Source organism: Nycticebus coucang, chromosome 10 (assembly GCF_027406575.1).
Source record: "Nycticebus coucang isolate mNycCou1 chromosome 10, mNycCou1.pri, whole genome shotgun sequence".
Lineage (NCBI taxonomy): Eukaryota > Metazoa > Chordata > Mammalia > Primates > Lorisidae > Nycticebus > Nycticebus coucang.
In genome coordinates this window covers 101,988,381-102,103,357 of record NC_069789.1, presented here as the reverse complement: position 1 = coordinate 102,103,357, position 114,977 = coordinate 101,988,381, and the positions used below count along the sequence as shown (strand labels likewise).

General features: G+C 40.2%; 2 protein-coding genes across 3 annotated transcripts; both read left to right on the top strand.

Annotated features, from left to right (window-relative positions):
* Positions 1-41,737: 41,737 nt before the first annotated feature.
* Positions 41,738-50,704, top strand: LOC128596789 (pyrin and HIN domain-containing protein 1-like). Its single transcript, XM_053606507.1, has 4 exons — positions 41,738-41,762; positions 42,396-42,797; positions 47,141-47,332; positions 50,197-50,704. Exons 2-4 carry the CDS (start codon positions 42,429-42,431, stop codon positions 50,203-50,205), a joined length of 570 nt encoding a protein of 189 aa, XP_053462482.1. The 5' UTR covers positions 41,738-41,762; positions 42,396-42,428; the 3' UTR covers positions 50,206-50,704.
* A 3,464-nt stretch (positions 50,705-54,168) lies between these two features.
* LOC128596034 (mucin-4-like) lies at positions 54,169-109,615 on the top strand. Of its 2 annotated transcripts, XM_053605374.1 has the most exons (9): positions 54,169-54,545; positions 78,326-78,592; positions 79,680-79,822; positions 80,376-80,540; positions 83,153-83,575; positions 85,029-85,217; positions 86,127-88,562; positions 105,505-105,625; positions 108,504-109,615. In XM_053605374.1, exons 2-9 carry the CDS (start codon positions 78,328-78,330, stop codon positions 108,569-108,571), a joined length of 3,810 nt encoding a protein of 1,269 aa, XP_053461349.1. In that variant the 5' UTR covers positions 54,169-54,545; positions 78,326-78,327; the 3' UTR covers positions 108,572-109,615. The 2 variants fall into 2 exon arrangements, with proteins under 2 accessions (XP_053461349.1, XP_053461350.1); XM_053605375.1 differs by lacking the exon at positions 105,505-105,625.
* Positions 109,616-114,977: the final 5,362 nt, after the last annotated feature.

The window sequence follows — 114,977 nt, the reverse complement described above, 5'->3', positions numbered from 1 at the left end:
CACTCAACAGCACTATTGCTGGCAGAGGGGTAGGCTACTTGGTCAGCCCAACCATCACCTTCCAGGCCCCAACTTTCTCTTAGGGACTTCCTAAGTAAGCTCAACTAGAATATTTGTCAACAAAAATTTAGGGACATCTTGTTTTAGCTTAAACATTAAAAAATAATTGAAAGCAAACATGGGAAAGGATCAGCAGAGGAACCCTGTCAACATGAAAAATCAGAGCAGATCAACTCCCCCAAGAGATTACAAGGGGGAGAAAATACTATCCATAAAGAAATCGTCAAAATGACAGAAATAGAATTCAGAATATGACAAATGGAATTGAAGAGATGTTGGACAAAGAAGTCCAACAACTGTCTTGAGAAATCAACAAAACGACAAAGTCAGGAAGAATCTGGACATAATTAGGAAGGATAGCGGAGAGCTTAAGGAACTGAATGCGGCATTGAAGGAGTTTCAAAACACAGTGGAGAGTCTGAGCAACCAAGTAGAATGCGGAGAAGAAAAATCTTAGAATTTAAAGCAGACTTTCTGATAACCCAATCATTCAAAGCGGCAGAACACAGTGCTCCGGTTGCGCAATTGGTTAGCACACAGTACTAGTATGCTGATGCAAGCAGAGCAAAGAGGCAGAACAGAAGAGAGCAAAAGCACACAATCACTTAGAGACATATGGAACTATTCAAAGTGTGCTGATACATGAATTACAGGGATACTTGAAGAGAGTGCCAAAAGCATGGAAGCTCTACTTCATTCATTATTTAGGACTTGTCTTAGGCACTCTTTGGTCTCTCAACTGTATCTTAGTTTCAGAGGTGGTATTTCTATGTTACCCAGTTTTCTATATTGTTGAGATTCTCTGTCCACAATTACTACAAATTTAATGGAGGTAAAGACAGGCAAAGTGAAAAGATAATGAAATGGTTTAAGTGTAGCCCTAACGGCTAGACAAAATATGCCCAGGGATATTCCCAAAATGCAAAGGTAAATTAGTTCCATAAAACTGGCTTCAAAGGATATTCAGATAAAGTCTGCCTTCTCTGTTATCAGTACAGGAGAAAAAACAGAGTGGAAAAAAAAAAAGCCGAGGGCATCATAACATTCTATCCTATCTCACTAATAGTTTTTCATTTCATACATAGTGGTACCACAGAAATATTTTTAGAAAAGCGTCTCTGCCCACTATGTATATCTCATTTTTCTTAATAATTAGATGCAAGTTTTAATATCTTGCTTCTTTATTCTTCTCGATCTTTTTTTTTTTTTTATCTTATAGGCTTTTATAGACTTTGACCATACTCCTTCTCAGCTTAAGTGTTCCAGGCTTAAGTGATCTCATATTTGTCATCTCTCTCTCCATCTACTATGTTGACCATCTAATGATCATCTCTGTTTTTCTCCAGGTCACCCCTACCTTCTATGAGGTGAAGTCATAAGTAGAATTACTTTCCGTCATTTTGACGATTTCTTTATGGATAGTATTTTCTCCCCCTTGTAATCTCTTGGGGTAGTTGATCTGCTCTGATTTTTCATGTTGACAGGGTTCCTCTGCTGATCCTTTCCCATGTTTGCTTTCAATTAGTTTTTTTTATTTATTTATTTTTTTTTTGTAGAGAGTCTCACTTTATGGCCCTTGGTAGAGTGCCGTGGCCTCACACAGCTCACAGCAACCTCCAACTCATGGGCTCAAGCGATTCTCTTGCCTCAGCCTCCCAAGTAGCTGGGACTACAGGTTCCCACCACAACGCCCAGCTATTTTTTGGTTGCAGTTTGGCCGGCGCTAGGCTTGAACATGCCACCCTTGGTATATGGGGCCGGCGCCCTACCTACTGAGCCACAGGCGCTTTCAATTATTTTTTAATGTATACGCTAAAATGATAAGATGTCCCTAAATTTTTGTTGACAAATATTCTAGTTGAGCTTATTTAGGTAGCCCCTAAGAGAAAGTTGGGGCCTGGAAGGTGGCGGTTGGGCTGACCAAATAACATACCTCTCTGCCAGCAATACTGCTATTGAGTGAGCTCTGAGACCATTTAGATGTCCAGTCAGATGGGATGATGATAGCATGGGCTACCCCAAAATGCGGAGGTCTCCACACCCCTTCTAGAATTTTCCAGTACCAAATGACAGCTCCTCATTCTACCATGTGGCCTAGGAATGACCTACAAGGAATTTTATAACTATAAGGGAAGTTAATTGATTTTTTTTCTATAGAGCAGTTGGTTGCTTTTGCACATTTTGTGAAGTTACTACTAAGTAGTAGCTATGCGTAAGAACTACATTTTCTAACAACCTGGGAAAATATAGTGCACATCACAGTCCCTTCTGCAAAATGCCTTAGATCCAGCCTGCCAGCTTATATCTATATAGCATTATGATTTATATTATCACCTGCAAAGTCTCATTTAGCTTTCCTAAAAATCTTGTGATGGAAACCATGATTTCATGGTGTTTATACACATGCACACACAGGCAAACATTGTGCAAAAGATGTCATAATTTTTGCTTTTAGAGTTGAACTTAAGTATTTAAAATTGTTATATTTGGGGGCTCACATTTTAGGAAGTCCTTGTGTGAGATCCTCTTCTGTTGGCCACTTTAGAACCTAAAGACATAAGGCGAGGATATAAAAATTGTATTTAGGGAAGAAACTCAGGAATATAAAAAATATATACTTCAGATGGATATTCAGTGGTTTACCAGTTATATGAAAAACAGTTTTTAATGTGTGGGTAATTGATATTGTCATAAGTTGAAAGAAATAAAAGGAGAAAGAATATTTGAATTTGAAGGAGAGTATCTGTGAATAGAAGAAATCCTTTAAGAAAAAAGTGTTCTCTGGGCCTTCAGTGGGCTGGAGAAAGGAAGGCAAAGTACAAACTGTGAGGAAAACCAAAATGCCTAACATCCCATCTTATGATTGTTCAGTGCTACAATTGCTTTATCTTCAAGCCTTCGATAAAATGTGAGAGCAACACACACTATAAATGCAGGTTTGAGAAGTTAACATTGGAATTTTCTGTCTATGTTCACTGCAAATAAACTAGGGGCAAAGACATGCAAGGGAAAAGATGATAAATGGTAAGTCGTAGCTCTAATGGCTGGAACAAGAGATGGAAAACAAATGCATAAATGGATTTGTGGAATTTGTAACAAAGTCTGACTAAAAGCAATTCTCCTTAGAAGAGAACAGAGAGGCTGGTGTACTACTTTAGCAAACAGATTCCAATAGATGCACTTTGGGCCTTATCTCACTTCTGTCAGGAAAGGAAAGCCCCAGACTGGGCAGAGAGAGGCACTGGTCCTCCCTCATTACCTTTCTCCTTCTCTTCCTGAAGACTTTTTGCCACATGCATGCAATTCAACTTCTGCAAAACACAAACGGTCTTCATCACTGCAGACATCACACCAGCATTTTGAATCATCAAGTTAGCTACCTCTGTCATGTTTGTAGTTCTAGTTTGCCTGTAGGAATATTAAACTCATCTGGAGCAGAACCCACTCTGAATAGCCAGTCTGCGAATCTCAGATAGCCCATTCCCCACAAGCAGATTTTTCTGGCTTGGTGGGGCCACTTCAGCCCCTCCCTAGTAGATTGCCCCAGTAGCCTGAGAGCTTCCCCTTGACCCCTGCACAGCATTAAGAAACAGGGTGAAAGGATGCCTGCAAAGGAGCACATCACCAGCTGTCTAGCAATGGATCGCAGCCAAAATGAAAATTTTACTGAAGTGAAAGATAAAGAATTCCAAATATGAATCGTTAGGAAGACCAATAAAATCCAAGAGGAAGTAGAGAACTAACTCAAAGAAACAAGAAAAACATTCAGGAAATGAATGAAAATTTTCCTAAAGAGATAGATGTATTTTTAAAAGAATTTCTGGAAATAAAGTTCATGCAGGGAAATAAAACACAGAGTGGAAATTTTTAAGAATTGACTAGACCAAGCAGAAAAAAGGAATTTCAGAGCTTGAAGACAACTCTTTTTCTCCAACCCAGTCAAAAATAAAGAACAAATAATCAAGAGAAATGAAGAAAACCTTCAAGAAATATAGCAATCATAGACATCCTAGAAGGTGAAGGGAAAAAAAGCACAAGAGTCATCGCAAAGAAGTAATCACCAAGACTTACAGTCATCATAATTCTCCACTTAAAAGACATAGATTGGCTTAATGGCTGAAAAAGACACAACCCAAATAACTTCTGTCTGCAGGTGAGACATCTAACCCACAAGGACTCACACTGATTCAAGGTGAAAGAGTGGGAAAAAAATATTCCGTGGAAGTGGAACCTGAAAGCAGACATGAGTCATCCTCATATCAGATAAAATGGACTTTAAATTAACAATGGTTAAAAAAATACAAAAAGTGGCGGCGCCTGTGGCTCAAAGGAGTAGGGTGCCAGCCCCATAGGCCAGAGGTAGTGGGTTCAAACCCAGCCCTGGCCAAAAACTACAAAAAAAATAAAAATTAAAAAAAAAATACAAAAAAGTCATTATATAATGGTAAAGATAGAAATTCACCAAAACAGAACTATCCTAAATATACATGCACCTAACACAGGAGATTCCCCTTTCATAAAGATAATTTTTCTAGATCTATGCAAATAAATAAACAGTGGTATCTTAATATTGGGATCTTCAGAACTTCACTGACAGGGCTGGACAGATCACTGAAGTAAAAAAAAAAAATAAAAAGAAAGAAAAAGAGAGAGCACTCTGGAACGAATGCACCTAACTTTTACAGAACATTCTACCAAAAATTGACTTAATATAATTTTTTTTTCTCATCAGCACATGAAATGTTTTGCAAGACTAGTCATGTAATAGGTGACAAGTTTCAGCAAATTAAAAAAAAATTTAAATCATACCATGTGTCTCCTTAGACCACATGGCATAAAACTAGAAATGAATTTCAAGAGAAATATTCAAATGCACACACAATCATGGAATTTCAACCACCTGGTGCTGAATGATTCATAGGTCAAAGATGAAGTTAAGATGGAAATCAAAAGATTCTTTTAAGCGGATGTCAAGGGAAACATAAGCTTTGAAAACATATAGGACACAGGAACGCAACTTCAAGAGGAAAGTTTATAGCCTTAAATGCCTACCTTTAAAAGTTAAAAAAGAAGTTACAAATTAATAACTTAATGTGCCTCAGATGCCACAGGAACCATATGGGAAGACTAGGCAACTGTCATAGTGGGTTCTAGGTCTGTGGAGAGAACCTTGGCTTACCAGAAACTATGGCCCACCTATGTATACCCTGCTGAGACAAATCTCTGGCTGTGTGACTGAGCATCAGCATTCAGCACAGTGGTACAGCAGCCTTCCTGCCCCAATATGGGTAGCTCTGCCTCTGATATCCCCAGAGTCAGCTCTGAAGCTCTTCCTATGCCAAAGTCTGAGTCCAAAACCCCTTCTGGGTCTGTGATTCCATGCCTACAACTCTTGAGATGTGCCTGGACATCAAGACCCTACAGGTGAGGCCCAGCAGAAATGGGCCGGCCAGCAGAAATTCCCAAAGGTCCAACAATTCACTCAGAACAACCCTAGCCTGAGAATCCATCACTTCTAAACCTAGTTTGAAAGACTCCCCAGGAAAGGAGGATAGGTACCTTGCAATTCTATTAGCCTAGAGCCAAGAGAAGAGGAACCAAATAAGAAGAATCAGAATCAGGAGCCAAATAAGAACTGGGGCAACATGAGAAACCAAAATAGTTTGATACTCACAAGAGAACATGGTGAGCTGTAGCAATTTACTCCACCCAGAAGAAACTTGGTGAAATAACAGAAATGGAGTTCAGAATATGGATGGCAAATAAAATGGATGGGATTGAAAAGAAATTTGAAAATCAACAAAAAGAAGCCAAAAAATATTTCAGGGAATTAAAAAAAAAAAAAAAAGGAAAAGTCACTAAAGAGATAGACAATATAAAAAAGGAGATAATAGGACTTAAGTAAATGATGGAGTCATTTAAGAAATTTCAACACACAGCAGAAATCTTTAGCAATGGACTAAGTCAAGGAGAAGAAATAATCTCCCAGCTTGAAGACAAGGCTCTTAAGATAACCAAATCATTCAAAGAAGCAGAGAAGACTATAAAAATGGGCAAGAAATCCATCAGATAGATACCAGACTTTGTGAAGCAAAATAACATCGTAATTATAGGCATCTCTGAGAGGAAAGAAAAAAATAAAGGCATGGAAAACCGTTTTGAGGAAATTCTTGAAGAAAACATCTCCAGCATCGCCAAAATTCGATGGCAATGCATTTTGTAGAGATGAGGTCTTGCTCAGTATGAACTCAAACTTCTGGCCTCAAAGGATCCTCCTTCTCTGCCTCCCCAAATCCTAGTACTATAGTTGTGAGCCACCATGCCCAGCCCATTTGCGGGTCTTGCTTGCAGTCATCTACTTGACATAATAGTATATAGGCTGTTGCTATTTTGTTTATTTTTTAATTGGCAGTATATTGAAATAGAAGTGCCTTGTAGGCACAAGCTTTGTCTTCTCTTCATTGCTACATTCCTACCACTTAGAATGGTATCTGGGACATAGCAGGTATTTAATAAAAACTTGTTTAAATAAACACTTGTTGAATCAACTGTCCAGGCTTCCCACTCTAAGAATTCTGCGCTGGGCATCTGCATTTACTAGATCCCCTTGATTTACTTGGTTTGATTAATCAAGGGCTAGAGTTACTCGGAGATGGATTGAGTAAAAGTTCTTACTGTATAAGTTCAAAGAGATTTTGCAAGCCAGAAATAGCATAGATGAAACACAGAACAAGTCACTGAAATCAAATTGCAGTTCTACTGGTGGAATAATTTCAAAATGCAGAAAGGTTAAGAGGGCTTTTCAAAGTTTAAGATATGCCATATATGTAACACCATAATATCTGGGAAGTGGGAGGATTGATAGAGCTCAGTAGTTTGGAGACCAGCAGAGGTAAGAGTAAACCCTGTCTGTACAAAAATTAGAAAACTTAGCCAAGCATGCTGGTATGTTCCAGCTACTTCAGAGACTGAGGTAAGAGGATTGCTTGAGCTCAGGTATTTCAGTTTGCTGTGAGCTATGATGCCACTGAACTCCAGCCAGTGTGAAATAGTGAGACTCTGTCTCAACAAAAAATAAACAAAAACACTCTGCACGTGGAAATGATATGCGTGGGGCATTTTTTTTTCCGGCCTCTGAGGACGCCAGGCTTCAGTGGCCTGAGGACCAAACTTCTCTACCAACTTGAGGCAGAGCATGAGGTGAAGGTGGAGTATGAGCAAGAGGCAGAGCATGATGGCGGACATGACGGATGTGTAGCTCACCTCTCCCAAGCCATCAGGTGAGAGGAAAGGGGGCCTGGACCTTCCCCGTGTGTGGATTATTGGTGTGGACAGACAGCTGGAGATGCCCAGTGAATTGGCGGATTGCTATATATGAGGGGTAATTTAAAACCATAGACTCTGTTGTAGAGATTCTTCCCTGCTTGGCCATGCTGGCCAGCAGGCCCCACCCTTATGGAGGACAGCAGCTTGCAAATGCTGACAAAACCCAATTGACGAATATTTATTCCTGAACTGAGGGAGGCATCCGAAAGGAGAGCCACTTAAAACTACGGGGAGCTGGGCATCCTGATGGAAAATGAAGGGAAGGGATCCCGCCTGGGATGCAGACATTTTGAACTACCCAAAAGGTCGGGCACCTTCCCCCAGACCTGAATAGACCAGAGCATTCCTGGTGGAGAATGTTGGAGGGGGTTGGCGGTTCAGGCTGCGCAGCAAATTGGCGGGTTCCAATCCAAAAGAGAAACTCTGAACCATAAAACTCAGAATAAGGTCCCCGAGCACTTCAGCCATGGGAACCAGCTACAGCTGTGGGACTCTTCAGCCATGGACCCACCAGCAACCTCTCAAACACAGCAGCACCCTCCCCCACAGCCAATTGCAGTTGCCAGTTTGCAGGAGAACCTGGAAGCAGAGTGGAAAGATTTGAGGAGTGTGGACTCCTGCACTGAGTGAGAAGGTCGGTCGCGAGTGCTGTCTGGAGCAGAACAGCCGAGGTTACACACTAATTAGATGACAAACTTTTACAAACTCCAAAATGGTAATCGGCCATGGAAGGTGGTTACCATGGTAACAGTATAAACTATAAATCAGGTATAAGCCTGGAAACCACTCACAGCGACACCGGGTGTCCAGAAAGTATATTGCAGTATGAATGTATTCCTATGAAAGTTGATCCCTACATCATACATATAGATGTATATTTCTACATAAAAGAATAATATTTTTGTGGTTAGTGTCTTTTTTTTCTTTTCTCTTTTTCGTTCCTTTTTTTTTGTTCTGTTTTTTTCTCACCTTGGAGGAGCTTTTGTTAATTTTTTATTATTACTTTTTATATAGATATATTTTTTATTTCTATTTTTTGTATTTTTAATTTCTCCTTTCTTCTTTTTTAACTTTTCTATGAACACCACTTTTTTTCTTTTTTCTTTTTCAATTATTTTATGATTATCACTATTTTTATTGCAGTTGTTTTTATGTTGCTGTTGTCGTGGGTGTTGTCTGTATGTCTATGTGTCTCCATCTGTTTCTGTACCTGTGGGCTCGTGTGTCTGGTAGCCTTTGTATCTGTTATTTGCTCATTTGCTCTCAATGAGCTTGGTGTTACAACCTGCAACTCTGAGCTCCCAGCACTCGCCTCAACTCTCACTCTGAGGTCTGGAGGCCTGCCCCACAGGAGTCCAGATTCTTGGGTGATTTCTCAAGAAGTGTAGACAGGACCTGGACTCCAGCTGGACAGTGCTGATTCTGCAGCACAGGAGTGAGGAGATGACGGTCAGCTAAGAAGGAATCGCACCAGAGCGGCAGTGACCCGAGGTGCAGAGCAGCAGCCATCTTTAGCAATAACAAGGCCCACTCCCATATATACCATAGCCACTCCTCCTGTCTCCCTGGGCAACCAGATGAGACCGGGCATCTTCTCAGATGGCAACCACCACGGAACAGACCTGGGACTGAAACACAGACCCTGTGAGTAAGTGGTTTGCCTGAGGCAGTACTGGCCTGGGTGGAATGCGGGGACTAGAAAATGCATGCACAGAGCTGGGAAACTCCCAAGCTGATCCAGAGGATGCTTTACTGCGCCTAAGACGCACCTGGCCCTCAGGGGATCATCAGCCTATAGACAATGGAGGCCAAGAGGCTACAGCTGACAACTAATCATGCTGCAAATACAAACCTGCAGGAGTAAAACAGGGCCTGAGGCACAGGTTGTGGGAACTCAAATCAGCCTCTCCTCTGCAGAAGAATTTAGCAGGGCCAGAAACAAACTCCCACAGGGTTGTTCTGTTCAGCCAGTAACATAAACTAAGGGTGGGGCTGGAACTGAGTGAACACCCCCAGCCTCCATCAAGTGCTCGATGTTGACAGGTCTCACCACTCCCTGCTGGATAGAGGCAGAGAGAAGCAGCCTGGACGAGCAGATACAGACTTCCCTGTGATTTAGGCAGGTGAAAACCTCTAGAGTATCCGCTAACAGCAGACAACTGACTGGGTCACAGCCCTGTGGGGCTAGCAGCGACTGGGTGTGACAGAGCTGCAAGGTGGGGAAGGAGGCATCAACCTTCCCAAACTGATCTATTTGCTGGGTGGCTCCTCCTGACTCCACGCAGCACTGGAGCAATCCATATCAGAGTAGTCACCAGACCCCTGTGATCCAGTTCCCAGAGACCTCTTAAACTCTCCCACCTGAGACTGGTGCTCACTGAGACAATTGATTTGGACCTTTTGAACTGAGACAATTGTCTGAGGACTATTCAGATCGTGTGGTGCCCTGGGTGTGTGGTTGTAGGAAGGTTTGATTTTCCTTTTCAAATTGTTGTCTGTGGTGTGCAGGGTGGCTTAATTGATGGTAATTCTCCACAGCTGAGACTTCAACCCAGAGTAACTGTTTCACTAGGGTTGAACAGAAACAAGCTGAAAACAAGACAGAACCAATTAGCCCCACCACACCAAACAGGGACCCAGTTTCTCAGGCCACAGCACTGTACAGGTCTTGGACAAATCTCCAGGAAAAAAAATCAAAGGAAGCAAAACAATCATGGAGCAGAATCAGCGGAAAAACTCTGGTAACATGAATAACTAGAATAGATCAACCCCCCAAAGGAAAGATATGGCAGATGTAATTAAAGATACCATTCACAAACAACTGTCTGAGATGTCAGAAATAGAATTCCGAATTTGGATTGCAAACAAGACTAATAAAATGGAATTAGTAATTCAAGTAATTAGTAATTAGTAATTCAAAGTTGTCTCAAGAATTTAATGAATTTAAAGACAAAACCACCAAAGACTTAGACACACTGAAGCAAGAATTTGCAGCCCTTAAAGATCTGAAAAATACAGTAGAATCCCTCAGGAACAGAGTGGAGCAAGCAGAAGAAAGGATTTATGACATTGAGAACAAAGTCTTTGAATGCTCCCAAACTCTCAAAGAGGAAGAGAAATGGAGAGCAAAAACAGATCATTCTCTCAGAGAGCCCTGGGATAATTCGAAGAAGGCTAATATCTGACTCATTGGAATCCCTGAAACCTATTAAGTGGCCTCGCAGGGCACAGAGGCCTTTCTCCATGAAATTATGAAAGAGAATTTTCCAGACATGCTAAGAGATTCTGAAATTCAGACAGCAGACAGCTTCAGAACCCAAGCACAACTCAACCCCAATCAGACATCCCCCAGGCATATCATAATTAACTTCACTAAAGTTAATAATAAGGAGAAGATTCTCAAAGCAGCCAGACGTAAGAAAGCCATTACCTACAAAGGGAATAATATTAGAATGACCGCAGATCTCTCTGCTGAAACTTTTCAAGCCAGAAGAGGGTAGTCATTGACTTTTAATCTCCTAAAGCAAAATAACTTTCAACCCCGGATCCTAAATCTAGGTAAACTGAGTTTCATTTATGATGGAGAAATTAAATACTTTAATAACATCCATATCTTGAAGAAATTTGCCATAACCAAACCAGCTCTTCAGGATATCCTCAGACCAATGCTCCATAATGAACAACCCAATCCTCTCCCACAAAAGCAAACTCACTCAGATACTTTTGATCAAACACCAACTTCAACACTGGCAAAAGGATTAAAAATGTGCCCTGGACTTTTGAAAAACCTGATACCCCAAATTTTACAAGACTTGTCAATATTCTCCCTTAATAGGAACAGCGTAAACTGTCCTCTAAAGAGGCATAGGTTAGATGACTGGATACAAAAATTCAGGCCAAATATTTGTTGCGTACAAGAATCACATCTTAACTTAAAACACAAATATAGACTCAGGGTGAAAAGATGGTCATCCATATTTCAGGCAAATGGTAATCGGAAAAAAGCAGGTGTTGCAATTTTATTTGCAGATACAATAGGCTTTAAACCAACAAAAGTAAGGAAGGACAAGAATGGTCACTTCATATTTGTTAAAGATAATACTCAATATGATGATATTTCAATTATTAATAGCTATGCACCAAACCAGAATGCACCTCAATTTATAAGAGAAACTCTAACAGACATGAGCAACTTGATTTCATACAGCTCCATAATAGTCGGAGATTTCAACACTCCTTTGGCAGTGTTGGATCAATCCTCCAACAAGAAGCTGAGCAAAGAAATTTTAGATTTAAACATAACCATCCAACATTTGGATTTAGCAGGCATCTACAGAACATTTCATCCCAACAAAACTGAACACACATACTTCTCATCAGCCCACGGAACTTACTCCAAAATCGATCACAACTTAGGTCACAAGTCTAACCTCAGTAAATTTAAAGAAATAGAAATTATTCATTGCATCTTCTCGGACCACCATGGAATAAAACTTGAGCTGAGTAACAACAGGAATCTGCACACTCATACAAAAACATGGAAGTTAAATAACCTTATGCTGAATGATAGCTGGGTCAGAGATGAGATCAAGAAGGAAATTGCCAAATTTTTGGAACAAAACAACAATGAAGACACGAATTATCAGAACCTCTGGGATACTGCAAAGGCAGTCCTGAGAGGGAAATATTTAGCACTGCAAGCCTTCCTCAAGAGAACAAAAAGAGACTAATTTAACAACTTAATGGGACCTCTCAAGCAACTGGAAAAGGAAGAACATTCCAACCCCAAACCCAGTAGAAGAAAAGAAATAACCAAAATTAGAGCAGAATTAAATGAAATAGAAAACAAAAGAATTATACAACATATCAATAAATCAAAAAGTTGGTTTTTTGAAAAGGTCAATAAAATAGGTAAGAGTTTGGCCAACCTAATCAGGAAAAAAAGGGTAAAATCTCTAATCTCATCAATCAGAAACGACAAACACGAAATAACAAAAGACTCCTCAGAAATCCAAAAAATCCTTAATGAATATTACAAGAAACTTTATTCTCAGAAATACGAAAATCTGAAGGAAATTGACCAATAACTGGAAGAACGTCACCTTCCAAAACTTAGCCAGAATCAAGTGGAAATTTTGAACACACTCATATAAAATTCTGAAATAGCATCAACCACACAAAACCTCCCTAAAAAGAAAAGCCCAGGACCAGATTGTTTCATGTCAGAATTCTACCAAACCTTTAAAGAGGAATTAGTACCTATATTACTCAATCTGTTCCAAAGGTAGAAAAAGAAGGAAGACTACCCAACACATTCTATGAAGCAAACACCCTGATCCCCAAACCAGGAAAAGACCCAACAAGAAAAGAAAATTATAGGCCAATATCACTAATGAATATAGATGAAAAATATTCAACAAGATTCTAACAAACAGAATCGAGCAACACATCAAACAAAGTATACTTCATGACCAAGTCAGTTTTATCCCAGGTTCTCAAGGCTGGTTCAATATCGTAAATCTGTAAGTATAATTCAGCACATAAACAAATTAAAAAACAAACGCAATATGATTCTCTCAATCGATGCAGAAAAAGCTTTTGATAACATCCAGCATCCCTTCATGATCAGAACACTTTAAAAAATTGGTATAGAAGGGACATTTCCTAAACTGATAGAGGCCATCTACAACAAACCCACAGCCAATATCATATTGAATGGAGTTAAATTGGAATTATTTTCACTCAGATCAGGAACCAGACAAGGCTGCCCATTGTCTCCACTGCTTTTTAATATTATACTGGAAGATTTAGCCACCACAGTTAGGGAAGAAAAGGCAATCAAGGGTATCCATATAGGGTCAGAAGAGATTAAACTTTTGCTCTTCGCAGATGATATGATTGTATATCTGGAAAACACCGGAGATTCTACTACAAAACTCTTAGAAGTGATCAAGGAATAAGGCAGCATCTCAGGTTGCAAAATCAACATTCATAAATGGGTAGCCTTTATATATACCAACAATAGTGAAGTTGAAAAACCAGTTAAGGACTCTATTCCACTTACAGTAGTGTCAAAGAAGATGAAATATTTGGGAGTTTATCTAACAAAAGACATGAAATATCTCTATAAAGAGAACTATGAAACTCTAAGAAAAGAAATAACTAAAAATGTTAACAAATGGAAAAATATACCATGCTCAAGGCTGGGAAGAATCAACATTGTTAAAATGTCCATACTACCCAAAACAATATATAATTTTAATGCAATCCCTATTAAAGCTGCACTGTCATACTTTAAAGATCTTGAAAAAACAATACTTTGTTTTATATGGAATCAGAAAAAACCTCAAATAGCCAACACATTACTCAGAAATATAAACAAAGCAGGAGGAATCACGCTACCCAAAGATATTTGTACCAGAATGTTTATTGCAGCCCTATTCATAATTGCTAAATCATGGAAAAAGCCCAAGTGCCCATTGATTCACGAATGGATTAATAAATTGTGGTATATGTACACCATGGAATATTATGCAGCCTTAAAGAAAGATGGAGACTTTACCTCTTTCATGTTTACATGGATGGAGCTGGAACATATTCTTCTTTGTAAAGTATCTCAAGAATGGAAGAAAAAGTACCCATGTACTCAGCCCTACTATGAAACTAATTTATGGCTTTCACATGAAAGCTATAACCCAGTTACAATCTAAGAATAGGGGGAAGAGGGAAAGGGAGGGGATGCGGAGAAGGTGGGCAGAGGGAGGGGGATTGGTGGGATTACACCAGCGGTGCATCTTACAAGGGTATATGTTAAACTTAGTAAATGTGGAATGTAAATGTCTTAACATAGTAACTAAGAAAATGCCAGGAAGGCTATGTTAACCAGTGTGATGAAAATGTGTCAAACGGTCTATGAAACTAGTATATGGGGCCCCATGATCACATTAATGTACACAGCTATGATTTAATTAAAAACATTTATTTTTATAAATTTTTTCTTTTGTAAAATTACGATTGTTTTGTTATTGTAAATTACCCTCACTACCCATGATGCCATATAAAGTTAATTAAATTTGGACATGGAAATAGTTACTAATATATTTATTAAACTATGCAGCCACCATAATATAAATAATATGAATAATAATATAAAAGGTGGAAAAATAAATATAACATGCTATGAAAAAAAAATAAAGAAAAAAGGATTTGCTTATTTAAAATTGGATTCAGTCAAAAGGCTGCACTCAGGGATCCAGAAGACTGCATGTGGCCCCAAGGCCACAGGTTCCCCAACTTCAGATGAATAAATCAGGTTTGGTTCTGTTAGCCTGAGAAGCTTTGACCATTTGTCATTGGCTAGGGAATAAGAAAGACCATAGTAGTGGGCATTTGTCCATCAACTTCCTATAATTTTTATGTCCATAATTCTATATATCTTTTTATTTTCTTTCTGACTCTCACACACTGATTCTTAAACATCCAAGAATACAGAAAAATTTATTTGGTTTCCTAGGAGTTTCTTTCCTTGGAGCAAAGGTTCTCAAGCCCCGATCTAAAATATCAAAGGGAGTAAAATTAAAACACCCTTTCTCCATCACTTGCAAATCATTTTTCTCTTCTCAATATATCAACACCCTATATCAAGAAAAAATATTAAGATATATAAGTCCCAATTCTTTTTGTTCTTTTTACTAAGTGAATCTGAATAAAGTATAAATTTTAGTAATGTGAGGTAAAAATTCCCAAAAGTAGATATTTAGGGTATAGATTTTTACTACTGTCAACAGTAGAGATTCTCAAATCCTATTTTACGGTGAAATAATATCTGCAGAAAACTTAAGATCCAAAAAAGGAAATATGAAAATAAAGCACATTGTAAAGGAATTACCAATCTAGTAAAGAGTCTCAATGAATGCTTCCTAGAGAATGGTCTATCTTAGATGAAATAAGCAAACAGAACATGGAGATAGCAGAAATAAAGCCAGAGTAGATTCTATGGTTTGAAAGCTCCCTGTTCCCTCAAAATTCGCCATTGAAAGTTAATTCCCAGTGCAACTCCTGAGGGAGATGCCTAGATCATGAGGGCCCTAATCTCACAAATGGACTAATGCTACCTTCAAAAGAGCTAAAGGGACTAAAGTAGCTTTCGTGTTGTTATTGTTCCATCATGTGAAGGTACAGAAATAAGACCTCACCAGATAATAGTTCCTTGATCTTGAATGTTCCAGCTTCCAGAACTATGAGAAATAAATTTCCATTCTGTATAAATAGCCCAGTCTGCTATTTTATTACAGCAGCACAAAACAGACTGAAATGGTAGGAAAGTAGGCCTAGTCCAGTACATGAAGGGTCAGAGAACAGCAGCTTGGAATATCCAGAACTGTCACTCAGTTGTATACTCTCTACTCGCCATGTGATGAAGATGTGATCAATGGTACCAACTCCATTCTACCTTAGGCCAGAATTAATCCACACCACTCCTGATGTTTACATGCAAATTCACCTTTCTCTCCCTCCCAACACTGAGTCTCTCACCTCACTCCAAAGTGCAGAGCTCATCCCCAGAACTACAGAAACCATTGCTACTACTAAAATTGTCTGGAGTTTATATTATTATTTATGCAAAAGTAAAAATAAAAGAAGAAAAAACTTCAATACAGCCTTCAAAATTACAAAAGTTCAGTTGGGAGAAGCATTCAAGTTGAAAAGGAAGAAAGGCTCCACGTCATGAAAATGTGTTCTGGGAACTGACCACATTAGGAGCTGTAGGAGGCTGCAGTCCATCCTGAAAAATGCTTACTCATGCCAAGTTAACCATGAAGTCTCTAAACACCTTTCTTCCCCTTAAGATTGTGGGAAATTCAAACAATCCCCTTAAGCAGGAAGTAAGCAGATTAAGAGAGCAACCAGGTGGTTTAATACATCAGTGACTCAGGCACCGCCATCCCCCACACCCCTGCTTTCCCCATTCTTCTCACAGTATAAAAGATGAGACAGGCGTGCATTACAAACAGGGAAATCTACCTTCTCTTTCTCCCATTTAAGACTACCAAATGTGGAAGTTTCTCCAGAATAAATCATTGACTACCAAACTGGAGTGGTCTGCCTGTTTCTTTGGCCTGAGCTTTCCTTGTGCTTGTGTAGGGTGGTTCTTGGCCATATGGAAAGTCTTCCCATCAGCCAACTTACTACTTAAATATACTCACACTTGGTCCAGGTGCTCCACCTTCCTTATATTTTATCTGTAGAATGGAATCATACTAAAACTGTATCATATAATAATATAATTTAATGTCAAAATACATATGTTAGAAAGAATATAATCTATAAAATACAAGAAAATATAGAAGCCATAATTCAGTGGTGAAAATAGCACAGCATCAAGAGTGAGGAAGGGGACAGCGCCTGTGGTTCAAATGAGTAGGGTGCCGGCTCCATGTGCTGGAGGTGGCGGGTTCAAACCCAGCCCTTGCCAAAAACTTCAAAAAAAAAAAAGAGTTAGGAAGGAGGGAAGGAGATAAGCTTTGACACCTGCTTTCAACTGAGATCAATGATCCAAGGATTGACGCTGATATCTGAAATTCATACTTTCATTAAGGTGGGAATTAGATAGATAAGGGCTAATTTTCCAAAAGATGAAACATGGTTTAGGCTTGGTAAATACTCTGTCTGATTCTTGTGGTTAAACCCCAAAAGTCTAGCCCCAACAGAAAGCATGAGAATCCAAGCAATGCCCTGTGCTAATAATCTAAGTCAGTGCTTCTCAACCTTCCTAATGCCTCCTAATGCTGCGACCCTTTAATACAGTTTTGTGTTGTGGTGACCCCCCCACCATAAAGTCATTTTTGCTATTACTTCATAACTGTAATTTTGCTACTGTTATGAACAATAATGTAAATATCAGATATGCAGGATGTATTTTCATTGTCAAACAGGGGTCAAGACCCACAGGTTGAGAACAGCTGATCTAAGTAGAAAATTTTGTCAAGAGACAATGCGGGGGGGTAGGGGGCGGCGCGTGTGGCTCAGTGTGTAGGACGCCAGTCCCCTATACTGAGGGTAGCGGGTTCAAAACCGGCCCCGGCCAAACTGCAACAAAAAAAATCCGGGTGTTATGGCAGGCAAATGTAGTCCCAGCTACTTGGGAGGCTAAGGCAAGAGAATCACCTAAACCCAAGAGCTGAAGGTTGCTGTGAGCTGTGATGCCATAGCACTCTACTCAGGGTGACAAAGTGAGACTCTGTCTCTAAAAAAAAAAATAGAGTGAGAGAGACAATGAGGGAATTGGCATTCATGTAAGCTTAAAGGGTACGAATGCTGTGCTAAATGGTAAAAGTAAAGCAGGGAAGTAATTTTGCTTAGTAGTCAAGAGTATGGACTTTGGAATAAGATAGACCTGGTTTGAATCTGGCTCCAATGTTCACTAGTCAGATACTATTGGAAAAACAGCTTAAATGAACAGGATTGTGTCCCCCAAATACATATGGTGAAGCCCTAACACCAAAAGTGGTGATATTTAAAAATACAGAGGCTGGGGTGAATTAGCTTAGGAGGGTGGGCTTATTATAATGAAGTTAGTGACCATATAAGAAGCAGTATCAAGTTCTCTCTCTCATTCCTTTCCCTCTTTCTTCCTACAAGGTAAGGACCCAGAAAAATATGGTTATCTGCAAGGCTGGAAGAGAGCCTAAACCAGAAAACAACGAAAGAACTGGCCGTCACCTTGACTTTAGAGCCCCCAGCATCAAAACCAGGAGAAATACCTGTCATTTAAGCCACATAATCTGTGATATTTTTTATATCAGTCCAAATGGAGTAAGACAATAATAGTCTTCTCATAATGGGAAAACTATGCCTTATAGGATTGATTTGAAAATCAAATGAATTAATGTGTGTACTTTTAATACACTCCTCATATATCACAAGAGGTCAATATTCAGTAGATGCTACCGCTCTTAGTAAGGTGAAGACACTGAAACTACTGATAGAGGGAATGTCACCTACAAATACTCAGAAGTTTGAAACAACATAAATAGCTCTACAAAACGGATGATGCAACAGTATTGAAAATGAAGCTAGAAGGTAAAATAACTGTCATAAAAAGAGACATGGAAGATTATTTAAAAAACAAAAAACTTATAATTAAAAGTTACTCTGGAACTGGGCATGGCGAGTCTGGGGAGACAGCACTCCAGGCATCTCTGGCAGGTGGGATCTGCCTATAATCATCCCTTTGAGGATACAGGGAGCCAGCAAGGGACTTCTGGACCTCAAGAGGAGGACAAAAACTGTGGAAAACTGGCAAGTGGTTGCGTGTGTTTGATCAACCTAATCACACCGGCAACTGTAAGTACAAGCAGCAGTGAGACTGCAAACCGGAAAGGCCTTACCTGTGAACTGTTTCAGTGTTCTTGGACTTGGCACTCAGTTGAACTGCCTTGGGGAGAGCTTGGGCAGGAGTGTGGAGAACTTTGGGCATTGTCTGGGGCCCCAGACTGAGCCACTGAGCTGGGTACAGGAAGCCATTGTGAAAGAACTGCCCCAGCAAGGTCTGCCCTCAGGGTCTCAGAGCAAGTATCGGGTGGGACAAAGTAACCTGGTGACTGAGCAGCCTAAAGGCAGGGACTGAGCTGCCTTTGCAGCCTTAATCCATAGGGGCAAAGTGAGACGGTTTTGGCACACTGGAGCCTTGGGCTGTTGCCCTGGGTAGAGTGCTGTGACATCACAGCTCATAGCAACCTCAAATTCCTGGGCTTGGCGCTGCCCAGACCTCAATAAGAGCTGTGCAGTGACCCCCAACTGGTGACCCGCACCCACCGGGCCTCCGTATTCCCTGACCAGGAACTGTGGGAGCCACGCAAACCTGCGTCCTTCCTCCTGGGTCCTCCTAGCTTCCACACTAGAACATTCATCTGGACAGGGACTCTGGTAGCTGCGTGCCCTTTGGAGCCCTCCCTGCCTCTACACAGAGCCCTTCTCCTGGCCAGAGACTGCTGGAGCCTTGGGCTCTCTGTGCCAAAGTCACTGGGTGCCCGGCACTCCCAGAACTGTGCGCACCACCCCACCCCTGTTTCTGGATCTGGGTGTGTCACACACTGAAGCTGCTTCCACAACCAGAACTCCCTAGCTAGAGCAGCCCCAGAGGAACTACACAGGGTCACTACCTACAAAGATCCAGCAACAATAGAGTGATCCCACTGGGGTCTAATCTTGGAGAGACACCTCCCCAACTCTGAGGACAGCCAGAGGCAATGGTAAAAAACAATCATGAGGTGAAATCAACAGAAAAACTCTGGAAATATGAATAATCAGAGTAGATCAACTCCCCCAAGGATCAATGGGGCAGAAACAGCACAAGACCCCATGCACAAACAAATAGCTGAGATGTCAGAAATTGAATTCAGGATCTGGATAGCAAATAAGATCGAATTAGAATTCCAAAAGTTATCTCAAGAATTCAACGGATTCAAAGACCAAATGACCAAAGATTTCAACACATTGAGACAAGAAGTTGCATCCCTCAAATATCTGAGAAACACAGTAGAATCCCTCAGTAACAGAATGGAGCAAGCAGAAGAAAGGATTTCTGACATTGAAGACAAAGCTTTCAAACTCTCCCAAACCCTCAAAGAAGAAGAGAAATGGAGAGCAAAAACAGACCACTCTCTCAGAGAGCTCTCGGATAATTTGAAGAAAATCAATATTCGTCTTATAGGGATCCCCCAAAGTGATGAAGTGGCTTCACAAGGCACAGAGTCTCTTCTCCATGAGATTATGAAGGAGAACTTTCCAGCATGCCAAGAGATTCTGAAATTCAGATAGCAGACAGTTTCAGAACTCCAGCACGACTCAACCCAAATAAGACATCCCCCAGACACATCATAATCAATTTCACTAAAGTTAATATGAAGGAGAAAATTCTGAAAGTTGCCAGATGAAAGAAAATCGTTACCTCAGGCAGTACCTGTGGCTCAGTCAGTAGGGCCCCGGCCCCATATACCGAGGGTGGCGGGTTAAAACCCGGCCCCGGCCAAACTGCAACCAAAAAAAAAATAGAAAACCATTACCTACAAGGGGAAGAATATCAGAATAACTGCAGATCTCTCTGCTGAAACCTTTCAAGCTAGAAGAGGATGGTCATCGACTTTTAATCTCCTAAAACAAAATAACTTTCAACCCAGGATCCTGTACCCAGCTAAACTGAGCTTCATTTAAGATGGAGAAATTAAATACTTCAATGACATTCACATGTTGAAGAAATTTGCCACAACTAAACCAGCTCTCCAGGCCATTCTTAGACCTATCCCCCATAAAGACCAGCGTAATTCTCCACGACAAAAGTAAACCCGCCCAAAAAATTTTTGATCAAATTCCAACTTCCACGGTCGCAAAAGGATTAAAAATGTCCACCGGCCTCTCGAAAAGCTTATCAATACTCTCAATTAATGTGAATGGTTTAAATTGTCCTCTAAAGAGGCACAGGTTGGGTGACTGGATACAAAAACTCAAACCAGATATCTGCTGCATCCAAGAATCGAATTTTACATTAAAAGACAAATATAGACTCAAGGTGAAGGGATGGTCATCTATATTCCAGGCAAATGGAAAGCAGAAAAAAGCAGGCACTGCAATCCTGTTCGCAGACGTAATAGGCTTTAAACCAATCAAAATAAATAAGTATAAGAATGGACACTTCATATTTGTTAAAGGTAATACTCAATATGATGAGATCTCAATTATTAATATTTAGGCACCCAACCACAATGCACCTCAATTTATAAGAGAAACTCTAACAGACATGAGAAACTAAATTTCCTCCACTTCCATAGTAGTTGGAGATTTTAACACGCCTTTAGCAGTCCTGGATAGATCCTCCAAAAAGAAGCTAAGCAAAGAAATTTTAGATTTAAACTAAACCATTCAACATCTGGACTGAACAGACATCTACAGAACATTTCATCCCAACAAAACTGAATACACATTCTTCTCATCAGCCCACGGAACATACTCCAAAATCAACCACATCCTAGGCCACAAATCTAACCTCAGCAAATTTAAAAAAAATAGAAATTATTCCTTGCATCTTCTCAGACCATCATGGAATAAAAGTTGAACTAAATAACAACAGGAACCTGCATACCCATACAAAAACATGGAAGCTAAATAATCTTATGCTGAAGGATACATGGGTTATAGATGAGATTAAGAAGGAAATAACCGGGTGGCACCTGTGGCTCAAAGGAGTAAGGCGCTGGCCCCATAAGCTGGAGGTGGCGGGTTCAAACCCAGCCCTGGCCAAAAACTGCAAAAAAAAAAAAAGGTTAATAAAAAGATTCACCATTTAAAAAAAAAAAAAAGAAGGAAATAACCAAATTTGTGGAACAAAACAACAATCAAGACATGAATTACCAGAACCTCTGGGATACTGCAAAGGCAGTCCTAAGAGGGAAATTTATAGCACTGGAAGCCTTCCTCAAGAAAACGGAAAGAGAGGAAGTCAGTAACTTATGGAGCATCTCAAGTAACTGGAGAAAGAACACTTCAACCCCAAACACAGAAGGAAAAAAGAAATAACCAATATCAGAGCAGAATTAAATGAAATTGAAAAGAAAAGTATTATAGAACAGATCAATAAATCCAAAAGTTGGTTTTTTGAAAAGATCAATAAAATAGATAAACCTTTGGCCAACCTAACCAGGAAAAAAAAGAGTAAGATCTCTAATTTCATCAATCAGAAATGGTAATGATGAAATAGCAACAGACCCCTCAGAAATTCAAAAAATCCTTAACGAATACTACAAGAAACTCTACTCTCAGAAATATGAAAATCTGAAAGAAATCGACCAAAACCTGGAAGCACGCCACCTACCAAGACTTAGCCAGAACGAAGTGGAAATGTTGAACAGGCCTATATCAAGTTCTGAAATAGCATCAACTATACAAAATCTCCCGATAAAGAAAAGCCCAGGACCAGATGGCTTTATGTCAGAATTCTACCAAACATTTAAAGAAGAACTAGTACCTATACTACTAAACCTCTTCCAAAATATAGAAAAAGAAGGAATATTACCCAGCACATTCTACAAAGCAAACATCACCTTGATCCCCAAACCAGGGAAAGACCCAACAAGAAAAGAAAATTATAGACCAATATCACTAATGAATATGGATGCTAAAATACTCAATAAGATCCTAACAAACAGAATCCAACAACATATCAAAAAAATTATACACCATGACCAAGTCGGATTTATCCCAGGGTCTCAAGGCTGGTTCAATATACGTAAATCTACAAATGTAATTCAACACATAAACAAACTTAAAAATAAAGACCATATGATTCTTTCAATTGATGCAGAAAAAGCCTTTGATAATATCCAGCATCCCTTCATGATCAGAGCACTTAAGAAAATTGGTATAGAAGGGACATTTCTTAAAATAATAGAGGCCATCTACAGCAAACCCACAGCCAATATCGTATTGAATGGAGTTAAATTGAAATAATTTCCACTTAGATCAGGAACCAGGCAAGGTTGCCCATTGTCTCCACTGCTCTTTAACATTGTAATGGAAGTTTTTAGCCATTGCAATTAGGGAAGAAAAGGCGATCAAGGGTATCCACATAGGGTCAGAAGAGATCAAACTTTCACTCTTTGCAGATGATATGATCATATATCTGGAAAACACTAGGGATTCTACTACAAAACTTTTAGAAGTGATCAAGGAATATAGCAATGTCTCAGGCTACAAAATCAACACCCATAAATCTGTAGCCTTTATATATACCAACAATAACCAAGCCGAACAAACAGTCAAGGACTCTATTCCTTTCACAGTAGTGCCAAAGAAGATGAAATATTTGGGAGTATACCTAACAAAGGACGTGAAAGATCTCTACAAAGAGAACTATGAAACTCTAGAAAAGAAATAGCTGAAGATGTTAACAGATGGAAAAACATAGCATGCTCATGGCTGGGAAGAATCAACATTGTTAAAATGTCCATACTGCCCAAAGCAATATATAATTTTAATGCAATTCCTATTAAAGCTCCATTGTCATACTTTAAAGATCTTGAAAAAAATAATACTTCATTTTATATGGAATCAGAAAAAACCTCGAATAGCCAAAACATTACTCAGCAATAAAAACAAAGCAGGAGGAATCACACTACCAGACCTGAGACTGTACTATAAATCCATAGTGATCAAAACAGCATGGTACTGGCACAAAAGCAGAGAAGTAGATGTCTGGAACAGAATAGAGAACCAAGAGATGGATCCAGCTACTTACCTTTATTTGATCTTTGAGAAGTCAATTAAAAACATTCAGTGGGGAAAAGATTCCCTATTTAACAAATGGAGCTGGGTAAACTGACTGGCCACCTGTAGAAGATTGAAACTGGACCCACTTAACTAAGATAGACTCTCACTGGATAAGATTTAAACTTAAGACATGAAACTATAAAAATACTTGAAGAAAGTGCAGGGAAAACTCTTGAAGGAATCGGCCTGGGTGAACATTTTATGAGGCGGACTCCCCAGGCAATCAAAGCAGTATCAAAAATACACTACTGGGACGTGATCAAACTAAAAACTTCTGCAGTCAAGAACATAGTGAGTAAAGCAAGCAGACACCCCTCAGAATGGGAGAAAATATTTGCAGGTTACACCTCCGATAAAGGTCTAATAACAAGAATCCACAGAGAACTCAAATTTATTAGCAAGAAAAGAACACGTGACCCCATTTCAGGGTGGGCAAGGGACTTAAAGAGAAACTTCTCTAAAGAAGACAGACGCAAAATGTACAAACACTTGAAAAAAAGCTCATCATCCTTAATCATCAGAGAAATGCAAATCAAAACTATTTTGAGATATCATCTCAGCCCAGTAAGAGTAGCCCACATAACAAAATCCCAAAACCAGAAATGTTGGTGTGGATGAGGAGGAAAGGGCACACTTCAGCACTGATGGTGGGAATGCCCACTTATACGTTCCTTCTGGAAGTATGTTTGGAGAATACTTAGAGATCTAAAAGTAGACCTGCCATTCGATCCTCTAATTCCTTTATTAGGTTTATACCCAGAAGAACAAAGGTCACAATATAACAAAGACATCTGTACCAGAACGTTTATTGAAGCCCAATTCATAATTGCTAAGTCATGGAGGAAGCCCAAGTGCCCATCGACCCACGAATGGACTAGCAAATTGTGGTACATGTATACCATGGAATACTATGCAGCCTTGAAGAAATATGGAGACTTTACCTCTTTTATGTTTACATGGATGAGCTGGAACTTATTCTTCTTAGCAAAGTATCTCAGGAATGGAAGAAAAAGTATCCAATGTAGTCAGCCCTAATATGAAGCTAAATCATAGCTTTCACATGAAAGCTATAACCTAACCATAGCACAAGACTATGGGGAAAAGGCCAAGGAAAGGGAAGGGATGGGGGAGGTTTTGGTGGAGGGAGGGTAATGGGTGGGTCCACATCTATGGTGCATCTTAGAATGAGTACAGGCAATTGCACTAATGTACACAGCTATGATTTAACAAGAAAAAAATAAAAAAAAAATAAAAGTTACTCTGCAGAAGAATGCCTGATCAATTTAATATTTTACTTATATATTCTGACAATTATCCTGAAGACTGCATCAGAAAGAAAGTGACAGACAGACAGATGCTATGTTTGGGGAAAGGAAGAATTGAAGGCAGTGGTGTTCTGGAGCCTAATCATTCCCAAGCTGGAAGTTAGAAAGAACTGATTGGTAAATATTGAGGACATACTGAGCAATTGTAAAACATTTGGCATAATTAAATCAGCGGAGGTGATGCTACTAATCTAATGGAAATTTGCAAATGCTACAAATCAGGGCTCTTCTGCAGTAACTGCTGGAGTTAGATTACTATCTATAACGTTTTTAACTGAATTCTACTTGTTGCATTTGTTCTTTGTTTCTTTGTACCCTCTTTTTCTGCCTTTCATGGTTTCAATGGAGCATTTTATGATTCCTTTTTATTTTGCCTCATAGTATGTGAATTATACTTCTTTTTAAAATTCTTTTATAGTTGCCTGAGAGTTTCCAAAATATATTTTTAAGTAACCTAACTCTACCTTCAAATAACACTGTGATTATTTCAGATATAATACAGGTAACTAACTTATAACAGAGAATTTCCAATTCCTCCATCTCTTCCCCTATGAAAATTGTGTCATTTATTTCATTTATCTGTATGCTAATAATTACTGAATATGTTTTTATTATCACTTTAAAGGAACAGTTATCTGTTAAGTTGACTAAGAGAAAAAATTTAAATTATGTTTTGTCACAGAAAATCAAATACTGCATGTGATCACTTATGAGTGGGACCTAAATAATGCATCCAGATCGACGTAGAAGGTGAAATAATAGATACTGGACGCCTGGAAGTGTGGAAGGGATGTGAGGGAAGAGAAACTGCTTCATGGGTATTACACGTAGGATGGGGATGATGCCTATGCTAAAAGCCTGGAGTTCACAGCTATGTAATATATCCACATAACAAAAGTGCACTTGTACCCTCTAAATCTATAAAAAGTAAAAAACAAATAAAAAAAGAACTGAAATGATATCTAGAACTTCAGTATGAAATTGTTAAACTGGTGAGGTGTTAGAACATCGTTTAAAAATTGTTCCAGCTATAGGTGCCAACGGTTTCAAATTCCTTCAATGTTGTATCTTTCCTCATGACTCTGGGTTTCCCTAAGCATCCTCCTGGGAGGGAGTCTACCTGCTCACTTTAGTCGAAAAAAATAAAATTAGGAGCAATAATATAAATGACCAATACCAGAAATATGAAGAAATGACACTATGGGTAATATACACATTAAAAAGATAATAAAAGAATATTACAAATAATATTATTCCAACATTTGGTTTGGTTACTTAGATCTAAGATACAAAATGCCTCTAAAGCATAACTTACCAAAAGTGTTTCATAGAGAAATGAAACACACAAATATTCCTAGGTTGATTACAGAAAAAGGAAGCCAAACCAAAACTCTGTACAATGAAAGTTTTTGGAATAGACATTTGGTAACTTCTATCTAATATTTGAGGAGAAAATATTCTTTTTTATTTTTTTATTAAATCATAGCTATGTACATTAATGTGATCATGGGGCACCATACACTAGTTTCATAGACCGTTTGACACATTTTCATCACACTGTTTAACCTAGATTTCCTGGCATTTTCTTAATTATTGTGCTAAGACATTTACATTCCACATTTACTAAGTTACACATATACCCTTGTAAGGTGCAGTGCAGGTGTAATCCCACCAATCCCCCTCTCTCTGCCTACCCCGTGTCCCTCCCCTCCCTTTCCCCCTTATCCCTATTCTTAGGTTATAACTGGGTTATAGCTTTCATGTGAAAGCCATAAATTAGTTTCATAGTAGGGCTGAGTACACATGATACTTTTTCTTCTATTCTTGGGATACTTTACTAAGAAGAATATGTTCCAGCTCCATCCAAGTAAACATGAAAGAGGTAAAGTCTCCATCTTTCTTTAAGGCTGCATAGTATTCCATGGTGTACATATACCACAATTTATTAATCCATTCGTGGATCGATGGGCACTTGGGCTGTTTCCATGACTTAGCAATTATGAATAGGGCTGAATAAACATTCTGGTACAAATATTGTTGTTGTGATGTGATTTTTAGTCTTCTGGGTATATGCCTAGTAGAGGAATTATAGGATTGAATGGCAGATCTATTTTTAGATCTCTAAGTGTTCTCCATACATCTTTCCAAAAGGAATGTATTAATTTGCATTCCCACCAGCAGTGTAGAAGTGTTCCCTTTTCTCCCCATCCACGCCAACATCTCTGGTCTTGGGATATTGTGATATAGGCTACTCTTACTGTAGTTAGATGATATCTCAAAGTAGTTTTGATTTGCATTTCTCTGAGGATTAAAGATATGACCATTTTTTCATATATCTGTAGGCCGCACACCTGTCTTCTTCAGAGAAGTTTCTCTTCAAATCCCTTGCCCAGCCCTCGATGGGATCACTTGTTCTTTTCTTGCTTATACATTTGAGTTCTCTGTGGATCCTGGTTATTAAACCTTTGTCGGAGACATAACCTGCAAATATCTTCTCCCATTCTGAGGGCTGTTTGCTTGCTTTATTTTCTGTGTTCTTGGCTGTGCAGAAGATTTTTAGTTTGATCAGGTCCCAGTAGTGTATTTTTGAAGCTGTTTCAATTGCCCGGGTGGTCCTCCTCATAAAATACCTGCCCAGGCTGATTTCTTCAAGGGTTTTCCCTGCACTTTCTTCCAGTATTTTTATAGTTTCATGTCTTAAGTTTAAATCTTTAATCCAGTGAGAGTTTGTCTTAGTTAATGGTGAAAGGGTGGGTCCAGTTTCAGCCTTCTGCAGGTTGCCAGCCAGTTCGCCCAGCACCATTTGTTAAATAGAGAATCTTTTCCCCACTGAATGTTTTTAATTGGCTTTTCAAAGATCAGATAACAGTAAGTAGCTGGATTCATCTCTTGGTTCTCTATTCTGTTCCAGACATATAATTCTCTGTTTTTGTGCCAATACCATGCTCTTTTGATCACTATCGATTTGTAGTATAGTCTGAGGTCTGGTAGCGTAATTCCTCCTGGTTTGTTTTTATTTCTGAGTAATGTTTTGGCTATTCAAGGTTTTTTCTGATTCCATATAAAATGAAGTATTGTTTTTTCAAGATCCTTAAAGTATGACAGTGGGGATTTAATGGGGATTGCGTTAAAATTATATATTGCTTTGGGTAGTATGGACATTTTAACAATGTTGATTCTTCCCAGCCATGAGCATGGTGTGTTTTTCCATTTGTTAATATTTTCAGCTATTTCTTTTCTTAGAGTTACATAGTTCTCTTTATAGAGATCTTTCACATTCTTTGTTAGATAAACTCCCAAATATTTCATCTTCTTTGGCACTACTGTGAATGGGATAGAGTCCTTAACTGTTTTTTCAACTTGACTATTGTTGGTATATATAAAGGCTACCGATTTATGAATGTTCATTTTGAACCTGAGATGCTGCTGTATTACTTGACAACTTCTAAGAGTTTTTGAGTAGAATCCCTGGTGTTTTCCAGAAATACAATTATATCATTTGCAAAGAGCGAAAGTTTGATCTCTTCTGACCCTATATAGATACCCTTGATTGCCTTTCATTCCCTAATTGCAGTGGCTAAAACTTCCTTTACAATGTTAAAGAGCAATGGAGACTATGGGCAGCCTTGTCTGGTTCCTGATCTGAGTGGAAATGATTCCAATTTAACTCCATTCAATACGATATTGGCTGTGGGTTTGCTGTAGATGGCCTCTATCAGTTTAAGAAATGTCCCTTCTATATCAATTTTCTTAAGTGTTCTGATCATGAAGGGATGCTGGATATTATCAAAAGCTTTTTCTTCATCGATTGAGAGAATCATGTGGTCTTTGTTTTTTAATTTGTTTATGTACTGAATTATACTTATTGATACGAATATTGAACCAGCCTTGAGACCCTGGGATAAAACTGACTTGGTCATGATGTCTAATTTGTTTGATGTGTTGCTGGATTCTGTTTGTTAGGGTCTTGTTGAATATTTTTGCATCTATACTCATTAGTGTTATTGGTCTATACTTTTCCTTTCTTGTTGGGTCTTTTCCTGTTTTGGGGATCAGGGTGATGTTTGCTTCATAGAACGTGTTGGGTAAGTAGTCTTCCTTCTTTTACTACCTTTTGGAACAGGTTGAGTAATATAGGTACTAATTACTCTTTAAAGGTTTGGTAGAATTATGATGTGAAACCATCTGGTCCCGGGCTTTTCTTTTTAGGGAGGTTTTGTATAGTTGATGCTATTTCAGAACTTGATATGGGCCTGTTCAACATTTCCACTTGATTCTGGCTAAGTCTTCAAAGGTGACGTGCTTCCAGGTATTGGTCAATTTCCTTCAGATTTTTATATTTCTGATAATAAAGTTTCTTTTAATATTCATTAAGGATTTTTTGAATTTCTGAGGAGTCCTTTTTTATTTTACCTTTGTCATTTCTGATTGATGAGATTAGAGATCTTATTCTTTTTTTCCTGATTTGGTTGGCCAAATATTTATCTATTTTACTGACCTCTTCAAAAAACCAACTTTTTGATTTATTGATCTCTTGTATAATCCTTTTGTTTTCAATTTCATTTAATTCTGCTCTAATTTTGCTTATTTATTTTGTTCTACTTGGTTTGGGGTTGGAATGTTCTTCCTTTTCCAGTTGCTTGTGATGTCCCATTAAGTTGTTAACTTCCTCTGTTTCCGTTCTCTTGAGGAAGGCTTGCAGTGCTATAAATTTCCCTCTTAGGACTGCCTTTGCAGTATCCCAGAGGTTCTGATAATTCAGGTCTTCATTGTTGTTTTGTTACAAAAATTTGGCAATTTCCTTCTTAATCTCATCTCTAACCAAGCTATCATTCAGCATAAGGTTATTTAACTTCCATGTTTTTGTATGAGTATGCAGACTCCTGTTGTTACTCAGCTCAACTTTTATTCCATGGTGGTCCGAAAAGATGCAAGGAATAATTTCTATTCCTTTAAATTTACTGAGGTTAGACTTGTGACCTAAGATGTGATTGATTTTGGAGTAAGTTCCATGGACTGATGAGAACTATGTGTATTCAGTTTTGTTGGGATGAAATGTTCTGTAGATGCCTGCTAAATCCAAATGTTGGATAGTTATGTTTAAATCTAAAATTTCTTTGCTCAGCTTTTTATTGGAGGATTGATCCAACACCAAAGCTTATTGGAGGATCGATTCAACAACCAAAGGAGTGTTGAAATCTCCAACTATTGTGGAGCTGTATGAAATCAAGTTGCTCATGTCAGTTAGAGTTTCTCCTATAAATTGAGGTGCATTCTGGTTGGGTGCATAGATAGTAATAATTGAAATCTCATCATATTTAGTATTACCCTTAACAAATATGAAATGACCATTCTTATCCTTCCTTACTTTTGTTCCTTTAAAGCCTATTGTATCTGCATATAAGATTGCAACACCTGCTTTTTTCTGATTACCATTTGCCTGAAATATGGATGACCATCCTTTCACCTTAAGTCGATATTTGTCTTTTAAGGTAAGATGTGACTCTTGTATGCACATAATATCTGGCCTGAGTTTTTGTATCCAGTCAGCTAACCTATGCCTCTTTAGAGGACAGTTTAAGCCTATCACATTAATGGAGAATATTGATAAGTCTGGTAAAATATTGGGTATCGAGTTTTTCAAAATTCCATTGGACATTTTTAATCCTTTCACCAGTGTGGAAGATGGAGTTTGATCAAAAGTTTCTGAGTGAGTTTACTTTTGTGGTAGAGGATTGGGTTGTTCATTCTGGAGGATAGGTCTGTGAATATCCTGAAGAGCTGGTTTGGTTATTGCAAATTTCTTCAAGATATGAATGTCATTAAAGTATTTAATTTCTCCATCATAAATGAAACACAGTTTAGCTGGATACAGGATCCAGGGTTGAAAGTTATTTTGCTTTATGAGGTGAAAAGTTGATGACCACCATCTTCTGGCTTGAAAAGTTTCAGCAGAGAAATCTGCAGTCATTCTAATATTCTTCCCTTTGTAGGTAATGGCTTTCTTCCATCTGGCTGCTTTGAGGATTTTCTCCTTCGTATTAACTTTAGTGAAGTTAATTATGATATGCCTGGGGGATGTCTTATTGGGGTTGAATTGTGCTGGGGTTCTGAAGCTGTCTGCTATCTAGATTTCAGAATATCTTGGCATATCTGGAAAATTCTCTTTCATAATTTCATGGAGAAGGGTCTCTGTGCCTAGCGAGGCCACTTCATCTGTATCAGGGATTCCAATGAGTCATTTATTAGCCTTCTTCAAATTATTCCAGAGCTCTCTGAGAAAATGATCCGTTTTTGCTCTCCGTCTTTGAGAGTTTGGGAGCATTCAAAGGCTTTGTCTTCAACGTCAGAAACCCTTTGTTCTGCTTGCTCCACTCTGTTACTGAGGGATTCTGCTGTATTTTCCAGATCTTTGAGGGCTGCAAATTCTTGCTTCAGTGTGTCTAAGTCTTTGGTGGTTTTGTCTTTAAATTAATTAAATTCTTGAGACAACTTTTGAATTTTTCCTCGAATTCCTATTCCCGACTTTTGAGTTTCTGCTCGAAGTTCTAATTCCAAATTTTCCTCCATTTCATTAGTCTTATTTGCAAACCAAATTCTTAATTCGATTTCTGAATTGGATAGTTGTTTATGAATGGGATCTTCAATTACATCTGCCAAATGTTTTCTTGGGGGGGGGGTTGATCTATTCTGGTTATTCATGTTACCAGAGTTTTTCCACTGAATCGGCCCCATGATTGTTTTACTCCATTTGATTTTCCCCCTGGGGCTTTGTCGAGGACCCGTACAATGCTGTGGACTGAGAAACTGGGGCCCTGTTTGGTGTGGTGGGTCTAAGTGGTTCTTTCTTGTTTTCAGCTGGTTTCTGTTTGACCCTAGATAAAAAGTTACTCTGGGTTGAAGTCTCAGCTGTGGAGAAATACCAGCAATTAAGTCACCCCACCCACCATAGGGAACAATTGGAAAAGAAAAATCAAACCTTCCTACAACCACACACCCAGGGCACCACCTGAATAGACCTCAGCCAATGGGCTCAGTTCAAAAGGACTAAATCAATTGTCTCAGTCAGCTCCTGTCTTGGGTGGGAGACTTTAGGAGGTCTCTGGGAACTGGATCACAGGGGTCTGGTGACTACTCTGATATGGCTTGCTCCAGTGCTGCATGGAGTCAGGAGGAGTCACCCAGCAAATAGATCAGTCTGGGAAGGTTGATGCCTCCTTCCCCACCTTGCACCTCTGTCACACCCAGTCACTTATAGCCCTACAGATGGCTGACCCATTTGCGTGTAGTGAACAGATACTCCAGGGGTTTGCACCTGCCTTAATCACAAGGAAATCTGCCAGGCCTCTCTGATCTGCCTCTATCTAGCAGGAGCAGGTGAGGCCTGACAGCCTCAGGTGCTTGATGAAGGTTAGGGGGTGTTCACTCAGGTCCAGCCCCGCCCCTGACTGATGTTACTGACAGAACACAACAGAACAAATTTGCAGGATTTTGTTTCTGTTCTTGCTACGTTCCCCTGCAGAAGAGAAGCTCTTTTGAGTTCCAAAGCCCTGTCTTTGCTCCTGCAAGTTTGTATTTGGTGACCATCAGTTCTATCCTGCTGCCTTCCTTTGTCTATAGGCTGACGATCCCCTGAGGGCCAAGTGTGTCTTAGGCTCAGTAAAGCAGTCCTCTGGGTCAGCCCCACCCTGGGAAGTTCCTGGGTTGGTGAGTCGGTACCACCTCAGGCAAATCCTTTACTCACAGATGGTTGCCGGCCTCCTCTGGTTGCCCAGGGAGACAGGGGGTGTGGCTTCAGAATATCCAGGAGTGAGCCGTATTGCTGCTAAAAGACTGCTGTTGTTCCAAGCCTCAGGGAACTGCTGCTCTGGTGTGGTTTCCTCTCGGCCAACCATCCTCTCCTCACTCCAGTGCCCCAGAGTCAGCACTGACCAGCTGCAGTTTAGGCACTGTCCACTGCCCTCGAGAAATCACCCAAGAATCTGAACTCCTGGGGGACAGTCTTCCAGATCTCAGAGTGAGAGTGGAGGGGAGTGCTGGGAGTTCAGAGTTGCAGGTAGAGAATATATACAGTTTTACACAGTTTTATGCCTGGCTGTATTGCTGCTAAAAGACGGCTGCTGTTCCGTACCTCAGGGAACTGCTGCTCTGGTGTGGTTCCCTCTCAGCCGACCATCCTCTCCTCCCTATCGTGCCCCAGAGTCAGCGCTAACCAGCTACAGGTTAGGCACTGTCCACACCCCTCAAGAAATCACCCAAGGATCTGAACTCCTGGGGGGAAGGCCTCCAGACCTCAGAGTGAGAGTGGAGGGGAGATCTGGGAGCTCAGAGTTTCAGGTAGAGGATATATACAGTTTTACAGTTTTATGCCTGGCCAAATTGCTGCTAAAAGACGGCTGCTGTTCCGTGCCTCAAGGAACTGCTGATCTGGTGTGGTTCCCTCTCAGCCGACCGTCCTCTCCTCGCTCCCATGCTGCAGAGTCAGCACTGACCAGCTGCAGTATAGGCACTGTCCACACCCCTTGAGAAATCACCCAAGAATCTGAACTCCTGGAGGACAGGCCTCCAGACCTCGGAGTGAGAGTAGAGGGGAGTGCTAGGAGCTCAAAGTTGCAGGTAGAGAATATATACAGTTTTATAGAGTTTTATGCCTGGCAGGAGGATGCCATGGCACCCTAGTAGGGGAGGTAGGTCCAGATTTTAGAGGGTCTGTCCCATGGAGTGTAGTGGGAGGAGCTTTGAACTCTGCCTGTTTGTTTGTGGGGCACTCTGAGCCATTCTTATGGGGGAGGGGGCTCCCATCCATTTGGTGATGGATTTTGTACCTTTTGTTTGTATCCTTGTGGTCACAGCTCACCTCAGCAAGGGTGATGTGCATTCTTCAACCTTCTCTCTTAGTGCAGCTCAAATCTACCAGGTTACTTGCTAAATTTTTGTCCTTTAACTCTCCTTCTGGATGGGAGCCTCTGTGGAAAGTGGCTTCATTTAGGAGAAAATATTAACAATCCTATACAAATTCTTTTAGAAATACCAGTGCCACCATCATACCAACATGAAATAAATACAGCAGAACCTCTGTAAATGAATCAACCAATGGACCGTGACAAACTGGCCAGCATGCAGATGAAGGTGGCCAAATAAGGAGATGCACTGTACTGGTAAGTACATGTGGTGCATTTGTGGTCTACGAAAATTAGGTCAACTTAAGGAAGTGGTCAATGTAGGAAGGTGGTCAACTCTGGAGGGTCCACTATATATTATCCGAAAAGGAAAAAGACCATTTCTCTCATCAAAATAAATAAATATTTAAGACATTTACAAATTAAAACTATCAGGTCGGGCACTGTGGTTCACACCTGTAATCCTAACACTATCGCAGGCTGAAGCAGGTGGATTGCATGAGCTCAGGAGTTGGAGACCAGCCTGAGCAAGAGTGAATCCTTAGCTTGTAAAAAAATAGCTGGGCATTGTGCCAGGTGCCTGTAGTCCCAGCTACTTGGGAGGCTGAGGCAACAAGATCACTTGAGCCCAATAGTTTAATGCTGCTGTGAGCTATGACACCATGGACCTCTACTCAGGCCATAGAGTGAGACTGTCTCAAGAAACAAACAAACAAAAATCCTATCAATATTAAATAAATCATAATGGGTTATGAAAGTGTTCTAAGGGGTGTAAGACTATTGCAACATTTGTCACTCACTCTATCACTTTTTCCTGAGAAGGAAACGCCTATTTCCTTGTGAAGGCAACTTAGTCAGCTGGCTGATGACCTCCTAAATATGTCAATCAGTTTTGCTGAGCTCCTATTTTAATAGGTTTTAGTCTGCCCTTTATAGATAATCAATAGAAGAAGGGCTTTGACACTCTTCATTTTCATTTTCTGCTTGGAGACCTCAAGCCATATCATAAGCTTTGGCCCGTGGGCCTACAATGGACCTTAAAAGCTCTGACCATGGTTTCCTGATATGATTGCTCTTCTATGAATACTACTCTCACTTTTCTCCTTAGAGTCTTTCTGCTATTTCCTAGAATGATGGCTGAGTACAGGTTGACAAACATTTTCTAGGAAATGTAAAATCTTAAGGCTCTGCCACCAGATGAACTCTCCTGAAGGTTGTCAATTCCACAGCTGCACCATGACATAGACACTGACAATGCATAAATGAGTAAGCTTTGTTTACATAAAACTTTATTTACAAAAGCTCCTGGTATGTTGGTATTGTGCCACAGACAAAATATACAACATCTTGGTAGGACATCAACCTGGAGGGAAATACCCCAGAGGTCGGAATGACCTAGGAATTAGTACTTCAGATGAGAAGTCATTCAAGTTCATGCAGACATTTTTCTGCATATTAGGTATTCTTTTATGTTCTATTAGTGAACTTCCTCTGTGATGACACAAATGACTAATTGTTCAGCTACTGTTTCAGAGGCAGAAAAACTACACACTTTTTACCATTTCTTTCTCTCATCTATCAAAATTTCCTCTCCACAATATGGATTATGGAGCATTTTTCTTAGTTCTCTTTATTGGTGGCAGTAACTTCTGTGTTATATAACAGAGTCTCAAATGAAGACATTGCCCCAAATGAAATAATGACAGGGAAAGAGACATAAAAATGTCTTGAACCATGGTCATTCCTACCAGGTGTCCTCTGTCCCCTAAGCCCTGGATTTGGTCCTCTTGGACATCTTTACTATCCCTTTCTGGCACACCAAGAGCAGCTCGATGCATCCACCCGACAGCAACCTGAAGCCTGTGAAAGACAGTCAGGAACCTCAAAAGGTGTTTGTGTCCATCTCTCCTGCTTTGGAAAAGGTACAGATGTGCTTTCACATCTAAACCTCACCTATCCTCCCCATGACCCTAATTGAGATTAGGACAATCAGCTTCTTTCTGAGGCGTAGACAGCCTCACATCATTTATCTGTGTGAGCTGTCTTGGAGGTTCCTTGTGCCACACCTAGCCACATCCTGCTTGCAGATCAGATGGAGGGTTAACACGACACCATCAGCTAGATGGTGTATTTCGGTGACATGTGAGGTGACAGTAGTTCCAAGGGTACCCGCTATCCTTAGCTGAAGAAACAGTGGTGAATAGAGAGTTTAACAGGCCCCTCACTGTACCAGAAGGTCACTGCACTACTACAATGTTTAAGACTTCACTGTAGGCCGGTCATGGTGACTCACACCAATAATCCCAGCACTCTGGGAGGCTGAGGCAGGTGGATTTCCTGAGCAAGAGTCTGAGACCAGCCTGAGCAAGAGCAACACCCCATCTCTACTAAAAATAGAAAAATTATCCAGGTACCTGCAGCCTCAGTTACTTGGGAGGCTGGGGCTAGCGTATCTCTTGAACCCAAGATTTTGAGGTTGCTATGAGCTATGGCACTGTAGCCTGGGCAATAGTGACTCTGTCTGAAAACAAACAAAACAAAACAAAGAAGACTTCACTGCTGTCCCCATATGCCCCCACCATCCACTTATTTTTCTAGGAATAATGAGAAATGAGTAACCATGAATCATTGAGGAGAAGGAACCTAGTCACAATCAGGAGGACAGCTCATGTCAAACTCTTTCATATATATAAGTAGAGGAAGAGTTCTGAATAGTCATCAAGATTTTCTGATCTGGCAAGACCCAGTGTTGTTAACTACTAATAATGGGGTGGGGTGGGGGTGCGGGGTTTTGTCAGGCCAGTAGTGATTCCATAGCAGACATGCCCCATTCAGACATTCTATAGCAGACATGCCCCATTCGAACATGCAGTAAGTACTGATAATGGCACTTGATGCTTCTACCAAGATCTCCTCCTGCCACTGCCACTCAGTGTGCAGGAAGAAGGGACACCTGTCTGGTTGGCTGACTTTGCTTCTCTACCCTTGAGCGTCATTCAAGAGAATTTATGTCTTTAATGACTCCCAGATGAGACTGCTAGATATGAAGGTTACAATGTAGAAATGCTTTCAGCTATTGACATTTGTGATAAGGAATATTTAAATGAATATATTTTATTTAATTTTACAAGCACATAGTTCACAAGTGTAATTTTGTCACATGTCTATATTATGTCAGTGGTAAGGTCAGGGGTTTTACAAATAATATATATTGTGCCTAATAAGTAATTTCTTCTCATCCACTTCCCTCTCTGCCCTATCCCTTTTTATTTGGGCAAAGGTATTTCTAGGAAGGAAACTGTTTTCTCTGACTCACAGAATGGAAGACTAAGAACTCTGATGGGAGGAGTCTCTGCCTGGGACGATTGCACAACACCAGACAGTTATAAAGGGATCTCACTGAGCCTTTTCTCCTTGCTGTCTTTGGAAATACTTCATTGGGTTAGCATTTGAGGAGATTCTAACACTATCTGGTTCCATTTCTGAGAACTTTCCTGACTTATCTCTCTACTCAAAACAAGTATTGATTTGTGCATTTCTAAATATCTCAAGATCTGGACTACTGTCAAAGAAGTTTCCAGTGAGGTGAGCTGGGGGGGTATTACTGGTAGAGAAGTTCTGGCTACCTTCAAATGCATAAGGTCACAAGGAGAAAATCAGTATTTGATTTTTCAGGCTGGGGGGTGGGTGAGGAGAGCAGGGCTGATGTCAACCACCCCCAGGGAAATGATAACTGAAGTTGCTTGATTCTAATCTTTCACTTATTTAAAAAGATAATAGACTTCTTTTTTTTTTTTTTTCCCATCACAACTGAGACCTGAAAAGGGGGAATATGCATTTTGGCCATTGCAGCCTCTAAAAGATAATTTTCCAAGTGTCTAATAACATAAGTTGTAACCTGGAAAATGGCTTTGGTACTCTCGGCTGGGGTGTGGTCAGGAACTCAGGGGCTGTGGGAGGGACTGGGGAAAAGAGGAGTGGTGACTCATACCACAAAATAATATTAAGTAAAAATCGCATCTGGACTTGAGGCTGTACCTTGTGTTAGTCCAAGTTCACAAACAAGAACAAATGCACACAGAATAGAAAACTTCTGTTTCATACAGACTTTCCAATAAGTGGTGCCTTACTACTTTTGCTTCAACTGTGCCAGGTATTCAGGCAGTTTCAGTCATTTGGGGATTACTTTACGCTCTCCTGAAAGTTAAAGTGATTTTTGTCTGCAGGCAAAGTGATGTAGTCAATAGAAAAAGGATGCTCTTGGCAGCTTTTACAATTTTTCTGGTTTTTATTTTTTTACTGTTTTTGACACAGAGTCTCATTCTGTGCCTTGGGTAGGGTGCTATGGTGTTCTATGGTGTTGTAGCTCACAGCAGTGTCAAACTCCTGGACTCAAGAGATTCTCCTGCCTTATCCTGATGAGTAGCTGGGAGCACAGGTGCCAGCCACAGGCCCAGCTAGTTTTTCTATTTTCAGTAGAGGCAGGGTCTTGCTCTTGTTCAGGCTGGTCTCAAACTGCTGAGCTCAGGCAACCCACTGGCCTCAGCCTCCCAGAGTGCTGGGATTACAGGTGTGAGCCACCATGTCCCGCTTAGAAAAATTGAGAGTTTTTACATAGCCTGGTACAATATTTATTTCATGTGTGCTTGAATAAATGTAAGATTTTAAATGTTGATTTTTGTCTTTTATAAATGTTAGATAAACCTTGTTATTTTATCAATTGTGCTGCTCAAATGTTTTTATATCTTTATAATTTTTACCTTGTTCATTTAGTAATTGAGAGAGATACCTAATATTGTGTTATTCTTTGTAGTTCTGTCAAATTCATATATAGTGTACAGATCTACTCACACATACAGAATGTATCTTATGTATATACGTAACATGTACATGTGTGCAAGCCTTTATACACATATATATGTGTGCATAAGAGTAACTGCGCATGTCTGTGTGTATGTGAAAGGAAATATATAAGAGTAATTATAATATATTGGAATGTAAATCAATAACAAATACTATTAGATAAATTCATAACCAAAGTTATATTTTCTTAAGAGTCCAACCTTTTATCATTATTTGGTATCTGAAATTATTCTTTGTCTTAAAGTCTATTTAGAGTTATGCTGACATAGATAAGCTGGCATTTCTTCAGTTATTATTTGAAAAATAATCTTGTTATTAAGTCATATACACATAGATCATGTATACATTAATGCATTCATGGGGTACAATGTGCTGATTTTATATACAATTTGGAATGCTTAGATCGAATTAGTTAATATAGGGTTTCACTTTATTTACTTACTTCATTTATACTCTATACTTACTAGATTTGACATGTACCCTTGCAATATGCTCCATAGATGTGGTCCCACCATAATTTTTCAAATATTTTCACCTTTAAGTGATTGTTTTTAACAACACGTATGTCAGTTTCTTAACTTAAATTCTACAAAAGTTGTCACTTAACTGGTTAGGCCTTTTAATATATGTTGATGTTAGCTATCTGGTCTCATCAATTTATGACACTTCTATATCTCTGAAACTCTATTTCATCCTCTAAGAAATTAACTAGTACATTGTCATAACTTTTTTTCCTTCCTCCTTCCACCATATCAGTATACTCTGTGTTTCTCTTCTCTTCAATCAGGGTTTTCTTTCTAAGACATAGGCACACATAATCAAGTTGATTTTTTCCACTTACATATCTTTTGGTCTGTAGTGTGTGTTAATCTTGTTGATTTTTTTCTTGTTGGATGTTACTTCCAATGTGTTCCTGTAGGTCTTTGTCTCACAACGATGCTGAGGTGTTCAGTGTCAGGAAGTGTTATTGAGCTTCTTCTGTTTAAATGTCATTTTCTCTAGATGACAATTTGAGTTTCAGTGTTACTTTCTCTTCAAACCAGTGGAAAACACCATTCCTATGCCTGTGGGATTAGATATGCTTTGAAACACAGAATTTGGAGTCTTCAGAAACACTACTTAATATGTATATTCTAAATACTCTACAGTCGGGGTTTTTATCTGTGTCTATCCCCCAAATAATATACATTGTACTCACTTAGTAATTTCTTCCCATCCACTTCCCTCTCTGCCCTTCCCCTTTTCATTTTGACAAAGATATGCACTCTGACTCACAGAATGGAAAACTAAGAATGTTGATGGGAGGAGCCTCAACATTGCTTCACAACTCCTCTCTCCCTTCCCTGTGGCAATTGCATGGCTTGGGACAGTTATAAAGAGACTCTAACTGGGACTGTTTCTCATTTTTGTCTTTGAAATATTTCATTTTCCTAGCATTCCTGGCGTTCTTAGTGGACAATAAGCTAAACCTCATTGAAAATGCAAGAAGGAAGCACCAGAGATCAGTTTGCCACCTTTTTCACAAGGATGTCCCTAAATGATGCTGAATTAAACCAACTTAGAGAATTCTGTCAGAATTTTCCAAGACTTCGACCCCTTGCAGAGATTCTACAAAGAAACAGATGACAGGTAAAGGGAACAGGGACCAGCCTTCTCCCACCTTGCGCCACTGTCCTTTCTCAAGCTGGATTTGGACATAGGTGACATATCCCTGTTACAATCTGTGAGTAAGCAGCCTTCATTATTATTGCTGCAAACACCAACAAGTTAACAGCTAAGAGCATTCCAGTTCGAATGCAGAGGGTATGTTTGGGATGTAATGAAAGAACTAAAGTGAGAGGGAGTTGATGAGAGACTCATGAGAGACAGTGGCTTCCTGTACTTTTGAAAGGTGAGATAATTACAAAGTGAAATATTAAAATTTGCTGTTTGGCTTGGTGCCCATAGGTAAGTGGTTAGGGCCCCAGCCACTTTACCAGGGCTGGTGTGTTCGAACCCGGCCAGGGACTGCTAAAACAATAATGACAATAACAACCTCAGAATGAATAGCCAGGTGTTATGGTGGGCACCTGTAGTCCCAGCTACTTGGGAGGCTGAGGCAAGAGAATTCCTTAAGCCCAAGAGTTTGAGATTGCTGTGAGCTGTAATGCCACAGCACTCTACCAAAGTGTGACATGGGAGACTCTGTGTCAAAAAATAAATAAATAAATAAAAATAAAAATAAAAATTGCTGTTAATAGTAACCAATTTTCATTTCATGTCTCTGTCCCACTGAGATCATTTAAACCATCATTACCCCTTATAATAAAATATATATATCGTAGTTAAATATAAGCCTACCCCGTAAGAAGGGTGAAGGTTATCCAGTCATAAAATCAATGAGTTATTATTATATGGATATATGTAAATATATAATTAAAAGTCAAGGTCTCAAATGACCATACTTTACCTCAGAAACCAACATCACATTTCTATGCACTAGTTTCTGTAGCTAAATAGATTATCTGCAGAACATGACCAGGCAATCAGTATCATGAGAATCTTTGATTTTAGAAAGGAAATGACCCCATCTCTACTAAAAATAGAAGAGTTACCTGGGCGTAGTGGTGGGCACCTATACGGCCAACTACTTGGGAGGATGAGGCAAGAGTTTGCTCAAGCCCAAGAGTTTGAGGTTGTTGTGATTTATGATGATGTCACAGCACTCTGCCCAGGGTGACAGAATGAGACTCTGTCTCAAAGAAAAAAAGGAAAGTAAAGAAAGAGGAACCAAAAGAAGATAGAACTGGGAAAACATTTGACTGATCACTTGCAATTCAGAGGATGGGAAGGATAGCCTCCCACAATTTTTCTTATTGACCAAAGAATTTTCCCTTCTTTTACAGTGGTCTGCAATTTAAGAAGATCAGAATGTTATAGAGAAAGGACATGAAAGGCAAATCCACCTGATCTCAGGTTCTTGACAGTGAGTTGGAGTCATGACATTGGGAAATGCTGTGGTGGTGGAAATGGCAGCCCCCAGAGTTTGTCTCTACCCTGCACCTGCTGACGTTGGGGTATTAGAAAGCTTCAGGCCTCATGCGTTCCCACCTGCTATGACACTACCAAATGTTACGTTGAGGAACCATGAGTTATACACTCAAAATTGCCCAGTCGACACTGGTGTTAACTGAAAATCCCTCATGTCTGTGGTTCCCAGTTGGCACCATTTTCCATTTTCAGGGTTATCTAATTTTGTTTGTTGATTCTTATGCACTTGTACTGTCAATTGGAGAGTGAAAGAATACAAAGTATTGTTTTGTCTGAAAATTTCCCTAAATTCCTTCACGCCAATGCTCCCGGAATCCACTACTCTTATGTTGCTCTTATTGTTTACTTCTTAAGGATCATTCTCTCACAAAACATTTTCCTGCTTTTCACACATGTAGACTCCTCTGGGTCTTGTCCTGGCTTTGACCACGGTTGGGGACCTGCTTTCCTGCTCTGCTCAGTGACCCTCCATCCCAGCCACAGCTCTATCCATCTGTAAATGTTGAGCTCCATGTTGCTGAAAAGTGCTTCAGTATTTCCCACTCAACAATTTCCCTTTTTTCTCCAGTCTCAAGTAAACACCAGAGCAAATTATCTCCAAATGGACCCACTGACAGTGATGGTACTGAGTGCATCAGAGCCATTTGAATATGAGTCCTCAGAAAATGAGTCCAAAAAAGTGTTTCACGCTACAGTGGCTACAGAGAATAAGTTCTTTCATGTGAAAGTTTTAGACATCAACTTAAGAAGAAATTTCACCAGAAACAGAATCATTACTATATCAGATTATGTGCAACGAGATGGTATCCTAGAAGTAAACGAAACCTCTACTGTATCTAATGCTCGTTCTAACCAAACGGTTGTGGTTCCAAACATAATCATAAATATAGCAGTGGAACCCTTGAGGATTTATATTATTGAAATGCTAGCTTCTGGAATGATTATCAATGGATCATATATGCTACATAGGGTAAGTTCTCAAAACTGTTTTATTTCATTTCTCCACCAGCACCTGAAACCAAAAGCCTTTTGTGGCGCTAACGAGAGTTTTGCCCATTTACTCGACATTAAAACCTAAGACTCTCTCAAGAGTAATAAGTAGGAAAAATCTTTTCTCAGGATTATACTGGGAGTTACCCAGAACCTATTAACATCCTCACTGTCATGTTTTCCTTTCCAAAATATTACCCTGAACTTATTATGAAAATGTTCACTGAGAAATCTTGAGCCTTCATCACCTATGATTATGTGGTCTGAGGAATGATTAGGAACAAAGTAGGGTCTGGATTTATATACACATTCTACTAAGTTTATTTTTTAAAATTTTTTCTTGGTTTCAGGTTAATATGAGGGTGCACATGGTTAGGTGACATTATTTTCATTTGTATGATAAAGTCCTAATCAGAAAATGATAGATCAACAACTACAGGCCTACATTAGAAAAAAACACCATTAAATTCAAGAAGCAAGGAGATAAGTTCCCACCTATTGGATACAATGTTGGGGTACTAAATTTATTTTTATTACCTCCACTTAGCAATAATCAGTATATTTTTATTGGGATGAAGTATCTCCCTTTGAGGTTTGAGTCCCAATGTCTATAGCCAAAGAGCAAGAAATGAATAGACTGATCATTCCTGGAAAATGAACGCAGTCAACCATTAAGGTCAGATTCTAACCAAAGAAGACTCATTCATCAGAAAGGTATTGAACACCTCAGAAGGAGGAATTTAGGTAATACTTAGAAAGTCATGTAATCAAACTCGTCATATAGATACGTCAGCAAAACAATGAGCAGAGAGTGGTTTTACTGATATGGCAAGGTCCGAATTCATGAAGCTGGTTGTCACAGGATATGTAAACCCAAGGAACCATCTAGAGCCTGCTATTTATTCAAATAGATCTAATATAATCAACAGCTCACAACACAGTATTTTTATTTCCCCAATTAACCCCTTATTTTACCTGCATTATTCTGGGTACACACTCTTTTTTTTTTTTTTCCAGGATTCTGGCTTTTATTAACTAGTGAAACATTTGTATTTACAAGTTGACTGTCCTATACCCAAAATGCTTGAGACCAGAAGTATTTCATATTTTGTTATGTTTTTCAGATTTTGGAATATTTGCATTATACATGCTGGTTGAACATTGATGTGCATAATTCCCCAATGGGCTTTTCCTTTAAGCATCATCATATGGGTGCTCAAAATGTTTTAGACTTTGTAGCATTTCATATTTCAAATTTGGAATGCTCAATCTGTATTAACTTATGTTTTTTGTTTGGTTCTCAGTAAGGAGAGATAAATGAGTTAAACATTCTGATTATAAAAGAAAGTTTTCAGAGTAGGATGCATTATAATAAAGAGAAATTTTAATCAATTAAGAAATCCCTCCTTGGGCGGTGCCTGTGGCTCAGTTGGTAGAGCGCCGGCCCCATATACCGAGGGTGGTGGGTTCATAACCCGGCCCCATCTGAACTGCAAACCAAAAAATGGCTGGGCGTTGTGGCGGGTACCTGTAGTCCCAGCTACTCGGGAGGCTGAGGCAAGAGAATCGCTTCAGCCCAGGAGTTGGAGGTTGCTGTGAGCTATGTGATGCCATGGCACTCTACCGAGGGCGATAAAGTGAGACTCTGTCTTTAAAAAAAAAAAAAAAAAAAAAGAAAGAAAGAAATCCCTCCTTACAAGTTTTCAAGGAGGAAATATTAATACCCTTTTTTCTTTTCTTTTTCATACTGTTTTTTCCTTTTGGATGCAAGGTCTCACTGTGTCACCCCAGGCTGGAGTGCAGAGGCATGATAATAGCTAACTGTAACCTCAAACTCCTGGGCCCAAGAAACCTGCCCAGCTTAGCCTCCCCAGTAGCTAACATTACAGGTGTGCACCATTACAGCTGGATGATTTTTCTTAATTATTTTTATAGAGATTGGGGGAGGGGGGTGGTGTCTCACTATGTTGCCCAGGCTTATCTTGAACCCATGGGCTCAAGTGATCCTCCTGCCTTGGCCTACCAAAGTATTAGGATTAGAGACATAAGCCACCACACCCTGCCTTTTTTTTCTTTATGCATCGTTCACTGAGTGACTCCCAACTCAGCCGCCTGTATAGTTTGGACTATAGGTGTATACCAACATACCCCGCTAATTTTTAAATTTTTTGTAGTGACAAGGTCTCATGATGTTGCCCAGGCTGGTCTCGAACTCCTGGCCTGAAGTGATTCTTCCATCTCAGCCCCTCAAAGTGCTGGGATTATAGGGATGAACTACGATGCCTGGCCTATGTGATATTTTTATACACACAGACACACACACACACAGATATACACACACAGGGTATCCATAAAGTTCATGTGCAATTTAAAATTCCACACTACTTTAAAATGCACAAGAATGTGTATACACACACACATACATATATATTATATATATAAATTCCTTTCTGTAACACCCAAATTACCTTTATGAATCTCATTCCTAGAGTAATTCTAGGCTGTTGTGATATTTAAATAAACTACCTCCTGAAAACAATGTTTACAGGCTTCGTTCTCCCAGAAAAGATTCTCAGTAACAAATCCATGAATCTCCAAAGTCCTACATCATAGTAGTAACTACATTTTGGATAATAGAAATAAAAAATGTTAAGTTTCCTGAGTTTGATTATTGTGGTTAAGTGGGAGACATGCATTGAACATTTTAGACTGAAGGATTATCACTGTCTTTGCAACTAGTTCATCATCATCATCATCACAATGGTGAAAGAGAAGTTCTTGTAAATACGGAAAGATAAAGCAAATGTCACAAAATATTTATTACTCATAAAATGGGGCAATGGACGTATAGGTGTTCAGTCTACCAATTTAGTAACTATTAGTTAGGTTTGTAACTGGTTTTAACAGTGGCATACCAATGGTGGGGGAGCCAGGACACGTGGAAACAGATGGTCTCTGACTCCCGCCCCGCCCCCCACTGGTATACAACTGTTAATAAATGTTCTTGGATACACACTTTTAAAGTGATCATTATTATGAGCACAATTCTAGCATTAATGAGTAAAACGTGTAGCTGTGGTGAGCAAAGAACTGAAAGTTTGAACTTAAGGTCCTGAGCTCAGAAGGAGGACGAAGTTCCCTTAAATAGTTCTTATTGCACATCCACATAACATACTGATAAATACTTGTAGCAAATGATCATCCATTTTGCACAGGGGCAAAGGCCAAAAGAGCCTAGCAAGTGTGGCAGTGGAAAGCTCAGGAGGTGCTCATGGTATGCAGTGGAGGTACAATTTCTGCAGACAAAAATTACTATATGAGTAAAGAATTTATTTTGTATTCTTAGAAAGAGAGAGGGAATGAGACAGAAAGATAGAAAGATAATGGGGACGTGGGAGAAAAGAAAGAAGGGAGATGGCAGCATGGCAACCCAAGGAATGAAAAGGGAAAAGCCAGCAGCTGAGGCCCTGGGCTAGCTGATATTAAGGGGGCTGTAAACTGGGGGTTGTAAAATCTGCTGCATCTGCTCCTTTCCTCCTTTCTTTTTTTGCTGGGGCTGGGTTTGAACACACCACCTACGGCATATGGGACCGGAACCCTACACCTTTGAGCCACAGGCACTGCCCTCCTTTCCTCCTTTTTGCAGCAGGCAGATAATAATTGAAGCTGGGTAAGGTGTCAAAGGGCAAAAGCTTGCCTCTCACCTTTCTTTGGAGGCAGGATTCATGTGGGACATAGAACTCAGCCCTGGAGATAACGCTGAAGCTGTTCTGCTGATGTTTACTCAGGATCTCTGTAAAGCAGATTCTCAAAAAAATGATTTTGAAGAGAAAGATTTACCTCACTGTTCTGTCTGTTCAGCACTTTCCAGAAGTTATTCAAAGCAGGATTCAAGCCAACTTATGGGACTGATCATTAATTTTTAGTAGGAAACTATAGGATTAGGAGGATTAGGTGTTTTCCTGTTACTTTTGCAAATTTTAGCAATTTTTGAATCCCTTTGACCAAGGATTTCAGATTGCCCTGTGTAAAGGTGCTTTGAGATTCATAGCTTGCCTGGAGGTGGAATGCAGTTGAAATTAAGAAGATGTATAACCCACTGTTCTATACACATAACTATTGGAGAAATACATAGGACTGGAAAGACTTAAAAAGGATATTAAGGAAGCGCTCACTGAGAAAACCTGGCCTAAGGCCCATGTGTGTCTACACAGTTCTAGCACTTGTCCTGAGACTTGTTTTAACCCATCACAGGGACTTTCCCATCTGTGAGGTAGTTATTAAATATGTTCTCAGGAATCGGATATTAATTTTCTGTTGCAGAAATCACTAACAGGTCAGAGAACAATCTATGAAGTTCAAGATGATACAGGAAGCATCATTGAAGTGGTGGGGAATAAAAAATGTCATGATTTCCCCTGCGAAGAAGGAGATACACTTCAATTCTTCTTCTTTCGACTGCAAAAGAGAAGAGGCACAATCAAACTATATAGTAACACACATAGTTTTATCCAGGTGAGACTTGAATACACAAGTATTTGTTTTTCAAAAGGAAAATTATTTGGTTTATGCTTTGCAAGGACCACATTTCATCTTCCATAGCACATAGAGTCAAGTTAAACATGAGAGAATAGATAATGCCCTTGCACTCATATTGCAATAGAGAAACTTCTTAAAGTGTACTGAGACAAGGGTAGTCATTGTTGGCTTCAACAGGATTTGAAACCTGTGGGAAATGCTAAAACATTTGAAATTAGGCCAGTGTGGTACTAATCTCACATAGTGGTCAAAAGCAAGGGATTTGGAATGGGATGGACTTGGTCTGCATGTGGCCCATTTGTTGCGTGATGTTGGTGAAGTATCTTTCATATTCCTCATCAAGTGATCTAACAATTAAGGGGCTAGTGGACATGTATTTTGTCTACTAGTATGTACAGGACCCTGTACATTCTAAGAAATTAGCATGCAGTAGGTACTATTTATTGGTCTAAGCAAAATAAAGACACAGACATAAGAAAAGTCTTCAAGGCAGACAAAATAGCACATACACAAAATCAAAATTGTAAAACAGCACGTGATTTCAGTTCAGCTGTAATATGTGTTAAACGGTACGGGAAACTAATGGTAGAGAGATAAAAAACATCCTCTACTGGGGTGTCTTTTGGCTTAAAGCGAGAAATTAAGTCTTCATTGTAAAAAAAGTAGTAAGTAAATATAAAACATTTTGTGCACAAGAATTCCTAATTATTTTATAAATTAACAAAACTATTTTGACCGTTGTCTGCAGCAATGCAGTAGAGACTCTGACCCAGGTTGCAGTGTTCACCACTATCCCACACGTGCTAGTTGACGACAAGCTACCTATACATAGGGGGTTTACAGTTAATGTTTATAGCTGTTCATAGGTCCAAAAAATCCTATTTCCTCAAAAAAATCCACATATGGGTCAGAAATCCACATTGAGGGTCAAGTAGCAGCCTCTGCTTTTTAGCCATCTTGGTTTAGGTGACCCTGGATGCAATTCATCCCTCATCATTACCAGCTCAGACCCAACTTTCTCTGGTACTTCAGAAACATAAGTGGACATCCCAAGACAACATCCTGGGAAGGAACTTATTTCACCTACATTCTGGCTTAGAAGGGACTATATGGAGTTTTCGTAAGTCCCATCTTTCTATGCAGGCAACACAAATATTTCTACAGCCATAAGAGTTATTTGGCTGCACATAAACTCTGCTTGGCTTAGGAATCCCAGCTAGGCTCTCAATGTCTCCCGCACGTAACCACCCCATACATTCATTTCTTCTTTGACGGACTGCACCTCCATAGACAGAAAATATGTCTGATCACTTCCTCTATGATTCACTTGCTCTGAAAGAAGTCCTTGCTCATATACATACTGGGTGATCCCAAAGATTGTAATACGATTTCCATAAGCCTTCCCTTTGAAAACCAAAAGAAGGCTATTTCTCTCTCTCTCTCTCTCTCAATCTTTTGTCCCAACTTCCCTAAAGCAAAGAGCACAGAATGGTCAGGAAACCATATTGCTACTATCAGGAAACCAGATATTGCTACTTTAAAATTAATATACAGGGGAAAAAGAGAGACATTATTTTTATTCCTATTCGCCATATTCTTACTGGGGGACCCCACAGATAGTCAACATGAATTATGATACATCTGTAGACTTGTACAAGCCTTGCATAGACTGTGAAATAACAATGCTAACAATGACATTTCTGCTAATTAAATATCTGGGTCTAATAGAAGTAAAAGTTGTGTTTTCATGTACATTATTCCATTTATTCTTGAATATACCCCTACGAACACAGTAGAAAGATCATGTTCCAGGAAACAAAAAATGTCTTCCTTTTTAGACAGGTTAAGTTGGAGAGGTTTCCATAGGAAATTATGAATATCCATGTGATATATAGATATTGAACTTGAAAGATAATTTAGAGCAGGTCTTTGACTGAATTACATCACTATAGACATAGTTGTTAAAGTAGTGGCTGTGGCTGGTACTATCTGAACAAAATAGTTATATTAATCATATTGATGTCACTTATTTACTGAGTACTCAGGATGACTCAGCTTCTTCTAAGGGGTTTTCAATTATAATCTTAAGTTAGCCTTATAAAACTCCATTGTTTTACATATTAACTAATTTAATTCTTTATGACACACAGTGATCAGGAAAGGGAATTTAATTTGAGAGCGATCAGCAGAGCTCCTATAACACCTAAGTAATCAAGGATGCTCCTGAGCGAATCATAACCTGCCTTAGTGAAAGAAATACACTGCAGCAGACAGGGGTGGTTGGGGCTCCATGACAGAGGCCACACTGTCACAAAGACAGACATTACAGGATTACAGGAACACTAACAAAGCCTTCTACTGGAATAAAAACAGCTCAGAACCAAGGCTGACACATCCTAGGGCACAGTCATACATGGGCTCTCAGATGGCTTCGGCGCAGAGGCCACAAGTCAAACATCACAAATATTTCTTGATCAGAAATACCTTTTGTACTCTCCTCTCAACTTTTTACACAAGGAGAACCTTCCTCTCAACTCCTTGCATTGGGTACCCCAGCTCCTTCCTCTTTGCTATGTTTCTCCAGCTTCTCCTACTTTTCCCCTGTCCTCATCCGTGTAGTACTGAGAACCCCATTTCATGGTCCCAACCAAGGGGAGGGGAGACATGGCTCAAAGGGCAGGAACTCATCCAAAGAGGTAGGTGGGAGTGAGAAGAGAGTCCTTTAGAGAGGAATCGAGGAGGAGCTCTGGCTGATTGGGAGGAGACAGTGTGAGTGAAGGGAGAAACGAATGACCATCTGCCTTTTAACTGATTTATCCTTTATCTTTTTCTTCTTGAAGCACATCTAGGACAAGAAAAGAAAGAAAGAAACACTCAATCCAGATGAAGATATGGAAACTTCATTAGAGCCTTCCTTCTAGAACCTTTTTAAAAATTTTATTAGCATTAATTTATAAATTAATTTACATTTGTTAATCCATTTGATGGGCACTTGGGCTGCTTCCATGACTTGCCAATTATGAATTGGGTTGCAAAAAACATTCTTGTGTAAATGTCTCTGTTGTAAAGAGATTGTGGGTCATCTGTACATATACCTAGTAGAGAAATTACAGAATCCAATGGCAAGTCTACTTTTAGTTCCTTAAGTGTTCTCCAAACTTCTTTCCAGAAGGGACGTATTAGTTTGCATTCTTACCAACACTGCAGAAGTGTTCCCTTCTCTCCACATCCATGCCAACATCTGAAGTTTTGGGATTTTGTTATGTGGGCTAATCTTACTGGAGTTAGATGATATCTCAAAGTGGTTTTGATTTGCATTTCTCTGATGATTAAAGATTATGAGCATTTTTTCATGTGTCTACTGGCCATGCGCCTGTCTTCTGCAGAGCAGCTTCTGTTCAAGTCTCTTGCCCACAATGAAATGGGATCACTTGTTCTTTTTTTATTAATAAGTTTGAGTTCTCTATGATTTCTGGTTATCAAACCTGTGTCAGAAACATAACCGGCAAACATCTTCTCCCATTCTGAGTGCTATCTGCTTGCTTTACTTACTGTGTTCTTGGCTGTGCAGAAGCTTTTTAGTTTGATCAGATCCCAGTAATGTGACGTAATTCAGTAACGTAATTTTGGTATTGCTTTGATTGCCGGGGGAGTTCTCCTCTTACAGTATTCTCCCAGGCCAATTTCTTCAAGTGTTTCCCCTACACTCTCTCCAAGAATCTTTATAGTTCCATGTCTTAAGTTTAAATCTTTTATCCAGTCAGAGTCAATTTTTGTTAATGGTGAAATGTGTGGGTCCAGTTTCATTCTTCTACAAATTGCTAGCCAATTCATCCAGCACCATTTGTTAAATAGGGTATCTATCCCCTAATTCATGTTTTTGATACCATGGAATATTATGCAGCCATAAAAAGATGAAAACTTTGCCTCTTTTATGTTTACATGGATGGAGCTTGATGATATTCTTTTTAGTAAAGTATCTCAAGAATGGGGAAAAAAATGCCCGGGTGGCACCTGTGGCTTAAAGGGTTAGGGCGCTGCCCTATATGCCAGAGGTGGCAAGTTCAAACCCAGCCCCAGACAAAAACTACAAAAAAAAAAAAAGAAAAGAAAAGAAATGCCCAATGTACTCAATAGTATTATGAAATCAATACATAATCACCCACACTTTCATACGAAAGATAAGACACAATTATAGCCCAGAAAGAAGGAGAGAAGAGGAGGGCGGAGTGGGGATGGACAGGCAGAGGAAGGGTAATCAGAAGGAGGGTAATTAGTGGGACCTTACCTACTGTGCATGACGTACATGTCAAATATACAAATAATAGAGTGTATGTGTCTAAACACAACAATTAAATCAGTGAGGTGAATGATATGTTAACCAGTTTGGTATAAACATTCCAAATTGTATATAAAATCAGCACATTGTACTCCATAAAGGCAGTAATATACACAATTATGATCTAATAAAAAATTTAAAATATAATATATAATGCAAAAATATATTAATTAATTTACATTAATTTTTATAAATTTGATGGAAAAAAAACTACTTTTTCTAAAAGAGTGCTTCCCCAGCAGTCTCTTCAACCCATTTGTTGAGTTGCTCAAAAGCAAATAGTGTGTGGCTTGCAAATCAAAGTGGAGTAGAAGGGCCTCATATCTGGACTTTATTCTTTGGGTGTGATTTCACCAGATAAGGCCCAGGTCAAGCGTGAATAAACTGCGCCCTGCACACAGAAGCCAGGCTTGGCAGCCCGAGTGAACTATAGCCTGTACTTCAATTCAAGCTCTGTGTTCTGCAGAGACATTGCTCTAGCCCAAAGCTGGGGATATCTTTTCAGAATTGGTTTCCTACAGAGGGCACAACCAGGATTTCCTCTGCTGAGTAGGACACATTCTGTGATTCACATGAAGGTACTTGTATTTTAGAAGTATTTCTCACCCTGTCTGATGCGAAATACCTGGCTTCATTCATTTCTTCCATACCAAAGCATCTCAACAGGTCTCAAATCTTATTTCCTGGTTCTCACATTCCACATGTAAGGAAACACTTAGACAAATCAGAGAATAATTAATTTCTTTAGAGTGGAAAAAAGAAGATATCAAAACTGAAGCTTACAACATATTTACTGATCACATATTTGGTACTTGGTATTTTGCAGTTATTGTGTGTTGTTTAATCTTTGAAATAGCATCAGAGAGTTGGTCATTTTCTCCTTTTTATTTGCCTTATCAAAGGTATAAAAAGGTGAACAGAAAGGTAAATTCACTCTCCTAGTGACACTTAGATCAATTATAGTCTCAAATTGGAATCTAAGCCTATTATTCTGGTGTGGAGTAGATGTCCTAATTTTCGGGACCAGGGATGAGATGAAAACGAAACAATGAATAAGACATGATTCTACCCCAGATGGAGAAAGCTGAAAAGACCCTCACTCTCACTCCTATTATACTAAAGTGAAATAATATGCCAAGTCACAACCTTACAAACCCAGATTCTATAGTGGCCTGAAGCTATTTATGACCAATTATTCTAAGGAAAAAAGGCATTTGAGTTCTACTGTTACTGTTTGGAGCCAACTATTCAAAGACTAAAAGTAGTTGTTTCCCCTACACTGATCTTTTCTGATATTTTTTGTTTGTTTGTTTTTGGCCAAGGCTGGGTTTCAACCCACCACCTCCGGCATTTGGGGCTGGGGCCCTACTCCATTGAGCCACAGGCGCCGCCCTCTGATGTGTTTTTATGAGAAGCCATGGTAGATGGCTGTGATCTTGTAGACTTTTTCTGTTTGTTGTCAATGAAAGAAGTTTAAAAGCTACAAATCCAGTTTCCTCCTCTATTGTGGGAGGTAGATAGGTTGACTTCTCAGCAGTGTGCCCCACCTCAATCATGGGATAACCAAGGAAAATGCCCGCAGATGGCAGTTCCTGGGGGTTCTTCAGAATCACAATAGAGGAAAAGAATCCAGAGGTGTCCCACCCCTGGTCAGGACCAACTAGGCCCAGGCATTTGAGAGTCAACAGGGGAGATTAAACTCTTCTAATATGTAGTTAAAATAGAAAACCTGGTTTACTTTCCCTACCTGAACAGAACTGGCTTCTCCCTCCCCATCTATTTACATACACTCCAGGTTGTTTACCATCCCCCTGCCCCTCACCCTGGCTTTGTCTCTGTCCAGTCATCCCAGGAACCTGGGATTCTTTCAACCCTCTCTTTTGCAAATGCACCTTTGTTAAAAACTAATAAAAACCTTCTGAAGAAGCCGGGAAGGGGCTGCTGTTATCTTGGTCTACCCAGTCTGAGTTATTGCTTCCCCTTCTGTAAAAGCCTGCGGTTCTGTAAAAGCTGGAGCCTGCTTCTGCACCTTGATTCAAACTGACCAGTGAGAAAGGTCCCCAAGGGCTGGAACTTTTTGACCAGAGATAAAAAGGAGAAGACTGAAGCAGTCCGGGAACATGGCCATTTTGAGACTCTGTGTCTGCTGGTCCTGGGCCGGCTGAAATAAAACCAGCCCTTCCTCTTTCAAACGTGGTGTTTGGGTGCCCTTTCTCCCCATTGGGCCTTGTCTTCCCGCGTCACCACTTGTGAGACTGCTAGATGAAAAGTTTCTAATATTGGAATTCCTTTCAGCTATTGAAATTGTAAGAAAAAAACGTTATTTATTTATGTGTACAAATTTATGGGATGCAATGATAGCTTTGTTACGTGGACATGTTGCATAGCAGCGAAGTCAGGGCTTTTATTATCTCTGTCCCTCAAATAATACATATTTTACCCAGCGAGTAATTCTCATCCTCCACTACTCACTCTACCCCTCCCCGTTATTCTGATAAAGATCCTTGCTGGAAGGAAGCTGCTCCTTTTCTCTGACTCACTGAGCAGAAACGAAACCTAAGCCAGTTGATGGGAGGAGTCTCTGCACTGTTTTACAAGTGCTCTCTCCCTGGGGCGATAGCGCGCTGTGACACAGCCAGCACTCCTCCGTTATTAAGTGACTTTATCCAGGGTCTTTTCTCCTTGTTATGTTTGGAAAAACTTCTTTTTGGAAGCACTTTATAAGATTATAGCATCCTGCAGCTCAGCTTCTGAGAGCTAGCCTGATTTCTCTTTCTACTCAAAACACATATTGCTTCCTGCATTTCAAGATCTCAAGATCTGGACTACATCGGAGAAATTTTCAGGGAGGTGAGTGCGGTGGTTTCATTTAGGTAACTAGGGAGGAATCAGTATTGGTGCTTCCTGGTGTGGGGAGGGGAGCAAGAGGAGTAGGGCTGACAGGAGCTGTACTCTGGAAAGTGAAACCTGCCATTTCTTGATTCTGCTCCTTTAATACCTCAGAAGGATAATAAACATTTTTTTGTTTTTAATTTCATCACAACTGAGGTCTGAAAAAGTGGAAATGCACTTGAAACACAGAGACAGGAAAGGGTCCCCTCAAGCTTTAATGGCCAAAAAGACAGCAAATTTGGAGAACAGTCTCCCAAATTTACTCTGCTTTGGTTACAAACACAGCAGTTTTTTATAGAAAGTTACAAAGAAAAAGTCATCTAGAGAATGATAACTTAATCCAAAACTTGTTCTACAGCAACATCAGAGTAACATTTACTCTAACAAGGAACACTATCTTTTCCGTCCTGGTGTTGATACTCCCTAGGACTGTTTTCTCAATTCCTTAACATACACATCTTTATGGTCTGGGTTTGGTAGTTGGCGAGAGCATGGAAAAGGAATGTTGCATATTTTTGCATCTATATTCATTAGTGATATTGGTCTATAATTTTCTTTTATTCTTGGGTCTTTTCCTGGTTTGGAGATCAGGGTGATGTTTGCTTCATAGAACGAGTTGGGTAGTCTTCCTTCTTTTTCTACATTTTGGAACAGGTTGAGTAATATAGGTACTAATTCCTCCTTAAAGGTTTGGTAGAATTCTGATGTGAAGCCATCTGGTCCCGGGCTTTTCTTTTTAGGGAGGTTTTGTATGGTTGATGCTATTTCAGAACTTAATATGGGCCTGTTCAACATTTCCACTTGATTCTGGCTAAGTCTTGGAAGGTGATGTGCTTCTAAGTATTGGTCAATTTCCTTCAGATTTTCATATTCTTGAGAATAAATTTCTTATAATATTCATTAAGGATTTTTTGAATTTCTGAGGAGTCTATTGTTATTTCGTCTTTGTTGTTCCTGATTGATGAGATTAGAGATTTTACTCTTTTTTTCCTGGTTAGGTTAGCCAAAGGTTTATCTATTTTATTGACCTTTTCAAAAAACCAACTTTTTGATTTATTGATCTGTTGTATAATTCTTTTGTTTTCAATTTCATTTAATTCTGCTCTGATTTTGCTTATTTATTTTCTTCTACTGGGTTTGGGGTTGGAATGTTCTTCCTATTCCAGTTGCTTGAGATGTCCCATGGTTGTTAACTTCCTCTCTTTCCGTTCTCTTGAGGAAGGCTTGCAGTGCTATAAATTTCCTTCTTAGGACTGCCTTTGCGGTATCCCAGAAGTTCTGATAATTCGTGTCTTCATTGTTGTTTTGTTCCAAAAATTTGGCAATTTCCTTCTTAATCTCATCTGTGACCCAGCTATTATTCAGCATAAGGTTATTTAACTTTCATGTTTTTGTATGAGTATGCAGATTCCTGTTGTTACTGAGCTCAACTTTTATTCCATGGTGATCTGAGACGATGCAAGGAATAATTTCTATTCCTTTAAATTTACTGAGGTTAGATTTGTGACCTACCATGTGATTGATTTTGGAGTATGTTCCATGGGCTGATGAGAAGTATGTGTATTCAGTTTTATGGGGATGAAATGTTCTGTAGATGTCTACTAAATCCAAATGTAGGATAGTTAGGTTAAAATCTAAAATTTCTTTGCTCAGCTACTTATTGGAGGATTAATCCAACAGTGCCAAAGGAGTGTTGAAATCTCCAACTATTATGGAGCTGGAGGAAATCAAGTTGCTCGTGTCTGTTAGAATTTCTCTTATAAATTGAGGTTCATTCTGGTTGGGTGCATAGATATTAATAATTGAAATCTCATCATATTGAATATTACCCTTACCATTATTTGATCTTTGACAAGCCAATTAAAAACATTCAGTGGGGAAAAGATGCCCTATTTAACAAATGGTGCTGGGTGAACTGGCTGGCAACCTGTAGGAGACTGAAACTGGACCCACACCGTCCACCACTAACTAAGATTGACTCTCACTGGATTAAAGATTTAAACTTAAGACATGAAACTATAAAAATACTAGAGGAGAGTGCAGGGAAAACCTTGAAGAAATCGGTCTGGGCAAGTACTTTATGGGAGGAACCCCCCGGGCAATTGAAGTAGCATCAAAAATACACTACTTGGACCTGATCAAACTAAAAAGCTTCTGCACAGCCAAGAACACAGTAAGTTAAGCAAGCAAACAGCCCTCAGAATGGGAGAAGATATTTGCAGGTTATGTCTCTGACAAAGGTTTAACAACCAGAATCCACAGAGAACTCAAACGTATAAGCAAGAAAAGAACAAGTGATCCCATCGCAGGCTGGGCAAGGGACTTGAAGAGAAACGTCTCTGAAGAAGAGAGGCACATGGCCTACAGACATATGAAAAAACACTCAACATCTTTAATCATCAGAGAAATTCAAATGAAAACTACTTTGAGATATCATCTAACTCCAGTAAGACTAGCTCATATCACAAAATCCCAAGATCAGAGATGTTGGCATGGATGTGGAGAAAAGGGAACACTTCTACACTGCTGGTGGGAATGCAAATTAATACATTCCTTTTGGAAAGATGTTTGGAGAACACTTAGAGTTCTAAAAACAGATCTGCCATTCAATCCTATAATTCCTCTACTAGGCATACATCCAGAAGACCAAAAATCACATCCTAAGAAAGATATTTGTACCAGAATGTTTATTGCAGCCAAATTCATAATTGCTAGGTCATGGAAAAAGCCCAAGTGCCCATCGATCCACGAATGGATTAATAAATAGTGGTATATGTACACCATGGAATATTATGCAGCCTTAAAGAAAGATGTAGACTTTACCTCCTTCACGTTTACATGGATGGAGCTAGAACATATTCTTCTTAGTAAGGTATCTCAAGAATGGAAGAAAAAGTATCCAATGTACTCAGCCCTACTATGAAACTAATTTATGGCTTTTAAATGAAAGCTCTAACCCATTTATAATCTAAGAACAGGGGGAAGAAATAAAGGGACGGGAGGGAGGGGGAAGGTGGGCAGGGGGAGGATGATTGGTGGGATTACACCTGCAGTGCATCTTACAAGGGTATATGTGAAACTTAGTAAATGTAGAATGTAAATGTCTTAACACAATAACTAAGAAAATGCCACGAAGGCTATGCCAACCAGTCTGATGAAAATGTGTCAAACTGTTTATAAAACCAGTGTGTGGTGCCTCATGATCACATTAATGTACACAGCTATGATTTAATAAAAAACAGATGTTTGTGGGGGGGGAGGGAAGCAACAATCATCTTATCTTTAGCAGAAACAAGACCATACTGCAATTCTCAATTCTCATGAAGAAATTTGTTTTCTTCCTTCAGTGTTCCCTTGGTCTTCTTTCCATGGTGGGCTGTGAAGCAGACAGAATAAAAAAATACTACTGAGCCATGCAATAATTCACAAATTCTACTTCAAACAGAAACATAGCTGCTGATATGTAGGAACAGACTAGTGTCTTGGAAATTCTTACCAAATAGCCTTGTGAGGTAGTAGCCCCAGTGAGGTGGGGGAAGTTAGAACTAAATCATGAGCGTAGCAGTCATTAATTTAGCCCTTGTGTCTTACTAATGTTCTAATTGTGCTAGTCAATCTTGGAGGATTGTTTTGTCGATACTTATTTTATTATTTGGTATTGAAAATACATTCATTTAAAAAATAAAAATATAAAAGATGAACAAAAAAAAAAGAAAAGGAATGTTGCTTAAGCAAGGTGAGGGTGGGGGTCACAAGTAGTCTTCTAATTTTAAATACTCCTACTTTGTAAATAATCCAGAAATAACGATAAAAATAAAAAGCAGTAAGAGTGTACTTTGGATTTCTGTGATTTTCATTTCCTGAGACATTTCTCTTTGGTTTAGGAAATCAGTATGTTTACTTTGTTTATCCTCAAGTATCTACCAGAGAAACTTAATATATTTTTTACCATGATTTTATGCTTATAATGATTTTATGTTCACTATGATCAAAATATGAAAAATGACAAATAAATAAATACTCTTGCCAGGAGGCTATCAAAAACTTTAGCCTCAAACCTGAAAGTGGGGGCACTCCACCGGCAAAGATCTCACAGACCACCAAGGCTTGTAGAAAAGGTTTTTATTGGCAAGGGAGGGATGCTGCAGAGCAGCACCAAGAAGGAGAGAAAAGGAGAAAGAGAGAGGGGAGAAAAGAGAGAGAGAGGAAAGGGGAGGGGGGAGACAGAGACTGAGAGAGACAGCAGGAGAGAGAGAGAGTTAGTTATATAGGTTCGGTTAGGGGAAGTCTTAGAATGGTGATGGGAGGGCAGAATAGCCAATAAGGAGTTACTGCCCTGGCTGGAAGAGGCGTTAGGGGCAGGACATACTTAATCTTGGTCTGTAGACCAAGTAGAAAGTAGGAGTGGCTTTTCTGAGGCAATTACCTAACATTCCTCCCTTCTTGATTTATTAAAAAATAGGGGGTTGGCCTTGGGATAGGGGAGGTAGAGTTCTCTCTTCTGTAGTTTCTTCCTGCTGAGAGGAGCTCATAATTTCAATTGGCCAATTATGAATTTTTCTGTTGGGCGGCGCCTGTGGCTCAGTGAGTAGGGCGCCGGCCCCATATGCCGAGGGTGGCGGGTTCAAACCCGGCCCCTGCCAAACTGCAACAAAAAAATAGCCGGGTGTTGTGGCGGGCGCCTGTAGTCCCAGCTACTCGGGAGGCTGAGGCAAGAGAATCGCGTAAGCCTGAGAGTTAGAGGTTGCTGTGAGCCGTGTGACGCCACGGCACTCTGCCGGAGGGCGGTACAGTGAGACTCTGTCTCTACAAAAAAAAAAAAAAAAAATGAATTTTTCTTTTGGGAGGATGTAAGTTTTTCTTTTCAGACTGCTCTTTTAGCAGTGGTTGTTTAGAAGTGGTGTTTAGGAAAGTCTTGTGGTTCGGAGTAGCTTAGTTCATTCATGAAGAACAGTTTCTCTTGTTGTAGGTTTGGAGTAGCAACTGAGTACCTGTTGAAATAACTTTGAGAGTTGAGTTTGAATAAAATGAGTTGTTGAGTAGGAAATGTTAGCTGTTTCTGTGTCTATGTTAGCTGTGATTTTCACCCTTGTTAGTAAGGGAAGTTATGGCAACTTGGGAGGTTCATGTTTCATAGGTTGTTGGATAGGGAAAAAGAGGAGGCAATAGAATGGATTTATTTTTTGTAATAATTTTAAAATTAGGTAGTAACATAACTAGTGAACAGAGACTCTGAATGTGGATGGGGGAATTGGGTATAATTTTTTCCCACAGAGAAACTGGAAGGAAGGATGGCACTTTCTGTGTAACTTCTTTTTTTGGTTTGAAGGGGAAAGTGACTATATCAGAGCACTTTGATGGGTTTAGGCCTGATAGGGGAGTGGTTCCGGTAAAGTTAAAGTAAAGAGGGTATGACTGGATGACTTGATTGAGGGTACAAAAGGTTTAGTTTCATGTGTGCAAGTTGTTAAATTAAGAGATGCAGAGTCTGAAAGGTTGAGAGATAAAATGTTAGGAATTATGATTGGGGCAGTTTGAAGTTTAGTGTGTAAGAGACCTTGAAGATTTACTCTAATTCAGTAGCCCAGTTTATATTTAGGGTGATGTTTTAAAAGCGGGTATGTTTGTAAGATGGAATAATAGGTTAGATTAAGATTTAATTGGGGTAGGAGGGTGGAGAGATTGAAATTTCAGATTTTGGCTAATTTCTTCTTTTAAAATTTGACAATGAGTTTTAATGAATTTGATAATATCTGTAAAAGGAGGGGGGATAAATTTTAGTTTTAATACTGTTATGGTGAGTTCGTAAAATTACGGTCAAGGGTGTGGAAAAGTAGTTGTTGATAATTGTATATTGGTGTCAGTGACCTTCCAGGGGGCTATGGATTTTCAGCCCCAATAGGCGTATCCTTTTCTACATTTTGAGTTAGGGTTGTGAGTACTGCAAGTGTATATTTGGAGGGTGTAGTTTAGATAATAATGTTTGCCTAAAGAGACAAAGGTATATGAATTACCTTTAAATAATTTACATACGGTGACATTAAATAATATAGTAGAGTGATTTGATTTTCTAATTAATGTTTTGTTAATAGACGTGTGATATAATTTCCAGGTGTTAGACCACTAATCGATGTGTAATTTTCATGTTTCTTGTCAGTGGTCAGAGAGTGAGAGAAGGTGAGTAATTGAGACCCGTAAATATTAGGAAAGGTTATTAGGAATAAGAAAATTATGAGAGGCATTTTAGGAAGGTAAAGAGAATACTTTATAAATACGCAGTAAAGGGATGGAGATTATTTTGTTTTTGTAATTATTATGGTGGAGTAATTGTGATTGGATTAATCTTAAAGAGTAATATTAGGTTATTATTATTATGAAGATGTCTATTTGTAAGCATTAAGGGAGGTAGTGATTGAAATTTTATGAGATCTATCTTTTAGAGCATTGGGACCTCAGGTGGAGGATGAATTTCGGTTTCCTGGACCTCTGGAATCCGAGTGAGTTTAAGTATTAGGGGGCCTGTTTCTTGAGTTGAGTATGAGGGAAGTTTTTTAGGTGTCGTCTGTTGACCTGAAGTAATAGCTGGATTAAGGAAAGGCTTAGTGTGAGATATATGAAATTATCCAGGAAATGAGGCTAATTTTACTGCACTGGGTGTTGATAAAATTACTCTATGAGTTCCTTGTCATTTTGGCTCAACTGGGTTTTGGGTCCTGTTTCTTGAGTCGAGTATGAGGAAAGTGTTTTAGGTGTCATCTGTTGACCTGTAGTAATAGCTGGATTAAGGAAAGGCTTAGTGTGAAACATATGAAATTATCCAGGCAATGAGGCTAATTTTACTGCAGTGGGTGTTGATAAAATTACTCCATGAGGTCCTTGCCATTTTGGCTCAAGTGGGTTTTTGGGATGATTAGGAGGAGCTACTAGAACTTGATCTCCTGGGTGAAAGGAGGAGGGTAATGAAGGTGTTGGGATAGGAAGGAGTGTGTCTGTTTGTTTCCATAAAAGGGATGGGATATACTGAAGAAGAGAGGATAAGATGGAGGGAGATAATGGGCTATCTGATGGTGTAAGTCCTGGAGGAAGAATGGGCCTACCAAACATTAATTCAAAAGGAGAGATGTTGGAGCGTTTCTTTGGAAGGGAATGTAGGTATAGAAGTGCCAGGGGTAGAAGAGTGATCCAGTCTAAGTGAAGTTTAAGGGAAAGTTTGGTTAATATAGATTTTTAGGGCTCTGTTAGACCTTTCAAGCTTCTCTGAAGATTGAGGATTGAAAGAAATATGGAAATGTCAGGGGACACCTAAGGCTTTGGTTAAGGTTTGAGAAATGTTGGAGGTGAATTCAGGTTCATTGTTGGACTGTAAAGAACAGGGGATTCCAAAGTGGGGAATAATGTCTTGGAGTATGATAGAGGCAATAATGGTAGTTCTTTGGTTCGTAGTAGGAAAGGTTTTAATTCAACCTGAGAAGGCATCTACTAATATTAAGAGGTATTTCTAATGTTTGATTTTAGGTATGTGTGTGAAAACAAGTTGCCAATCTGTTTCAGGAAAAAGTCCCCTAGCCTGGTGAGTTGGAAAGTGTGGAAGGCAAGACTTCGTTTGTGGGTTGGAGTGCTGGCAGATTTTACAGGATGATGTAAGTTGTTTTAGAAACTCTGAATCTATTTGTGAGAGAGGAAAGAAAGTTCTAAGAAATTGTAGTAAAGTTTGATAGTTGGGGTGAAATAACTTGTGGAGATAGATGAGGAGGTCATGAGTGAGAGGTTGATTTGTTTCTTCTACTGTAGCAGTGATAGGAGTAGAAATAAGTAGGAAGTTAGGAGGTGTCAGGAGATGATTGTTGGAGAGTAGCCGTACGTGCTGCACAGTTGGCTCGGTTACTACCCCTCGATATAGGTGAGTGGTTAGATTGATGTGAATGGCAATGAACAATGCTTATAGTCTTAGGTAATTTAGAAGCTTTTAGTAGTTTGACAATAAAGTGAGAGTTAAGAGGTCCTTCTTGTATGTTGGAGAGGTAAGGGAGAAGAGTGTCTAGTGTTTGAAGGTAATCGTGAGTGGGTGACGAGTCAGAGGGAGTAGGTAAGAGGGATGCAGGATTTAATGTAGATATGTGTTAAAAGATAATGATGGGTTAGATAAGAGAGGTTTGAAGGTTAAGAATGTGGTACGGTGGTAGAGTTTGAAGATTTTTGTATGTTAAAAGATCAGATAGAGAATGAGGGGATAGGAAAGTAGTAGGGGAATTAAAAGTGAGTTTCTTTGATTCTTGTATTAGAGTAATTGTGGCTGCCAATATCTTGAGATAAGGGGTTCAACTTTGAATAGTGTGATCTGTTTTGAGAGATAAGTAATTGGAGTAAAGGTGGAGCCTAGTTGATGTTTAAGTACGTTGAGAGAAAATATATGTTTTTTTGTAATATATAGGAGGAAGTGGTGAGAAAGATTAGGAAGGTGGAGGGCTGGAGCTTTTAATAAAGTACGCTGTAGAGATTTAAAAGAAGTTGGAATGGAGGTTAGGAGAGGCTTATGAGGGTTATTTTGAGTAGTATTATATAAAGGAGTAGTTAGGAGAGAAAAGTTGGGAATTCATGCTCTGAGGTATTCAGCTAATCCTAAAAAGGAGAGGAATTCTTGTTTTGTGGTAGGTAGAGGAAAGTTGCAAAGAAAGCTTTTTGTCTATGGTAATAGTTTTGAAGTTTGGGGATAAAAGGATATTAAGGTATGTGACTTTCTGTTTGAATAATTAAATTTTTGAGGGAGCGATCTGATATCTCCTATTTGCAAGGAAATTAAGGAGGGAATAGGGGTTTTGCTTAGAGTCATATAAGGTGGGATTATAGAGTAGGTTATCAACATACTGAATTAAGGTTGAAGGAGAGGGATTATAGGATTGGAGGTCTAGTGCTAATGTTTGACCAGATAAGTGGGGGCTGTCATGAAATCCCTGGGGGAGTATAGTTCAAGTAAGTTGGGAGGGAGTCTGAGAAGTAGGGTCAGTCTATGTGAAGGAAAATATATTCTGGCAATTAGGGTGTAAGGGAATGAGCGTAGAGTTAATGAGTTTTAGATTTTGTATTAAGTGATAGGTGTCATTAGGTTTTTTAATTGCTAGTATGGGAGTATTATATGGTGAGTGGGCAGGTTGTAAACCCCCCCATTTTGTTTTTTTTAGGAGATCTTGTATAATAGGTTGGAGTTCCAGGAGATTAGATTGGGAAGTATATACTGACATTGAGAAGGAAAAATAGAGGGTTTTTTTTTTTTTTTTTTTTTTTAGTTTAATAAGAATTGGAGAGCAGGAGGCAATCGAAGGGGGGTTAGTCCTAAATTTTAGGATTTACTTGCTGTGGTGGAATGGGCTAGGGCAACGAGTTTTTTATAGCTTGGGAAAAGATGAGGCAGAGTGAGGCAGAGGGAGATGGGTCAGCATTTATCAATTTAAGATTAAAAGTTAGGGTGGTACTTAATTTGGAAAGTATGTCACGTTCCAGAAGGGGAACTGGACAGGAAGGTAACATTTAAAAGGAATGGATGAATGAGAAATTGCCAATTATGCAGTGTAAAAAAGGAGTTTGATGTAGATGGTGGGAAAAAACCTTTATTCCCGATAATAGTGGTGGGTGACAGGGAGGTAGGACGGGTGAACTCTTTAAGAACTGAGATGCGAAACTAGAAAGGGGGAGGGGAGACAAGATGGCGGACTGAAGCCAGCTTTCAACAAAGGCTCCCGTCCAGAAGGAGAGTTAAGGGACAGGAATTTAGTAAGTATCCTGGTGGACTTGAGCCTCACCAAGAGAGAAGGCTGAAGAACGCACATCAACACCGCTGAGGCAAGTTGTGATCACAAGGACGCAAACAAAAGGTACAAAATCCACCACCAAGCGGACGGGAGTCCCCCTCCCCCATGAGACCGGCTCTGGAGCCCCACAATTGAACAAGCGGGCAAAAATTAAAGCCCCTCCCACTACACTCCACGGGAGAGACCTTCTAAAAACTGGACCTACCTCCCCTACTGGGGTGCCGTGGCATTCTCCTGCCGGACATACGGCTGAATAAAACTTTGGGAATCCTTTGCTGGCAACCCTGAATCCCCGGCGCTCCCCTCCCGCCCACTGAGGTCTGGAGGCCTGTCCCCCAGGACTTCGGATCCTTGGGTGATTTCTCAAGGGGAGTGGACAGTCCCCGAGTTGCGACTGGTCAGCATTGACTCTGAGGCGCGCGAGTGAGGAGAGGGCACTGGGCTGAGGGGGAGTCACGCCTCGCGGCACTTCCCTGCGGTGCAGTGCACCAACCCTCCCCGGGCATAGGGGGCCCAAGACTGAATCAGACTCTGGCCTCCCCGCTGAGAGCTGAGAACCCCTACTCTCACTCGGGGTCTGAGGGCCTATCCCCCAGGAGTTCGGCTCCTTGGGTGATTTCTCGAGGGGAGTGCACAGTGCCTGAGCTGCGTCAGGTCAGCGCTGACTCTGGGATACGTGAGCGAGGAGAGGGCACTCTGCTGAGGGGAAATCAAGCCTTGGCGGCACTTCCCTGTGGTGCAGTGCAGCAACCCTCCCCGGGCATACGGGGCCCAAGACTGAATCAGACTCTGGCCTCCCCGCTGAGAGCTGAGAGCCCCTACTCTCACTCGGGGTCTGAGGGCCTATCCCCCAGGAGTTCGGCTCCTTGGGTGATTTCTCGAGGGGAGTGCACAGTGCCTGAGCTGCGTCAGGTCAGCGCTGACTCTGGGACACGTGAGCGAGGAGAGGGCACTCTGCTGAGGGGAAATCAAGCCTTGGCGGCACTTCCCTGCGGTGCAGTGCAGGAGCCCTCCCCGGACCGTAGTATTGCGTGAAACTGAATGAAACTCTAGCTTCCCCCCGCCCCACTCCCAATCCGGGTCTGGGGGCCCATCCCCCAAGAGTTCTGATTCTTGGGGGATCTCTTAAGGGGTGTGGACCCAGCACAAACTGCGGCCGCTCAATGCTGACTCTGGGGCGCGGGACAGAGGAGAAAAGGGTCGCCTGAGTGCCCACACCAGAGCAGCAGTTCCCTGGAGGTAGATCAACAGCCGTTTTTTCTTTAACGGCAGAACGCTCACTTCTGGATATTCTGAGGCCACACCCCCTGTCTCCCTGGGCAACCAGAGGAGGCCACCGGTGACACGGCTCACAAACCCGGAAGCCTCCAGGGCGGGGCCGACCCAGAGAGGTGTTCAGACGCAATTCTCCAGCAGCAAAGACGTTTGAACTCAAAACAGCCCGTCTCCTGTAGGCGACGACAGGAACAGAGACAGAACCTCACAAAGTTGTCTGTTCTGTTCTGTTCTGTTAGCAGCATCCATCAGGGACGGGGCTAAGCCTGAGTGAACACCTCCTTCCCATCACCTGCATCAAACACTCAAAGATGTCAGGCCCCATCTCCTCCTGCTAGATAGCGGCAGTCTGCGGGGGCCTGGCAGACTTCCTCGCGATTCAGGCAGGTGCAAACCCCTGGAGTGTCTGTTCACTGCAGGCAACTGGGTTAGCCATCTGCAGAGATACCAGTGACTGGGTCCGACGGAGGGGCAAAGTGGGGAAGGAGACGTCAACCTTCCCAGACTGCTCTGTTTGCAGGGTGGCTCCTCCTGACTCCACGCTGCATTGGGGTGAGCTGTCTCAGAGGAGTCGCCAGGCCCCTGTGATCCAGTTCCCAGAGAACTCTTGAACCCTTCCACCCGAGACAAGTGCCGATTGAGACAGTTGATTCGGACCTTTTGAACTGGGCTAATAGACTGAGGACTTTTCAGGTGGTGCCCTGGGTGTGCGATTGTAGGAAGGTTTGATTCTCCTTTTCCAACTGGGGCCAGAGGTGGGCAGGCGGGGTGACTTAATTGCTGATTTTTCCACACAGCTGAGACTTCAAGCCAGAGTAGAAGTTGCAATAGGATCGAACAGAAACCAGCTGAAAACAAGACAGAACCACTTTGCTCCACCACACCAGACAGGGCCCCAGTTTCTCAGGCCACAACACTGTACGGGCCCTCGATAAAACCCCAGGGGAAAAACCAAAGGGAGTAAACCATGGGGCGGAATCAGCGGAAAAACTCTGGTAACATGAATAACCAGAATAGATCAACCCCCCCAAGAAAAGATACGGCAGATGTGATTGAAGATCCCATTCATAAACAACTGGCTGAGATGTCAGAAGTCGAATTCAGAATTTGGTTTGCAGACAAGATTAATAAAATGGAATTAGGAATTCGAGGAGAAATTCAAAAACTGTCTCAAGAATTTAACGAATTTAAAGACAAAACCACCAAAGACTTAGACACACTGAAACAAGAACTTACAGCCCTCAAAGATATGAAAAATACAGTAGAATCCCTCAGTAACAGAATGGAGCAAGCAGAAGAAAGGATTTCTGACATTGAAGATAAAGTCTTCGAACGCTCCCAATCTCTCAAAGAGGAAGAGAAATGGAGAGCAAAAACGGATCACTCACTCAGAGAGCTCTCAGATAATTCGAAAAAAAATAACATAAGAGTTATAGGAATTTCGGAGACTGATGAAGTGGCAGCCAAGGACACAGAGGCCCTTCTACATGAAATTATGAAAGAAAATTTTCCAGACATGCCTAGAGAATCTGAAATTCAGATAGCAGACAGCTTCAGAACCCCAGCACGATTCAACCCCAATAAGCCATCTCCCAGACATATCATAATTAGCTTCACTAAAGTTAACATGAAAGAGAAGATTCTCAAAGCAGCCCGGCGAAAGAAAAGTATAACGTACAAAGGTAAGAATATTAGAATAACTGCAGATCTCTCTGCTGAAACTTTTCAAGCAAGAAGAGGCTGGTCATCAACTTTTAATCTCCTAAAGCAAAAAAACTTTCAACCCAGGATCTTGTATCCAGCTAAACTGAGTTTCATCTATGATGGAGAAATTAAATACTTCAATGACATTCATATGTTGAAAAAATTTGCCATAAGTAAACCAGCTCTTCAGGATGTTCTCAGACCTATCCTCCACAATGACCAACCCAATCCTATACCACAAAAGTAAACTCAATCAGAAACTTCGGATCAAACTCCAACTTCCACACTGGCGAAAGGATTAAAAATGTCCACTGGACCTTTGAAAAACTCGATACCCAAAATTCCACCAGACTTATCCTTACTCTCCATCAATGTGAATGGCTTAAACTGTCCTCTAAAGAGGCATAGGTTAGCTGACTGGATACAAAAACTTAAGCCAGATATTTGTTGCATACAAGAGTCACATCTCAACTTAAAAGACAAATACAGACTCAGGGTGAAAGGATGGTCATCCATATTTCAGGCAAATGGTAATCAGAAAAAAGCAGGTGTTGCAATTTTATTTGCAGATACAGTAGGCTTTAAACCATCAAAAGTAAGGAAGGACAAGAATGGTCACTTCATATTTGTTAAGGGTAATACTCAATATGACGAGATCTCAATTATTAATATCTATGCACCCAACCAGAATGCACCTCAATTTATAAGAGAAACTCTAACAGACATGAGTAACTTGATTTCCTCCAGCTCCATAATCGTTGGAGATTTCAACACTCCCTTGGCAGTGTGATCGATCCTCCAGAAAGAAGCTGAGCAAAGAAATCTTAGATTTAAACCTAACCATCCAATATTTAGATTTAGCAGACATCTACAGAACATTTCATCCCAACAAAACTGAATACACATACTTCTCATCAGCCCACGGAACTTACTCCAAAATTGATCACATTTTAGGTCACAAGTCTAACCTCAGTAAATTTAAAGGAATAGAAATTATTCCATGCATCTTCTCGGACCATCATGGAATAAAACTTGAATTGAGTAACAACAGGAATCTGCATACCCATACAAAAACATGGAAGTTAAATAACCTTATGCTGAATGATAGCTGGGTCAGAGATGAGATTAAGAAAGAAATCACCAATTTTTTGGAACAAAATGACAATGAAGACACAAGCTATCAGAACCTCTGGGACACTGCAAAGGCAGTTCTAAGAGGGAAATTTATAGCACTGCAAGCCTTCCTCAAGAGAACGGAAAGAGAGGAAGTTAACAACTTAATGGGACATCTCACGCAACTGGAAAAGGAAGAACATTCCAACCCCAAACCCAGTAGAAGAAAAGAAATAACCAAAATTAGAGCAGAATTAAATGAAATTGAAAACAAAAGAATAATACAACAGATCAATAAATCAAAAAGCTGGTTTTTTGAAAAGGTCAATAAAATAGATAAACCTCTGGCCAACCTAATCAGGAAAAAAAGAGTAAAATCTCTAATATCATCAATCAGAAACAACAAAGACGAAATAACCACAGACTCATCAGAAATCCAAAAAATCCTTAATGAATATTACAAGAAACTTTATTCTCAGAAATATGAAAATCTGAAGGAAATAGACCGATACTTGGAAGCACGCCACCTTCCAAGACTTAACCAGAATCAAGTGGAAATGTTGAACAGACCCATATCAAGTTCAGAAATAGCATCAACTATACAAAACCTCCCTAAAAAGAAAAGCCCGGGACCAGATGGTTTCACGTCAGAATTCTACCAAACCTTTAAAGAGGAATTAGTACCTATATTACTCAACCTGTTCCAAAATGTAGAAAAAGAAGGAAGACTACCCAACACGTTCTATGAAGCAAATATCACCCTGATCCCCAAACCAGGAAAAGACCCAACAAGAAAAGAAAATTATAGACCAATATCACTAATGAATATAGATGCAAAAATATTCAACAAGATCCTAACAAACAGAATCCAGCAACACATCAAACAAATTATACATCATGACCAAGTTGGTTTTATCCCAGGGTCTCAAGGCTGGTTCAATATACATAAATCTATAAATGTAATTCAGCACATAAACAAATTAAAAAACAAAGACCATATGATTCTCTCAATTGATGCAGAAAAAGCTTTTGATAATATCCAGCATCCCTTCATGATCAGAACACTCAAGAAAATTGGTCTAGAAGGGACTTTTCTTAAACTGATAGAGGCTATCTACAGCAAACCCACAGCCAATATCATATTGAATGGAGTTAAATTGGAATCATTTCCACTCAGATCAGGAACCAGACAAGGCTGCCCATTGTCTCCATTGCTTTTCAACATTGTAATGGAAGTTTTAGCCACCGCAATTAGGGAAGAAAAGGCGATCAAGGGTATCCATATAGGGTCAGAAGAGATCAAACTCTCGCTCTTCGCAGATGATATGATTGTGTATCTGGAAAACACTAGGGACTCTACTACAAAACTCCTAGAAGTAATCAAGGAATACAGCAGCGTCTCAGGTTACAAAATCAACATTCATAAATCGGTAGCCTTTATATACACCAACAACAGTCAAACTGAAAAAGCAGTTAAGGACTCTATCCCATTCACAGTAGTGCCAAAGAAGATGAAATATTTGGGAATTTACCTAACAAAAAACGTGAAAGATCTCTATAAAGAGAACTATGAAACTCTAAGAAAAGAAATAGCTGAAAATGTTAACAAATGGAAAAACATACCATGCTCATGGCTAGGAAGAATCAACATTATCAAAATGTCCATACTACCCAAAGCAATATATAATTTCAACGCACTCCCTATTAAAGCTCCACTGTCATATTTTAAAGATCTTGAAAAAACATTACTTCGTTTTATATGGAATCAGAAAAAACCTCGAATAGCCAAGACATTACTCAGAAATAAAAACAAAACAGGAGGAATCACACTACCAGACCTCAGACTTTACTACAAATTGATAGTGATCAAAACAGCATGGTATTGGCACAAAAACAGAGAAGTAGATATCTGGAATAGAATAGAGAACCAAGAGATGAATCCAGCTACTTACCGCTATTTGATTTTTGACAAGCCAATTAAAAACATTCAGTGGAGAAAAGATTCCCTATTTAACAAATGGTGCTGGGTGAACTGGCCGGCAACCTGCAGAAGACTGAAATTGGACCCACACCTTTCACCATTAACTAAGATAGACTCTTATTGGATTAAAGATTTAAACTTAAGACATGAAACTATAAAAATACTAGAGGAGAATGCAGGGAAAACCCTTGAAGAAATTGGTCTGGGTGAGTATTTCATGAGGAGAACCCCCCGGGCAATTGAAGCAGCTTCAAAAATACACTACTGGGACTTGATCAAACTAAAAAGCTTCTGCACAGCTAAGAACACAGTAAGCAGAGCAAGCAGACAGCCCTCAGAATGGGAGAAGATATTTGCAGGGTATAACTCTGACAAAGGTTTAATAACCAGAATCCACAGAGAACTCAAACGCATCAGCAAGAAAAAAACAAGGGATCCCATCGCAGGCTGGGCAAGGGATTTGAAGAGAAACTTCTCTGAAGAAGACAGGCGCACGGCCTTCAGACATATGAAAAAATGCTCATCATCTTTAATCATCAGAGAAATGCAAATCAAAACTACTTTGAGATATCATCTAACTCCAATGAGACTAGCCTATATCACAAAATCTCAAGACCAGAGATGTTGGCGTGGATGCGGAGAAAATGGAACACTTCTGCACTGCTGGTGGGAATGCAAATTAATACATTCCTTTTGGAAAGATATATGGAGAACACTCAGAGATCTAAAAATAGATCTGCCATTCAATCCTGTAATTCCTCTGCTGGGCATATACCCAGAAGACCAAAAATCACAACATAACAAAGATATTTGTACCAGAATGTTTATTGCAGCCCAATTCATAATTGCTAAGTCATGGAAAAAGCCGAAGTGCCCATCGATCCACGAATGGATTAATAAATTGTGGTATATGTATACCATGGAATACTATGCAGCCTTAAAGAAAGATGGAGACTTTACCTCTTTCATGTTTACATGGATGGAGCTGGAACATATTCTTCTTAGTAAAGTATCCCAAGAATGGAAGAAAAAATACCCAATGTACACAGCCCTACTATGAAACTAATTTGGGACTCTCACATGAAAGCTATAACCCAGCTACAACTTAACAACAGGGGGAAGTGGGAAAGGGGGGGTGGGTAGAGGGAGGGGAATCGGTGGGATCACACCTGTGGTGCATATTACAGGGGTATTTGCGAAACTTGGTAAATGTAGAATATAAATGTTTTGGCACAGTAACTGAGATAACGCTGGAAAGGCTATGTTAACCACTGGGATAAAAATGTGTCAAATGGTTTATGAAGTGAGTGTATGATGCCCCATAATCATATCATTGTATACAGTTATGATTTAATAAAAAAATTAAAAAAAAAAAAAAAAAGAACTGAGATGCTAGTTTCCATGTTTAATAGAAAGGCAATCATCGTACCTGCCACCATCATGGTTACTCTTGACTCAATAGAGGTAATCTTCGTCAGGTGAGAGAAGCCAGGGTCCCATTAGCCTTCAGAAGAGGTAATTCCCAGTACATCTGCTTGTAGATGCTGTATGTTGACTGTCCCCATGTCCTCTCTGAGCCAAGGGGCAGTCAGCCTTCCAGAGACCCTTTTTTTTAGAGAGAGGAAATGGCCGTGGTGGAGTTTGGGATTGGGGCAACGTATTACCCACTGGCCTTCTCCATCGCATTTGTAGTACGATTCAGGTGGTTGAGTCATGAAGCTGTCATTTGTCCCTGATTACTTAGGTAGGTTAGGAATGATGGCTTTAGAGATACTGTAATGTTTTGAGCTAGCATTTGATAATTTTGGGTTTGAGATTTTTTTATTTTCCCTTTGGGAAATATCATCCCATCTCATGTAAACTTTAAATGCCGTGTTTAAAATTACAGCCTGGGTGTCAGGGGTCCATGCTTCAAGCACTTTAGCTTAAGGTTGATGTTGGGGTAACTTTGGTTAAAGAAATAAGTTATGAGAACGTTTTTCCCATCTACTGTTTTAGGATTTAAGTTAGTATATTTACTAATAGCCTCAGTAAGGCCTTGGAGGAAAGTTGAAGGATTTTTAGACTTATCCTGTATGATTTCCTGTAATTTATTATAATTGATAATTTTTTGGCAGAAGCTCTAAATCCACAAAGAATGTAGGTAATAAAAATGTTTCTATGTTTTCTTAGTATTATTATAATTCCAATTTGGCTGGGAGTTAGGGACTGTAGCATCACCTGTAGGATGCTTATGATATATGAAATTGATTTGCTGCCTCTTTTGCCCTCTCTCACACTCATTTGCACTCGTTAGAGGTTAGGGTATTGGTTAAAATAATAAAAACATTATGCTGGGTAAGTTGATAAGATATAGTAATACATTGTTATATGGTGGTACTGTAGGATTATTATATGGAGGAGCTGGAGGGAGAAAGGAGTAAAGAAATCTGGAAGAGTTTCTTGGAGTAGTCAGAAGTGGACTAAGAGACCTACAGAAGAACTGAGTGCTAGTTGGAGGGGAGGAGTTAGGAGACGTGCTCAGATTGATTGATGGGGAAGTAGGAGGGACAGAGGGTGGAGGTAACTGTGTGGTTGAGGGAGGAGTCGAATATGGTGGGCCAGAACAAAAATTACTCCTGTTTAGGAACCGGTGGCCGCTGGTTTTCATGGTGGAGGATTATTTGCCGGGTCAAATAGGTTTGGTTTAGGGAGATAGAGAGTAGGAGAGCCCTTAGTTATGAGAATTTTGGAATTATCCGTACGTAAATTAGGCTTGGTTTTAAGAAATGAGAAGCCCTGAACATGGGGAACCTCGCTCCATTTGCCAAGGCGCTTACAATGGTTATATAAGTTTTGATTTAAAGAAAAATTAAATAAAGTGGTTAAACCCGGGTAGAGAGTTTCTTAATTCTACCAGGTGGTGTAAGGAGCACCCCAGGGGGAGTTAGGTGGGCTAGAATGGCTTGCACCCATGGCGATTCCTTGCAGAAATAAAGCATGAGTAGAATCACGTGAGGACCAGGACAAAGAACAAACATCTTTGTTACTTTGTTGCTGGCCAAGAAAATGAGTAGTCTAGGCTGGTCAACAAGGTACAGTAGAGCAGTGTCAGGCCCTTGAGGCCTTGGAGAGCTTAAGACCTGGCGCCAGGAATTTTCATGCGAAGGCGTGGAAGCTCTGTGCTAAGCCACGCAAGGTCAAGGGGAATAGGAAACTCAAGCCTCAAGAAACGGGTGAATCAAAAAAAAAAAAAAAAAAAAAAAACGGGTGAATCACCAGGAATGTAAGCAACCCAGCTCATGATTAGGGAAAATTTACTCCCATGGGGGTACTCACCAAATCTGGATGGGGCTGGTGGTGGGTGCTGGTTAGAGCGCTTTGGCGAATGGACACAAGCCGATGGGGTGGTGAGCGCCGGGAGTGCGAGAGGAAGATAGGGAGCTCCCAGGAGCTAAAATCCCGTGGAAGAGGTGGAAGTTACCCTTGGGAGTGTTCCCTAATAACATCCCACTTCTGACTCCAGATGAAAGGGGGGACACTCGACTGGCAGAGATCTCACAGACCACCAAGTTTTGTAGGAATGGTTTTTGTTGGTGAGGGAGGGATGCTGCAGAGCAGCACCAAGGAGGAGAGAAAAGAAGAGAGAGAGAGGGGAGAAAAGAGAGAGACAAAAGGGGAGGAGAGATGGAGACTGAGAGAGACAGAGAGAGAGAGGAGGGGAGAGAGAGAGTTATAAGGTTTGGTTAGGGGAAGTCTTAGAATGGTGATGGGAGAGCAGAATAGCCAATAAGGAGTTACTGCCTTGGCTGGAAGTGGCATTAGGGGCAGGCCATACTTAATCTTGGTCTGTAGAAAGTAGGAGTGGCTTTTCTGGGGCAATTCCCTAACAAAACCAACCCCATTTTCGCTTTTCTGTTCACCAACATTCCCCACTTTTACTACTAAGTTCATATCTATGAAATGGACTTTAAATGGAAATTATGGCTGTTATTCATTGCATTAACTTTAGGATTAAATCTCCTAAAACTAAACCAAGCAGCACAATTAGTGATTCAATCTGGGACACATTGAATGCAGCAGCAAACAATCCAGAAGAATAAGGGAACTGGCTGCAGCAATTAAGGCTCAAAGCCACCCTGTACTGGGAAGCCAAGAAAACAGTTCAAGATCTGTTGTGAAGAATCGTTCTGTCTGATACCATGAATACCTCTTTTAAAAACCTCTTTTAACTTATTTTCAATTAACCGGGAGTTATTAAATAGGCTAAAGCAGCACATTCCTTTGAAATCGTCACAGGTATGGTTGTGTCTGAGGAATAAATAATCTATAACAGCCCAGTCCTCTAGGCCCCCTCCCTGATTTGCCCCAGCTCCATACCCAGGGAACCTAGGGCCTGAGGGGTGGCATTTAATGCCTTGACCTTAGAGCAAGCCAAATCGGATGGGACAGTGTATTCAGCAGGACTGAGGAGTTGCAGGTCCCTACTGCAGTCACCTGACAACTGAGTTCTCTGGCAACTTGAGTGAGGTTAGGTAGGAAGTCCTACATAGGATGGAAAAATACGGTTAATCTTCCCAGAGCACAGGGTCCTCTTGTGGCATTTTCTGGCACATAAGAGAAGACCTATCTCCCACGTAACAAAACCATCCTCTGGGCAGCTTGAGGATGGCATTAGTGATTCAATGCCAATACCTGCTTTTACTGCAATTAAGAAAAGTGAGTCATCCTGAGCAAGAGCAAGACCCTGTCTCTACTGAAAATAGAAAAGCAGCCAGACTTTGTGGCAGATGCTATAGTCTCAGGAACTGGGGAAGCTGAAGCCAGAGGATCTCTTGAACCCAAGAGTTAGAGGTGGCTTGTGAGCTATAATGATACCATAGCACTCTACTCAGGGCAACAGTGTGAAACTCTGTCTCAGCAAAAAAAAAAAAAGGAAGTTGATAAGGTTCAAACAAGAAGACAGGCATCCTGAAAACTTAACACACTCTTCACTGGGGTGACTGTTTTGATCTAAATGAAAAATATGTCCCTCTCTTTCTCTCTCTGCTGATGGGTCCCTAACCAGTAGATGAATATCCAATAGCCCATGGTCTTTTGGGTGTTGGCAAAAGAGTGAAATTGCTAGTCAATTCTATAGAGGTACAGACTCCCATTGAACATGAGGTAAACTCCTGTTGAACATAAGTTCCTCGGCAAGGCAGAAGTCAGACACATTACATTTTGAACAAGTAAGTCCACATGTTTTCATTTCTCTGAAAAGGAATGATATCTTGGGACAGTCCAAAAGTTAAACAAAGTTAAAAGAAGAAGTCACTGCCAAACATCTTCTTATCTCTGATCTTAGTTTCTCCGTCACCTGAGGCTGGCCAGGTGTCTGGTGTCTCCAAAGGGTAAACTGTGGTCCTGGTGTGCTGAGTCCATGCCTTCAGTCCAGCCACTTGTCCTGCAGTGGGAGTGGTGAGCAGAATGTCTCTGGGCCTGCTTTTCTTCCAGTTGTTCCTCAGGTCCATCCCTCCGGGTTTTCAGGAGGACCTTATCTCCAGGCTGGACGGGGTATATATTACCTAAGGGAGAAGGTGAGGATCTGGGGAGGAAAAACCGATAAATTGCCGGCAAAACTTGTTGGATATGCTGTACACATTTTTGAACCTTGAAATCAGGTTCAACCCGCAGGGCTACCTGAACTGAGGCAGTATGGAAGGGTCTTCCATAGCCTGTTTCATAGGAACTTAACTTAGGCCTGCTTGTGGGGGCTACCAATCTGTAAAACCTGGTCCCAGTGTAGATGGGTCTCCTGGCATGGTTTGGCAACATGTTTCTTTAAAGTTTGGCTCATCTTTTCAAATTTACCCGACAATTGAGGTCTCCAGGCTATGTGCAATTTCCCCCGGGTTCCCCCCAATTTGCTTACTCTTTGTGTTACTTCAGCCACAAATGACAGACCATTATTACTCTGTAGGCTCTTTGGAAGCCCATAATGGGGAAGGGGTGGATCACTTCTTTTAGCAGAATTTTCGCTATGTCTGGGGCCTTTTCAGTTTGGATGTGCAAAGCCTCTACCCACCCTGAAGGCGTCCACAAGTATGAGAAGTAAATACAGCCCATGGGTCAAGGCCATCTGGGTAACATCCACTTGCCAGTCCTCAAATGGTCCCATTTCTTGATGTCACAAAAGTTCCTTATTCTTGTTTTCAGGCCTGGGATTGTTCTGTAGGCAGATTAAATGTTGAGAAGTCACTTCTTTAATTATTTGGGTCAGGTTTCTTCCCTTTAGCCAGGATCAGACAAACTCAGTTAAAGCCTCTTTTCCATAAGTCATTTCATGTCATTGCCTGATGAGTTGGGAGGCCAAAGCCTCAGGCAGTAGCATCTTCCTTAGTTATCTAATAGCCAACCAGCACCTTCCTTTTGTAACTTTTCCTCCTTAGCCCACTCCATTTCTGCCTTGTCATATGCTGGTTGAAAGTCTGGCAAGTCCACTGGTGGCTTTTGTCAGTTGTAACCTTGTGGCTCGTCAGGCTTCAGCATCTGCCGGTCAATTCCCTCTGGCAGTCAGGTCCATGCCCTTTCAATGTCCCTGGCAGTGCATAACTTCCACCTTACAAGGGAACAAGACTGCTTCTAAAAGGCGGAGGGCCTCTTGATCCTGCTTCATTTCTTTCCTTCCTATTGTCAGCTGACCTCATTCCCACCAGATGGCCCCAGGTGCATGTAAAAGTAAACAGGAAAACCTTGGGTCTGTTTAAGTATTACCAACCTTACCATCAGAAAGTTCCAAGGTTCTGGTGAGTGCAATCAACACAGCCATTTGTGCTGAGGTTCCAGGAGGGAGAGCCCTTCCATAGTGACCACTGCATGTCCTGCCCTCCGGGTTCCATTTTCAACATAACTACTTCCATCCACATACAAGGCCCAAAGAAGTCAGGCTATCTGGAAAACACTTGTTCAGTAATTTCAAGACATAGATGTTCTAAGGGTTCCTGACTGGGAACTTGACAGCTTTCCAGGCAGTGAGAAAGAAATTAGCAAGGTCATGAAGCACACAAATACAAGGTCTGCTATTTCCACAGCATCAGTTATAATGAATACAAAAGTACAAGAAGTAAAGAAAATGTGGATATTCAAGGTCTTCTGAGTCATTTTAGGAGTAAGAAATTTTTTTAAATGAAAACAGGGAATCACAAAGAATATCAGTGAAATAAAAATGTGGCTTAATGAAAGAAAACTTACATAAATCCAAAAAAATCAAGCAGCTAATGAGATCATTTCAGCTAATAAGTTCTGTAACCCTGCACCATAGATTGCGGAGATGTTCATCTAAGTGGTGGTATTAGGACACAGAGGACATGGTCAGCACCACAGCAGGCAGTATGTGAATGAGAGCCGCCTAGGACAGAGAAAAGGGGAATTGGGTTGGGACTCCTGCTCAGAACTCAGAATGGTATTTGTTTAAGGTAGGAGGCTGCAGACCATTTACCCTTAAACCAGTTTAATGACAGTGGGAATGGGAAGAAATAGGAACAAATAGTCAGGCATTGGATGATGGCTCCAGCCCCAATACTGGATGAGACAAGGAACAGAAACTCTTGTGCTATATAACCCATGCTCAGAACTCCATAGTGATTGCCCATTTCCATACCTCCTTCCACCACACACAACTCAGCTATCCTCATAAAACAGGATGAATTTCATAGATGTTCCTAATACAGCAGCTCTCAACCCTATCTCCACAGTGACCTATCTCGTCATTCCCTTTTGTCACACACATCCATGGAGAAAACCTTGGCTCCTCAGGTCGGCACAAACAGTCATTTAAATTGTGTACGTGTGTAATATTGTATGCCATTTTTCTCTTGTATGCTCACCTGTGTCTTCAGAGATGGCCAATGAATGCTGGAAGATTATTCTGATTAAAGGATTAGAAGAAATCAATGATGACCAGTTTAAAATGGTCAAGTTCTTACTGACAGATCCATTAAAACTGACTTCAAAAATGCAAGATGAATGTGGCATAGTTCAATTTGCTAACCTGATCGTAAAGAAGTTCCCGGAAGATGCTGGTGTGGACAAACTGATAAATGTCTGCAAAGAAATAGCATCACTTCAAGCCTTTGTTGACATTCTTAAAAGAGAAAAGGCAAAAGGTAACAGAGAACACTCCCTCCCTGCCACTGTCCCCAGCCCTTCTCAACCTCGAGTAGAGCCCCACCTTGCACATAGGTGGCACATCCCTGTCATAATTTATGTCTCAGTGGCCTTGATAGTGTTGTTGCTTTCTGATTGCAATAGATTAACAACAGAGATTTCTAATTCTAAAGCAGTTTGCTGTGTTTTGGAGGGTGTGTTTGGAATGCAGTGAGAGGGAGTTGAAGAGAGACTGAGATTTCCCATACCTTAGAAAGATGAGACCATGACAAAATAAAAATTTAAAATTTGTTGTTTCTATTTGAAAGTAAACTTTTAACCAATTAATGTATTTGTCCCATTGAGACTATTTAATGCATCATTAACCCTCATACTAAAAGAGGCAGTAAAGTTTAAGCCTACTGCTAAGAAGCATGCTCTTCCCTGTCATAAAAATCATTGAGTTACTATATGTGTATAGAATGCGTGTGTGTGTACACACAACAGAACCTCAGTCATTGACCACCTCCCTACCATTGACCACCTCCTTAACTTGACCTAATTTTTATACTCAGAAAGGAAAGTACATGTACCTATCACTACAGTTCCTATGCTGACCAGCTTGTTATAGTCAATTCGATGATAACTTATAGAGGTATTACTGTGTATATATATTCTTTAAGTCAGGAGTCCCAAACTGCCCTATCTCACCTTGAAAATCTGTCTCGCATCTGCACTCACTGTTCTGCCATGTGAACAGGTTATCTGGAGAACAGCACTAAGCAGCACCAGGACAGTCTTTGATTTTCAAAAGGAAATGATGGATACAGGACTGGGGAGGGGTTGCCTGATGTCTTGCAGTTCAGAGGACAGGAAGGAGGTGCTCAGGGCACAGGGGAGGGGTACAGGAAGCACCGAGCACCACGAGAAGGTGTCTGTGCCTGTGCTGTGACTGTGGCCTCGGTTCACCTTGAGCCCAGGCTGGGCTGGTGCAGTGGAGGCACCTGAAGCACCCCTGAGCCCTCAGCAGGAGCTGAGAGGAATTAGTGGGGCTCTGTGAGACCAGCAGCGCTGGGCTTATACATGTCCTCTTGTTTTCTGCATTAGTTATGAAAAGGAGATCCACACCAGCAAAAGGAAAACCCCCCTCCAAAAAGAACAAGCAGGACGAAGACAGTCCTGCTGTACCTGCACCCAGCACAAGCAACACTGTCACGTCTGAGGGGGCAGAGGTGACTCCTGGACCTCAGGTGAGACTGAGGAAGAGCAACAGGTGTCAAGTTACATAGAGGTACTCTGTGCTGAGCCCTTTCATTCAATCTCTCCATCAGGCAGTGATGTCTTCATTGGTTTCCCCTCAAGTTTCAGATTAGACAAATTGTTTAATAATTGATCTTCCTCTTTGTGCAAGATAATAGGCCAAAAACTTTAGTAAGCATAATTTAAATATACATAACCTAAGTATAACTTCATCTCCAGGAAAGAGAAGTGTTAACGTGGGAATCAGATAGGAAAATGCTTGGGCCATGTTTATAAAACCCTAGTTTTTTACTTCCAAATCAGCACGTCTCTCAACAGAGGTAATTAGTGAAATGAAATTATTTCTCGATTTCCTCTTTCCTTGTTTAAAGAAACCATATACATGTATGTCCACCTCTTGAAACTGGCCAGACATGGGCAGCACCCCTTACGTTTCCATGAAACACTTTGATAGGTATAATAAGCCTACTAGCCAAGAAGGAAAACATGAGCTCCTTTGTGTGACACATCAAAGGAATAACACAAAAACCAAACTACTTCCAGAAAAGAAAAAAGACAGCCCCCCAAAATGATGGGTCCAAAAGGAAGAAGATGTCCAAGGAGCAGACTCAGCCTCCCTGTCCCATAGGAGTGGACGTGCCCACAGCCATCAGCCATCCCTCACCTCCCCAGACCTCATCAGCTCCAGCCGACATGCCTTCAATTGAGGTACCCTCTTTCTGGCCTCCTTTGGTTAAATTTTTGCTTCTATAATACAAAATATAGAAATTGTATTTCATCCTCTTAAAAATAGCATCAATAGGGTGGCGCCTGTGGCTCAGTTGGTAAGGCGCCGGCCCCATATACCGAGGGTGGCAGGTTCAAGCCCGGCCCCGGCTGAACTGCAACAAAAAAATAGCCGGGCGTTGTGGCGGACGCCTGTAGTCCCAGCTACTCCGGAGGCTGAGGCAAGAGAATCGCTTAAGCCCATGAGTTGGAGGTTGCTGTGAGCTGTGTGATGCCACGGTACTCTACCGAGGGCCAGAAAGTGAGACTCTCTCTCTACAAAAAAAAAAAAAAAAATAGCATCAATAATTAGGCAGTTAATCACATGTATATATATTGAGAATTTACGACATTTTAAGCTTTTGCTTTCACAGGGATATTGATGAACTTGGCAGTGCAGAATGTTTTCTGTTCTGAGTTGTCTGGAGGAGGGAGAGAGAGCTGGAGGGTCCGTAGCAGCAGTCCTCAGTCTTTTTGCCACCAGTCACCGGTATAATGTAGGACAATTTTTCTAAGGATTGGGCAGGGGAGTGGAGCTAGATTTAGATTCTCATGAGGAGCGCAGAACCTAGATCCCTCACAAACGCAGTTTACAGTAGGAAGCTGTAAACAGTGGGAAGCTCATGCCACCACGGACGTGCCAGAAGGTGGCGCTCGGGCAGTGATGCAAAGATGAGGAGCAGCTGTAAATGCAGGCGGATCTTTGCTCTCTCACAGCTCACCTGGGGCTGCGTGGCCTGGATCCTGACAGGCCAGGAAACTGTACATGTCCACGGCCGAGGGTTGGGGACTGCAGCACAACAGTACAGAAGGATACAGGGGTTGGTTCACTGTCCACTGCTCCCATCTCACTTACACCTTTCCCTTTGCTTCTAATCTGTTCAGGTTTTTTTCACCAACACTGTTACCGTTTATACAGGATTTTCACATACCATGTTACCTTCACCTGGAGAACTCTTACCTAGCCAGCCCCGCTCACTGTCTATATCCCAACATGGAAATCCTCACTTAGTCCCCAGGGAGCGTGGTGAAAACTTCATGGTGTTTCCTATGGTAGAAATTTCTTTTTTTTCCTTTTCTAATATTTATGACAACTGAAATTAAGCACGTTTTCTACACTCCAGCAGATTTTTTCATGTAAGTACATATAATTTTTCTTGAAGTGGTATCACACAATGTTTTCTCTTACTCTGTCTCTCACAGTTGCTATACAATTCCCTTCCTGGGTTCCCTGCATTCATGTGACTCCTTATAAGGTTTCATATTTCTGCTACTAATATTCTAACTGGTTAACTTGCATGGGGGGAAGGACTTTACTGAGTTAGGCTACACGGGTCACGTTAATGAGAAGTCACGTCCAATAAAGTCCTGTCACCTGCAGGTGATCACTGTGTGTGGCATCCCGGTCCAGAGCACCCCAGAGCCTGCTGGATTGTGGATGAGCCCCACCCAGGCCTCTCACAATTTTTCTTATTGACAAAAACAACTTTCCCTTCATTTAAAGTGTTCTTCTTCAATTTAAGAAGACAGGATGTTGTAGAGAAAGAATATTAAAGACAAATCATGCTGATCCCAGGTTTCTGACAGTGAGCTGGAGCCCTGACATTGGGAAATGCTGTGGTGGTGGAAATGGCAGTCCGAGAGTGTCTCGACCCTGCACCTGCTGACGCTGGGGTGTTATAAAGGCTTCAGACCTCGTGTGTTCCCACCTGCTGTGACATTACTAAGCATTACATTGAGGAACTACACTATGAGGAATTGTGACTCTCAAAATTGCCCAGTCCACTCTGGTGTTAACTGAAAACTTCATGTCTGTGGTTTTCAGCCAGCGCCATTTTCCATTTCAGTGCTGTTTCATTTATTTGTTTATTTCTGTGCACTGACACTGCACCCTGATAAGAGTAAGACTACAATTTATGATTTTGTAAATTTCTTTAAAATTACTTCATGACAATGCTCTCAAAATCCACTGCTCTTACACTATTATTATTATTTTTTTTTTGAGACAACATTTCACTCAGTCACCGTGGTGTTGAGTGCTTTGACATCATAACTCACAGCAACCTCAAACTCTTGGGCTCAAATGACTCGCTTGCCTCAGTTTCCCAAGAAGCTAGGACTACAGACGCTGACCACAACACCCAGTTATTTTTAGAGACAGGGTCTCACTTTTGTTCTCACTGGTCTTGAACTCCTGAGCTCAAGCGGTCCTCCCACCTGGGCCTCCCAGAGTGCTGGGATTACAGCCATGAGCCACCACGCCCAGCCCAAGGTTACAAATCTTATGCTTCTCGTGTAGTTTAGTTCTTAAGGATCATTCTGTCACCAAAAGTTCTCCTGCTTTTCACACATGTAGGCTCCTCTGTCTCGTGCCCTGGCTGTGACCCCAGTTCAGGACTTGTTCTCCTGCTCTGCTCAGTGATTTTCAGTCCTGGCCACAGCTCTATACATCTGTAAATGTTGGACTTGGTGTTATGAATGGAGGTCACTGAATAGTGATTCAGTATTTCCTACTCACAAATTTCCCTTTTTTCCTCATATGCTATCATACACAGAAGCCAAAACCACAGACCAAGCCTCAAGTAAATACCAGAGCGAATCATCTCCAAAAGGGCCCGATGACAGTGATGGTACTGAGTACAACAGACCCATTCAAATATGAGTCCTCGGAAAAGGAGAAGAAAACGATGTTTCATGCAACAGTGGCTACAGAGAGAAAATTCTTTCATATGAAGGTTTTAGATATCAACTTAAAGAAATACATCAGCAGAGATAAAATCATTACTATATCAGATTATTTGGAATATGACCATCTTCTAGAGGTAAATGAAGCCTCTTCTGTATCTGAAGCTGGTCCTGAACAAAAGCTTGAGGTTCCAGTAAACATCATAAACAGAGCACAGGAAACCCTGAAGATTGATGTTTTTCAAACACAAGCTTCGGGAACTGTTGTCTATGGATTATTCATGCTACAGAAGGTAAATTGTTTAGTTTCATTTCTCACTAATGCCTAAAACTTAAAGACCTTTTGGTGTTAAATGGAGTTCGCCTGTTTACTGAACATTAGAACCCAGGACTCTCACAAGACTAATGATAAGCTGTCTCCTGTGATTAATAGCTCACAACACAGTATGTTTGTTTCCTAGAACAACCCCTTATTTTGCTTGCACTAGCCTTATTGTCAGGATAAGGCTGGAAATTAGGGAACCTACTAATATTCTCCCTCCCATGTTTTCTTTCTCCAAATACTACCCTGTACCTGTTAGGAAAATGTTCACTGAGAAAACTTGAGACTTCATGAGCTATGACTGTGTATTCTAAGCCACAATGAATAAGGAAAGTATGGGCCCCAGATCCATATACACACTCTACTGAATTTATTTTTTATCATTACCCCAACTATGGCAATAATCAGTATATTTTCATTTTGAAGTATTTCCCTTTGAGATTTGAGCTCCAGTTTTTACCATCAGAGCAAGAAGTGAATTAACTGATTAAACCTGGAAAAACAAAGGCAGTCAGGAATTAGGATGATGATCTAACCAGTGAGACTCATTCATCAAAGAGGTATTGAGCAATTGAGAAATATCAGTGTAGGCGTTACTTAGAGAATGAGGTAATCTAATCTCAATACTTACATATATAGTAAAAAAAAAAAAAAGGAGCACAAAGTGGATTTCCAGGTATAACAGGGTCCAAAATCAGGAATTTGGCTGTCATAGAACATGTAAATCCAAGAAACCATCTCTACCCTGTTGTTGAGTCATATAATATCTCTGTTGTGAGATAGCTCACAACAGAGTATATTTGTTTTCTAGAAGAATCCCTTATTTTGCTTGCATTACTTCCTGTCCTTACTCTTAAAGTGATCATTGTTATAAGCGAAATTCTGGAATTGATGAGCACCTTCCTTGGTGGGTACGAAACTAGAAAGTTCGAGCTCAAGGACCTGAGTTCAAGAGGGGGATAAAGACTCAGTAAATGAAGAAGGTAGAAAAAGTAATTCGGAAGTTTCTAGAAGCTTGCTTTTTATTCCATATCACCCAAATCATACTGAATAAATAGTTACAGCAGATTGCCATCTAATTTTGCATAGGGGAAAAGGATTTAAAAAGCCTAACTCAGATTTCATATTTCTCTGCATAAAGGTGCTTTGGGAAACACGGCTGTCCTGTAGATGAAAATTGTAGAAATTAGGAAGATAACCCATTGTTCCGTAACTGTCAGAGAAATACATAAGACATGAAAGACTTAAAAAGGATAATAAGGAAGATCTCACTGAGAAAACCTGGCAGAAGGCACCTGTGTGTCTACACATTTCTAGCACGTGCTGTCCTAAGACTTGTTTTAACCCATCGCAGGGGACTTTTCCATCTGTGTGGTCGTTATTAACTATGTTCTCTGGAATTGGATATTAATTTTCTGTTGCAGAAAACAGTGAATAAGAACAACACAGTCTATGAAATTAATGATGATACAGGAAACATAGAAGTAGTGGGGAAAGGAAAATGTCACAATATCCCTTGTGAGAAAGGAGATAAACTGGAACTCATCTGCTTTCGACTGAGAAAAAAGAACCAGCTGTCACAACTGATTTCTGAAATACATAGTTTCATTCAGGTGAGAATTAGATAAAGAAATATAAGTTCCCAAAGAACATATTCATATGGATTAAGTTTATCAAGAACCAGATTTCTTCTTTTTTATACATAGAGTCATGTAGGAGGCATGAGAAAATAGGTGATGCTCTTACTTGTATTTCAATACAGAAATATATCAAAACATGTGAAGAGAGTGGCATTATTACAGGTTTCATTGGGTTTTTAATTTAGTGCTAAATACTAAATATTTGAAGAAATTAGGAATATGTGATATTAATCTCACATAGGGGTGAAAAGCTAGGGATTTGGAGTACGATGGACTTGGTCTGCATATAGCTCATTTGTTGTATGATAGTCAGAAGTATCTTAAATGTTCCTCGTCAGCTGATTTTAGAGTTAATGAAATTATGGATGTGTATTTCTTATCTCAGTGCCTTGTAAATTATGAGAAACATAATTCCTCATAAACATGTAGTAGCTACTGTTAGTCTTAGCCAAGTAAAGATAAACTTTGGCAAGACTTCTAGGCAGAGAAAATGTCAAATACAAAAAAAATCAAAATTGTAAAATAGCTTGTGATTTCTGTACAATTCCGGTATGTGTCAAAAGGTATGGGAAATTGATGGTAGAGAGATAAAAAGCAGTCTCTGCTGAGGTGTCCTTTGTCATAAACACAGAAAAGGATTCTTTACCGTTAAAAAAAAAAAAGTAAACGGTGAAATATTTTATTCGGAAGAATGCCTAATGATTTTACATGTTAGCAAAAAATATGTTGGCAATTGCCTGCACCATCTATTAGAGACAGACTATGTTTGGAGGTAACCGACATTTATTAAAACCTAATAAAAGATGATATTCTCAGAAATGAAAAGATATTGTGCTGCTTCTGATGTTGAAAAACATTCAACAGAAAAATAAATACTTTCAGGTAAAGCCAAAAGCAAAGCAGAGGAAATATGACTCCAAGACTGTGAATCTACCCACCGTGCAGAGCATGGTTGCAAACCCTTCAGTGGCCAGCACAACCCCAGATGTCACTCAGAGTCATTCCATGACTCCTCAGATGCAGAGTGTGGTTCCCAGCCGTTCAGTGGCCAGCACAACCCCAGCTCTCACTCCAAGGAATCCCGTGACTCCTCAGATGCAGAGTGTTGTTCCCAGCTGTCCAGTGGCCAGCACAACCCCAGCTCTCTCTCAGAGGAATCCTGTGACTCCTCAGATGCAGAGTGTGGTTCCCAGCCGTTCAGTGGCCAGCACAATTGCAGCTCTCACTCAAATGAATCCCATGACTCCTCAGATGCAGATTGTGGTTCCCAGCCATTCAGTGGCCAGCACAACCCCAGCTCTCACTCAAAGGAATCCCGTGACTCCCCAGATGCAGAGTGTGGTTCCCAGCCATTCAGTGGCCAGCACAACCCCAGCTCTCACTCAAAGGAATCCCGTGACTCCTCAGATGCAGAATGTGGTTCCCAGCCATTCAGTGGCCAGCATAACTCCAGCTCGCACTCAAAGGAATCCCGTGACTCCTCAGATGCAGAGTGTGGTTCCCAGCTGTTCAGTGGCCAGCACAACTCCAGCTCTCTCTCAGAGGAATCCTGTGTCTCCTCAGATGCAGATTGTGTTTCTCAGCCATTCAGTGGCCAGCACAACCCCAGCTCTTACTCAAAGGAATCCCGTGACTCCTCAGATGCAGAGTGTGGTTCCCAGCTGTTCAGTGGCCAGCACAACCCCAACTCTCTCTCAGAGGAATCCTGTGACTCCTCAGATGCAGATTGTGTTTCTCAGCCATTCAGTGGCCAGCACAACCCCAGCTCTCACTCAAAGGAATCCCGTGACTCCTCAGATGCAGAGTGTGGTTCCCAGCTGTTCAGTGGCCAGCACAACCCCAGCTCTCACTCAAAGGAATCCTGTGACTCCTCAGATGCAGAGTGTGGTTCCCAGCTGTTCAGTGGCCAGCACAACCCCAGCTCTCACTCAAAGGAATCCTGTGACTCCTCAGATGCAGAGTGTGGTTCCCAGCTGTTCAGTGGCCAGCACAACCCCAGCTCTCACTCAAAGGAATCCCCTGACTCCTCAGATGCAGAGTGTGGTTCCCAGCTGTCCAGTGGCCAGCACAACCCCAACTCTCTCTCAGAGGAATCCTGTGACTCCTCAGATGCAGAGTGTGGTTCCCAGCCGTTCAGTGGCCAGCACAACTGCAGCTCTCACTCAAAGGAATCCCATGACTCCTCAGATGCAGATTGTGGTTCCCAGCAATTCAGTGGCCAGCACAACCCCAGCTCTCACTCAAAGGAATCCCGTGACTCCTCAGATGCAGAGTGTGGTTCCCAGCCATTCAGTGACCAGCATAACTCCAGCTCGCACTCAAAGGAATCCCGTGACTCCTCAGATGCAGAGTGTGGTTCCCAGCTGTTCAGTGGCCAGCACAACTCCAGCTCTCTCTCAGAGGAATCCTGTGTCTCCTCAGATGCAGATTGTGTTTCTCAGCCATTCAGTGGCCAGCACAACCCCAGCTCTTACTCAAAGGAATCCCGTGACTCCTCAGATGCAGAGTGTGGTTCCCAGCTGTTCAGTGGCCAGCACAACCCGAGATGTCACTCAGAGACATTCCATGACTCCTCAGATGCAGAGTGTGGTTCCCAGCTGTTCAGTGGCCAGCACAACCCCAGCTCTCACTCAAAGGAATCCCGTAACTCCTCAGATGCAGAGTGTGGTTCCCAGCTGTTCAGTGGCCAGCACAACCCCAGCTCTCACTCAAAGGAATCCCATGATTCCTCAGATGCAGAGTGTGGTTCCCAGCTGTTCAGTGGCCAGCACAACCCCAGCTCTCACTCAAAGGAATCCCGTGACTCCTCAGATGCAGAGTGAGGTTCCCAGCTGTTCAGTGGCCAGCACAACCCCAGATGTCACTCAGAGACATTCTATGACTCCTCAGATGCAGAGTGTGGTTCCCAGATGTTCAGTGGCCAGCACAACCCCAGATGTCACTCAGAGTCATTCCATGACCCCTCAGATGCAGAGTGTGGTTCCCAGCTGTTCATTGGCCAACACAAATCCAGATGTCACTCAGAGACATTCCATGACTCCTCAGATGCAGAGTGTGGTTCCCAACTGTTCAGTGGCCACCACAACCCCAGATGTCACTCAGAGACATTCCATGACTCCTCAGATGCAGAGTGTGGTTCCCAGCCATTCAGTGGCCAGCACAACCCCAGATGTCACTCAGAGACATTCCGTGACTCCTCAGATGCAGAGTGTGGTTCCCAGACATTCAGTGGCCACCACAACCCCAGCTCACACCGAGAGGCATGTTACGACTCTTCAGATGCCTCCAACAACCACATCCAGCAGTTTCTTAACTAAGGTACAATCCCATTCCTCTTGTCTCCCAACTATAAATTACAGGGATTATCAGAATGTTGAGAGAGCTTCTCTCATCTCTAGCTGTGTACAGTATCTTTATGAATTTAGATCACTAATACATTTATTGAATGAATACATCGAAATCTTACCAGATCATTGTCATTTGCTGTTTTTAAAGTACTATTTTTGAGGTCCGCATTTATGAAATGATGCACCTGGTTGACCAGGTGTTGACCTCACGAAGGTGAGTTTCTCATGTTGCTGCATCTATAAACATAGAGAAGGGATGTGGTCAGGCAAGTGAAGGCTAAGAAGATCGTGTATTCAGACTCTGCACCCACTCTCCTTTCCTTCACAGGTAATACTTCTGAATGTATTTCCAACCTTCCAAATTTCTTCAATCATTACTTGTCTTCCCATATGTTGATTCCTTGTTGTAAATCCATTTCTGTCACATATTTCTTGGCACTAATCTTCTCCAATTTCAGGTCCCATGTTAAGATTTGTTTCCTCTGGCAAGCTTCCAGAGACGCAGGACTACAGAACTGATGAGTCCTCCAAGCCTATCCTTTCATAGGTCCTCTCATCAATAAGTTTAAACCTACTAATTTCACAGACGTGAATAGAGAAACTTGCTTTAAAATGTCTCTCTCACACTGCCTTGATCTGGGGTTTCCCTTAACAGAGTCAGCACAGCACAGGAAGTTCATGTGTGTGAGAGCACATCTCAGCACAGAGCATAGAGCAACAATCACAGTAATTGTATTTCTACTGTTTTTTTTTTTTTTAGCAGTTACTTCGTACTTGTTCTAAAATATGTGTTCCTTATTTACTTTCTCTCATTACTCTTTTATTTATCTATTTTTTAATTTCAGGTCAATGTGAGAGTATAGACAACCAGGTCACAATATTTGAATTTGTTAGGTAGAATCCCTCTTGTAGTTGGGTCTTGCACCCAAAAGGTGTGCCTTACACCCCTAACTTGTGCCCATTAAGTGGAGCACTCCAACTTCTTCCTTTTCTCTTCCCCTCCCTTATTCCCCCTCCATACAACTTGAATTTAAATGAGTTTTTCTCCTATGTGGGTGTGAATTAGATTGTCTGCTGCCTTCATATTAGTATTGAGTACATTGGGCATTTGGTATTCTATTCTTGTGATACTTTAAAGATAAGAATGTGTTTCAACTCCATCCAGGTTAATGCAAAAGATGTAAAGTCACCATCATTTTTTATTGCTGAATAGTGTTCCATGGTATACATATACCATGGTTGATTAATCCATTCCAGGTTTGGTGGGCATTTAAGTTCTTTCCACATCTTGGCAATAGTAAATTGAGCTGCAATAAACAATCTAGTGCAAATGTCTTTATGAGAAAATGATTTTTTTTCTTCTGAATAGATGTCTAGTAGTGGGATTATGTGGTCAAATGGGAGGTCCAATTTCAGTACTTTGAAGATTAACCATACTTCTTTCCAAAGAGGCTGTATTAGTTTGCAGTATCACCAAAAATGTAAAAGTCTTCCTCTCTCTCCACATCTGCACCAGCGTGTGGAACTTTGGGACTTTGTGATGTGGGCTATTCTGGCTAAGGTTAAGTGATATCTCAGGCTGGTTTTGGTTTGCATTTCTCTGATGACTAGGAATGATGAGCCTTTTTGTCATGTTTGTTGACCATTTTTCTTCCTGAGAGAAGGTTCTATTCATGTCTTTTGCCCAGTGATAGATGGGATTATTAGCTCCTTTTTGTGGTTAATTCGAGTTCTGTGTATATGTAGTTACCAAGACATTGACAGATTTGTATATGCCAATATCTTTTCCCATTCTGAAGGTTGTCTATTTGCTTTGATTATTGTTTCCTAAACTGGGCGGAAGCTTTTCAGTTTAATTTAGTCCCATTTGTTTATTTTTGTTCTTGCTGCAATTGCCATGGGAGGCTTCTTCAAAAACAATCTCTCCCCAGGCTGACATCCTCAAGAGTTTTTCCCACAATTTCTTTTAGTATTTTTACCATTTCAAGCCTTAGATTTAAATCTTTTATCCATCTTGAATCAATTTTGGTAAGTGGTGAAAGGTGCGGGTCCAAATCCACTTTTACATGTGGTTATCCAGTTCTTCCAGCACCATTTATTAAATAGGGATTCTTTTCCCTAGTGTATGCTTTTGTTGAGTTTATCAAAGATCATATAGCTATAAGAGATTGGTTTTATCTCTTGATTTTCTATTTCATTCCAAATGTCTATGCCTCTATTTTTGTGACAATATTATGCTGTTTTTATTACCATGGACTTGTAATAGGCCTCATGACTGGTAGGGTGATGCCTCTGGCTTTGTTTTTATTACTAAATATTGTCTTGGCTGTATGGGTTTTTTCCTGGTTCCGTAAAAAAACAAGTACTATTTTTTTCCAAATCTTGAAAGTATGATATTGGTATTTTAATGGGATTGCATTGAATCTGTAGATTGCTTTGGGTAGTATAGACATCTTAACAATTTTGATTCTTCCCAGCCAAGAGCATGGGATGTTCTACCCCTTGTTAATGTCTTCCGCTATTTCTTTTCTTTTTTTTTTTTTTTTTCTTTTTTTTTATTGTTGGGGATTCATTGAGGGTACAATAAGCCAGTTACACTGATTGCAATTGTTAGGTAAAGTCCCTCTTGCAATCATGTCTTGCCCCCATAAAGTGTGACACACACTAAGGCCCCACCCCCCTCCCTCCCTCCCTCTTTCTGCTCCCCCCCCATAACCTTAATTGTCATTAATTGTCCTCATATCAAGATTGAGTACATAGGATTCATGCTTCTCCATTCTTGTGATGCTTTACTAAGAATAATGTCTTCCACTACCATCCAGGTTAATACGAAGGATGTAAAGTCTCCATTTTTTTTAATGGCTGAATAGTATTCCATGGTATACATATACCACAGCTTGTTAATCCATTCCTGGGTTGGTGGGCATTTAGGCTGTTTCCACATTTTGGCGATTGTAAATTGAGCTGCCATAAACAGTCTAGTACAAGTGTCCTTATGATAAAAGGACTTTTTTCCTTCTGGGTAGATGCCCAGTAATGGGATTGCAGGATCGAATGGGAGGTCTAGGTTGAGTGCTTTGAGGTTTCTCCATACTTCCTTCCAGAAAGGTTGTACTAGTTTGCAGTCCCACCAGCAGTGTAAAAGTGTTCCCTTCTCTCCACATCCACGCCAGCATCTGCAGTTTTGAGATTTTGTGATGTGGGCCATTCTCACTGGGGTTAGATGATATCTCAGGGATGTTTTGATTTGCATTTCTCTAATATATAGAGATGATGAACATTTTTTCATGTGTTTGTTAGCCATTCGTCTGTCATCTTTAGAGAAAGTTCTATTCATGTCTCTTGCCCATTGATACAGGGATTGTTGGCTTTTTTCATGTGGATTAATTTGAGTTCTCTATAGATCCTGGTTATCAAGCTTTTGTCTGATTGAAAATATGCAAATATCCTTTCCCATTGTGTGGGTTGTCTCTTTGCTTTGGTTATCGTCACCTTAGCTGTACAGAAGCTTTTCAGTTTAATGAAGTTCCATTTGTTTATTTTTGTTGTTGTTGCAATTGCCATGGCAGTCTTCTTCATGAAGTCTTCCCCCAGGCCAATATCTTCCAGTGTTTTTCCTATGCTTTCTTTGAGGATTTTTATTGTTTCATGCCTTAAATTTAAGTCTTTTATCCATCTTGAATCAATTTTTGTGAGTGGGGAAAGGTGTGGGTCCAGTTTCATTCTTTTACACGCAGACATCCAATTCTCCCAACACCATTTATTGAATAGGGAGTCTTTCCCCCAAGGTAAGTTCTTGTTTGGTTTATCGAAGATTAGGTGGTTGTAAGATGTTAGTTTCATATCTTGGTGTTCAATTCGATTCCAAGTGTCTATGTCTCTGTTTTTGTGCCAGTACCATGCTGTCTTGACCACTATGGCTTTGTAGTACAGACTAAAATCTGGTATGCTGATGCCCCCAGCTTTATTTTTGTTACTAAGAACTGCCTTAGCTATACGGGGTTTTTTCCGGTTCCATACAAAACGCAGAATCATTTTTTCCAAATCTTGAAAGTACGATGTAGGTACTTTGATAGGAATGGCATTGAATAGGTAGATTGCTTTGGGAAGTATAGACATTTTAACAATGTTGATTCTTCCAAGCCATGAGCATGGTATGTTCTTTCATTTGTTAATATCCTCTGCTATTTCCTTTCTGAGGATTTCATAGTTTTCTTTATAGAGGTCCTTCACCTCCTTCGTTAGGTATATTCCTAGGTATTTCATTTTCTTTGAAACTATGGTGAAGGGAGTTGTGTCCTTAATTAGCTTCTCATCTTGACTGTTATTGGTGCATACAAAGGATACTGACTAGTGGACATTGATTTTATATTCTGAAACATTACTGTATTTTTTGATGACTTCTAGGAGTCTTGTGGTTGAGTCTTTGGGGTTCTCTAAGTATAAGATCATGTCGTCAGCAAAGAGGGAGAGTTTGACCTCCTCTGCTCCCATTTGGATTCCCTTGATTTCCTTGTCTTGCCTAATTGTATTGGCTAGAACTTCCAGCACTATGTTGAATAGTAAAGGTGACAGAGAACAACCTTGTCTGGTTCCAGTTCTAAGAGGAAAAGCTTTCAGTTTTACTCCATTCAGTAAAATATTGGCTGTGGGTTTGTCATAGATAGCTTCAATCAGTTTTAGAAATGTGCCACCTATGCCTATACTCTTCAGTGTTCTAATAAGAAAAGGATGCTGGATTTTATCAAATGCTTTTTCTGCATCTATTGAGAGGATCATGTGATCTTTATTTTTGCCTCTGTTAATATGGTGGATAACGTTTATGGACTTGCGTATGTTAAACCAGCCTTGCATCCCTGGGATGAAGCCTACTTGATCATGATGAATGACTTTTTTGATGATAATCTATTGGCTAGGATTTTGTTGAGAATTTTTCCATCTATATTCATGAGTGAGATTGGTCTGAAATTCTCCTTTTTGTTTGGGTCTTTTCCTGGTTTTGGTATCAGGGTGATGTTTGCTTCATAGAATGTGTTGGGGAAGATTCCTTCTTCCTCAGTTTTTTGGAATAATTTCTGCAGTACAGGAATAAGCTCTTCCTTGAAGGTTTGATAGAATTCTGGAGTGAAGCCATCTGGACCAGGGCATTTTTTAGTTGGAAGCTTTTTTATTGTTTCTTTGATCTCAGTGCTTGAAATTGGTCTGTTCAGGAGGTCTATTTCTTCCTGGCTAAGTCTAGAGAGAGGGTGTGATTCCAAATATTGATCCATTTCCTTCACATTCTCAAATTTCTGGGCATAGAGTTTCTGGTAGTATTCAGAGATGATCTCTTGTATCTCTGTGGAATCAGTTGTTATTTCCCCTTTATCGTTTCTGATTGAGGTTACTAGAGATTTTACTTTTCTATTTCTAGTTAGTCTGGCCAATGGTTTATCTATTTTATTTATTTTTTCAAAAAACCAACTCCTTGTTTCATTAATTTTCTGAATGATTCCTTTGTTTTCAATTTCATTGATCTCTGATTTGATTTTGGATATTTCTTTTCTTCTACTGAGTTTAGGCTTAGATTGTTCTTCTTTTTCCAATTCCATAAAGTCTCTTGTGAGATTGTTGATGTGATCTCTGTCTGTTTTTCGAATGTAGGCATCTAAAGCGATGAATTTTCCTCTCAAAACTGCTTTTGCAGTATCCCACAGGTTTTGGTAGCTTGTGTCCTCATTGTTGTTATGCTCAAAGAAGTTAGTGATTTCCTGTTTTATTTCTTCCTGCACCCATCTGTTATTCAACAGAAGATTGTTTCATTTCCATGCCTTTGGGTGGGGTTGAGCATTTTTGTTAGAGTTGAGTTCCACCTTTAGTGCCTTATGGTCTGAAAAGATACAAGGTAAAATTTCAATTCTTTTGATTCTGTTGATATTTGTTTTGTGTCCCAGGATATGATCAATTTTGGAGAATGTTCCATGGGGTGATGAGAAGAATGTATATTCTTTATCTTTGGGGTGGAGTGTTCTATATGCGTCTATCAAGCATAATTGTTCTAGGGTCTCATTTAAATCTCTTATATCTTTGTTTAATTTCTGTTTAGAGGATCTGTCCAGCTCTGTAAGAGGTGTGTTAAAGTCCCCTGTTATGATGGTATTATCAGATATCCTATTGCTCAGACTGAGTAAGGTCTGTTTCAAGAATCTGGGAGCATTTAAATTTGGTGCATAGATATTTAGAATTGAAATGTGTTCTTGTTGTAGCTTTCCCTTGACCAATATAAAGTGACCATCTTTGTCTTTTTTGACTTTAGTTGCTTTAAATCCACATGTATCTGAAAATAAGATTGCAACTCCTCTTTTCTTCTGAATTCCATTTGCCTGAAAAATTGTCTTCCAACCCTTGACTCGGAGCTTTAATTTGTCTTTTGAAGCCAGGTGTGTTTCTTGCAGACAGCAAATGGATGGCTTGTGTTTTTTAATCCAGTCAGCCAATCTATGTCTCTTCAGTGGGGAATTCAAGCCATTAACATTTATGGAGATAATTGATAAGTGTGGTAGTATTCTATTCGTCTTATTTGGTGAGAGTCCATTGCTTAGTTTTATCTTTTGCATCAGTGTGGAGGTTAGGTTCTGTCCTTTGATTTCTGAGTTCTTACTTTGCTGCTGATCCATTGTGGTGGTCAGTGTGCAGAACAGGTTGAAGTATTTCCTGTAGAGCTGGTCTTGTTGTGGCGAATTTCCTCAATGTTTGTATATCTGTAAATGATTTGATTTCTCCGTCAATTTTGAAGCTTAGCTTAGCAGGGTACAGAATTCTGGGCTGAAAATTGTTCTGTTTAAGTAGATTAAAGGTAGATGACCATTGTCTTCTTGCTTGGAAAGTTTCATTAGAGAAGTCTGAGGTCACTCTGATGGATTTGCCCCTGTAGGTCAACTGGCGCTTACTCCTGGCCGCTTGCAGAATCTTTTCTTTTGTCTTGACTTTGGACAGGTTCATCACGATGTGTCTTGGAGAAGCTCGGTTAGAGTTGAGGTGACCTGGGGTCCAATATCCCTCTGAAAGCAGTGTGTCAGAATCTTTGGTGATGTTTGGGAAATTTTCTTTTATAATATTCTCTAGTATGGCTTCCATTCCTCTGGGGCATTCTTCTTCCCCTTCTGGAATTCCTATAACTCGTATGTTGGAACGTTTCATAAAGTCCCATAATTCTGACAGTGAACGTTCTGCTTTCTCTCTCTTCTTTTCTGCCTCTTTTGCTATCTGAGTTATCTCAAAAACTTTGTCTTCTACCTCTGAAATTCTTTCTTCTGCATGGTCTAACCTGTTGCTGATACTTTCCATTGCATCTTTAAGTTCCCTGATTGACTGTTTCATTTCCTTCAGCTCTGCTATATCCTTTTTATATTCTTCACATCATTCATCTCTGATTTGATTCTGTTTTTGGATTTCCTTTTGGTTATTTTCCACTTTATTAGCAGTTTCCTTCATTGTTTCCATCATTTCTTTCATTGTTTTCAACATGTGTATTCTAAATTCCCTTTCTGTCATTCCTAACATTTCTGTATAGGTGGAATCCTCTGTAGTAGCTACCTCATGGTCCCTTGGCGGGGTTGTTCTGGACTGGTTCTTCATGTTGCCTGGAGTTTTCTGCTGATTCTTCCTCATGAGTGATTTTTTTTATCTGTTTCCTTGCCCTAATTTTCCTTTCACTTCCTCTTGCTCTTTAAGTTCTTGTGCCTGTGGACTAAGGGTTACCAGACCAGAAAGGTGAGAAGGTTGAAGAGCAAAAAAGGGATGAAAGAAAGGAGGACCGAGTGATAAGAAAAAAAAGAAAGATAGAGAAAGGAGAGGGGGTGAGGATAAGGAATACTGACAAAAAGAAGAGAGGCACAGAAAGAGGGAGACAGGGCAATATAGGTGTACAGTAGGGTACTTTGACACAACCTTAAAAAACCCCACCTTCTGGGGGTTGGGTGCCCAGTTGGGTGGTTCCCTTGAGGTCAGCAGCTCTTTGCTAACCTGGTCAGACACAGTACCCCACCTCCACCAAGTAGAGAGGAAAGACAAAAATGCTATAAATCAAACCAAAACAAGCAAACAGAAAACTTTATGGAGATAAAATTGGGTGAAAAACCAAGTGATAGCGGTAGAAACACTAGCAAAAATGAAGTTGTAGTTATTAAAAAAGGCAGCAATGGGAAATTATAATTAAACTAGAAAAATTGAGAAAGAAAAAGGGATCTGTATGGAAAAGATTGAAATTAAGAAACAAAAGAACATCAACAACGTCAAAATAAACAAACAAAAAAAACCAACCAAACAAGAAAAAAAGAAAAAAAAATACACAACCAAAAACAAAGCAGTTTGTATATGTTGTTGAATATTGTCTGGGCAACACGTGGTCTTTTGGGGTATGAGATGTTAGCCACAGTTCTGATACGACTGGAGGCTGCTGATTTCTCAAACCCCAGCAGGTAGACACCCTAAATCTCTCTTCAGCCCACTTAAAAGGCACTTTGAACTTGTAAACTTGCTGAGCAGAAGCTTTCCCAACTTTCTCGCTGGAATCACTGCTGAAGTGGCTATCCACTTACCCAGTATGCCAAAACCAGTCTCACTCTGCCCCTGAGGGTTAGGGCTGCAAGGCGGCTCAGACCCCACCCTTAGGCTACTTGGTTGCTGGGTTTCCAGCTCCCACCCGTTTCTAGCTCTGCGACCCTGAGGGCGGAGCTTGCCGGGGCAGATCACTGACAATGGATCCGTGTGACCCACCACCAAACACTATTAGCTCCGTCTGGCTCAGCGGCTCAGACTGGGGCCGTAGACAACGGCCAAAGTTCTCCGCACTCCCGCTCAGGCCTTCCCCAAGGCAGTTCAACTCAGTGCCAAGTCCAAGGACATCAAAACAGTTCACAGGTAAGGCCTTTCTGGTTTGCAGTCTCGCTGCTACTGAACTTACAGTTGTGGGCGGGTTTAGACGGATTGAACACACGCGACCACTTGCCGGTTTTCCACGGTTTTAGTCCTCCTCTTGGGGTCCAGAAGTCTCTCGCTGACTCCCTGTATCCTCATAGGAGTGATGATAGGCAGTTCCCACCAGCCAGAGATGCCTGGAGTCCTATCTCCCCAGACTCACGGTGCCCAGATGCAAGGAAGCTGTTTGCTATTTCTTTTCTTAGGAGTTTGTAATTTACTTTATAGAGGTTCTTCATTTCTTTTGTTATATATATATATATATATATATATATATATTCCTAGGTATTTCATTTTTTGTGAAGCTACTGTCAAAGGAATTGTGTCCTTGATTAGCTTCTCATCTTGGCTGTTATTGGGATCTACAAAGGCTACTGATTTGTGAATATTGATTTTATATCCTGAGACATTGCTGTTTTTCTCATATTATCGGCAAAGAGGGAGAGTTTAACTTCCTCTGCCCTGCTTTGGATTCCCTTTTTAACCTTCTCTTCCTGATTATATTGGCTAGAACTTCCTAGCACTATGTTGAATAGTAGTGGCAACAGGGGATATCCTTGTCTGGTTCCAGTTCTAAGTGGAAAAGCTTTCAGTTTTACTCTACTCATTATGATATTGTGGGTTTGTCATAGATGGCTTCAATTAGTTTAAGAAATGTGCCAACTATGCCAATATCCTTAAGTGTTCTTGTTAGAAAAGGATGCTGAATTTTATTGAATGCTTTTTCTGCATCTATTGAGAGGATCATATGGTCTTTGGTTTTGGTTCTATTGATACAGTCAATTACATTTATGGATTTGTGTGTGTTAAACCAGCCTTGCATCCCTTGGATAAAGCCTATTTGATTATGGTATACAATTTTTTTTAATGTGTAGCTAGATATGGGGTCAGATTTTATTGAGTATTTTTGCATCAATTTTCATTAGTGGAATTGGTCTGTAGTTATCCTTTTTTAGCTGGGTTATTTCCTGGTTTTGGTGTCAGGGTGATGTTTGCTTCACAGAAGGTGCTGGGGAAGATTCTTTTCTTCTCAATGTTTTGGAATACTTTCTGCACTGTGAGTATGAATTGTTGTTTGAAGGTTTGACAGAATTCTGGTGTGGAACTATCTGGTCTAGGGCTTTTTTTTGTTATTGTTTCCACAATCTCAGTGCTTGACATTGGTCTGCTCAAGAGATCTATTTCTTCTTGGTTAAGTCTGGGGAGATGGTGTGATTTCAGGTATTGATCCATTTCCTTCACATTGTCCAATTTCTAAGCATAGAATTTCTTGAACTAGTTAGAGATAATCTCTTGTATTTTTATGATATCTGTTGTTATTTCTCTTTTTTTCATTTCTGATTCAGGTTATTAGAGATTTTACTTTTCAGGTTCTAGTTAAATTGACCAAAGGTTTATCAATTTTATTTATTTTTTCAAAGAACTAACATTTTGTTTCACCAATTTTTGAATGATTCTTTTGTTTGCAATTTTGTTTATTTGTAATTTAATTTTGGTTATTTATTTTCTTTTTTTTTTATTTATTTTTTTTTTTATTAAATCATAGCTGTGTACATTAGTATGATCGTGGGGCACCATACACTTGATTCATAGATCTTTTGACACATTTTCATCACATTAGTTAACATAGCTTTTGTAGCATTTTCTTAGTTATTTTGCTAAGACCTTTACATTCCACATTTACTAGGATTCACATATACCCTTGTAAGATGCACCGCAGGTGTAATCCCATTAATCCTCCTCCTTCCCCCTCCGTCCTCCCTCCCTCCCCTCCCTTTCCCCTTTCTCCCTATTCTTTTTTTTTTTAATTAAATCATAACTGTATACATTGATATGATCATGGGGCATCATACACTCGCTTCATAAACCATTTGACACATTTTCATCACAGTGGTTAACATAGCCTTTCCGGCGTTATCTCAGTTACTGTGCCAAAACATTTACATTCTACATTTACCCAGTTTCGCAAATACCCCTGTAAGATGCACCACAGGTGTGATCACACCGATCCCCCTCCCTCTACCCACCCACCCCCCTCCCTTTCCCACTTCCCCCTATTGTTAAGTTGTAACTGGGTTATAGCTTGTTTGGAATTGGATTGCTCTACCTTTTCCATTATCTAAGGATGGCTCATTATGTTGTTGACGTGCTCTCTTTCTGTTTGTTTTATGTCAGCATCTAATGTGATAAATGTCCCTCTTTAAGACTGCTTTTCCCACAGGTTTTACTAACTTATACCTTCATTGTTGTTATATTTGAGAAATTTAACAATTTCTTGCTTTATCGCTTCTTTCATCCAACTGTAATTCAACATAAAGTTGTTTAATTTCCATGCCTTTGTGTGGAGATAAAAGTTTTTGTTAGAGTTAAGTTCCACTTTTAATGCTTGTGGTCTGAGACAATACAAGGTATAATTTCAATTTTTTAATTTTTTGAGGTTTGATTCGTGTCCTAGATAGAATATAATCTATTTGGAGTATATTCCATGGGCTGAAGAGAAGAACATATATTCCTTAGGGTTTGGATGGTGTGTTCTGTGTATGTCTATTAAGCCCAATTGCTCCAGGGTTACTTTCAAATCCCCTGTATATTTGTTCAGTTTCTGTTTACAGGATCTGTCCAGTTCTGTCAGAGGATTATTAAATTCTCTAGAAATTATGGTGTTATGGGATACCAGATTGCTTAAACCAGGGGTCCTCAAACTTTTTAAACAGGGGGCCAGTTCACTGTCCCTCTCACTGTTGGAGGGCTGGACTATAGTTTAAAAACAATCTATGAACAAATTCCTATGCACACTGCACATATCTTATTTTGAAGTAAAAAAACAAAACAGGAACAAATACAAGCACACCACCTCATGTGGCCTGTGTGCCGCAGTTTGAGGACCCCTGGCTTAAACCAATGAGGGTCTGTTTCATAAATCTGTAGCATTTCAGTTGGGTGCATAAATATTTAGAATTGTATTGTTGTATTGTATTGTTCCCTTGACCAGTATGAAATGATCATTTTGATCTGTCTTAACTTTAGTTGCTTTAAATCCATTTGTATCTGAAAATAAGATTGTAACCCCTCCTTTCTTCTGATTTACATTTGTGTGAACTATTGTCTTCTCTAAAAAAGAGGGCATTTTATATATTAGATAACTGAATGCTATCTAATTCATAGAATTAATCTAATATGATTAATGGTAGAAATGGTACAGTAGAAATGATGAAAATTAGTAAGAATAAATGTATTGCATTATATGATTGAAGATCCACCCCCTTACCTTTGGCAAAAGTACAAAGAAGCCACTCACTAGAAATGCCCTGATGGGTTCTTGAATATTTCTGAATTTTATTAAGAACCCTAAATGATGGTGCTAGGCATGCTACAAAACAGCAGAATTCTGCATCTAGAATTGTGGATTTGAAAGGATCCTTCTAGCAATGATCAAAACATCCAAAGCACCACAAAGAAATGATCAGTTTTGGAGAATGATCCAGGGGCTGACCAGAAGAATGTATACTCATTATTATTGGGGTGGACTGTTCTGTGTATTTCTGTTAAGCTCATTTGTTCAAAGTCATTTTTAAGTCCATTGCTTCTTTGTTTAATTTCTGCTTGGAGGATCTGTCCAATTCTGTTGGTGGGTGGGGGTTGATAGGATGTCTTACTGTTCAGATGGGTGAGTGTTCATTTTATATACCTGGGAGCATTTTTGGGGGGTATATAAATATGTAGGATTGAAATGTCTTTGTGTTATATTGTTCCCTTGAGCAGTATATAATACACATCTGTATATTTCTTTACTTTTGTTGGTTTTAATCCCAAGGAATCTACAAATAAGAGAGCAATTTCTGCTTTTTTCTGATTTCCATTTTCCTGAAATATTGTTTTCCAACCCTTCACCCTGAGCTGTGTTTTGTCCTTGGAGGTTAGATGTATTTCCTAAAGGCAATGTATACTTGGCTTGTGCCTTTTTATCTAGTCAGCCATTCTATGTCTCTTCAGTGGGGAATTCAAGCCATTCACATTTATTGAGGGAATTGATAAGTATAGTGGAGTTCTGCTCATCTTGTTTCATGGAGATCTTTTTCTTAGTTTTATCACTTGTACCATTGTGGAAGCTAGTTTAGTTTCTGGAACTTTTTACTTTGCTGGTGGTTCATTGTGATGATCAGTGTGTAGGATAGGTCTGAGTACTTTCTGCAGAGCTGGTCCTCTTGTGGCAAATGTCTTCAATGTTTCTCACCTAATGGATGCAACACAGTGGTATAAGGCACACCTACTGCTACAAGGCTCAACTACAACTTGGACTTTCACCTAACAAATTAAAAAAAAATGTAACTTAATCATTTGTACCCAGATATTAATCTGAAATTAAAACAAACAACCAAACAAAACCTAAAGCAACATGGTCCTGGGTTTCTTGGAACCTAAAAAGCATATGATAGGAACAAATTTATGTATTTTCCTGATGATCAAGGCTTAATTAACAAACCCCTATTAGTGTGACCAATTTTGGGGGAGATTTGCTCCCTTGTAATTGAAAAGGGTTACCTACCAAAACATGACCCACAGAATTGTGCTTCACTAAGTTAGCTTAAACCAGCTTTCAGCACAGATAGAGCCAGTGTTCCATGCCAAACCAATGAAATTTTAAGCCTCTGAGCTTTGGCATATTTCAGAGTGAATATGATTATTCTGGTTTCTCTGTATGCAGGAACGGGGATTAATGAATCTATATGTTTATTATTCTTAAAGAGAAAATTGACAAAGTAAGGATCCTGAAAAAGGGGTAAGACAAACAAAAGAAAATATATATATCATGCCTCATCTCATAATGAAAACCATTACCAAGATAAAATAATTTGTTTTGCTTCAGACAGTTGAAACCAAAATAACTAGAACTTGTAATTCCAAAGAAATCACGCCTTCTCCAGAGCAGAGTTAGCCACTGCAAACAGAAGCAGTCAACACACTTTCATTTCTGATTTTTAAGGAACTTCCCACAAACCTCACCCAGCAGTATTGTTAGCAAGGAAACATCTTTATTTCTCCATCCTTGTGCTTCCCAACAACATAATAACAAAGCTCATCAGATCTTGTAAGTCAATTTCATTGAATCCCTGCTATATACAGTATCATTATTTGATTAAATTTTTCATAATTAATCAAGATTGTGCATTGAGATCCTAATGTAGCACATGTCCTTTCCTACTCACAAAGTGTATGTTCATCAAATTATTCCTGACTCATGAAGATTTCTGAATTTTACTGGTCCAGTTATGGAGAGAGATTGTTGGGAAGTAGCCAGAGGAGGAAAGATGAATATAATAATGCATTCAAAGTCTATATTCCAGTTTACACTCACCCTGTAATTTTGTTCATGAACTTACTGCAGGTTTTATTTTAAACCATCCATGCTCTCTCCCAAATCAGGAACTTGGACATAGTTTTGACTTCCTTTGCTGGGATCACTTTCCCCAGTCTCTTCTGTAACCCAGCTCTCCACAGGTGTGTACGCCAACATCTCTTCCTGTAGCAAGTCCTCACTGGTACCCCATTTCAGGATAGACTAGTTCCTCCCATTTTTGGTTCTCGCAGGTACTCCTTACATGTTTCTCAGGTCCCTTTACTGTCCCTTGAGGCATGTAAACAACTGGAATGCAATAGTAATTTTCTACCTTTCTAAACTATAAGCTTAGATTCTGTAGGTTCTCTCTACTGCAGGGAAAAGAGCTCAAGAGACAAAGTCAGTTCATGATGTTCTCATCAACCCCTATCCCAGCTTGTCTTGCTCTCTGTCCTAAAAGATGCTGCATTCAGGACTCTTATCATATATGTATATTATATAACTTATTCTTCATGACAACCCCATAAGTATGATATTGTTCAGCTCATTTCACATATGACAATACTGATGTTTATAGATTTGGAAAACGTCTGTTAAAGAACACACAAGGGAGGGGGTACATGTTGCTTGCTGCACAGAAAGCCAATTACTGAGACAAAACTAGGATTGTCAACGAAGAAAAGATTTATTACAGGAGATGCATCTGCTGAGAGGGGGAGATCAGAACTGTCTCAAATAGGTCTCCCCGACCAACAGGGTCAGGGGCTTTTTATGAAGGTGAAAATGAATAATGCATAAGGGGAATGAAAATCATTATGTGTTTGAGGTAGAGTGTAGGTCACACAAGTACAGTGAGAAATCATGGTAATAGATACATCCCATGAACAAAAAATGGCAGATGTGTCCATCCCAGCATAGAGAAATTAATATTATAAGGGGCTAGGAGTTAATATTGCTCATTATTTCGGTCTTGGCCAGGCTCAGCAGGTGCTTTTGCATAACCCTCAGTGAAGTATTACTTATCTTGTCTTTTCTAGACAACTGGTGGTGTATGGTTTTGTAGTTATCTCATCACTGTAAAGAGGTACATTCCTGGGAAAGAAACTCAAAAGAGAATGCCTCAGTGCCACAGAAAGTTACAAAGTTCTGATCAGCATTCTTACTGGCCTGGGAACTTGAAACATAAGTGAACTATGAAAAAAAAATCCATAAAAAATGTTTTCTTTAATGGCTGAATAGTATTCCATGGTATACATATACCACAGCTTGTTAATCCATTCCTGGGTTGGTGGGCATTTAGGCTGTTTCCACATTTTGGCGATTGTAAATTGAGCTGTAATAAACAGTCTAGTACAAGTGTCCTTATGATAAAAGGATTTTTTTTCCTTCTGGGTAGATGCCCAGTAGAGACTTTACATCCTTCGTATTAACCTGGATGGAAGTGGAAGACATTATTCTTAGTAAAGCATCACAAGAATGGAGAAGCATGAATCCTATGTACTCAATTTTGATATCAGGACAATTAATGACAATTAAGGTTATGGGGGGAAGCAGAAAGAGGGATGGAGGGAGGGGGGTGGGGCCTTAGTGTGTGTCACACTTTATGGGGGCAAGACATGATTGCAAGAGGGACTTTACCTAACAATTGCAATCAGTGTAACTGGCTTATTGTACCCTCAATGAATCCCCAACAATAAAAAAAAAAAAATGTTTTCTTACTTATGGAGCTGGTTACATGTTCGTTCCAGTAAGAAAGAGCAGATTTTAACTTGTCTGAAGTATATTTAGATGTGCGTGTATATGTAACTATTTCAGAATACACATTGTAATGTTTGGCTTTTTTAAATAGCTGAACTCTGCAGCCTCCAATGAGGAGGCAGAAGAGAAGTCAGAGAATGCGCCAGTCAGGGGCAACGGTGTGGTAGCAGGCTCCTCCAGCCCCTCCACCCATGACATTTTTAACAAGTGGTACAACAGAAGTATATTACTGAAAGCTGGGAAGTGAGAAAAACTGTGGCAACTGGACGTCAAATGTAAATTGGAAAATATGGGTTTCAGTATTATAATTAATACTAGTAAAACTGTAACATTTTATAAATACCCTCTGATCTCACTTAAATGAAGCATAAAGATCCAGATCCTGGAAATTCCCTAAGTGAGACCTAGAATCCTGTAATTGTGACTAAGACTATTTAAGAATTATGGTTGCCTCACTTATACAGCAGCTCACCTGTCGTTATGCTGACACTTGCTACCCTTATCACCAAGTAGGCTTATCTACCCAGAAATAAGCTCAAGGGAAGTGCTTGACGATGCTGGGTCACATCAGTTCCTAACACAGGTTGAGCCAGGAATCTAAGATAAATGAACTTTCAATCATCTGCGTTTCAACCTTTCCAGACCAAAGACTGTAATGCTGGTTCCTGTGTCTGCTGAAATGCGGATAAAGGAAGCTATATTGATGCCAATATCCAGGGAGAAATTAACAGAAGAATGATCTTGTCAATAATTAAAAAACTTGTATATCACATTCAAATTATAGAGAAAAACTTTGTTCAGAAATAATACTTCTTTTCTTCATAAAATAATAATAAATCTTCCATATTTATTGTTCCAGAAGGGAGAAGCTGCCCGAGTAACACAGACATCCTCCACAAATTCCAGAGCTGGAGTGCTACCTGCCACCAATCTGTGTGTTTGCCCCACTGTTTGCCCCACTCAACAGTTTCTTAAGCAAGGTACCACGTTTCTGTTTCCTCTGCTTTTGTCTCCTTCAGACATAAGGGTTGATCAGAATTTTGAAAGGGATTCTCTGACTAAATGTAATTTCATTATCTTACTGGTTAACTTTCATCATTGATCAATGTATAATTGGACATGTCACTGGATTCTACCTTCTTCATTACTCATAAGATATGCATTCATGGTGTCATTTTGGTCTTCTAAAAGATTAGTGTCTGTTGTTGGTCCAAATATAGAGAGAGTATGAGGAGAGGTGTCCAGTCAAGCAGAGATGAATACAACTGTATGTTCATTTCTTACATTCCAGTTTCCTTCCATAACTTTCCACTACAATAATGAACATACATTAGGGTGGTTGTCCAAAAGTCCTTCTCCTTCCAATATAAGGTGTTTTAACATATGGTGCCTCCTTTTGTTTAGAATCCCTTGCTCTCTTCTCTTCATTGGCCCACAAATATTTCTGGATGGACCTAAATCCCTTCTTCAGCAAAACCTTCATGCTACACCCCTTCTGCAATAGAGCATGCCAAGTTTCCTGAACACAAGCCTTTATTTTCTTATACCTTTAACAAAATCTAATGATTCAGTGTATTTCAACCCTACTAGAAAAAAGGTCCAGATAATAGATTTTATGTCCAGGGGAAAAGCAGACAACAGTGCACAAATGAGTTGTACCTCTCTGTTCAAATTAAATCCATGCCTGCCATTGTTTTGCTATGATGTGACCAGTGTGGTCATGTCTTCCTGGGACAAAAACACAGTGAGTGTGGAGACAGCTGGGGATAAAATCAAGGAGAGCATTTCATCACTATTCTTTTACCTAGATCCTCACTAAGAGCCAAGCTGTACTCTGACCAGGCTACAGACACCTTCCCCACTCCACACATACAAGTTGAAGACCATATACAGGGATTTGTGGTTTGTGGTAGCTTTTTGGTTTTTAATGTGTTTGTCGGCGTTGATAGGTCTAAGAGTCCTATTTTCTCCTCAATAAAGTCTACATGTCTTATATGAGGGTCATCTTGATTTAGGTGGATGGACTTCATGCCTACTCATTACCAACTTAGACCCATTTATCTGGGATACTTCAGAAACATAAGTGGACATCCCAGGACAACATCCTAGAAAGAAATTTATTTCAGCTACATCTGGCTTAGAAGGGTCTTTATGGAGTTTTCCTAAGTCCCATCTTTCACTGTTGGCAATAGAACCATTCCTATAGCCATAGGAGTTATTTGGCCACATGTAAACCCCACTTGGCTTAGGAATCCCAGGCAGGGTCTCATGTCTCCTGCACGTAACCACCCTGTGTATTCATTTCTTCTTTAACATATTGCACTTCCACAGAAGACCTAGAAAATATGTCTGATCACTTCCTCTATAATTCACTAGCTCTCAAAGCAGTCCTTGTTCATATACATCATGGGTAATATGGTTTGTAATATGATTTCCCTAAGCCTCCTTATTAAATATCAGAAGCAGGCTATTCTTTTTTTTTTCTTAAATAACTTTTGTCATGACTCCCCTCAAGCAAAGAGCACAGAATGGTCAGGAAACCAATTAGAGATATTGCTGGTTTAAAATTACTGTACCGGGAAAAGAAACAAAATACTATTTTTATTCCCATTCATCATAACTTAATTTGGGGGTTTCACAAGATAGTCGACATAAATCCTGTCTGTGGATTGGGCAGACTTACAAACTTTACACACACCATGAAGTAACAAAGGCAATAGTGAAGCTTCTGGTAATTGATCACCGACTCAGTATAGGTGGAAGTAAAAATTGTATTTTATGGACATTATTCAATTCATTCTTTAATATATCCCTGTGATCACAGTAGGAAGATCACTTTCTAGGTAGCAAAAAAGTCTTTTTTGGACAGGTTAATTTTGGGATCCCCATAGGATATATACAAGCTATCCACATGGTGTGTAGATATTGAACATGGAAGATAATTTGGGCTGGGTCTTTGACTGAGTTATGTGATTGTAGACATATTTGTTAAAGTAGTGGCTGTAACTAATAGTAACTAAATAAAATAGTGATGTTGATGTAATTCATGTATGTAAATAGTGATATTGATATTGATATTGATCAATAGTGATACTCATGTAATTCATGTAAAATCCATTGTTTTATGTATTAATTAATTTAACTTATTTAATTCTTTATGATACACAGTGATCAGGAAAGAGAATTTAATTTGATGGTGATCAGCAGAGCTCCTATCACACTTAAATAATCAAGGATGCCCCTGAGTGAATCAGAACCAGCCTTAGTGAGAGACATACACTGCAGCAGACAGGGGTGGTTGGGGCTCCATGACAGAGGCCACACTGTCACAAAGACAGACACGTTCCTGTGGGTTTCCAGGAACACTAACAAAGCCTAATACTGGAATGAAAACAGCTCAGAAGCAAGGCTGACACATCCTGACACACAGTCATGCACGTGCTCTCAGATGGCTTTAGTGCAGGGGCCATACGTCAAGCATCACAAGTATTTCTTGACCAGGGATACCTTTTGTACTCTCCTCTCAACTTTCTACCCAAGGAGAACCTTCCCCTCAATTCCTTGCATTGGGTACCTCAGCTCCTTCCTCTTTGATGTTTCTCCAGCATCTCCTGTACTTCCCCTGTGTTCATGCTGGGTAGTACTGTGAACCCCATTTCACAGTCCCAACCAAGGGGAGAGGAGACATGACTCAAAGGGCAAGAACTCATCCAAGGAGGTAGGTGAGAGTGCGAAGAGAGTCCTTTACAGGGGAATAGAGGAGAAGAGGTTGATTGGGAGGAGACAGTATGAGTGAATGGAGAAATGAATTACCAACTGCCTTTCAACTGGTTAATCTGTATTTTTTTTTTCTTCAAGGTCATCAAGGAGGAGAATGCCAAAGAACAACCATTCAATCTAAATTTCACCTGAAGTCTTCCTCCTAAAAACATGGATGGCATTGATAATAATGTTTATGGAGTTAAGATATAAAAGCAAATAAAAAATGTGTGTGTGTGTGTATAGGTGAAATACAACAGTATGTACACCACCTACTATTCTAGGGAACAGAGTACTAAGGATGCTTTTTATTTTATACTGTTTACCTTTTTGTATTAACATGAGTTTTTGCATTTACGGCTTTCATAATTTGAAAAAAAAACATATTTTTTACAGAGAGAATGGGGATGTAAAACCCCATTCTTGGCAAGGTAAAACACCTCCAGAAAAAGGGAAAAACAGAGAAATAAGTTGATCAAGGCAGAATGAATACAGTTTACATAGCTTACATTTAAGCCAGCAGCTAAATTACTTATCTGAGAAGTTCCTGTTTTTTCTAGAAGAGTGACTTGTATGTAAGAGATACAGTTGCAAACACCCCTGCTGGGTCTGTAAACACTCTGAAGAATAATGGCCATAGAGGAAGCTACATGCAGGGCCCAGGAAGGAACATAAGCAGGCCATCCCCTGCCCAGTCAGCAGTCAAAGCAAATACCCATTGTGGGGATTTGTATTAGGGCCAGAGCAGAGATTAAGGGAACTGCTTGAGCCCTGAAATAAGGGCAGGAGGGTTTGTAGCCTAATCACACAGGGAGATGCTTTCAGGTGGCTATCAGAAGAAAATTCTTCTTTTCCACCAATTCTTCAGAGGAGCCTGATGCCATTGGGTCTGCTCCACAGAGAAATAGAGGGGAATAACCTCCCCCAAGGAATGTGTGTTTGTGTAACCACAGACAGGAAGCTGCCCCACACAAGGCTCAGGTTTTGGATTTCTCAAGGCTGTTCAGACCCTTGAAGTTAATGATTATAGATAGAATAAGACCTAACATGCTTATTCAGAGAAACTGCTGATGTTTTTGTTCCCTTCCTTGGCTTACCCTCTGGGCTAAAAGAGGAAATCACCTTCAATAAAAGCTGACTGGAACAAACACTCAGGGCCACTTGCTGGAACCCTACAAGCTAGCAGTGGTCCTCTGTGTTCCCACCTTTGAAAACTCTATTCCATGTGTCCTGTCTCATTATCTCTTGCCACTTTTAACTTTATTTGTCTTCAGTCAACCACCACCAATTCTAAAAGTCTTAAAGGACCGTACCCCTGGGGCAGAATCCTGCGTTGTTTTTTTTTCTTTCTTAAATAGTGTTTCCCAACAGTGTCTTTAATCCATTTATGACTTTCTGGGATATCCTAGGAGGTATTTGCAAACTGCAGATTCCCCTTCCCCCAACCACAGGCCACAGGTTTTACAATTTGTTGCTGGCAAGGCTGAAACTTTGGCTGTGACAGCTCTGCTCCTGTTGTGAGCTGCCCCTGGCCTCAGAATATCACGTGGAGGTCCCGCCCCCAACTCCACTCCACCTGCATGGAGACAACAAAGCTGGTCCTCAGGTACCCCTACACCATGTATCCCCAAAAGGGAGCTTTGGGAGCTGTGTACCTGAAGGACCACAGGAAAAAGCAGTGGTTCATTGAAACAGTCAGTGGTGATGGGAAGCAGTGAGCTCCACATCCTGGGGTTTCTGGATCTGATTCCAGCCTGTGAATTTTAGTTTCCAAATTGCCTTAAATCCTTGTTGAGTGGGTGAGTGAAATAAGCTGCCGCATAGCTTTGACAAGCCCTAAAGGGGCATGGTGAACGCCATAACCTGAGGCCCTTGAAAATGTTATCAGCCAGCCTGTTTTAGTATACAAATAGACTCAATCCCTGCTGAGCCAGCTACCTGTGTATCAAGCAGCTGTTTGACTCTGACAGGTTCTGGAAGGGATGGGTGAATGTGGGGTGAACTCCACATTCTGGGGCCTCTGAACTTGAAATCAGCCCCTCAGATTAAGCATCCAAATGGTCCTAATAATCTACTGAGTGGTTTATAGAACAAATAGCTGCCTTGAATCTGGAATAAGAGTAAAGAGTCCAGCCCTTAGGACCCATCAAACTGATACCGGCCCACCAGATCAGGCAGCCACATAGCCCCCATACCCACTGAACAGCTGGTAGAATGCGGAGCTGTCATTTGGCACTGGCAAATCCTAGAAGGGGTGTGGAGACCTCTGCATTTTGGGGTAGCCCATGCTATCACCATCCCATCTGACTGGACATCTAAATGGTCCCAGAGCTCACTCAACAGCACTATTGCTGGCAGAGAGGTATGCTGCTACTTGGTCAGCCCAACCACCACCTTCCAGGTCCCAACTTTCTCTTAGGGGCTACCTAAGTAAGCTCAACTAGAATATTTGTCAACAAAAATTTAGGGACATCTTATCATTTTAGCTTAAACATTAAAAAATAATTGAAAGCAAACATGGGAAAGGATCAGCAGAGGAACCCTGTCAACATGAAAAATCAGAGCAGATCAACTCCCCCAAGAGATTACAAGGGGGAGAAAATACTATCCATAAAGAATTCGTCAAAATGACAGAAATAGGATTCAGAATATGACAAATGGAATTGAAGAGATGTTGGAAAAAGAAGTCCAAAAACTGTCTTGAGAAATCAACAAAATGACAAAGTCAGAAAGAATCTGGAAATAATTAGAAAGGATACAGGAAAGCTTAAGGAACTGAATGAGGCATTCAAGGAGTTTCAAAACACAGTGGAGAGTCTGAGCAACTGAGAAGAATGTGGAGAAGAAAAATCTTAGAATTCAAAGAAGACTTTGTAAGTAACCCAATCATTCAAAGCGGCAGAACACAGTGCTCCGGTTGCGCAATTGGTTAGCACACAGTACTAGTATGCTGATGCAAGCAGAGCAAAGAGGCAGAACAGAAGAGAGCAAAAGCACACAATCACTTAGAGACATATGGAACTATGCAAAGTGTGCTGATACATGAATTATAGGTATACTTGAAGAGAGTGCCAAAAGCATGGAAGCTCTACTTCATTCATTATTTAGGACTTGTCTTAGGCACTCTTTGGTCTCTCAACTGTATCTTAGTTTCAGATTTCTATGTTACCCAGTTTTCTATATTGTTGAGATTCTCTGTCCACAATTACTACAAATTTAATGGAGGTAAAGACAGGCAAAGTGAAAAGATGATGAAATGGTTTAAGTGTAGCCCTAACGGCTAGACAAAATATGCCCAGGGATATTCCCAAAATGCAAAGGTAAATTAGTTCCATAAAACTGGCTTCAAAGGATATTCAGATAAAGTCTGCCTTCTCTGTTATCAGTATAGAAGAAAAAACAGAGTGGAAAAAAAAAGCCAAGGGCATCATAACATTCTATCCTATCTCACTAATAGTTTTTCATTTCATACATAGTGGTACCAAAGAAATATTTTTAGAAAAGCATCTCTGCCCACTATGTATATCTCATTTTTCTTAATAATTAGATGCAAGTTTTAATTTCTTGCTTCATTTATTCTTCTCAACGTTTTATTTTATCTTATAGGCTTTTATAGACTTTGACCATACTCCTTCTCAGCTTAAGTGTTCCAGGCTTACGTGACCTCATATTTGTCATCCCTCTTTCCATCTACTATGTTGCCCATCTAATGATCATCTCTGTTTTCATCTAAGAATTCTCCAGGTCACCGCTACCTTCTATAAGGTGAAGTCACAAGTAGAATGTGTAGGACATGGTACTCTGTGTGCAGACATAACTATGGTTATGCAAGAAAAGAACTTACCATAAAGAATGGAAGATGAAACCTACAGAAAACAAAATGAAAGCTGTTTTTTTCACATAATAGTCAGGGCAGGCAGAGGTACTAATAGATTTACCACATTCAATGAGGCCTAGGAATGACCTACAAGGAATTTTATAACTATAAGGGAAGTTAATTGATTTTTTTTCTATAGAGCAGTTGGTTGCTTTGGCACATTTTGTAAAGTTACTGCTAAGTAGTAGCTATGCATAAGAACTACATTTTCTAACAACCTGGGAAAATATAGTGCACATCACAGTCCCTTCTGCAAAATGCCTTAGATCCAGCCTACCAGTTTCTATCTATATAGCATTATGGTTTATATTACCACCTGCAAAGTCTCATTTAGCTTTCCTAAAAATATTGTGATGGAAACCATGATTTCTTCGTGTTTACACACACACACACAGGCAAACATTGTGCAAAAGATGTCATAATTTTTGCTTTTAGAGTTGAACTTAAGTATTTAAAATTGTTGTATTTGGGGGCTCTCATTTTGGGAAGTCCTTGTGTAAGATCCTCCTCTGTTGGCCACTTTAGAACCTAAAGACATAAGGCAAGGATATAAAAATTGCATTTAGGGGGTGGTGCCTGTGGCTCAAGGAGTAGGGCACCAGTCCCATATGCTGGAGGTGGCGGGTTCAAACCCAGCCCCGGCCAAAAACCACAAAAAAAAAAAAAAATTGCATTTAGGGAAGAAACTCAGGAATATAAAAAATATATACTTCTGGCAGTGCCTGTGACTCAAAGGAGTAAGGTGCTGGCTCCATATACCACAGGTGGCAGGTTCAAACCTGGCCTGGGTAAAAAAAAAAAACTATATATATATATATATATATATACACTTCAGATGGAGATATTTAGTGATTTACCAGTTATATGAAAAACAGTTATTATGTGTGGGTAATTGATACTGTCATCAGTTCAAAGAAATAAAAGGATAAAGAATATTTGAATTTGAAGGAGAGTATCTGTGAATAGAAGAAACCCTTTAAGAAAAAAGTGTTCTCTGGGCCTTCAGTGGGCTGGAGAAAGGAAGGCAAAATACAAACTGTGAGGAAGACCCAAAATGCCCAACATCCCAGCTTATGATTGTTCAGTGCTACAATTGCTTTATTTTCAAGCCTTCGATAAAATGTGAGAGCAACACACACTGTATAAATGCAGGTTTGAGAAGTTAACATTGAAATTTTCTGTCTATGTTCACTGCAAATAAACTAGGGGCAAAGACATGCAAGGGAAAAGATGATAAATGGTAAGTGGTAGCCCTAAGGGCTGGAACAAGAGATGGAAAACAAATGCATAAATGGATTTGTGGAATTTGTAACAAAGTCTGCCTAAAAGCAATTCTCCTTAGAAGAGGACAGAGAGGCAGGTGCACTACATTAGCAAACAAATTCCAATAGATGCACTTTGGGCCTTATCTCGCTGTTGTCAGGAAAGGAAAGGCCCAGACTGGGCAGAGAGAGGCACTAGTCCTCTCACATTACCTTTCTCCTCTTTCTGAAGACTTTTTGCCACATGCATGCAATTCAACTTCTGCAAAACACAAATGGTCTTCATCACTGTAGACACCACACCAGCATTTTGAGTCATCAAGTTAGCTACCTCTGTTATATTTGTAGTTCTAGTTGGCCTGTAGGAATATTAAACTCATCTGGAGCAGAACCCACTCTCAATAGCCAGTCTGTGAATCTCAGCCCATCCTCCACAAGCAGATTTTTCTGGCTTGGTGGGGCCACTTCTGCCCCTCCCTAAGTAGCTTTCCCCAGTAGCCTGAGAGCTTCCCCTTGTCCCCTGCACAGTATTAAGAAACAGGGTGAAAAGATGCCTGCAAAGGAGCACATCACCAGCTCTCTAGCAATGGATCGCAGCCAAAATGAAAATTTTACTGAAGTGACAGATAAAGAATTCCAAATATGAATTGTAAGGAAGACCAATAAAATCCAAGAGGAAGTAGAAAACTAACTCTAAGAAACAAGAAAAACATTCAGGAAATGAATGAAAACTTTCTTAAAGAGATAGGTGTATTTTTAAAAGAATTTCTGGAAATAAAATTCATACAGGGAAATAAAAATCAGTGTGGAAATTTTTAAGAATTGACTAGACCAAGCAGAAAAAAGAATTTCAGAGCTTGAAGACAACTCTTTTTCTCCAACCCAGTCAAAAATAAAGAACAAACAATCAAGAGAAATGAAGAAAACCTTCAAGAAATATAGCAATCATAGATATCCTAGAAGGTGAAGGAAAAAAAGCACAAGATTCATTGCAAAGAAGGAATCACCAAGACTTACAGTCATCATAATTCTCCACTTAAAAGACGTAGATTGGCTTAATGGCTGAAAAAGACACAACCCAAATAACTTCTGTCTCCAGGCGACACATCTAACCCACAAGGACTCACACAGATTCAAGGTGAAAGAGTGGGAAAAAAATATTCCATGGAAGTGGAACCTGAAAGCAAGCAGGAGTCATCCTTATATCAGATCAAACAGACTTTAAATTAACGATGGTTAAAAAAATACAAAAAGTGGGTGCGCCTGTGGCTCAAAGGAGTAGAGTGCCGGCCCCATATGCCAGAGGTGGCAGTTTCAAACCCAGCCCTGGCCAAAAGCTGCAAAAAAAAAAAAAAAATACAAAAAGGTCATTATATAATGCTAAAGGTAGAAATTCACCAAGACAGAACAATCCTACATATACATGCACCTAAC

Bases quoted from the DNA above. Each gene is read 5' to 3' on its own strand.
- LOC128596034 (XM_053605374.1), top strand. From the start codon at position 78,328: ATGGCCAATGAATGCTGGAAGATTATTCTGATTAAAGGATTAGAAGAA. The intron at 78,593-79,679 runs GTAACAGAGAAC...TTTCTGCATTAG, and splicing joins TAAAAGAGAAAAGGCAAAAG to TTATGAAAAGGAGATCCACA. The intron at 85,218-86,126 runs GTGAGAATTAGA...AAATACTTTCAG, and splicing joins AAATACATAGTTTCATTCAG to GTAAAGCCAAAAGCAAAGCA.
- LOC128596789 (XM_053606507.1), top strand. From the start codon at position 42,429: ATGGACCCACTGACAGTGATGGTACTGAGTGCATCAGAGCCATTTGAA. The intron at 42,798-47,140 runs GTAAGTTCTCAA...TTTCTGTTGCAG, and splicing joins GATCATATATGCTACATAGG to AAATCACTAACAGGTCAGAG.